Source organism: Manis javanica, chromosome 8 (assembly GCF_040802235.1).
Source record: "Manis javanica isolate MJ-LG chromosome 8, MJ_LKY, whole genome shotgun sequence".
Lineage (NCBI taxonomy): Eukaryota > Metazoa > Chordata > Mammalia > Pholidota > Manidae > Manis > Manis javanica.
The window spans coordinates 39,792,926-39,937,104 of NC_133163.1; the positions used below are offsets into that span (position 1 = coordinate 39,792,926).

Sequence of the window (144,179 nt, forward strand, 5' to 3'; positions counted from 1 at the left end):
CTCACTAATTGGTTCTGACAGTTAAATTGATGACTCCTAGATTTTGAGCCTGTGTTACTGGAGAAAATTAGGGGGTTAGAATGAACAGCTGAAGATAATAAGGAGAGGTGAAGATAGTAAATTCAGATTTTGGTATATTAAGCTTGAGATGGGGATTGATGATTCAAGAGTCTAGAAGGTAGAGCTACATGACTCAAGTTTAGAGAAAGGGATAGGGCTGAGAATATTAATATTTATTTCTCATTTATTCCACAAAAGATGGATGGATGGGGATTATAAATTTGAAATCATACACTTTGAAGATAGCTTTGTTTATATTTAGGTTATGAGTCACTTGTTCTGTGAGGTAGAAGCAGTAAGCAGAAGAGAAGACAAAGACTTGAGTCCTGAGTCTCAGGGAATCATTATGGTTAGGGAGTAAATAAGCAAAGGAGTAAGAATGCATAGTTAGAGGTTTAAGAGAAATCAGGAAAATGTATAGATTGGATGGCAAATGCAGAGAGAGTTCCAAAGGAGAGATTGCAGATGGCTTTGACAGCTACAGGGAGGTAAGGGGAAATAAGGACTTAACAGTATTAAGGAGACCTCAGATTGCTGTGGAAAATGTTGTTTCAAGAGAGTAATGGAGGTGGGATTATAGGATGGTAGTTGGGTCCTGAGAAATGCTCAAAGGGTTCAAACTATATATTGGTAATAAATGAAGGAAGAGGCTTTTAGTTCAATAAACAGTTTAGTACTTACTACAAGATATTTACACTGAAAACTAAGGAATATTTCACAGGGAAATTTTGAAAGACCAAAGTAAGTAGAAAGATATGTTCCATGTTTCTAGAGTGAAAAACTCAATTCTCTCAAAATTTATGGAAAGATTAAATTCAATCCCAGTCAATAATCTCAACAGGATTTTTTGGTAGAAGTTAACAAGTTGATTCTAAAATTAATGTGGAAAAACAGATTTTAACCTTGGAAAAAAAAACAAAGCTGGTAAACATACAGATTTCAAAATTTACTTTAAATTACAATAATCAAAGCAATGTGGTAGTATCTTAAGAACAGGCAAATGGATCAGTGGATCAGAACAGAAAGTCCAGAAATAATATTCTCACATATGTAGTCACTTGATTTTTCACAAAGGTACCAAGGCTATGCAACAGGGAATACAACAAATGATACTGCAGCAAGGCGGCAAATAGGTGGAAAAAATGAACCTCAACCCCTACTTCATATACTTCAAAAACTAATTTGGGATGTGTCATTGACTTAAATATAAAAGGTAAAACTACAAACTTCTAGAAGAAACATAAAAGAGCATCTTTGAGATAAACAGAGATTTATTAGAAGACACAAAAAGCATTAACCATAAAGGAAAAAAATTGATAAATTGGACTTGATCAAAAGTAAAAACTTCTGCTCATCAAAAGATACAGTTAAGATAATCAAAAGGCAAACGAAAGAAGGTATGCAGATGACCAGTATATAAGAAAGGTGTTCATCATCATTGGTCTCCGGGCAAAAAAACCCATAACATAACAAAACAGACCTAGAGAAGCAGGCGATTTTTGACGTTTTTTTCACGATATAATTTCTCCTTTTCAGTTCAGGATCAAAAATCATTTAAATTTGTTTAAAGCTCATTATTTATTAGATTCTTATTATACTTTGAAGAATTCTGAAATGAGAATGGCAAGTTAATCATTCTCTGATTCATCTTCTGTTTATTTTTACAACTCTCAGATATTTAGACTTACATGGTAATCCAATATGATAGATACCCTAAGAGTTAGTCAATGACATACTATTTCTCACTGACTTTTTCTTAAGCCATGACTTTTTCTTAAGCATGATTACTAGAATAGTGACTTGCTCCCACTAGGCTCTCAATAAATATTTGTTGGCTAATTTTAGACCAGAGACAAAAATAAGCACTCCACCAAACAAAATAAACAGATAGATCATTGTCCACTAGCCTTACAGGGGGTAAAGTTAAATTGCTACAAGCTATTTATATTTTATTCTTTTTGTATTGACATAAGAAAATGCTATAATGCATCCTATGATTCAACAAAAACTTATCACTACACTTTGTCTAAAACAACACAGCACTCTGAGAAGTAAACAAAAAAAAGAAAATTAAATTTAAAAGGTATGAATTTATGTATTTGAATCTAATGATCACCATGATACATTTTATCAGTTAGAAATAATTTTGAAAAATTAGTAAGGTCTTTTAGCTGTAAAATAACATCACACAAACACAAGGAAAATAAGCAGAATTATGTCTTTTAAGAATAACTTACCAAAGAGACATATTTAGCAAGGGAAATTGAACTTTTGATTTGATTAGATGTCAGTGTTATGTACTGAAAGTTGTAGAGCAAATAAGTATGTCATTCTATTTGTGATAAATCTGCATGAGGTCAAGAATGCTACAGATAGTCTTCTGAGTTGGTATATCACTTGCTTAATCCAATTTGTTCAGTAATAACCATAATCCCCAAGTACTTTTACAATTATTGATTTTCACCACGATCCCAGAGATGGAAGTTCATACTATAAAATGATATGAATCACTTATGAGATATATTCCTTTTTAAAATGAATAGTATTATAAAACATTTTCCCTGTTGACTGCAGTTTTTGTATTTAAATAATTTTTACCTACTAGACATGGAATCATACTGAAAAAAAATTAAGTTAAAACATAACAGACACAAAATATGAGAAAAATAGCAAAACAGAAGGCTTGTTCCAAACAAATATCTACACATTTCTGAAAAAACTGCAAAAGATGATTGCAGGAAAGTGATTAATAATTAGTGTTGTTAGGTGTTTAACAGATCCAAAGGGAATATTAATAGAATCCTATTAGTGCATGGCAGTCATTATGCATAGTTATGTCAATTAGCAGAACTTACTAAAAGCTAAGTTTTTATATAAATGAAAAATAGACTCTCTTTGTGTGCTACAAAATCAAAGATAACCAGCTACCAAATATCAAAGTTTATTAATGAGGTCTATTTGATGATAATTTTAATTATATTAGGACAAGCTAGTTTAATAATAGCTCCCAGTACATTAATAGAACTATTTGTTACATTTCTTTGAAAATTTATAAGGATGAAAGGAAAAGATATATAATTACCATACTTTCAAGCTTAAATGTAAAATTTGAACTTTTTATCCATTACCTAGTTGTTACAACCACCCGAATATTAGAGAGTAAGACTACAATTTTTAATTTTAAACATTTCAAAATTTTAGTCATTCTCAAAAAAAGATAATGAATAAAAAGGCTCTAAAATAACTTCTCTAATTTTATTCCATCCTTTGATGAATATGGAGAAATCTAAACTGATAAGTTACCATTGCTGAACTCACTTTATGAATTTAAACCAAAGTCCAATCAAATCTCTACATGGTTCACTGAGAAGCCAACAATTTATTTAAAAAAGAACAGAAATGAAAATTAAAAAATCAAAAGTCAAGTTTAAGTAATCCTTCAAATTCATTTTGAAGAGTTGATTTTAGCCACTTTGAGAAAACCACTGGAAAAGAATGAGTTCTAGGGAACTAGTAATAGACACATGCTTCTCCTTTTGGGTATATTAATTTATTAACTCATTTGCTCACCAACGTATAGCTCAACAGATATGATATGAACACCTCCTATGTGCTGAGCACTACACTAAATGCTGGCAATGTAGACGTGAACCTAGAAGACATGATCCTTGTCCTCAAGGAGCTTCAGCCTCCAGGGATGGTTTATCTGGCAAACTAAGAAACATGCTATGGAGCATTTTGATTACAGCTCTAAAGACTGTTTTATTATTTGTTTTTGAAGGAAAAATCTTATGAAAGTGTCAAAATGCGAAATCATTCTATAAGTTCAATTAAGATAATCACTTAGCATTTCTGAAAAACAAGAAGTAAAACAACTTACTGTTCTATCTACACCATACTTAAACCAGCAAGAATTAGCAGAGAGGCAGCATGGAACATGGTCTAAAGGAAAACGTATCTGTGCTTCATTGCATTACTACTATGACTCACTGAAATCACTGTGGGAAGCTAAGTCAGCAACTGGGCTGACATTTCTCACTTATGAAATGGGATTATCTATGAAGACTATGTTCAGATGAGCCACCTACTTCAAATTATTACTGTCTATCAGTTTATCATTGATGGTCAAAAACAAAGATAAGGAAGCAATATCCTGAAATAAGTCAAATTCAGTGTGTTGTGTAAGTTCAGATGCTCTTCATAAAAGACTCCCTATTGTTTGTGTGAAATATCTTTTTCCATCCCTTCACTTTTAGTGTGTGTATGTCTTTGGGTTTGAGGTGTGTCTCTTGTAAACAGCATACAGATGGGTCTTGCTTTTTTTTATCCATTCTGTTACTCTGTGTCTTTTGATTGGTGCATTCAGTCCATTTACATTTAGGGTGATTATCGAAAGATATATACTTATTGCCATTGCAGGCTTTAGATTCATGGTTGCCAAAGGTTCAAGGGTAGCTTCTTTACTATCTATCTACCTTAACTCTCTTATTAAGCTATTATAAACACAGTCTGATGATTCTTTATTTCTCTCTCTTCTTATTCCTCCTCTTCCATTCTTTATATGTTAAGTGTTTTATTCTGTACTCTTTTGTGTTTCCTTTGACTGCTTTTGTGAGTAGTTGATTTTATTTTTTGCCTTTAGTTAGTATTTGGTTGGTCTGCTTTCTTTGCTGTGATTTTATTTTCTCTGTTGACATCTGTTTAGCCTTAGGAGTGCTTCCATCTAGAGAAGTCCCTTTAAAATATCCTGTAGAGGTGGCTTGTGGGAGGCAAATTCCCTCAACTTTTGCTTGTCTGGGAATTGTTTAATCCCTCCTTCATATTTAAATGATAATCATGCTGGATACAGTATTCTTGGTTCAAGGCCCTTCTGTTTCATTGCATTAAATATATCGTGACATTCTCTTCTGGCCTGTAAGGTTTCTGTTGAGAAGTCTGATGATAGCCTGATGGGTTTTCCTTGGTAGGTTACCTTTTTTCTCTCTCTGGCTGCCTTTAATACTTTGTCCTTGTCTTTCATCTTTGCCATTTTAATTACTATGTCTTGGTGTTGTCCTCCTTGGGTCCTTTGTGTTGGGAGTTCTGTGGACTTCCATGGTCTGAGAGACTATTTCCTCCCCCAGTTTGGGGAAGTTTTCAGTATTTATTTCTTCAAAGACACTTTCTATCCCTTTTTCTCTCTCTTCTTCTTCTGGTACTCTTGTAATGAGAATATTATTCTGTTTGAATTGGTCACACAGTTCTCTTAATATTCTTTCATTCCTGGAGATTCTTTTATCTCTCTCTGCTTCAGCTTCTCTGTGTTCCAGTTCTCTGATTTCTATTCCATTAACAGCCTCTTGCACCTCATCCAAAGACTGGAGCTTTTAACTCACTCTCAGAATATCAGAAGTAGAAGTTTTCCAGCTGTCACATTGTGTTTGGTGGTGATAGGGAGTAAGGGTCTGGGCTCACATTCCCCAAGAATGTGATCTCATCATAATCGCATGTAGACTTGCAGGCAGCTGCATTTCATAGACTGCATTAAAAAGAGTATTAAAAAGAGTCAGAGAGAAAGAATTAACACCTGCATAAAGGATGCAAACCAAGCCACCACATTAAAAAGTATAAATTGATCAAATGAAAATGTAGTAAATGACATCCTAATGGTCTTTATTCTGGCTTCCTAATTCTCTGTGCATGAGATGCTTTTATGCACCAGGGAAGTAGAGCCATCACAAACTCCAACTAGCTCCAGTCAGTCTAATTACAGCCTAATGCTCTCCAAATATGTCTGGCATAAAAGCCTGCATAACCTGCCTTTCCTTAATTTATGTGGGTCTGATTGAGCACTTTAAAAAATCTGAACCATAGTATAGCCCTCTAGTACACACAAAATATACATTCTTAAGGAAAATGTGCATTTCAGCTAAGTTTGGTATGATAACCTGTCTTGATAAACTGATAATTTGTAAAACAAGAGGGGTTTGAGAATTAATGAGCTCTTGTCATTAAACACTGTGGAAACCCTAAGTAAAAGGCATTATTTAATTTTCATGTCATATTTTTATTCACCATCAACATGAAATTTTGTCTTATTAAGACATGGAAAAATTAGTCATATAATATTTTCATCATATTGCCAATATAATAACTAATAAGCACTAATTGATTTACATAGGTTAATTCATTTAATCCTATAACAACCCTTATCAGAAGGTACTTACTACCACTATTTTAGAGATGAGGAAACCAGAGCACAGAAAGGTTGAATAAGTTATCTCAGGCCACAGAACATGTAAGTGGTATACCCGGGATTTGAACCCAGGCAGTCAATCTCTAGGTCAGATCTTTAACTAGCATATCAGTCTGCCTATATGGGTATAGAAATATACATCAAGGCCTATTATACCAGTAAGAGTTCTTAGACTGTATCTTAGATCCAAGAGTATCTGGGAGGGTCAGAAATGTCTAGCCTGGAATGTCCAACCTGGAACTTTATTGAAAATCATGCCACAGACCTGGTTCCTTAAAATCACCTTCTGAACAACATCACACATGACCCACCAGTATCATCCAAGCTGAATTCTGGATACTATTGCTAGCATCTGCTATAGCAGCACCCAGACAGTGGGTGTAGCCACCACCTCACTGGTGTTGATTCTGCTAATTCCCTAATTATTTGCTTCTCTAGAGCTTGCATCCAACTCCAGCCTCTGTGGCTGTTAATGACCACAGAGAATATGTCCTACAAAGACATTGAAGGCAACCATTTCAAGTGAAACAATTCTGTAAACCTTTGAGGAAGAAATCAATTTTTAATCATTGATATGTGTCCCCACTGAAATAAATTTAAAACCACCAAGAACATTTCCATTCATTAGGCATAGTTAAGCTGTAGAGATAATGCAGAACAGGAGTGTTTCCTCAAGGATGTGTTTTTCATTCAGATTAGTAAGAAGTATCTCTGAAAATCCTCAGAGGAAGTGAGTAATCACAGGCAATATCTACCGAGTCTACATCTTTCTTTGCACTTTGTAATGTTTCACCTCATATGGCTAATGGAGAAAAGATAGTTTGTTGAGTGTAAAGACTAAATAATGATAAATTGGTTGCCTAAAGTGTAGTGAAAAAGAAAGAAATGGATGTGTGGCATTAACAGAGTTAATTATAGATGCAGATTAAAAGGCAAGATTAAGTAGTGGAAGAAAAGCAGAGAGTCACCTTAGGCCCAGACCCGCCAAGCAGCCCCGGTCAGTCACCTAGCAACAAGTTTCCTATCCCCGCTGTGCCCTTTAATTCAGCAAATCTGCTCAGGATGGCAGGCTGTTCTCCTGACAAAACACATTATGTAGGAGACGGAGGGATACAAAAATCCACTGTACACAGCACTCTGCTCCCTATTGACCACTGATCCTTTCTCTCAATCCACAAAAGAGGTTCACATAATGCCCTGAAAGGAGAAGAGTCTCCACAGAGAAAACATTTGCTTGTAATTGAGATTGACTACATAATGAAAATGATGTTCTTTTTAAAATTCTGCTTGTTGAGGCCACACTTTTGTCTCCTGGCACTCAAAACACATCCCTGCTGGGAAAAGGGGCAAACATTGTAAAAACTCAAAACTGTGATTTTTTTCTTTGCAGTGAAAACCCCCATTCTGTAACAAAATGGCCAGGTCCCTCTCCTTAGAACTTAAACAAGTGATAAGAAGGTAAACAGGAAAACTGCTATTCACAGTTGCTGGTCACAAATATGTGCTTTGCCAAAAGCACACAGACAATGCATGTCATTCATTTGCACAACTGGACAAAACTGGTAGAGAGAATTTTGATTTCTAGATTGTGCCCTCTGTGAAGAGACCATCAATTGCTGTTCAAGACCCAGTCACTGTTTCCAATATGTAGGTTGAAACACCCATTAAAATTTTAAACTGGCCCAGAGTATGGGGCAAAGACAAGGAGAGGGCAAAATACGTCATCTTCTCAATCTAGAGGACACCATAAAGTTACCTGTGTAGGGTTTAAATTGATTTCCTATGAAAAGATTATCTTTGTGAAGACTGATCCAGCATAGTCACAGTTGTCTTAGAACCGGTTCATTAAATTTATTAATTCTGAAATAATACTTAAATTATTTTAAAATAGATTAGCAAGTGTTAATATATGTGTCTGGGTTCCTTTACTTCAAGGATTTTATCATATAAAATAAATGACTTTCACAAAAATTAAATGATTTCTCACAGAAAATGCATTCAACAAATATTTACATGGCACCTACCTGTGCTAGGCATTGTTCCAGATGCTGGAGTTCCACAGATGAAGAATATAGAGCCCTACCCCTCAAGAGAAATGACATCGAGTTTGGTACAGTGTCATACGGGAACACCTGGAGTGACACGTGGCTCAGAATTTATGTGAACTGGTTGTCCACACTCACAGGATTTTCTGTTAAAGATGACACCAGAGCTAACTCCTAAAGAATATGAGGTTAGAGACTGTTTAATGAGAAAGAGCTCTTGGCAGAGAGAACATGATATAAATATTCTGAAAAGAGAAAGCACATTGGTGCTTTGAGTGACTGAGAGAAGTTCAATATGGCAGAAGGCCAGAGGTGGAGAGGTGCTCCAGTGCCAGATCATACATAGCTTCATGTGCCAGGCTAAGGGCTTCTCTGTTTTTCCTTTTTTTTTTTTCAGTTTTATTGAGAAACAATTGACATGATTCACTGTGTAAGTTTAAGGCATACAGCATAATGGTTTGATTGACACATATTGTGAAATTGTTACCACAGCCGGTTCAGCTACCATCCATCTTCTCATATAGATATAGCAAAAAAAGAATAAAGAGGAAAAATTTCTCCTTGTGATGAGTACTCTGAATCGTACTCTCTTAACTTTCCTATATAGTTGACCCTTAACAATGCAGGGGTTAGGGGAACTAACTCCTGTGAATTTGCAATCTATGTATAACTTTTGACTCTCCGAAAACTTCACTACTAGTAACTTAGTGTTTACTGGAAGCCTTACAGATAACATAAACAGATAATTAACACATATTTTGTATGTTATAGGTAATATATACTATATTCTTACAATAAAGTAAGCTAGAGAAAAGAAAATATTTTTCAAATGGCCACAAATCTCCAAAGAATTTTTCAATATATTTATTGAAAAAAATCCACAGATAAGTGGAACCACATGGCTCAAACATGTAGTGTTCCAGGGACAACTGTTTGTCATACAGCAGTGTTATCCATAGTCATCAAGTTGAACTTAAATCCCTAGTATTTATGTATTGTATAACTGGAACTTTGTACCTTTTGACTGCCTTCCTCCAATCCTGCTTCCTCCAACCCCGACCTGGTAACCACAAGTCTGATCTATTTTTCTATGAGTTTGGTTTGTTGTTTTTTTTTAGATTCCACATTTAAGTGAAATCATAAACTATTTGTCTTTCCCTATATGATTTATTTCATTTAGTGTGTCTTTTAAGGTCCATCCATGTTGGCACAAACAGCAGGATTTCCTTTTTTATGGCTAAATAATATTCCATACACACAACTTCTTTATATATTCACCCATCAATGGACACTTAGGCAGTTTCCATGTCTTGGCTATTGTAAATAACAACGCTATAAACATGAAAATGCAGATATCTTTTTTTAAGTTAGTGTTTTCATTTCCTTTGGATATACTCTAGCTTTGGAATTGCTGGGTCATACGGTAATTTTATTGTTTTTGGTTTTTGTTTTTTTTTTGAGAGGGCATCTCTCATATTTATTGATCAAATGGTTGTTAACAACAATAAAATTCTGTATAGGGGAGTCAATGCTCAATGCACAATCATTAATCCACCCCAAGCCTAATTCTCGTCAGTCTCCAATCTTCTGAAGCATAACGAACAAGTTCTTGCATGGTGAACAAATTCTTACATAGTGAATAAGTTCTTACATGGTGAACAGTACAAGGGCATTCATCACAGAAACTTTCGGTTTTGATCACGCATTATGAACTATAAACAATCAGGTCAAATATGAATATTCATTTGATTTTTATACTTGATTTATATGTGGATCCCACATTTCTCCCTTTATTATTATTATTTTTTTTATTTTTAATAAAATGCTGAAGTGGTAGGTAGATGCAAGATAAAGGTAGAAAACATAGTTTAGTGCTGTAAGAGGGCAAATGTAGATGATCAGGTGTGTGCCTGTAGACTATGTGTTAATCCCAGCTAGACAAGGGCAATAAAACATCCACGGATGCAGAAGATTTCTCTTAAAACAGGGGGGGTGAGGTTCTAAGCCTCACCTCTGTTGATCCCCAATTTCTCACCTGATGGCCCCCCTGCGACTGTGCCTGTCTTAGGTTGTTCCTCCCTTGAGGAATCTTACCCGTCTCTGGCTAACCAGTCATCTTCCAGGGCCATACAGGGAGATGTAAAGTTGGTAAGTGAGAGAGAAGCCATATTGTTTGAAAAGGTTATCTTTTTACTTCTTTGCAGATTTATGCCCTGTGGCTTCTATGCCCAGCATTTGTCTTGAGGCATCTTTACCACTTGGAGGAATTATGATACTCAGTAAATTTGATATGAGGCACGAATTCTATGTAAGTGTTGTAATTAGGAAGGAAGAAGAAAAGCTATAGAGGTAGCAGAGGGAAGAAAACATGGGAGGATTGATTATTTCTTTGACATATCTTCTTGTAGAGTAACTTAAGCATGTATAGGTTTTAAACTACTAATTAAATTGCACACACACATTAACATAATAGGAATACAGTTACATAACCAAAGCAGAGCTATAATTACCAGCCATCTCCAGTGAAGCCAAGAAAACCAGTTAGGCACCCTAGGCATTTGTGAAAATTTGTCTATGATATGATGGATATTGTCCAACTGAACTTGAACAGTCTGAGAGAAATCAGACAAATTAAAACAACCCATTCCTGGGAATTGTTTTTGGTTTTTAAAGTCTATTTTCATATGGTTTTAAAGTCTGATATAAGTATAGCTACCCCTGCTATTTTTGTTGTTGTTACCATTTGCTTGAAATGTCTTTTTCCATCCCTTTACTCTCAGTCTATGTTTGTCTTTAGGGCAAAAGCAAGTCTTTTATAGGCAGCATATTGTTGGATCTTGTTTTATAAAATCCATTCAGGCATTTTATGTCTTTTGATTAGGGAATTTAATCCATTTAAATTTAAAGTAATTATTGATAGGTAAGGATTTACTATTATCATTTTGTTCATTGTTTTCCAGGTGTTTTGTAGATCCATTGTTCCTATTTTTTTTTCCTTTAGCTTTTGTGAGTGTGTTTTGATGTCTTTGGCACCAGTATGCTTTGACTTCTTTATTGTGTTTTTTGTGTCGTTACCACAAGATTTTCCCTTGTAGTTACCATGAGGCTTACATAAAATATCTTAAACTTATAACACCCTATTTTGAACTGATAATAACTTCAACAGAATTCATGTATCTTGCCTTTTACTTCCTTCTACTTTCCCTCACATTTTAGGTTACTGCTGCTACAATTTACATGCTTTGTTGTTATTATTATTATTATTATTATTATTATTATTATTTTGGTGATTATTTTGGTATCATTAATGTACAATTACATGAACAACATTGTGGTTACTACACTCCCCCCATTATCAAGTCCGCACCACATACCCCATTACAGCCACTGTCCATCAGCATAGTATGATGCTATAGAGTCACTACTTGTCTTCCTGTGTTGTACTGCCTTCCCTGTGCCCTCCCACTACATTATGTGTACTAATTGTAATGCCCCTTATTCCCCTTACCCCTCCCTTCGCACCCATCCTCCCCAGACCCTTTCCCTTTGGTACCTGTTAGTCCATTCTTGGGTTCTGTGAGTCTGCTGTTGTTTTGTTCCTTCAGTTTTTTTCTTTGTTATTATACTCCACAGATGAGTGAAATCATTTGATACTTGTCTTTCTCTGCCTGGCTTATTTCACTGAGCGTAATACCCTCTAGCTCCATTCATGTTGTTGCAAATGGTAGGATTTGTTTTCTTCTTATGGCTGAATAATATTCCATTGTGTATATGAACCACATCTTCTTTGTCAGTTCATCTACAGATGGACACTTAGGTTGCTTCAATTTTGGCTACTGTAAATAGTGCTGCAATAAACATAGGGGTGCATATGTCTTTTTCAAACTGGGCTGCTGCATTATTAGGTTAAATTCCTAGGAGTGGAATTCCTGGGTCAAATGGTATTTCTATTTTGAGCTTTTTGAGGAACCTCCATACTGCCTTCCACAATGGTTGAACTAATTTAAATTCCCACCAGCAGTGTAGGAGGGTTCCCCTTTCTTCACAACCTAGCCAACATTTGTTGTTGTTTGTCTTTTGGATGTTGGCCATCCTAATTGGTGTAAGGTGATATCTCATTGTGTTTTTAATTTGCTTTTCTCTGATGATTAGTGATGTGGAGCATCTTTTCATGTGCCTGTTGGCCATCTGAATTTTTTCTTTGGAGAAGTGTCTGTTCAGATCCTCTGCCCATTTTTAATTGGCTTATTTGCTTTTTGTTTGTTGAGGTGCATGAGCTCTTTATATATTTTGGATGTCAACCCTTTATCGGGTATGTCATTTATGAATATATTCTCCCATACTGTAGGATGCCTTTTTGTTCTATTGATGGTGTCCTTTGCTGTACAGAAGCTTTTCAGCTTGATATAGTCCCACTTGTTCATTTCTGCTTTTGTTTCCCTTGCCCAGGGAGATATGTTCATGAAGAAGTTGCTCATGTTTATGTCCAAGAGATTTTTGCCTATGTTTTTTTCTAAGAGTTTTATGGTTTCATGACTTACATTCAGGTCTTTGATCCATTTCAAATATACTGTTGTGTATGGGGTTAGACAATGATCCAATTTCATTCTCACATGTTTTTTATATTTTGTAACTAATAGTAGATTATTATATTTATATTTTTGCTACATTCATTTTTTAAAAACTTTTAAACTAGAGTTGTGAGTTATGCACCACTATTACCATATTGCAAAATTTAACTATGACTATATATTTACTATTACCAGTGATATTCACACTATCTTTTTGTATGATAATGTTAATTAGTGTTCTTTTACTTCTACTCAAAGAATTCCCTTTAGCAATTTTGTAAAGCAGGTCTGGTGGTAATGAACTCCCTCAGCTTTTGTTTGTTCAGGAAAGTCATTATCCCTCATTTGTTTCCGAAGGACATCTTCACTAGATATAGAATTCTTGGTTGACAGTTATTTTATTTCAATATTTTGAATATGTCATCCCATTCTCTCTGGGCCTGAAAAGTTTCTGCTGAACTATCCACTAACAGTCTTATAGGAGTTCCTTTGTATGTAACTTCTGTCTTTTCTCTGGCTGCTCTAAATTCTCTTATAACAATTTAATTATAATGTGTCTCAGTGTAGCCCTGTTTGGGTTCAACCTTTTTGGGATCTTTTGGGCCTTATTGATCTGGATGTCCATTTCTCTCCCCAGGTTTGGGAGGTTTTCACTCATTATTGCTTTAAATGTACTTTCCTTTTCTTCCTCTTATCTTTCTTTGGTTAAATTCCCATAATGTGAATATTACTTTTCATTGTGTCCCATAATTCCTAAATGCTTTCTTCACTCTTTTGCATTCTTTTTTCTTTTTGCTCTTCTGTCTGGATAATTTCTAATGTCCTGTCTATCCTCCAGGTCACTGATTCTTTCTTCTGCATAGTTGAGTCTACTTTGATACAACTGAATTCTTCAGTTCAGTTATCATATATTTCAACTCTAGGATTTCTTGGTTATTTGCTTGCTTTTATGGTTACTATTTCCTTGTCAAACTTTTCATTTTGTTCATTCATGTTTTCCTAATTTCATTTAGTTGTCTGTTTTCTTGTAGTTTACTAAACTTCCTTAAGAGGATTATTCTGAATTCTTCATCTGACATCTCATTAATCTCCTTTTCTTTAGAATCAGTTATTGGAGCTTTATTAGTTTCCTTTGGTGGTGTTATATTTACCTGATTTTTTCACGATCCTTCATTCTTTATGTTGCTATCTATACATTTGAGTAATGGGGCTCCTCTTTCAGAACTTTCAGGTTTGCTTCGGCAGAGAAAATTTTTTTAATTGAAGTATAGCTGATAGACAATATTATATTGGTTTCAAGTATACAACACAGTAGTTCAACAGTTACCCATGTGATTAAATCCTCACCACAACTAGTGCAGTCTCTATCTGTCAACATAGGAAGATGTTACAGAACCATTGGTTATATTCTCCATGCTGTATTTCCATCCCCATGAGCAACTTATATTATGATTGAGATTTTTGAGTCCCTTTCTCCCCCTTATCCTCACCACCCACCCACCCCAACCCCTTACTCATGGTAATTACCAGTACTTCTCAGTGTCTCTGAATCTACTTCTGTTTTGTTCATTTTGTTTTTACATTCCACAGGTGAGTTAAGTGATATGGTATTTGTCTTTCTCCACCTGGTTATTTCATAATACCCTCTAGATCCAGCCATGTTGTAGCAAATGTCAGGATTTCTTTCTTTTTATGGCTGAATAATATTCTGTTGTGTATATGTACAAACTCTCCTTTATCCATTCATTTATTGATGGACACTTTGGTTGCTTCCATATCTTAGCTATTGTAAATAACATGGTGAAAAACAGGGGTGCATATATCTTTCTGAATCAGGGATTTTGTTTTCTTTGGTTAAATTCCTAGAAATGCAGTTACTGGGTCATATGGTATTTCTATTTTAAGTTTTCTGAGGAACCTCCATATTGGCAAAGGCAGGTCTTAACCAGTCAACTCATTCTGGGTTTCTGGGTGTATCTTCTGGTAATGTCTTTGTACAGGTTGGGTCCTCTATTAAGGTGTATTTTTGGGTGAGGCAACTGTTGAAGTGCTGAAACTGAGGGTTTGGGGGGTGCCACTGGCCAGGAACCATTGGGTAAGGCTGCTGGTTTGGTTCACTCCCCAAGTGAAGCTGTAGGATGGGCTCCACAGTTGCTCAGATTCTCTTACTAGGTCAAGCTTACTAGATAGCAGGACTGGGTACTATATTCAGTAACAGATGGGACTATGAATTAGCTTCCCTGCTCTGGCAAGGCAGTAGGCCAGGGCCCAGGGCCTCTATAGCACATTGTTTTGGGGGCCCAAATCAGGCCTGAGTGTGCACTGAATTCCCTAGTCAGAGGAGGCCACTGGTTTTGCTCTGCTAATGGGGAAAGCCACAGGCTTTCTGTTCAAGTGCCACTGTACAGAGGGCTGCTGAATAGGCTACACAGCTTCTTATGTGCTCTATTTAGATTCCCTGGTCAGAGAGGCTGTACTCAGCAATGAGCAGGGCTGTGATTAGATTACCTGTCCAGGTACAGTGGGGGAAGCAGCTTTGAAACCAGTCAAGGTCTTTCTTTGTTGTCTTAAGCCAACCTGCACCCCAATTTCCCTGGCTGAACAGGGCCACTGACTTTGCTCTGCGAACTATTGACTCTGCCTGCCCTTCTCTTAGCTTGAGTATCACTAGGTTGCACAGCTTCCAGTAGCTGTCACTAGCCCTTCTGGTCAGCTGGGGCAAGAAGACACTCTCCACAGAGGGATGGGACTGTATCTTAGCCTCCCTGCCTGGGCAGGAAGCAGAAGGGCCACTCCAGAATACTCTCAGTTTCCCAAACAGGCTCCAGTTGGGAGGGGCCAAGAGCTACCCTCAGCCTTGGCTGTGAATTAATCCCCTTCCCTGGGCACAGCAAGGGAAGCCTCCATGCCTGGTACTGGCTTTGTTCTGGGAGCCATCAGCTCTGCCCACTTGCCTCTCAGCTTGAGTGTCACTAGGCCAAACAGCTTCCAGGAGTTGTCACCAGCCTTTCCAGTGGTGGATGGAAGGCAATCTCCACACAGGTGGGGCTGTGACTCAGCACCCTGCCTCAGTGGGGGTACACCAGGCTCTAAGTCCAGCAAAACTCCTCTTTCTAGGAGCTGAATCAGGCTGATCTGCACCCTGCTAAGCTGTGAAATTCCCTGGTCCGAGTGCACCTCTGACTTGGTTCTGCAGATGAGCAAAGCTGCTGGTTGGGATCGCCAGTCGGCACCGCAGGTATGAACTTGTTCTGCCAAGATCTGAGTGCTGGTTGGTGCAGCCCCTCCCTCTCCTCCATCACAGTCAGATTCCCAGCGACTGAGCTACAGAGACTCCCCTGCAGCCCCCAAAGTGTAAGATCAGAGTTAGGGGCTCCCATAAAGTGACCCACAGTGCTGGTGGGGAGCTGGTTGTCCCCTCTGGCTTCTTTTTTCCCCCTGGAGGAACTGGAGATGTAGGGGAGACCTCACCAGCAGCTTGCTGGCCTGGGGGCGGGGCCTTGCAGTCAGCGCGTAGCTGCTTCTCTTACCCTGCTGATGTGGTCTGTCTGGCCTATGGTGCCATGGTGCAGGGGGTGTCTTAGCCTCACCCTCTGTTCTAGGATTCTCTCAGCGGTGCCTTGTTCTTGAATAGATGTTCTTCTTGTGAGGGGGAGTAAAGTCAGGAACAACCTCACCATCTTGGTGACTTCAATCTCAGGATTTTTCTGAAGGGAATGAGGAGACACCGATAGATCTTAGGTATGACTGTATTTGCAATGGCATTAACAGATAATTTTTATTTTCTCTTTCTAAGGAAAGCTCCCAGGTACTAAAGGAATGCAAGTGCCCATTATAAGTTACCGTTTAAGTTAGATGATAGAGTTCAAATTCTGCTGAAAACTGATGGGGAAAGAGGATTGTTAGTTTTATTGAGTGATTAAAGTGAAAAAATAATATCTCAATTTTCAGAGCATAGTGGGAGAGAGTGAGTCCTTGATATTACAGAAGCTGTACCAGATGGACACAGCAAAACAAAGCAAAATATAGTTAAGGCATTTGTGCATCATTTTACTGATTAATAAAATTTTGTCAATGAGTGAAACAGAATAATAAGACAAAATAGGTTATTTTCTGGCTTTCTAGTCTTGAAAGTGAACATTACCATGTCCCTGTGATGAAAAGCACTGGCATGTTTGACTTAGTAAATGAACTGAATCGATAGGTTGTGTGCACTCTGCATTTGGGCATAGAAATGGAAGATTATATAAAATACCATACATATCTCAAAAGATTAGTTTATTACCTACACAGAGGTGCATTAAAGACCTGTCAATACACAGTATAGCAGTTGTTTAGTAGCTGTCACAGGAAAAGGCAGTACTGTACCATCCACAATCATGAGCACCTTGTCTGCCCTTTCTGTGCCCATTCTTCCCATACCCTCAGGTACAGTTTTGTCCAGACAAGGCACAAGAAGTAGATTCCAATATCTGTATCAGAACCAAAGATGAACCAATTCTAACTGATTATATTTTATCTCCGCTAGGTGGCACATCTCCACATTTGTCACTTTGCTGATGACACCCAACATGAGGCCCAGCACAAAATACTCCAGGTATGGTGCTTCTTGGTTAGATTGTCACCTAATATTTAAAAAGGCATGTCAAAACTTAAGAGGTGAAAATATCATGAGAGGCCTGATTCAAAAAGATATATGCACCCCTATGTTTATCACTGCACTATTTGGAATATCCAAGATATGGATCAACCTAAATGTCAATCAATAGATGAATGGATAAAGAAGATGTGATACATATATACAAGGGAATATTATTCAGCCATAAAAAGAAAAGAAATCCTGCCATTTGCCAACAACATGGATGGATCTAGAGGGTATTATGCTCAGTAAAATAAGCCAGGTGGAGAAAGACAAATACCATATGACTTTATTTATTTGTGGAATCTAAAAACAAAACAGAACAGAAGGAACAAAATAGCAGTAGACTCATAGACACTGAGAAGTGATTAGTGGTTACCAGGGGGGAGAGGTTGTGGGAGGTTGGGCAGGAAGGGAGGCAGAATGGGATTAATGGGCACTGTAATTTACAGTCACAATATAAATCGGTCATGGGATGGTAGTAAAGCATGGAGAATACAGTTAATGATTCTGTAACATCTTCCTGTGTTGATAGATAGTAACTGCACTAGAGGGGGTATTTAATAACATGGGTAACTGCTGAACCACTGTGCTATATATTTGAAACCACATAAGATTATGTATCAATGATACTTTAAAAAAAATATCACGAGCGGTAACAAAATTGAAATACTGAGTGTTACATTATATGCATATAGGAACTACATTAAAGGCAGACCCAGGGCCCTTCCATTTTGCAATGAGCAGCTGCTAAACTGATGCTGATGGGCTTAGCAAACTTCGGCATTCTCTTCTTCCTTTTCCCAAGTGTATCATAGCAAATATTGCAAGGGCCACTCCACAGTAGCTTTCTTCTTTACTAAGCAGAATCCATTGGGAAACAGGGTCACAACAATGTTGATCAGTTCCGTATAAAAGGAGAATTTAAACTCTCAAATGAAAGTGTGACATACCAAGTCTGGATGATGAACCACAGGGGATTTACGAAAGAGAATTACATCAAAGGTTGTGGAAAATGTAAGAGATAGTCTCACTCTGGCAGTTTTTTCAGGGAGCATGCCTAATAACTTTGCAAATATTACCTTCTCACATTTATTTCTAATCAGTTACACCACATTACCCATCCTCTTAGCTTTCTCATAGATGATTATCTGACATTAAGCATTCACCAGTTTCTCTGGAAAGGTTAATAGTTCACCAGTCGAAGTTAAACTAAACAGAATTGATCATTCCTAAAACTTTTGGTTGAAATGTGAGGGCTTTGTGTTGACAGCCTAGGGGTTGTAGCGAGTCTCGCATACATTCTTCAGGCTTCTTTTGCCCTGTGAATGGAGAGAGTAAAATTATAGTCTCTAGGTGTTTTCCATGCTCCTTTCACATGCAGGTTTTCCAACACCAATTAAAGAGATTATGTCATCAAGTGAAAGGAAAGCTGTAACTTGTGTGTTAACGCTGTCATTACTTGCGACAGGGTCACAGGACCCAATAGCATAGCAGCTGACCTTCAAAACATTAACTTTAAGCTCAATTCCTAATTAACCTTTTTCAATACAAGAAAGTATAATTTCAGGCCATTGGCCCCTAAAATACTCATTTTTTTTGTACAATGAATGTGTTACTAAAATCAATTAGTAATTGTCAAAAAGGTTTTTTTTCCTATAATGATGTTATCTTTGTGGATGAATTTTTATTTCCACTAAAAATATCCTGTTTTCTCAGTGAATAAAACTGCAGGAAACACACATAAACCTACAAAAAGTTTTGTGTTGAAATAAGTTCATGTTGATCAGTAAGTATCGTACTTCGCCACTGCATACTAAAAAATGTGAGAGTATCAGTCATGGAGACATATAGAAATAGATTTAAATTTTAAAAGATAATGTTGGAATCGAAAATTTCATCGCTATGAATTAATGTTCTCTGTAACTGTTAAAACTATGCTATATAATGTGTATTTTAGTCCAGACATTGTTCTCTGATGAAAGTGCTCCAATTATATTTTCTCTTATTTATTCAGGCCTAAAGTTAATAGCTGTTGGACTTCACATTTCTTATAATCTCTGGTATCCTCTGGTTGAACAAAAGAGAAAGTTCTTTTTAGGGTCGTGCTGTCTAATGATGGGTTTGGCCCTTATGTTTATAGCACAGAAAAGTTTGCCTCTGGAGACTATAAGGAGTCTTTGAATAAATGATCATGACATCATAGAGTAGTTACTCTCTATGACCTTCAGATTAAAGCAGCATTTATCAAATTTAAGATCAAAATTAGCATAGGTTTAGAAAATACTTTAAATGAGACTTGAATGTGGGTTCTACTACTTCACTCCTTTGACTGCCGTAAAACCAGATTATAGATAACACAGGCCAGAAAGTTGTTTTATTAATAAACTATTCAGAAGCTATCCTAGCAGCATCTCTATTTTTCTATTTCACATTTTCCTCAGGTTTACAATAGCAGCACTTTTTATTCTGTTAGTACTGGACAGGGCTGCACAAAATCCTGCAATATTTTAATGGAAAGAGTTTGTAATTATTATCATTCCGGCTAAAACACCCCAATATTTGAATCTGACTTGGTATTGTGGTAGAAATAGGGCAACAGACTTTTTCAAAGGACCCTAAAAACTGTCCTTAAATACACTGGCAAATATGAATTTCCCACGTACTCTTTGCCTCGTGAACAATGTACAGAGGAAGACACTGCTGTTTTGTTTATCGGTTGTACTTCACGTGGAGCAGTCATACATACCAAGACTTAAAAGAAGAGCAAGGACCAGTAATGAGACACAATTAATGTCTTGCATAGGTTTCACTCAAATCAGAAAAATGACACTGAGGACATGGTAACAAGCATAATAGAGGACAGCTGGGGCACAGCTGGAAAAGTTGCCTTGATATCTAACTATGCAGTTGGCATCGATCCTTGGGCCTCTAGGATGAAACAGGAAAAAAAGATCTAGCTGTCAACCCAATCTATAAAGAAACACATAATGTTGGAAAAGCAAACAAAAAGTGCACATTTTAAAAGCAAATTTTATGTAGGTTTAGTGTTGTTTCAAAATAAAAAACAACCCTGGAAAGAACAGTTCAGGGTCCTTGTAAAATGTGTGTGTGTGTGTGTGTGTGTGTGTGTGTGTGTGTGTTTATGTATATACTTGCCAATGGGAGAATTGAGCACAGAAAAGTTTAACATGGTTATGAAATAGAATTTTCCATTTTAGAAAAAGGCAAAATGACTTCCAAAATCACCGTCAACACACTTGTTCTCCTCCTGGTGCACTCCTTTGTCCTGTTGGATTCCCCTGAATTCATTTAAAAAAAGAACAGAGTTATGACAGGACTTGAGATAGGCTAAATAAGCCCCATTCTTTTCTGATAACTACAGTGACTTAGAGAGCAAGCAAATAGCTAATACTATTAACATTTACCTTTATTCAGTCAAATGAAATACATATCAGCTCACAAAAGGTATTATACAATTCTAAGGTCAGTCATGAATGAAATAGTTACTGGATTTTAATCCTCACCTAGAATTATCTTCGTGGCACATAAAGGAAATGAAATGCAAGGATTCCTGGATTCTTTTCCCAGCTCTTCCTGAACTCTATTCCACTTTCCAAAATGCTCTGGAATTGGGAGGAAGGTATTACTCTCAAGTTGCCAAAGAGAATCCTTTGTTTTAAATACCCAAAAATAACCACCACCATCAGTAACTACATGTCATCCACCAGCGGTAGAACGCCATTCCCCATGAACATAAAAATTTCCACTTTTTCCCATTCTTTCTTGATTCCTGTAGCACTTGCCCACCTATTCACTAACACTTTTTAAAGTCCCAATGAATTATTCTCCATCTTATCTAATCCACAAACATTTGAGATAAACACCTCCTATTCCAGTCCCTATTCAGTCTCTAGTTAGCTCTGTGCCTCAGAGTAAAGCCTTAACCATACTGGGCTTCAGTCTTTGCATCCTTAAAACAAGATCTCTAAATTTCGTAGTGATTGTATATGAACTCTCATTTAACTCTGTTAAGTCCTTTTGAAATCTTTTTTTCTGAAAAAAGACCAAGCACATATAAATAGATATTAACATGTATATTCTCAATGTGCATTTTCTTTATTATGGATGCCTATGTACATATGTACTCCTATCAAAAAATTAAACTAAAATAAAATATCTTCACATTCATTAGTTATAAATGATGGGAAGTAAGTGGTATCACTTATTACTTATATAACCTTGTTCCATGATTAAAACTTATTTGAGGCATCATGATTTCCAAGACAATAAGGGTAGTCGGATATCCAAAGAAATTCACTGTAGTGAGATTTGATATCATATAAATGTATGTAAATATCCACATACATATGCAAAAGCAAATGCATGTGTGTGCAGAAATAAGAAGGTGTATGGGTACAGTATCTACATATGATTGTACTTTAAGTAAAAATCACTGAAAATGTTTAGATGGCAGCACTAACAATGTATGAAGACAGCTGAAGAAAGGATTGAACAAAGGATTTGGGGGGCAACCAGATTTACAAACCCCTTTAATCTTAGCACTGTGAAGTAAGACACAGTGAAGGGGAGGACGGCTTTGGTGAGGAGGAAGTCTTCTTCAGTTCACCTCCCTGCGCAGCAGCTCAGGATGCAGCCAGGAGTGCAATGTAATTCCAGGAGTTCCGGCCTGCTAGCCTCCCTAGCCAGGCTAGGAGGAAACTAGTGCTCAACAGTGAACACTTAATAAGGACATTCCTGGGTTTAGACAGAGCTGAGCTGTTTGGCAGATTGATGTCACACCCCGCTAACCATTAAAAAGATTTCCTTACAGAGAGAACGAACTCAAGTAATAAGCCAGCATTTCTCTTTGACTCAGTAGCACAGTCCGAAGAAACAAGAGAATTGGAACTGTAAAAAACAACTTTGCAATTGTGTTACAATGCTAAAGAAAAGAAAAGCCAGCATGCTTTATAGTGAACATTGAGCTTGGCGGTGGAGTTAAATCTTTATATTAAATATCAGTATTGCTGATATTTTAATGAAACCTGAGTGCCTAATTTATTCGAGCTGGTAGTGAATTTTTTCAGCCCTTAGTTTTTAAATAATTAAATCCCTGGAATAGATTTGGGAACAGAGTTTACTCCGCCACCTGCTGGTCACTTAGAAATACTACTGTTCTCAAGAGCTCGCCACGAACGAGCAACAGCGACCTTCAGTCCCGGTTTGTCAAAACGCTCGCTGTGCTTGAGAAAACTCACCTGGCCTAGGTGGTGGTGGAACTAGCCCTGCATCTGGCATCAGGAAGCCTAGGGTTGAGGGGATGGTGGTGGTAGTGGTGCAGGAGTCCCAGTCTTACCACTTTTTCAATGGCCAGGACCTTAATATCCCTCCATAACTAGCGCGGCTCTTCCTCCCCCTCCCTGGACTTCTCTAACCCCTTGATTTCCTCCTCCCTAAGGGTAGGTGTTACGAGACCCGACTTACATACTACAAGTGGAAAAATGCTTTGAAAATCGTAAGGATTATATAAACACATATATTGATCAGAACAGGGGTTGAATTAACAGCATGTAGTAATCCTGTTGTTTCTTGTAATCTGTATTTCATGTGGGCATTGTCACAGCTTTTAAAGTCCAAAATCTGACTGGAGCCACCTTAAATCATTTTAAGAAAAGTGGAAAAGTATAAATGCGTATGCATATTTGCATGTATACACAACCAAATTTCCAACTTCAGCAGATTGCTGACTTGTATCTTTCCATCTTTCAAAACACCTATTCCAATTAAATGCTGAAAGTTTCCAAACTTGTGCTTTGAACAGAGAAAGTACCAGTAATCAAAAAACTAAAATTACCTTCATGATCTTTTCTAGTTATGCCAAATAGCATTCAAAGGTAGCCATAATGGAACCCAGGGAAACAAAACCCAGATACGCAAAGTATCAATGCTAAGATTTAATTGATTCAAATTGCCACATTGAAATTTCCCTTTTTTTCTAACAATTTCTTGATTTCCTAGCTATGGGCTAATCAGTTTTTAAAAGCCCAAATAAAATTTCCACAATTTATCCTGTGAGGGGCTCTGTTGTTGAGATTTACTGTAAATTTGCAGGTAGGTATTCACAAAAGACAGGTCAGACAAAATCACAACATCCTCAGTTGCTTTATTTCTTCACATAAATATCCCTTAAAATAGGTTTTTTTGTGCTCCTGAACAGCACTGCAGTCACTCTCTCAAAACAAACAGAATTCAGAACCTAAGCAAGCCACTCAGTCCGTTTCAGGGAGACAATGTCTTCCTTGTCACTTGATTTTGTCTTTTTTTTTTTTTTAACAGAGAGGAAGGTTTTCTCCCCCGTCCTGTTTGCAGACCACCCATGAACCTTTTTATTTTTCTCTTTTAATCTGAGAAAGGGGAGAAAAGACTTGTTGCTTTTAGCAGTTGTTGGGCTTTTCTCCCAATAGGGTAAGTTAATTATTTTAACCTGCTGATGAGGGGTGGCTGGGGCAGCCAGCATGGGAGGGAGAAAACAGGTGTTCAAACACCTGCATTTCTAGGCTTAATTGCTCTGAAATCTTGTAGGCTCTCAACTGCATTCTCCTTTCTTTACAGAGGCCCAGGAGGAGGGGTTCATTTGTGGAGCTCTTAACTAATTGTAGCATAAATATGCAACCACTTTTGGCTGAACGAATTATTTTCTTTAAAATGAACTCCAGGTAAATTTAATTAGGAAAAAGGTGATTGACAGGTATTACTCTGAATGCAAGGATTAAAAGTCCCACTGTTTTTAAAAGAAAAAGAGTCCATTGTCAGCCATATTCTAGCTGTTTTCTCCTTAGAGCAATGAGTTCAGGTAAAGAAAGCCCAGATCAGTGATTCTGGAATTCCCCATGTTGTGTGACATATCCACCACAACTGAGCACCAAAAAGTAATTTTTTTTTCACTACAGCATGTGGGAAAATCTGCTTTTATTTATTTACTTATTTATTTATAAATTTTTTATTAAGGTATGATTGATATACACTCTTATGAAGGTTTCACATGAAAAAACAATGTGGTTACTACATTTACCCGTATTATCAAGTCCCCATCCATACCCCAATGCAGTCACTGTCCATCAGTGCAGCAAGATGCCACAGATTCACTATTTGCCTTCTCTGTGCTACACTGTTCTCTCTGTGATCCCTCACACTATGTGTACTAAACGTAATACCCCCCTTCTCCCTCCCTCCCCACCTGGCCTCCCACACCCCTCCCCTTTGGTAACCACTAGTTCATTGTTGGGGTCTCTGAGTCTGCTGCCATTTTGTTCCTTCAGTTTTGCTTCATTGTTATACTCAACAAATAAGGGAAATCATTTGACATTTGTCTTTCTCCGCCTGGCTTATTTCACTGAGCATAATGTCCTCCAGCTCCATCCATGTTGTTGCAAATGGTAAGATTTGTTTGTTTCTTGTGGCTGAATAGTATTCCATTGTGTATATGTACCACCTCTTCTTTATCCATTCATCTACTGATGGACACTTAGGTTGCTTCCATTTCTTGGCTATTGTAAAAAGTGCTAAGATAAACATAGGGATGCATATGTCTTTTTGAATCTGAGAAGTTGTATTCTTTGGGTAAATTCCAATGAGTGGGATCCTGGGTCAAACGGTATTTCTATTTTTAGTTTTTTGAGAAACCTCCATATTGCTTTCCACAATGGTTGAACTAGCTTACATTCCCACCAGCAGGGTAGGAGGGTTCCCCTTTCTCCGCATCCTCACCAGCATTTGTTGTTCTTAGTCTTTTCAATGCTGGCCATCCTTACAGGTGTGAAGCGATATCTCATTGTGGTTTTAATTTGCATTTCCTTGATGATGAGTGATGTGGAGCATCTTTTCATGTGTCTGTTGGCCATCTGAATTTCTTCTTTGGAGAACTGTCTCTTCATATTCTCTGCCCATTTGTTAATCGGGTTATTTGCTTTTTGGGTGTTGAGGCATGTAAGTTCTTTATATATTTTGGATGTTAACCCCTTGTCAGATATGTCATTTACAAATATATTCTCCCATACTGTCGGATGCCTTTTTGTTCTGTTGATGATGCCCTTTGCTGTACAAAAACTTTTTAGTTTGATGTAGTCCATGAGTTCATTTCTGCTTTTGTTTCCCTTGCTTGAGGAGATGTGTTCAGGAAGAAGTTGCTCATGCTTATATTCAGGAGATTTTTGCCTATGTTGTCTTCTAAGAGTTTTATGGTTTCATGACTTACATTCAAGTCTTTAATCCATTTTGAGTTTACTTTTGTATATGGGGTAAAACAATAATCCAGTTTCATTCTTTTGCATGTAGCTGTCCCAGTTTTGCCAACACCAGCTGTTGAAGAGGCTGTCATTTCCAATTTTATGTCCATGGCTCCTTTATCATATATTAATTGACCATATATGGTTGGGTTTATATCAGGACTCTCTAGTCTGTTCCATTGTCCTATGGGTCCGTTCTTGTGCCCGTACCAAATGTCTTGATTACTGTGGCTTTGTAGTAGAGCTTGAAGTTGTGGAGTGTAATTCCCCCTGCTTTATTCTTCCTTCTCAGGATTGTTTTGGCTATTCGAGGTCTTTTGTAACTCCATATAAATTTTAGGAGGATTTTCTGTGGTTCATTCAAGAATGCTGTTGGTATTTTGATAGGAATTATATTGAATCTATAGATTGCTTGAGGCAGGATGGCCATTTTGACAATTCTTCCTATTCATGAGCACAGGATGTGTTTCCATTTATTGGTATCTTCTTTCATTTCTCTCATGGGTGTCTTTTAGTTTTCAGAGTACAGGTCTTTCACTTCCTTGGTTAGGTTTATTTCTAGGTATTTTATTCTTTTTGATGCAATTGTGAATGGAATTGTTTTCCTTATTTCTCTCTCTGCTAATTCATTGCTAGTGTATAGGAATGCCACAGATTTCTGTGTATTAATTTTGTATCCTGTAACTTTGCTGAGTTCAGATATTAGATCTAGTAGTTTTGGAGTGGATTATTTAGGGCTTTTTATGTACAATGTCATGTCATCTACAAACAGGGACAGTTTAAGTTTTTCCTTGCCAGCATGAATGCCTTATATTTCTTTGTGTTGTCTGATTGCCATAACTAGGACCTCCAGAACTATGTTGAATAGAAGTGGAAGAGAGGGCATCCTTGTCTTGTTCCCAATCTTAAAGGAAAAGCTTTCAGCTTCTCACTCTTAAGTATAATGTTGGCTGTGGGTTTGTCATATATGGCCTTTATTATGTTGAGGTACTTGCCCTCTATGCCCATTTTGTTCAGAGTTTTTATCATGAAAACATGTTGAATTTTGTCAAATGCTTTTTCAGCAACTATGGAGATGATCATGTGGTTTTTGTCCTTCTTTTTGTTGATGTGGTGGATGGTGTTGATGGATTTTCGAATGTTGTACCCTGGAATAAACCCTAGTTGATCATGATGGATGATCTTTTTTATATATTTTTAAATTCAGTTTGCTAATATTCTGTTGCATCTATGTTCATCAGGGATATTGGTCTGTAATTTTCTTTCTTTGTGGTGTGTTTGCCTGGTTTTGGTATTAGAGTGATGCTGGCCTCATAGAATGAGTTTGGAAGTATTACCTACTCTTCTATTTTTTGGAAAACTTTAAAGGAGAATGGGTATTAGGTCTTCACTAAATGTTTGATAAAATTCAGAGGTAAAGCCATCTGGTCCAGGTGTTTTGTTCTTAGGTAGTTTTTTGATTACCAGTTCAATTTCATTGCTGGTAATTTGTCTGTTCAGATTTTCTGTTTTTTCCTTGGTCAGCCTTGGAAGGTTATATTTTTCTATGTCCATTTCTTCCAAGTTATCCAGTTTCTCTGCATATAATTTTTCATAGTATTCTCTAATAATTCTTTGTATCTCTGTGGTGTCCATAGTGATTTTTCCTTTCTCATTTCTGATTCTGTTTATGTGTGTAGACTCTCTTTTTCTCTTGATAAGTCTGGATACGTGTTTATCTATTTTGTTTATTTTCTCAAAGAATTAGCTCTTGCTTTCATTAATTCTTTCTATTGTTTTATTCCTCTCAATTTTATTAATTTCTGCTCTAATCTTTATTATGTCCTTCCTTCTACTGACTTTAGGCCTCATTTGTTCTTCTTTGTCTAGTTTCATTAATTGTGAATTTAGACTGCTTATATGGGATTGTTCTTCTTTCTTCCGGTAGGCCTGTATTGCAATATACTTTCCTCTTAGCACAGCCTTAGTTGAGTCCCACAGATTTTGGGGTGTTGAATTATTGTTGTCGTTTGTCTCCATATATTGCTTGATCTCTGTTTTTATTTGGTCAGTGATCCTTTGGTTATTTAGGAGCATGTTGTGAAGCCTCCATGTGTTTGTGGGATTTTTCACTTTCTTTGTGTAATTTATTTCTAGTTTCATATCTTTGTGGTCTGAGAAACTGGTTGGTACAGTTTCAATCTTTTTAAATTTACTGAGACTCTTTTTGTGGCCTAGTATATGATCTATTCTTAAAAATGTTCCATGCGCACTTGAGAAGAATGTGTATTTTGCTGCTCTTGGGTGTAGCTTTCTGTACATGTCTGTTAGGTCCATCTCTTCTATTGTGTTTTTCAGTGCCTCTGTCTCCTTACTTGTCTTTTGTCTGGTTGATCTGTCCTTCAGAGTGAGTGGAGTGTTGAAGTCTCCTAGAATGAATGCATTGCATTCTATTTCCCCTTTTAATTCAGTTAGTATTTGTTTCACATATGTAGGTGCTCCTGTGTTGGGAGCATAGATATTTATAATGGTTATATCTTCTTGTTGGATTGACCCTTTTATCATTATGTAATGTCCTTCATTGTCTCTTGTGACTTTCTTTGTTTTGAAGTCTATTTTGTCTGATACAAGTACTGCAACTCCTGCTTTTTTCTCCCAATTAGTTGCATGAAATATCTTTTTCCATCCCTTCACTTTTAATCTGTGTACATCTTTGGGTTTGAAGTGAGTCTCTTGTAGGCAGCATATAGATGGGTCTTGTTTTTTTAATCCATTCAATGACTCTATGTCTTTTGATTGGTGCATTCAGTCCATTTACATTTAGGGTGATTATCAATAGGTATGTACTTATTGCCATTGCAGACTTTAGATCTGTAGTTACCAAAGGTTCAAGGTTAACTTCCTTACTATCAAAGAGTCTAAATTAAATCACTTAATAGGCTATTACAAACATAATCTAAAGGTTCTTTTTTTTCTCTTCCTTTTTCTTCTTCCTCCATTCTTTATATATTAGGTATCATATTCTGTACTCTTTGTCTATCCCTTGGTTGATTTGGGGGATAGTTAATTTAATTTTGCAGTTGCTTAGTAATTAGGTGTTCTACCTTCTTTACTGTGATTTTATTACCTCTGGTGACAGCTATTAAACCTTAGGAACACTTCCATCTATAGCTGTCCCTCCTCCAAAATAGACTGTAGAGATGGTTTGTGAGAGGTAAATTCTCTCAGCTTTTGCTTATGTGGAAATTGTTTAATCCCTCCTTCAAATTTAAGTGATAATCTTGCTGCATAAAGTATTCTTGGTTCCAGGCCCTTCTGCTTCATTGCTTTAAATACATCGTGCCACTCCCTTCTGACCTGTAAGCTTTCTGCTGAGAAGTCTGATGTTAGCCTGATGGGCTTTCCTTTGTATGTGATCTTATTTCTCTCTCTGGCTGCTTTTAGTAGTCTGTCCTTATCCTTGATCTTTCCCATTTTAATTACTGTGTGTCTTTGTGTTGTCTTCCTTGGGTCCTTTGTGTTGGGAGATCTGTGATATCCATAGCCTGAGAGACTATCTCCTTCCCCAGATTGGGGAAGTTTTCAGCAACTACCTCCTCAAAGACACTTTCTATCCCTTTCCCTCTCTCTTATTCTTCTGGTATCCCTATAATGCGAATAGTGTTCCGTTTGGATTGGTCACACGTTCTCTCAATATTCTTTCATTCTTAGAGATCCTTTTTCCTCTCCGTGCCTCAGCTTCTTTGTATTCCTCTTCTCTAATTTCTGTTTCATTTATTGTCTCCTCCACCATATCCAATCTGCTTTTAATACCCTCCACTGTGCTCTTCAATAATTGGATCTCTGACCAGAATTCATTCCTGAGTTCTTGAGTATCTTTCTGTATGTCCATTAGCATGTTAATGATTTTTATTTTGAACTCCCTTTCAGGAAGAGTCATGAGGTCCATGTTATCTTTCTTGGGGGTTATATTAATTTTACTCTTAACAAGGTTCCTTTGCTGTTTCATATTTGTATATGACACCTTCTAGTGCCCAGAAGCTCTACTCTCTGGAGCTGCTCAGCCCCTGAAGCAATGTCGGGGGTCGCAGGGGAGTAGTATTGGTGCCTGGGGGAGGAAAGAGCTGTTTCCTGCTTCCTGGCTGCTATGCCTGTCACCGCTGCCTGAACCAGTGGGCTGAGCACACAGGTATAAACCTCTGTACTTTGCGTTTGTAGCTGCTGTAGACAGATCTTCCCTCTGGCTGGCCTAATGCCAGGGTAGGGTGTGCCGGTTTGCTAGCCAGGTGGGGCTGGCCAGAAGAAAGCCGAAGTAGGGGGTCCTTGAATCTGTGTAGCCAGCCAGGGAGCTGGAGCACCTGGAAATCATGAAAGCTTCTAGCCTACTGGGTAGAGTGCACCCGGACAATTTTGTCTACCTGTCCTTTCTCCTGAGCAGTAAGCTCTGTGCAATCCTTGCCCCTTTAGCAGTCCTCTTGCTAAGGGCTTCCTTGTTAGGAACTCTCTCAGACTGCCTGCCTTTCTTTCGTCCCAGAGCAGCTGGATATGGATCCCTGCTTTCCACAAGCAGCTGGAATCTCAGTCTCTCCAGGAATTCCGCCTGTCTTAGCTTTCCAATCCCCTAGTTACTAGAGTATCATGAAAGCACCTTGAAATGTAGGTTTGTGCTCCCAGAGCAGATCTCTGGAGTTAGGTGTTGAGCAGTCCCAGGCCTCCACTCCCTCCCTGCTCCATTTCTCTTCCTTCTGCCTGTGAGCTGGGGTGGGGGAAAGGCTTGGGTTCTGCCAGGCCACAGCTTTGGTAGTTTACCCTGTTCTGTGAGGTCTGCTCTTTTCTCCAGGTGTATGCAGTCTGGCACAGTCTTCTTTCCTGTTGCTCTTTCAGGATCAGTTGTATTAATTATATTTTCATATTATATGCAGTTTTAGGAGGAAGTCTCTCTTCTCATGCTGCCATCTTTAATCTCTCAAAAATATGCTTTTAAAAAATGTTGAGGTAACCTATGTTCCAATGAGTAGTTAATGTGGTAATTTACTTTCAGCTTAAATGTTTTCATAAGCACAGCTTATAATAATTGAGTGCTTACCACATGCTGGACACTCATAATTATGTATTGTCTCATTTAATCCTCACGCAACCCTGTAAGATACCTATTTCCTATTATTCACCTCATTTTACAGATGCAGAAGCTGAGGCATAAAGAGATTATTTAATTTATCTAAGTCCAGACCGTAAGTGGTTGAGTAGGAATTCTACCTCAGGCAGAAAAGTTCAGAGTGTACAGCTCCTATTCATATCATTCATTTGCTAGAAGTCAATAGCTCTTAAGTCTCCCTACACTGAACTGTTCTCTGACTTCTTGAATCCTGAGCATGGGAGAGGCAAGATGGGGATAGAACCTCAGGGCAGAGCAAAAAGCTCCAAGAGTTCCATTGCCAAGCCCTGAGTCCTAAGAACAGAACAGCCCTGGTCACACACAATACTATTTAACAAATGGTATGGGAGGATTCCAGAAGAAGGACAGGACCCCAAGATGTATCAGGCCTGTAGCCAGGAAATCTTCGGAAACTGATTATTTTGGAATTAATTGCCCTCTTCAATCAATAAGTAATCTGTAGTCCAGAGAAATTAAGGGAGATTTTGTCAAGCTTCCACAGTGGGGTCTGAGTTAGGTGCAAGATTATAAAACAGAAATATTGCTTTACAGCCAGGGCTGTTTTATTGCCAGTAACTAGTTTTTTTCTTTAGGTGAGGAAAATTAGACCAATCAACTAGACCAACAGTTTAATGACCTTCCCATGAGACTGACTTCTGATATATTGGTGAACAGGGCACTGAGATGGAAATACAGTCTGTTACTGACTTGATGGTTCTCATCAGGCAACAGCTAATGTGCTCACGTGACAAAGGAACTCAGCGTCAGCACTGGATGACCCTGAGAGTAAATACTCTAGCCTCAGACACCAGAGCCTTTGTTCTCTTGCTTATGCTTTCCTTTCTGCCTTCCTATGCATTTTCAGGGTGTGGAGATGTGGAAATAGGAAAGGGGGATTCTCTACTGGGAACCACCTGGAAATACCCTCTACTTCTGGACAGATCCCAGACACAGCCAACCCGTATGCCTACTCTACCTCCATTTCCCTTCTTGTAGCCTGTTCAGCCTCCTGTAAGTCACCTTAGCAACCAGGTCAGTGAGACATATTAGAATTATGAAAAGGAAGGGGTGCACAATTGCAGCACGAGTAATGTGTCCAGGATTCTGTTGGGATGCACTAGGTCTTAATGAAGGAGGTTAGAATACACTTTAAATGGAACTTTCAGAGAAAGGCCTATCTTTGCAAGGAAAGGAAACTTATGTGATTGGTTGTCTGGCTTGCCAGAGGGTTGCAGATTGGGGCAAGTTCACTCTGGATTTGCTAAGACTGAATAACAACTGAACATTAGGGGCAAAAGGATTTATACCAAGCCCTATTCTCATGGTGGTAGATGGAGTGCTAGAATCATGTCTGTGTCCACCAAGTCTGCAATCCACAATTCACCTGAGCCTTCCCCCCTCTCATCCCCCTCCCAGCAGAACACTGGGTGGAGTTCTTTATATAACATACAAACAGTAATAGCTCATTGCCAACACATATGTAAGCATGTACCTATGCAGTAGGCCAATTACATCATCAAGCAGATTAGGGTCAGGTGAGGACCCTGGCCATGGTAATTTCTGTTTTCCTACATTGTCTCTCTGGTGAACGGCAGGTGTATAGAAGATTGGTGTATCAGACAAAAGTTGAGCACAGAACAAGCTAATCCTAGCAGCTCCTGGATGGGTCTTGGAAGGTCCATACAGGTGTTATGAATTTCTTAGATCAATATCACAATACAGAGTTGTCACCTAATTACCTTTTTCTCTTCCTGTATTTTAGTATTGAGTATTGGATAGTGTCTTCCCAATGGGTTTTAGCCCTGGGCAAGTTCACTATAGATTCAATGAGATCAAAGTCTGACAATGGAATGTTCTTGGGGTGAAAGGGTTATACCCAACTTTATTCCCACAGTGGCAGGTTAATTACTAGAATCCCATCCACTCAGAGTGAGTCTGCATGCAGCAAACTGGTCTCTGCCTCTGGGCCTCTCTGCTCACACACCTGCCCTGCATTCCGCACAGCCATCCTCTGGGCCTCTGTCCTTGGCGATGCCACCACTCCAGCCTCTGCTCTCCTACAGACTTGCAGCAGTGCCACCGTGTCGCCCAGAGCATTGGGCAGGGTCTTTATATAGAGTCAATAGCAACGTATTGCCCACACGTGTATAGTGAGCTAGCCAACCAGGGCCAGGTGAGAACCCTGGCCATAGGACCTTTCATTTTATCCACAGCTTCTCTACCCTCACAGTCATCTCAGTCTCTGTCCTCGGTACTGCCACCACTCCAGTCTCATCTCTGCTCTCCTGCAGCCATGAAGCAGCCTAGAGCACCGGGCAGAGCTCTTTATATAGAGTCAGTAACAATGTATTGCCCACAACGTGTAGTGAGCAGGCTGACCAGGGCCAGGTGAGAATCCTGGCCACAGGAACCTTCACTTTCTCCACATCAGATGACAGAGTAAATTGAGCTGGTATAAGATGAAAACTGTATTCCATTTTTTTATGAATGAATTGATAGTTTTAAGGAAGGTATTCTTTAAAAAAATTTTTTATTGAAGTATCATTGATATACAAATTTCATATACAACACAGTGGTTCAACAGTTACCCATTTTATTAACTCCTCACCCCCTCTAGTGCAGTTGCTATCTGTTAACATAGGAAGATGTTACAGAAACAGTGACTATATTCTCCATGTTATACTGCTATCCCCATGACCAATGTATATTATGATTGAGAATTTTTGTTTCCCTTTGTCCCACTCAGCTTCCCCACCCACCCACCTAAACCCCTCTCCCATGTTAGCCACCAGTCACTTCTCAGTGTCTGTGAGTCTACTGCTATATTGGTCATTTTGTTTTAATTTTTAGATTCCACAAATAAGTGAAATCATATGGCAACTTGTCTTTCTTCACCTGGCTTATTTCACTGAGCATAATACCCTCTAAGTCCATCCATGATGTTGCAAATGGCAGGATTTCTTTTTTTATGGCTGAAAAATATTCCATTGTGTATATGTACCACATCTTCTTTATCCATTCATCTATTGATGGACACTTAGGTTGCTTCCATATCTCGGCTATTGCAAATAGTACAGTGATAAACATAAGCACATATCTTTTCAAATCAGGGATTTTGTTTTCTTTGGGTAAATTCCTAGAAGTGGAATTACTGGGTCAAATGGTATTTCTATTTTTAGTTTTTTGAGGAACCTCCATACTGCTTTCCACAGCAGTTATACCAATTTACATTCCCGCCAACAATGTAGGAAGGTTCTCATTTCTCCACATCCTGGAAAGAAAGGCATTTTTAAAAAAAACGATTACACTTTTGTACCAGAAAGTTCTGTTATCATTATATGGCTTAGCTTGTTTTTCAGATATTTAAACTAGTTAAGAGAATTTGAATTGCAAAATTGGTAAGTCTAGCTAACATGCTTAAAAAGCTCTTATTGATTTTGATGTATAAGTCTGCATTTTAGATGTTTGAAATGTTTGAGAGAATCAGATGTGCTGAACTTAAAACTAATTTGAAATGTCTAAGGGAATTAGAGTAACTATGTAAATGTATAAAAATTCAGGGGAATTTGACCTTTTAAATTTAAATTAACTGAATGTTAACCAAAAAATAAGACAGAAAGAAACACGCTCAATAGTTCATAGATCAAACAAGAAATCATGATGAAAATGAGGAAATATTGAGAAAGAAATGACAACATACTACATATCAAAACTTGTGGGGTTGAGCTAAATTGATAGCTACAGAAGAATTTGTAATTTTTAATACTTAGGTTGGAAAAAAGGAAAAGCTGAACATTAGAATTCAGAAAAAGAACAACAGGGCACATTAAGAAAGAAGAGGAAGGAAATAATAAAGATAAGAGCATAAATTAGTGAAGGAGAAAGCAAAGAGAATCAACGAAGTCCCACACTGGCTATATGAAAGGGCATAAAATACAAATTTCCATAAAAATTGATCAAGTAAAAAATAGAGGACACATGTTAGCAGAGTCAGGACTGAAAAGGAAGCACAGGTACAGCTGCCACAGAGTTTTTTTTCATCATTGTGAGGGTATTATAAACAGTTGCAAATACATTTGAAAACTTGGGAGATATGGACAAATGCTAAAAAACATATAAATCATAAAACTGACTTAAGAAAAAATAGAAAACTTTGTAATGGATCTATACACATTACAAAAACTGAATTTAGTAGTTAAAAATTCCACAAAGATTAAACACCAGACTCCTTCGCTTTTAGGAATTTAACAAACATGAAAGGAGTACAGAAAAAAAGAAAGAAAACATTCTCAAACACACATCTGAGTGGAAATTCCAGATGGATTAAAGATGATAATGTTAAAGGCAAAACTGTAAAGGGGTGAATATCTTTATGGCCTGAACACTGGGAAATATTTCTTAAATCAGACACTAAAAACACAAACTGTGGAGGAAAAGACCAACAATAAAAAATCAGAACACCATAAAGAGAAAATCTGTGAAAACATTTCACACTCCCTGTATTGAAAAAAATTTTTAAGTATGAGCAAATTAAATGTTGGCAAAAATGTGGAGGAACAAAACTCTCATACACTGCTGGTGGGAGTGTAGATAGTTACAGCCACTTGGGAAAAATATTTGGCCTTATCTTAAAATGCATGCCAAATGACCCAGCCAGTATACACACAAGGGGAAATGGTACATATACGCACCAGGGAAAATGTACAAGAATAGTCATAGCAGCAAAAATTCCTAACAGTAAAAAAACCTGAAAATAACCCAAATGTTTGTCCATGTTAGAATAGATAAATTGTGCTATTAGTTATATAAGAGAATATTACACAATATTAAAAATGGACTGAAACTGAGCACAACGCAAATGAGTATCAGGAACATAAAGTCACAGAATATGAAATTAACAGGAAGCTTTATATACATTCCTCTGCCTGACACTCCTATCGTCCCATAATCCCTAAAGCCCATTTAATCTATCCAGTCTCTTATCCTTTCCCAAAGCATAAATGTCATTGAATGTCTCATGCACTGCTTTTCCCATAGTTCCTCGCAAGGCCACGATCATTCTGGCTGCCTACAGCCCGCTTAGATTGTCACCACTCCGGGAGCAGACTTCTGAGCTGCCCGCCCAACAAGCCCAGGCCTTCGAAGCCCTCGAATTTCCCCCCCAACAGGAGCCCATGTGCGGCTACACAGCGTCTCTCCTCTGAACTTCCACTGAATCTACTATCAGGACTATGATATGTTGCGATGAATTGCTCGACAGGTAAATTTAATTTACCAGGTATATAGCACTGAGGGAGGTGCTGCCAGGGCCTGAGAGGAACACCGCAGAGTTCCATCTCCAGAGTCAAAGAGTGACCTCCCAAGGCCAGGCAGGAAAGTAGACAAAGCTCTGTGGCTGAGAAAGGCAGACAGCACCAGGAGGTGTGGTGGTCTGGCATGGAATTCACAGACCTGACTTCTAGTCCTGGCCCCATCCCACACACTGGCGGTGTGACCTGGGACAAGTTGGTTTACTTTTCTGTGCTTTAGACTCCCCATCTGTAGCAGGTATAGAGTTATTCCCCACTTCCAGGCTTGTAATGGGATCGTGCCAGATGATGCCCTGTGGTGTTCTAAGGGCGATGCCTGGCACAGAGTGAGCATAGGAAACAGTGACTGTTAACAAGGAAGATAGCCAGGACTTCAACAGGTGGAGATGATGTAGGCAGGGGAAGCTGCCTCCCATGAACAGTCCAGTTTGCTGGAGCACAGAGCTGAGGCAAGAGGAGTCCGGGTAAGGGGTGTGGCTTGGGTATGTTGCATCTAAGAAGTATGTGCTGATCCACAGGAAAGTTCCTGGGCAGGGTGAACAGCAGGACTGTGCTAGCCTCTAAGGCCCAGTGGAGAATAAGTGAAAAGGGGGAAAGTGATCAAAACCATTGCAGAACTTTACTCTTTTGGCTATAGTACAACAGTAATAATGCCATTAATACCTGAAAATTATAACAATATTAGGTTTATATTTGCTTCTATGGAAACATCAAAAAAAAGTAAGTTAAAATTGACACAGACTTATGCTCTATACCTTAAATAGTAATTCCATTGATAGTCAAAATTTCCAATAATGTCAGTAATCATTTTTATTTGTAAAAGTCTACAATACCAATATAAGAATTTTATCACCACGGAAGCTGTGAGAGTGACTCAGGGCAATCAGTAACAAATCCAGTTAGCATTTCACTGACTCTTGTCTCTGTTCTAGAAGGAAAGCACAGGGTTGGGGATGTTTAAAACAAAGATTTGAGATGCTGCTTTGAACTGAAAATGCTTTTTTTAAAAAATTATCATGGCAAGGAGTTATCATGTAACAAATTATAGTTACCGCCTAACAAAACACAGGCAAATGGACTAAAAGAGTAAACTAAGTGCTCCAGTATCTTTGTAATACCTTTGAAAACTCTCTCACCCAATCTGCTTTTGTACCCATACTAGACTAGGAAACCCTTGAAAGATCCTCTTAGCCTTACTGATCAAAGAAGTCTTCCTCCATCACATATATTTTACTCTGGGCCTTTGAGTCTCTCTGTGACCCTGCCAAAAATAAAAATACAGATTAAAATAATCAGAAATACCATGAATTTTTTCCCTTTGTGATTTTCTGGCAAGTGACATGGCGCCCCCTAGAGTCTGGACCTGATGGGTGGCAGATTGTCCATGCCTTGAATATGGACAATGAGGTGAAGGATTTGTCTCTTTTATTACCAAGAAGCAAAAAGCCTTTCCTCCCTTTCTCAAAATACCTGAATTTTCCTCCCAACAATTCTCAAGATTATGTTGTCTCACTCACTGAATTTACAAGTCAATAAACTTTGAAAAATGGATTGAATTATTCATTATGACATAACCCACTTGTAAATTAATCATGAGTCAGTTTCCTCATAAAGAAAGCCAATGTTTCTCTTGCATTCTATTTCTTTAGACTATTTTTTTAAGCTGATCATTTTACCCAACCACAAGTTTGTTTTGAAAATCTGAAAGACTGAATTTTGCTAAGTTCAGATCTTGTGTATTTCCATTTCCTGGCAGTTAACCAGAGAATGTTCAAAGGAATATTTGTAGCCCACCAGGAAATGCTAGAAAACATGCCAGGAAGTCTGCAATCATATAAGGTATATATCGCTTCAGTGACTTGAAAAAATAGAAAAGTGTTCCCTCTTAAAAATGAGTTTCAAAAAGAATTGTTACTTTTACAATGCACTGTGATGCTACAAAAAATAAACCACCTTTCTTTAAAAGAAGTAATTTATCGGTATTTCAGTTTTCCCTAACTGCCACAGCTTATGAGATAGAAAACTATGTACAATTGCTTGACTTCCACAAGTTCTCCCCTGAAATGGAAATAATAAGCCATAGACAATATGGGGTCAGAAACATGCTGCACTGAGAGAAAGGTTCTATTACTAATAGTAGAAGTGCTATTTGTTGCTCTAACTTTAAAAAGTACACACACATTACAAAAATACAGAAGTACTACAAATTGTGTACGGTCACTTAAGAAAAATAGAGAACATTTATTGAGAACGTTCTGTGTGCCTGGCTCTGTTTTCTGTATTTTAGGTATAAGAACTTCTCTTACTTAATCATAACGATCTGATGAAGTTGGTATTATCATCTCCACTTTACAGATGAGCAAACTGACACTTAAGCAAGAGACTTGTCCGTGGTCGCACAGTGAGTAAGAGGCCCACTCGGGATCAAACCCAGCTTTGCTTGTCTGAGACCTGAACCCTAACTACCATGCAGCCCCATGTCCCAGAAAGCTCAGGTACAATGACCTCTGTTACTGCCCCATGCTGGCCTGGAGTGGATCTTTGCCCAGAGTGCAACCGGATGTCAGCACGTGCAGAGTGGAAAGAGCCCATTCTATCCTGTGCTTCTTTCTAGAGACATGAGACACAGGAAGGTGAAGTTGTGGAGCTGGGTGGGGCTCCATCTGCTCCTTTTCTCTACGCCACTCTTTGCTCTACACCACACTTCTCTCTTGCTTTTTACAGACTTGCCAGTTTTATAGGGAGCTACTCTAACAGTCTTACTATTGGCAAAGCTGTTGTAAGGGAGCTTTACTATTTAGTTGCAATCTAAGGGCTTCCTAAGATCAAGTTCCCCTGTGTCAAGCCTGGGGAACCATCAGGGGCAGAACCATCACACCATGACTAAGTCACTGACAGTCCTCCTGTGGAAGAGGAGATTGCATCATCAACCAGTTCCTCGGTTACTGATATTACTGGACACAAATGAGTCGAATCATTTGGTAAGATGATCTAAAGCTCAGATTGGCTGTGCCACGATTTGGTCATTTTGCTCATCTGAACATGACTTAGACCAAAAGAAAATACACTGCCCACATAGCTGTTCTTCTTCTTTTTATCTTATAACACAGAAAGTTTCTGGAGAGTAGGGCTAAACCACACTCAATAAATGCCGATGACCTCCCTGTTGAATTTCAGGCAAAAGCTGGCCTTTTCATAATTATAATTCACCCTCATGGGGGATTAAACCTTCCAGGGGACAGAGACAATGAAACAAGCAAGTGCCATAAGGAGTGACAATGAGAAGGAAAAGTTGAGGTGTTCATGTAAGAACAGAGGGGTGCTGGAGGCAGAATCGGGGCCCAGAGGTCAATGAAATCTTCTCAGAGGAAAGACCTGAGACCTGAAGGAAAGATAGGAATTTCTCAGAGTGAATGTCCTGAAGAAGGAGAGAGGGAAAGGTAAGACAGGTAGAGGGAATAGCCTGGCAGAGGCTCGGAGGCGAGAGAGAGGGTAGCTCATAGTGGCCTGAAAGAGCTTCCCAGAGCTATTTGTACTTATTGATTTACTTAAAGTCTGAGGAACCTCCTGTAAAAAAGATTTTATCTTTGTCCAAATGGGTTTGGAAATACACAGCTCTAATCAAAACCAAACTGCAGAAAATGCTTACAGGAAATGTGGTGGGAGCCAGCTCCGTTTACCATGTGCCATGAGATGTGGGGTTGTGTGTGTGCACAGGTAAGGCAGAAGCACTTTGGAGAGCTAACAGACTTGCAGGGGAACACCTCCCCTTCTCCCCTCAAGCTGAATACAACCCAGTGGGCTCTTCTCACTTTCCCAAGTGCTGAGTTAGATCTCTGGCCTTCCAATGCAGCCCCATGTTCAAGTTCTATCAGTCCTGGGCGGCTACAGTCATGCTCCACTTGCATTGAGTCAAGGAGGGTTTCCTGCTCTGTGCACATCCACCAGTGGTGACAGTAGTGAGAGGAATGTGGGGAACAGGCAACCCCTCTGTGGAACTCTCAAAGCGGGAGGCAGCAGAGTCCTGGCTCAGGTGGCAAAGAAAGAAGGTGTCACCTGCACATATTTAAGCAATATTTCTGTGGGACCCCAACTGGGCAAAAGTGAAAATTGACCCTCCTCTCTTCGTGAGAACAGTGATGGCCCCTGGAATTAGGGCACAGCACACTTTCAGCCCTAGTGGCACCCTGGTGGAGGCAGTGAAAACTAGGGCAGGTGCCAGCCTCTGTGCATTTGCTGGGTCTTGGGACTGAGCTGGGACTTGGCCCCCAGAGCAGCAAGGGATGACCAGGACTGACTTGTGGATTCCCGTAAGGACCTCCACAAGGGTGTTCCTAGAAATCCTTTAGCCAAGAGGGGCCCATGTGAAAGAAAGTGCTCTGTGTGGTCAGTAGGGAGAACGGGACCTGTGGCCACTGAAATTTGGGCCACTGAATATGCTTACGTCTCTCCTCAGCAGCTGGGGAAGGCTGAAAGATGTGGGCTACACCCAGAAGACATCACTAGCATCACTGAACATGATAAACTCCTGGAACATAGATGTGGTATGTGGTTGAATCCTCAGTAGTATTTACTGCATGTCTTGCACGAAATAAAAAGCCATAAATCTTTGACAATCTAATAACTGCATGTCTTTCTATCTGACCTCCTGGGAGGAAACCCCCTAACCATGAAGGCATGAGAATCATGGTGACACAAGAAGGCATGCACACCCCTAGGCATGTGTTTCGAGAGAATCGTGGTAAACTCCCTGGGACAAGTTTTCTAAAGACTTCTTTTGGGCAAACACTCAACATTTGAACTGGTAAGTAACTTAAAACACTTTGTGTTAGAACAAATATGGCTCTGTTAAGGATGAGCATATAAAAAGGCACACTGAATCTATTCATGCCGCATAAGTACTATGTGAAACAATATAAATCCAAGATAAAACAAGTGATTTCCCTCGAGCAGCTCCAGGCTTGCCCCAGGACTCTTCCTGGGCTGTGTCCTCGCCGCCTTTGGTGGAGGAAGATGCTTGAGCGGAAAAGTCTGAAAAGCACTTGGTGAGGGGGAGGGGCGTGGTGTGGTCAGGAGATACAAGTTTTAACTTCATACTTTATAAAAATAATAATCTTTTTTCTACTACTTAGTAACAACAGCAGTGGCACAGATTATTGTTTATCAAATGCTTATTTACTCAGTGCTAAGTATTTGTAATGCCTTATCTCACTTAAACTCTGTCCTCCGTCCCACCCTGCACACATAGGCCTTTTTGAGGTTCTATACTGTTAATGTGTCAATTTATGGGTGAGAAACTGAGGCACAGACAGCTGAAGTGACACAGGGGCTGTGGGGTGGGGCAGGCTTTCTAGCCCCAGCAGTCTGGCTTCCAAATCCAGACTGAGCAATAGGACCGCAGGACACCTGCGAGCTATGCTGCCCCTGATGGGAAACAGCTGTTGGTGCTAAGCGAAAGCAACCAGCTTTCGGCTGTCTCCGCGGCCTTGGGGTGCCCAGGTAAGAAAACTTGGCACCAAAGGCATGCTTTGTATTAGTAAAGTCCTATTTTCCCATTTGTATTTTCTTGAGATAAGTATGAATGGAGGACAATCAGAGAGAGGGTAGCAGGGGCACAGGCAATAAGGAAACAGTTTGAAGAGAAGAAAAGCAGGAAAAAAAGAGGCAGAGGGTGATGCGGTCATAAGAAAGCCAAGTCACCAGTCCCCCCGAGCCCCTGGGAGCGTTGACATGGTGACCAAGTCCTTGAGCTGCCCTTGAGAGCTCACACCTGCTCCATCTGCGAGAGTGAGAAACAGTGCTCTGCTCCTGTGTGAGGCCTGGCTGGGTGGCCCCCGGAGGTGTTCCTGGGTTTCCTCACCTCCTGTGTGAGCTTTCAGTTACCCCCAGGATCTGAGGCGGTCTGGCCCCTCTTGCTTCTTTCTGCCTGGAAGTCAAACAGCACCATTCGGTGTAGGTCCTTGGGCAAATGCCTTCTCCTTTCTGGGTCCCCAGTTTCTTTTCAGTAAGTAAGGCAGTTGTGTTCTCGAGTGAGGGCAGCCGGAATGTGTGTGCGGAGGGAGCAGAGGCAGATCTGAGCGTCAAAAAAAAAAGACTTGGAGAGGGTGTTACTGTCATTCAGCACCCAGGAGCCAGGATGCTTAAGCTGACTGTCCAGCCCAGCCCATTAGCACCCCTGCTGAGAAACCCTGGATGGTTCAGAGTCTGTGTAGTTGTCTCTTATAAAAATATAAGCAAAGTCTTTTTACGTTTTGAAGTTCTGTTAAATGGGCTTCTTAGAGTTAATGTTAAAATGTTGAAAGGAAGCAAAAACTAGCTCATGATTTATACAACACTTTCCAAACCGGCTTTTAAATACTGGGTGATTTCCTAAAAGCAGCAGCTTTGCTGTGACTGGAGGATTTCTGGCATATTTCTAATAGCTTCAAGCTCTAAAGATCTAAAGCCATGATCACACTGAACACAGATGTCCTGTGAGCTGGAAAATATTCTGTTTATAAAATTGTATGGCAGAATCTTCTTGAATTGCAAAAAAACCACATTTGTTTCTTAGGCCATCAGTACCTGATTTTGTGTGCTGGTGTGGACTAATGGAAGCTTGGCAAAGTCAGGCTGGAACACACTTTGTTAAGGGCCCTTTCTATAGGGCCAACTGCAGATGCCTTATTTGGTCCTTCTGGATCATATATGAACCTATGACTTAAATTTGAATGCCTTAAATAGGCATGCCTGTTATTTTTGTCATATCTGAGTACCATGTGCATCATAAGTAACTTAAAATTTTTTATCAACTCACTTTTTAAAAACATGTTTTGCCTTCTAAGTAGTTTCTGTGAAGATGAATAAGCTATTTGTATTTTTTAAACCTACTTTAAAATATATGTACAACTATTAAAATTTTTAAGCATTCATCCACATATTACCTTTAATCATCCTCCTGGAAGTGTAACTGTAACCATAACCTATAACAAGGGATTTTTTAAAATCTGTATGCTTTAATACAAATAATACAAAGGATTTTTAAAAATCCAGATTCTATATAGAAAATGAAGGTGTTAAAAGAAAAAATAAGCCCATGCTTACATAATGGGAACATACAAGTTTATGACAGAGTTGACTTAAGCATGAGCGTGAATGTGAGTTTGTGTGTGTGTACAATCAATCACATCTAATATTCCTGTGGCCTTATATGACATCCTGGTATTAAGTTCCAAAAACTCCTTAATAAGTGACTGGTGTAGGGGCTAAGGGCAGGCTACCCCAAGATGTGCACTGGGACATGCAGACTATTTCAGAGTTGAGAACAATCAAGGCCCAAAAGACTCAGAAAGAAACTGTGTCCTCCCATCCCCCAACTGTCTAAAAAGAATTTAGATAGAGGACCTGCTCCAGGAAGAAAGCTATCACCTTAGATAACTATATCATAACGTAAGCTAGGAGTGGTGAACTGGGAGGGATTTGGCCAAGTCTGTTAAAATTCCTCTTTGTGCCCCCTCATGGTTACTGTGTGGCCCAGCAAATGTTTAATTATCAAACATTTACTCTTTTCATATTCCTGTGAGTTGCTTCCCTTCTCCTTTGAAGCCTCAGACTCCTACCTTGCTTCAGGATGGCATATACACCTCATTCTCCCTGACTGTCTTTGGAACCCATGCCAGTGGCTTCCCTGTACATAGGTAATTAAACTTTGGTTTTTATCTGTTACTCTGTCTCATATCAATTTGATTCTTAGACCAGCTAGAAGAACCTCGAAGGGTAGAGGAAATTTCTTCCTCCCCAACGATGGTGAAATCTTCAAACAGCATCACCGCAATGAATTCCTGTTGCTGTAGCCAAAAGCAAAGGAATCGGACATGTGGGTCAGTCTATTCTGGCTCCTCTAGGGTAGATACACAATTTATTTTAAGCTCTGGAAACCACTGACACAGATCTTGTGGCAGAGACAAGAGAATAATGATAATGCTTGGTCATGAAACCAAAGGTGGGGAAGGAGGGAAGTGAGGATATGAGTGGGGTAAGGGGGAGTTAAAAAGGGTAAATAGATTGTGGTCCCAGTGAAGATGGGTACCAGAGGCCCGGCACTGACCGTCTGACCTAAGAGTTTGAAGGAATGGAGGCAGGAAGTCCATGATCCTTAAAGCCTCATAGTCAAACTGCTATTCTATCCACAGACCCACATTACTGGGAGATTTGCATGTGGCCAAATCACCCTTCCACCAGAGAAGTTCATAAGAAGGAATTAGATTTTTCTTCTATTCTTTCAAACATATGGGTTCCTCCATTAGCTATGCATTTTTCTTCAAAATTACTGAATAATCATAAATAATAGTATGGAGGATGCTATGTGTCAGAATTCTCCTAAGTCAAAAGGGAAGACCCTACTCACAGCCTATCATCAGATGGACACTGTCCAGAGATTTTATTGATTTATCTTGCTTCCTACGACCTCCAAGTGGACAGGAACTCACCTGTTTTGTTCAGAGTCTGAGCACTGGGGCCTGGCACATAGAAGACTCTTAAATATTTGCCGAATGAATGAGTGAAACTTGCCCTTTCCCAGCTTCGGTGAAAAGCACCACAAAGTGACTGAGAAGACAGTAAGGAAGCCTGGGCCGGGACACTGCTGAGGGAGGGTGTCAAGAAGCCCATGTGGGCTGGGGTGAGGAGGCTTCTCCGTGCCAGACAGGCCGGAGTGAAAGGCTTGAAATGCACCAGGACATGCATGTGGTTATTCTGACGCCCGTTTCAGAGCCGTAGAAACTTAGCCAGAAAGTGTAAACACAGTTCCTCTCTGGGGACACTTCCCGTTGACTTAGAGATGAACTCCGATGTATGCTGTTTGTCTTCAGTCTTCAATGGTCTTTGCAGCTTGAAAATTAGTGTCAGGCTATTCCGTCCTCAGAACTCTCAAATCCACTGCCTTTTGCCTCTTACCACAGCCGCAGCTCAGACGCCTGATTCCCTCGTCCTCTCCGGAAGCCTTCCCCCCGCTGGCTAGTGCAGGCTCATTTCATTTCATTTTACTATTTTCAATGAAAGTACTTTTAAAAGTGTATTTCTAAATGCGATTTAATTTTTTCTAGCTTTGTAAGAGTTTCCCCATCTGAATACATCCCCAAGTCACAGAAAAGTCATTTAACAGACATCAAAAGGTAGTGTATATAGATGATAGGGGATTTAGAAAATAGGTTTGCCCCATGGAAATCATAGCCACGACCCATTTCACATGAAATTACTCCCCAAAAGTGGGTAGAATCCTGAGGGTGTGTGTGCCAGCTGCTTCCCCAGCCACACTCGGGCTTTTAAGGCTGCCAAGCGGAGACCGGGGCTTCGCTCATTCCGCGCTCAGCTCGGCGCCCAGCGCTGGCAGGCGGGATAAAAGCTTGCAGGGTGCATTCACGCGCCCCGGGCGCCGCGTGGCGCCGGTGAAGCCACGGAGAGGCCCGGGCGCGCGGGACTCAGGCCCGACCTCGGCAGGCAGCCTCCGCCCCCGCGCCGGGCCCTGCGAGCACGCCCCGAGCGCCCAGGGGCAACCCGGGTCGGCCAGCGCGCCTATATCGCCCAGGCAGCTGCCATCTGTCTGTTTAGTTAACAACCGCGGGCCGCTCCCCCCTGCCCGGAGTAAGCCAGCCCCGCTCATTAGGCCGGGAAGTTAGCGACACCCACTCCTTGTCGCCAGCAGGCTTTGCCCCTCAGGCGGCGGCTGAGGCTCGGGCGCCCGGTCCTTCTTTCCTGCCTCTCGGCTCCGTGCAGGAGGCCGGCCCACTGCTGGCTTGGCCCTACAGGCAGGTACTTCAGTGACAGGGCAGAGAGAGGGCCTCCCTCCGTGGGTTCAGTGAAGTGTACACCATGTTAATGCATCACATTTCAGTTCTGCAAATGCGAAGTGTAAATTGGGCTAGAATATGATTGTGAATCAGACTAGACGTCATGACTAATTTATCACCGTGCTCCAGATACATCAGCTAAAATAATATGAATTTAAAGTAACGGTTCCTCCTGCCTTTGTTTGCTGGTGAACTCTAAAAAATAGATCTCTAGAGAAATAAAAGAACTGAAATTCCACTCTCTTCTTGCATTGTCAAAGCATGAATGTAAGTAAACATTCTCACCCAGGTTTCTTCCACTGATTGAAACTGAATTTGCCCACTAACACATTATATCATCTATGTCTCACTCTCACTGACACACTCTCACCTGAACTGCTGATAAACATTAAAGTGGAGAAAAGCTTTTTTATATTTCAGGCAACATATGAGATGCCTAAAGTTCCCCAGCAGGCTGATTATTAGAATTTTCTAGGGCATTTCTACTTAAAGTGTGGTCCCTACCCAGCTGTATGGCATCACTTGCAAGATCATGAGAAATGCAGAATCTCTATCTCAACTATGATGAAAAATTTGGTCTGTAAGTAATTTTATGACTAAATGAAGACAATAGTGAAAAAAAACAAAACAAAGAAAGAAAAGAAATGCAGACTCTCAGGGCCCAGCCCAGACAGACTTACAGAATGGACATTGAAATGTTTAACAAGCGTTGTAGTTTGAAAAGAATTGATCTGATTTTTTAAAAACACAAATACCTTTGCCCAGACATCTGTATGTGTGTAGTAGGCAGCCCAGGTGATTCTTACAAATTTAGTAGTCAAGTTTGGAGGCCCCTTGGCTCTAAGGTGTAAGGTTCAGGTGACTTTTATCCTCATGACATCAGCCACACTTCTGAATCCATAGAACTGCCTTAAAGTTTGGTACAGGGTGAGTTTACCTGTTTAGTTATCTGTGAATTACAGATGTAAGAAAGCTTATGAATTATTTGGTTAAATAACAACACATTTATTGCTCTTATAGGAAAGCTCAGAACTGGGAAGGCAGATATTCTCTTTGTACAACTGGCTCATTCACTACCAGACTGAGTACAGGCATGAGAAAATCTTTTGCTTGGCCATCAAACACCCCCCCCCCCCAATTCAAATGGTCTGACTTTATTTGTAACAGTACCTTTCATTCAAAAGGACACAAAAGCCCTTTATGCTGATGCTTAGTGCTGTTTAGGGCTGTAGGACAAGACAGTGTCTAGTTCTGGGCTTCACAATAAAAGAGGGGTGTGGAGACCTTGGCAAAAGTTCAGAAGAAATTCCTAAAGGTTATTTTTAAAATGCAAAGTGAATCTTCAAATTGTGTGACATTATCTAGAAAATGTGCATCCATCCATTGATGTAAACAACATGAGATGAACCTTTGCTGAAGCTTGAGCAATTTTCACTTTTAGAGAAATAAATATTGCAGGGGGCAGAGGAAGAGGAAAGAATGTCCCTGGAGCATCAGTTTTCCACACGGGTTGCACATCGCAGTCACTTGAAGAGGTTTTAGGAATCCCAATGCCAGTTAAGCCAGGCCTTTGTAGGGAGCGCCCAGGCATCCCCAGGTGACTCTGATGTACAGCTAAAGCTGAGAATAGAGCAGTGCTTCCCCACCTGTAGTGTGCACTAGTGCCACCTGGAGATTTTGTTGAAATGCAGGCTCTGACACAACAGGTCCAGCATGGGCCCCGAGCTCCTGCCATTCTCAGGTGCTGTCAGAGTCTGGTCCATGCACCAGGCTTGGAGCGGTAAGGGGCTAAAACCTTTGAAATGAGACTAAACTCTCTTCCAGGATCTTACGTTCGGCCATGTCAAAGTGCTGATGGCTTTATGACATTTGCCAGAATGCTAAGGAGACAACTTCAAGCATCGTATAAACCAATGAAAAGAATATCAACATCAAGACCACTGATTTGGATGAAAATATTTAACAATGATCAGTGTGTGTCTCCTTGAATGGAAAAGTATTTACGGACTTTAGAGGACAGACATATTCCTGGCTTCTTTGGGCAATATAACCATCGCTATTCTCATGTTATCCTTTCCTAAGGAGGCTTTAGCAGCAGCAGAATTGCAATAATGGTACCCAGTAAAGTCCAGGCACAGCTGGAATGCTGGCACTGCTGCGTTGTGCTAACAGCTTCTGGTCCCAAGTAACTCCATCTCAGAACCTGGAGGTTTCTTTGAGTTCTGGGAATAGGAGAACCAGTCACTTTGTCACGAGATTCCATTTAGCCATTGTGGATAAAGTGACAGTTCCTGTGGCCAGGATTCTCACCTGGCCCTGGTTGGCTAGCTCACTACACACGTGTGGGCAATGTGTCATCATTGACTCTATATAAAGAGCCCTGCCTAGTGCTCTGGGCGCGACACGGTGGCAGGGCTGCAGGAGGGCAGAGCAGAGGCTGGAGTGGTGGCAGCATTGAGGACAGAGGCCCAGAGGATGGCTGTGCGGGCCAAGAGGCCCAGAGGCAGAGACGGGCTTGCTACATGCAGACTCCCTCTGAGTGGATGAGATTCTAGTGATTAACCTGCCACTGTGGAAATAAAGTTGGGTATAACTTTTTCACCCCAAGAACGTTCCACTGTCATTTCTTTGGTCACATTGAATCCATAGTGAACTTGCCCGGGGCTGAAACCCATTGGCAAGACAATTGGCGACATCGGCAGGGTTCACTGTTGATTGAGAAAAATGTACAGGCTGCCCCTCATAGAAGGAGTGTTTCAGCAGGCTGCACCTATGAGCAGGGAGACATTCCAGGGTTCCCTTGTGGACACGTGGTACTGTGCAGGGGTGGAGGACTGGGGTCTACCCCAAGAGAAAGAAAATTTGTTGCTGACTGAAATGGCATCACTACGAAGTGCTGTGGAAATAGTAAAGGATGTCGTGGTGGCCCGAGAGGAAGCAGCACGAGAAGGAGCAGCACGAGAGCGCAGGCTGCCAGGTGCCATGGGGCAGGTGAAGGATGTAGTTAGTGGAGCGGTCAGCCCCAGAAGTGGAGGAGCGGAGGTTTGATGAACAGGTGGGGGTGGAGACCCGGTTGGTGCTGGAGGCATTGGCCCCTCCTCGGTTGAGACCCCACCTGGTTGAAAGCTGGTGGAAGGCCAGAAGGACTCAGCAACCGCGGGCGCTTCCAGGAGAGGTGCAGCCCCCTCCTCAGCTTGTGGAGCACTCCATGCTCTGCTTCTGTCCTCAGGCTCAAGCACAAAAGGAAATATGGTCTGCTTCTCGAAGGAAGAATTTAAAGGGCACCATGAAGGTCACAGGGACCCACAGGGACTCTGTCTCTGAGAGGGACCCAGATGTGGGTTGGTTTGAAAAGGCAGGAGCAGACAGAGAGAAATTGGACTGGAGCTTTGGCAACAACTGAGACTGGAGCAGTGGTTCTGGCTGCTGAGGACGAAGCAGAAGGCAGAGATAAAGCAACGAGATCAGCCTGTGTGTCTGCAAGACTTTCTGCTGGAGAGGCTGGAGAAGGTGGGTATTGTAAGGCCCACTCCACCCATGGTCCTTTTGGTTAATTCCTTTGAATAGAACTGGTTTGAATACAGCCAGGGTGACCACTTGGTGGCAATGGATCTCCTCAGGTGTGAGGGTTATTATAATTTGTTGTGATTTTTGTTATTCGTATATTGTCGTAGATTATGGAATTTGGTTACAATGTTCCAGCTACCTTGCACAGGGACCATTGCAGAGGACTGAGGGCACATACATTGAGAGGCAAGAATCCTGGAGGGTGGAGTGTGGATAAAGTAAAGGTTCCTGTGGCCAGGGTTCTCACCTGGCCTGGGTTGGCTGGCTCACTACACACATGTGGGCGATGCATCATCATCTGCTCTGGGCGACATGGTGTCAGGACTGCAAGGCTGCAGGAGAGCACAGCAGAGGCTGGAATGGTGGCAGCACCCAGGACAGGCCCAGAGGCAGAGACCAGCTTGCTGCATGCAGACTCGCTGAGTGGAAGAGACTCCAGTGATTAACCTGCCACCTTGGAAATAAAGTTGGTTTTAACCTTTTCACCCTAAGAACGTTCTACTGTCATTTCTTTGGTCACATTGAATCCATAGTGAATTCGCCTGGGGCTTAAACCCATTGGCAAGACAACCATCAACGTGATAGGGCAAATAAGTAAGCAAAATTAAACATTTAAAAAATGTAAATATGTTCACAGTGATATTAATAACTAACCTAAATGACAGGGCTTTCCATGTATGATCTCATTTAATCTTCTCAAAAACCTATGGGATGGTTGCTATTACTACACCTATTTTACAAATAAGACAACAGAGCTTAGAAAAGGTGAGAGATCCTTGCCTTAGGCCACATAACTAGAAAGTGGCAGAACTAAGACAGGAACCCACCCCGGAATCCCTGAGCCAAGCCCATCCATGTGGTGGTAAATTTAGCTTGCTGTTTGGAATTGCTGTTTCTGCTGTTATAAGCAGTGTGTTCATGTTTTCCCTAGGCAGTAGTCTAAATATTTTTGAAAAGGAGCCTTTTAATTTTCAATTAGCCCGGTTCCCCAAAGATAAAGCTCTTTAAAGGTCAGATGTTAACTTAATCCTCTTTGGATCACCACTGAAAACGATCAGCCAAACTGACCTTGGCAAAATCGCCTAGCTGGCCTGGGGACAGGCAGGCAGGCGCTCTTACTGCAAGGGGCATTTTCTTGACAGGACCTTCAGTAAAAAGACTTAATACCCATCTTCAGTGTGAACTGAATTGTGTCCTACTGACATTAGATCCTCAGCCTTGGGGAACACCAGGCTGGCCGCCAAGGGGCTGCATTAGGCTGACTCAGTCATGCAGGAAGAAACCGAGTATGACAGGAGCTGAATTGTTTTGCCAGAAAGAAGGGCTCATCACACACGGCCTGCCTCTACAGCAGAGCCTAACCCACGATAAAGCCAGCAAAGGCCCACAGTTCCTGTAACACATGTTTCCCAAGACCTCAGCCACAAATGCAGAATTTGCCCAAGAAGAGCAAAAATCTAAAAGCTTTGAACAAACATGGTAATAAACAATTTTGGACATGACAACGAAACAAAGCATTACTGTTCTGGGCCTGTGCTGGGATACAGGTGGGACATGTGACCCACTCTGAGGCCTGTAGCATTCCTCATTCCGGTGCAGGAATGGGAACAGGAACAGGCATTACCACCACTGGCTGGGTGGATGCACGGATCCAGCTGGGCCAACTGGTCATTCCCTGGGGATTTTAAAACTGGAAGTGCAAAAATGAATTACTGGCCTCCCAGTGACAGTAGAGGAGAGATTGAGGCTTAAGAGCTATCAGCAGCCATTTTGCCTCCTAAAGAGAGGAAGCTGGTTTGCCCAGCACAGAAGGTAAGAAAGGCTGTGGAGAGTAGGAAGGGGACAGATGCCTGGTCCCAGCTGTTCCTGAGACCCGACTGCACTCCTGACCAGCCACAATTTAGTTGTTCAACTGTACATACTCTGAACTAACAAATTCCCCTTTTGCCTAACCTAGTTTGGTTAAGTTTCTATCACTTGTCACCAAGAAAGTCCTGACTCATACAGAGGAAGTGTGCGGAATGCGATTTCAGCCTCCATTTCATTTTCAGTATCCTCTTCTCTGAGGTGGACAAGCAGGACCTTCCTGCAGGAGCCACTGTTTTCTCCCATTTCAAAACTAGCTGGCTGATGTCTCCTTTCTCAAAGTTCTGGCCTTCAGCTTTCTGCCATGTGGCTTTAAGAAAAAGGTAAGAATTTTTAAATTCCTCCTTTGGGGAAAATCTGCATTTTTTTTAATAATGAAAAAATAATGCATTTCAAGTCAATAAGCTGATGAGTGCAGATACTTTAGGCAACAGCAGGACTTCCAACTGTTGCTCACAGGGCTTTGACCCTAGAGGTTTAGCAATGGAAAGGGAGGGGCATTTTTGGAACATACCTGACAATGTGGGAGGCACATTTTATAAAACACCCTTTTTCATTAATCCTCACAATCACAGATAAGATCTGTTAAATCCATTTTTGTAATGTAGCTGAGAAAGAAAACTTGTAACTATTTTCTAATTCTTTATCCATATCCTTCTCTTACTATTCAAACATCCATGGGGACTTTCTATATGCGCTAGCGTAGGACTAATATCCCAGAAGAAAGGTGGAAATTCTTAGTAGATGAGTTCAAAGTTAGATTTTTTAAATCCAAAGCAGTTTCATCTTTCAAATATAAAAGCTGGGCACTGAATACTTTTTCTTTTAATTTTAAAAGCTTGTTTCTAAATACTAAGGGCCAAAGACAAGAGAACCTAGAGTACAGATTTTATTCTATAAACCAGGGGTCAGCAGGCTTGACCTATAGGGGTAACGTTTTTATAAATAAAGTGTTACTGAAACACAGCCACTTGCTTATGTATTGTCTGTAGCTACTTTTGCACTAAAGCAGCAGGTTTAGTGGTTGCAACACAGACTGTCTGGACTGCAAAACCCAAGATATTTACTATCTGTCCCTTTTCAGAAAGTTTGCTGACCTCTGCATAAACCATAGAAAGGAGAAATAACACAAGCAGAGGTGGTGTTTTCTCCCCCAAAAGGAGATATGGGTTTAATCTGAGGAGGAAGGGAGAAATTTAAGGTTGGGTGACTAGAGCTTAAGAGCTTCTAGGACCTGGAGAATGGACACAGAGCCCACCATCCTGAACTCAGCCCAAAAGAGGGAGTGGGAAATAAAAATCAAGATCAACTTGGAGGGAATCAGAGAGTGGAGGAACTGTTACACATGAAAGGTCTGGGGGCAGCCTCAAAGCAGAGTGGTCTGCAGGGGCAGCCAGAAGGTTTGTATGGCCCCTAAAAAGGGCTGGAAGGGACTGAGCAGGCTGGCAGCCTGGAGGAAGTCTCTCAGCTGTGACATGGGAATGGGGCAGCAAGCAGGCTGGAACGTGTGTGCTGGAGACCCCTGCAGGTCCAAGCAGCATCAGAGACGAGCCAATATCCAAATGCCATCAAGGACAGAGGATGTCACATGTCCTGAATGCCCCGTTAATGCCAGGATAATTCTTGGGGCCCCCGTTTCACCCTCAGAACTCAGATAATCCTTGGAGAGAAGGAGGTAACAGATGGATCACTGCCTAAGTGGTTTCCCGAAAGTGCTGGCCAGGGGCTGCCTAGAGGCTTTGTATTGATCCAGCCGTTAGCAGAATCTTTTCGCTCACCCTTAAGAAGTTCTGCCCCATGAAGTGTCATCAGCATTAGGACAAGTGTCTAAACCAGAACCTTCCAGCAGCACTTCTAGTGTAACAGAAAGGTTCTATTACCTGCACTGCCTGATGTGGTAGCCACCAACCACATGTGCTACTGAGCACCTGAAGTAAGGTTGTGCAACTGAAGAACTGAATTGTATTTGATCTTCATTAGTTTAAATTACAGTTTAAATAGTCACAGTATAAGTCTAACAGTTTCAATTATTTTGCAGATATAAAATATACTAAAGCTGCTTTAAAATTAAAAGCCGTAACTGAAGAAGTACAGCTTGAGGGATGGTGGACATTGTGACCTCGTTTCTAACCCCTTCAGTCTTGTCTATGGAGTAAATTCCTGAAGTGTTCCTGGCATGTTCTCACTCATAGTACAGATCAGAAAACCCAAATGGAGAGACAAACATTGTTTGGCATGAGGATGCCTTAAGAACTTTTATTGTGACACTCACAGGCTATTTGGTGCTGGTGTGGGAAGATGGACAAAGATCGGAGGTGAGGAAACAGATCAAAAAAAGAAACGCAGAGTGAGGAGCAGAAGGAGGCGGGGCAGGACGGGGTTGGGGGGCGGGAGGTGAGGAAGCCTGCGTTCCCAGCGCTCTCTGACCCCCGGGAGCCAGGCTCCCGCGCCCGCCTCGTTCCTCCGCTCAGCCTGTAATTACTGACCCCAGGTGCGCCCTTCCACTCACCTCCTGGGACTTTATCATTCAAGGCCGCTGTAAGTGGTAATTTGCCCGCCAAGGTTTCTTTTTAAAAGCAGGATATGCTGGGTGTAATGTTACATCACTAAGAATCCTTAGACAATAGAAAAGGAAATGGAATTTACCCAGGGAACAAAGTTTGCAGCTCACTTCTCTTTAGCCCTAGATAACCAAGCGGAATGGAGTACAGGGATCTCAGAGAACAGAGCAAGGAGTGCCCCTGGGGTCGGCTCAGTAGCCCCAAGCGGGCGCACTTGCTGTAATGTAAAATTGAGATTAATGCAAAAGCTAAAGTTCATCCACTCAACAGATTGCCAGTGGGGCCACAGAGTGATTAGGAGGCTGGACTTGGAGGCGGACCCCCTGGATTCAAACCTTATCTTAGCCTCCATTTTTTATCTGAGCTATAGGACAGTTATCACACGTCCATCATGGTGTTAATTTGAGGATTTAAATGAGATGCTGCACGGGAAGCACTTGGTAGGGCCCCTGGCCCAGGACACACGCATAGACGTCAGCCATGAGGTGGTGCTGGTTTGATTTGCTTCATCTGGCCCTGTGTGAAGTGGCTGTGGGAGAGAATAGCCATGTCCATATCTAAGCCTGTCATGTCCTGTATCTTGAAGAAGGGAACAATGCAGTTGAAGCTGGTTTTGTGTATTAGCTTGTGTCTGTGGGCCTGTCTTTAGGAAGGCAGACTTAAAAGACTGCTCCCTACTTCCACATCTCTACTGGACTCAGGAGACCTTGTGGCCTGGATTGAGGCTGGGAAGTCCCCAACAGGGAGTTAAAAGACCAGAAGGGAATAATTAGTAAATAATTTCATTTTGGATGATAGAGGGATGAACAAATCATGTATCATGACCCAAATGCAAAGGACTGTGTGTTCAGCATTTCCCCTTGGCTTGGGGTTTCTCAGGAATGGGATGATAAGGCCCAAGTCTCAAGAGTCCCCACAGATTCTCATCGAGACCAATGCATTTTCTAAGGAGCCAGTCCTGGGGGCTTTAACAGTCCTCTTTTAGAAAGCAGGTCTCCCAGCCACTGCTCCCCGCCAGCCCTTCCATGCATGGCCTATGTTGCCTTTGAGGAGTCGGTAGGAATGCTAGCTCACAGCCAGCTCTGCCCTTGGGAGAGATTCAGGAAGGCCTTAGCAAGTCCAGGATTTAGGAATAAAGGGGAGTGATGTGGGGCCCCTGAGAAGCAGAGGGGATGTGAGAGAGGACTAGGCACCTGCCCTCGGGTAAGAAGCACAACTCCCCTTCCCTAACTGGCCCCTGAGACTTTGTTGAAGGTGCTGCACAGATCCCAGCAATAAAAGTTCATCTGAATCCACAAATTCCAAGAAAGACATTGAAGCTGTGCCATGAAAGGATAGTGTCCGCTGACCGGCTGACAAGCCCAGGTAGTGGTGGGACTGGAGAACTAAATGTGCTCAAAGTTCCCTCAAGGCCCAGCATGGGCTCCTGGGGGCATTGTTAGGAGCTGTTTAGAAAGACAGTGGCAGCCCTAAAGGACTCTGCCCCTGACCTGCTCTCTTCCATTTGCAGAAAAGCTGTAGCACCACAGACTGGCCGTGCCTGCTCCCCAACCCTTTTTGGTCCAGCAGAACCGTGACACACAAGAACATGCCTGGGAGGCTTTATCTGCTGTCTCCGTTATAACAACGATCACTCACTGACTCAGAGTGGGGAGCAGGCTCCCAGTTAGGCCGCTGACCTGCATCCTTGACTCAGAGCAGAATTAACATTATTCACCAACTGGACACTGCAGTCTCCCACCTCCCTGTTCATTCACTGGCTTGTCTCATAACTGTATAGGGAATCTATTGCTATTCCTCAGTGACAGGAATCAAACCTTTCCCACATCTTTATCTCCTACAGAGATTAGCTTGTGGGCTTGCATGTGTGTGAGAAATGTTGAGTTTAATCCTCCACTCACAGGCTGGATGTGATCTGCTGAGTGCCCACCATCCTCCAGGTGACCTTGCCACCTAGGTCAGAGGTTGGCACCTGCATCGAAGGCAGCTGTCTCACAAGCCGGCCACGGCCCACAAGATGGACCAGGGAAGGAGCTCAGCCCAATGACACTCTTGAGAATGGACGTTGACTGGCCAGCCAATTAGATCCTCTCTCTTAGAGAGTTTGGATTTAAGAACTATAGACAGGATCCATCAGTTGGCAGCTGAAGTAGTAGAAACAAGTTGAGCCACAATGTGATAAAACCTTGAAAGTAAACAGCAATGGCTACCCATGTGTAGGAGGCTGGAGCTATTATATCCTTGAGTGATGTAACCCTGAGGCTTTGTCTAGCTACAATTAAATGCTATATTTAGGAACACATTTACTCTTCTACAGCCATCATCCAAATGTATAAATATTGTAAAAGAGTTTGGGAACATAAGCCAAAATGAAAGGGAGCCAGTTCCTTAGCTGAGCCCATTGTTTTCAAATTCAGGACAAGGCCAAGGGTCTCTGTTGCTACACTGACTTCCCGTCCCTTTCTCCCCAGTTCCATGGTCTCAACTGGCTGACGAGAATGGGGCTGTCTCCAGCCTGTGCCCAGTGTCAGGTGAGACAGGAAGAGAAAAGGAACAGCTCAATCTGTTGTCACAAATAAAACTGTAATCTTTTAAACAAATGGTGCTAGGGAAAGTGTATGTATATCCACATGCACAAGAATGAAGTTGGACCCTTACCTTACACTATACACAGAAGACTAACTCAAAAGTGGTTCAAAGACCTACATTTAAGAGCCTATAACCCTTAGAATAAAACATAGGTGCAAATCTTCATGACCTTGGATTAGACAATGATTTCTCAGGTATGACACCAAAAGCACACGAAGAAAAACTAAACTGTATTTCATAAAAAGTAAAAACTTTCTGTATCAAAGACACTATCAAAGTTTGTAAAAAGACAGCCCACTAAATGGGAGAAAAAATTTGCAAATCACCTATATGATAAGAAATTAATATTCAGAATATATTAAGAACTCCTACAACTCAACACACCAAAATAACCAAACCACCCAGTTACAGGGTGGACCAAGAACCAAACAAACATTTCTCCAAAGAAGATACACAAATAGCCAAAAAGCGTGTGAAAAGATGCTCAACATTAATTAAGGCAATGCAAATCAAAACCACAGTGAGATACCACCATTATCCATCAGGACATCTATTCAAACAGAAAATAAGTGTTGGTGAGGATGTGCAGAAACCAGATCCTTCTTTCATTGCTGGTGGGACTGTAAAATGGTGCAGCTGCTGTGGATAACAGTCTGGCAGTTCCTCGATAAGTTGAACAAAGAATTTCAGTATGCCCCAGCAATACCACTTCTAGATTATATGCCCAAAACAATTGAAAACAGGGACTCAAACTTGTACCCATGTTCACAGCAGCATTATTCACAATAGCCAAAAGGTGGGGAAAAAACCAAGTGTCAATCAATGGATAAACAGATAAGCAAAATTTGGTACACGTGTCATTGGAATAACATTCAGCCATGAAAAAGAATGGAATTACAATACATGCCACAACATGGATAAGACTTGAGAATATTATGCTATGTAAAAATCAACCAGTCACAAAAGGACTGAATGGCATATAATTTCACTTTTACGAATCCTTCACAGAGGCAAATTCCTAGAGGTAGAGAGTAGAATAGAGTTTGCCAAGGCCTGAGGGTGGGGGAAGGTTAGAAAGGGCAATTACTGCTCGATGGGTAAGAGTTTGTTTGGACAATGCTATATGGAAAGAGCAGCGATGGTCAAACAACATTGTGAATGTACTTAATGCCTCTGAATTTTATATTTAAAATTGTTAAAATGGTAACTTTTATTATGTATATTTTAACAATAAAAACTCATGTCAAAAGATAAAGCTGTTGAGATTTTTTTCTGAGAATTCAGGTGGCTAATGTTATCAAAGATGTTTGAAAAAGTTTTACAGTTTGAGAATTTTTTTAAAACAGGTTATTTAAATCTGGTAGGGGATAAATCTAGTATATTTTATTTAATATTTTTTAATTCATACAACAATCCATGTATGTTAGAATTTCTATCTTTTCCCTGCATCACTAGAAAATGATTAGAAAGATTGTCACCAAACTTGGAGGTTTTGGGTAGTCTAGCTTAAAATTGTAGGCTCTGTGGCAAACAAAATTCTCTTCGGGGCCCTTATCGCCTGAAAGCAAAAAGGAATCATTGTCTAGAGATGAGACGATATCCGGGTACCCGCCAGCGTGCAGCGCACAGTAGGGACAGCGAAGGGCGCCCACCTGAACTGCCTGCTGAGTTTCGGGGTCGCCACGGCAGAAATTTCAACTGGCAGTAGAGAGGCCTCTGACAGTGGCAGCTTTGGCATTCTCCCGACTTAGTGACAGCGGGGGTTTATTTATTTAATAATGGCTAATAATTCTCCCTAGCAATGTCGGGCAGGCCAGTGGAGCAGCAGGATGATGAAGTCCAGTAAGTGAGCACAGCCTTTGCGGTTGTGTTCTGCTTTTGGTTTTTGCTCACCACTTGGCGTTTAGAGAACTTCCTACTCGAGAGAACCAGTTACTTAGAAAACTATATTATTGTTTTACCTCGTGTCCTAGCCACAGCTAGTACATGTTCTGCTGTAGAGTGAAAGGAAGCAGAGCACCGTGGGTGAGGGGAAGCTTTCTGATAGAGGGTCTTGCCGTGTTTACATCCAAATTAGCATTCACAACCCGTGGACTGGGGAGTAGCTTTAGAAGCAGCTCAAAAATATGCATATAATAATTACACATCTTAAGGTAGTCACATCAAAAATAAGGTGCTGATAAATTGGAGGCTGCTTTTTAAACTATGAAATGTACGCTGTTGTAAAAACTCGGAAAATGATAAATACTTGACTGCTTTTAGCTACAACTTTGCATTCTGAACGTTAATGGTTTGTTTGGGCGTGGAGGGGCGCCGGGGCAGCGAGCCGCAGCCGAGCTGGAGCAAACAGGACACCTCGAGCAGCATCTCCCGCGGCCCCCGCCCCGGCGACTCCGCGCGCAGCTCTAAGCGGAGCGCGGCCGGGGCGCGCTGCCCGCCACAGCCCGGCCATCCGAGCGGCTCGGCTAGGGTGGCGCCGTCTGCCCTGCGGGCGCGCGGGTCTGCCTCAGCTCCTGCCGAGGCTCTCTGCGGCCCATCTCACTTCCAGCGGCTCCAGAACTTCACGTGGGTAGAGGACATAACAGATAAATTTTTCTGACTGGGCGATTAGCCAAAATTGTTTAGACTGTTAGGCTTGGCGCAGCACTGCCCCGAGTGGTGTGGGAGGGGAGGACAGCTCCTCCATGTGTTAAAGAAATGCCACTAGACTTGAGAGTAAAGCTGATTTGGGACAGATATTTCATTAATATATATTAATGTTCATATATGTTCAATTATGTACTAATGTTATATTCATTAGTATAAGTTATAAAGTTAGTGAAAGCTCTTTTCAAGAAGCAAAGGACATAGAAAGCAGGCCTCCTTTTACCTTTAGCTAAACCTCTCCCATCCCTGTGAGGAGTCTGAGTGTGGGAGGTTCCTGCGGAGACCAGCATTCTCAGCGGCCGCAGCCGCCTTGCCTACCCTTCTTCCCTTGGTTCAGCTGTTTGCTTGGAAAACTTCCCACTTAGCCCTGCCCATGCAAATTGAAACCTCGCCCTCAATGTCAGCCACTCCACCCCAAAGATGCAAGAACACTAACCTCTTAGAATTAAGAGCACGTTCGATATGAGAACATCCCATGTGGTTCCAGACTCTGCTACCGGCAGTCGTCTCAGTGCAGAGTTCAAATACAACCACGTCTCTTGGAGGATATACACCAACAGTCTTAGTTTCTGCATGCACACACACACGTGCACACACACAGCCTTATTCATCCAAACGCATACTGTGCCCCCATGTAGTTATTAGGTTGTTCAGCACACACACAGCCTTATTCATCCAAACGCATACTGTGCCCCCATGTAGTTATTAGGTTGTTCATTCACAGATGGTCTGGTTTGTTCCTTTCAGGTCCCCTTTAAGTGAGATGTGACTTGCTTTAGCCAGTGAGACAAACAATGCAGGTATAAGAAACAGCTAAAGCAAGTGCCTGTAAGACCCTAAGGTTTAAATAAGACAGGCACGTTCTGGGGACAGCCAGGAGACCCGTGTGGCTAGGGGGTCAAGTCCAAGGGGTCACAGGGACCAGATCATATAGGGGGCTTCGTAGGCCACTGGAAAGACTTTGGCTTTTACTGAGTGAAATGGGAGCCATTGAGGGGATTTGAACAGAGATCTGAGAAGGGGCAAGGGAGGGTGCAGTCAATGGGGATGGTGGTGGGGTCAGTGTGACCTTCTAGCTTATCCTTCACTTAAGGATTTTTTTTAAAGCATACTAGGTCGTCCTACCAGCACGTCGAGAACCACTTTCCAGCAGGTTTGGAACCACTGCTTTGGAGAAGCCGGGGAACAGATTAAAAGATGGGAAATCTGCAATCTTAAGCCTCATATTAATTGCTTTCCTAATTGAACCTACACATGACAGTTGACAAGTGAAGTTGAATCGTCCCTCCTTCCCCTAATCCAGGGCCTCTGGAGGGACATAATGGAGAACAAAGAAAGACCTAATCTACAGGGATGTATTATTGACTGCTGTAAAACATAAGGATGATTTATGGGGCCCAAATTGATTAATTCCACTTTGAGTTTCAGAAAAATAGAATTTTCTTAACTTAAAAAAAAGGTATATTCTCACTTTAAAACCTTTTTCTTGCCCTTATTTCTCTCTTCTTCCCCTCCTCCACATTCCATTTCCTCCTTCCTCCCTTGCCAAAAAGAAAAATGTAAACTTCTTTAAATGACTTGTTAAAGTCTAAGATTAAAAATACAATTATTTTCACATAAAGCAAATTTACATAACTGAACAAATGATTTTTGAACAAAAGTGACTTTCAGTCCAAGAAACTAAAATACCAAGACAGTTCCAACAGATTTAAGAGCCAACAATACGATCTCCAAAAATTGCTACTGCTGTCTTCCTTATCTCAAATTATGGGGACTTGCACTCCAGGAATTTTCCTCCTTGGAGCCCTCCCTGCTCCTGAGGTGAAGCTTTTACCGACACTGTTGGTTCTGTCAGATGCCAAATCCATCTGGTCGTGAAGTGGGCAAAACTCCCTGAAGGTCAAGTTGAACCAGTAATACTAGTGACAGGCACTGTGGAGTTGACCTTGAACAAGGATATCTATGCATGTATATGTGTGTTACACTTATAACCATATTGTCACTAAATAGTTCAGTCTGTATATGTTGTAAAATTCAGGAGAGAGCACACGCAACCCTTACCATATCCAACGATGCAGAATTCAATGCCCTCAGACTTTTCTTAAAAATATTTACAGAAGTCCTGAAGCAGAATGCAGTGCAGGAACTTATATATTTAAAACAAACCCAAAGTAATAAAACAAGGCAAGCATTCAGACTTCAGGCATAAAGGTAAATACAGAGGACACTCAGCAAGCTCTAGGCACCAAAGCAGTTTCCTTGCCCTTACGGAATTCTAAGACCTCTCTCTTTTTTTTTTATTAAGGATCATTGCAGCAGAGTCTGTCAAAATTCATTAAGAAATGCAGAGTTATAAAAGATGAATTTACATCAGTTACATAAAGACTTTTGTTTGCCTAATGAACAAGTAAAACAGTCACTTCCCATGTGCTTCTACTATATTCAGTCAATAGAAAATTTTAGTTGTTTTGTTAGTAATGTTCTGGAGATATTTTAGTTAAAAAAAAAAACCTTTGAGTTTTATTAGTAGAAAGATCAGTGGCTAAAATAACTGCTTTTTCACTGATAGTGAACCTTGATTAAACAGAACCAAATATACACTCAAGTCTGTTATACTGAGAATTTAAAAACAAAACAATACCTGAACAATTTCAATATGCTAATGTAAGGTACACATATAATAACCCTTTTGACCTAGAACAGACTTTTCTAGCAAATCTTTTGATTTTTAAATACTGGACAATTTTAGTGAACTGTTAACAAAGCAAACACAAATAGCAAAATATAATACAAAAAAGATCTTCAGGAAGAGCACAGCATGGCTTTCCACCTAAATGGGACTTTGTCACCTAGGTCAAAGTTAGAGCCCTCATCCACCTTTGCACTTAAAAGGGCAACTTCCAGAGAGGCTTCAGTGAAGTTTCACAGTAGCAGACTGTTGAATCTATACATCTCAACACCCTTAATAAGATGTTTGAAAGGAATTCTCCACTCACTGAATCATGTAATTCAAAATAAAAACCTTCATTTTCCCTTCTTGTCTTTACAGTTTATTATAATCTTGCCTTAATATTTAAATTCAATATTATTTCCTTTCTAGGGCATTGCTGGAATAACATTTCTCACTGATCAAGGAACAAATTGATCTAATACTAGAGCATCTGTAGGAGTTCTGTAAGAACTGGAATGACAAAGAATTAGTAATTTAAAATAAAGTTATCTTGAGAGCTTTCACTTAATTTCAAGGTAGGAATTATAAATTTGGCATTGTCTATATTTATCAAACTTCCTATTTGCAAATAAATAAATAAATATTTTCTTTAAACCTGTCATCCACTTTTAAGGCGACATGACTAAATGACTAAACTGGAATATAAATAATCAGAGAAGTACTGACTTGTAATCTGATCATTCAAGAACAACTACTTCAGAAACTGTCAAATTGAACCATATAAAACTGCCATTTGGGTAGATAAAAAATGCTCAACTACTGGAAATTTCACTGGTTTGAATTAACATCTGGGAAAACTTCTGTGTAGTTAGTATAAAGAAAGCCATAGAGAAAGTACTTTGGTCTGGGAAGACTCAAGCCCATATCTAAACTATAGCAGGTAACAACAAACAGTAATTTTAGCTCATACAGTATTTGGTAACAGTAGGACTATTAACATGAAACACACAATCATAGAAAGCTTTTTAGATACTCTGAATCACTTTATGTAAGACACCAGAACAAATAAATACAAATTTAATTTAGGCAATAGGCAGAGCACCAATCTTTAACCAGTCTCTGCTAAGTGGTTGATTTTGTAGCAAGTAAACTATCTATGGAGGTCATGCAAGCCAAGTTATTCTGGAGTAGTTCCTTTATCCTTTAAGAACAGACTTTTCAATTAGAATCAAAATTTCTGTGATTTGATGAGAATTTTAGTCTGAGGTATTAAGTGGTAACAAGGAAAAAGGAGGAAAAAATACCCCAGTATTAGTTTCTTAGTAAGTGACCAATTAAGAGGAAAAAAATACATGAAATAAACAATTTTTATGAACCCCCCCCATTCAACTTTCAAAATGACTGCAAAAAACAAAAACAAAAACAAAACTACAAGATCTACTTTGACAAGTGAATAGGTACCAGTTACACATAAGCCAAATAAATCCTTGTTTGCCTCAACCTTACTTAGTTCAAATACTTGTTGCCTCTGGTTATGATGCTTCATTAACATTCTACAACTAAGAAAATAAACTCTTACACTTTAGAGAACTTCACTTCCGTCACCAATTCAATGTACTCTGAAAACCTTCTAATTTAATTGTGCAAGCCTGTAAGTCACACTTTCAGACATGAACACAGGCAGTACAACCAATGATCAGAATAAGCAGAGGAAGTCTCCCAAAACACACACATTTGCTACAGAAGGGGGCACTACACCAGGGGATACCAGTTGGGGAAGTCCTTTTCAAGATCACTCCCAATCCCAATCCCAAGTCTTTGAGGAAGAAGAAATATATGTATATATCCTCTATAAGTAGACAAGTTAGAATGCTTTTGCCAAAAAGGTACAAACTCTTCCTGGCTTTTTATTCTGAAATATCTTCATGAAAATAACCATCAACTCAAAACTTCCTAGCTTTCAGTAATCTTCCTAAAAACCAAGAAGGGAAAAGTCTAGCTCAAAATGTGATTACTATGCCTATCTTTTTAAGCAAATTAACCAAATTTAGTTAAACAAAAAATTCTCTTGAAGTCTCCTAATAACTAATTTAAATTTTTTCCAGGTCTCAAGGAAGAACAAAACTGCTACTTGCAATGATATCAAACAATCATAAATACACACGCATTATGTAATTGCCTGTTTATTTAGTGGCACCAGTTTTGCAAACTAGAAGTTATTTCTACTTTTCATCTCACATACAATCTGCAACCATTCACAGGCTGAATGCAATTTCTTCAGTGGACTTGAAAACAGAAAGTACATTCTTAAAGTTAGAACTGAATTTACATATTTTCTCTGGACCAGGAAATGGTACATAATACAAAATATACATTTATGGAATTCCTTCAAAAGTTTGGGTCACATAAACTGAAAACAGGGCTGAGTTACTATGGAGAATTTGTTATACACTGTGTCTAGAAAAAATATTTCTGCAGTGGTATAATTTTACATTTATAGATTTTTTAAAATGAATCTATATATAACACAACATGCTTTTAACATGTACATGGTCTCTCCACTCAGTATCATTTATACAAATTAAGTGAAATAAATCATGTCAAGAGTGAAACCAAACAGTATTGGGGCATATCACTACAAACAAGATATTTTCCCACAGGTAATGCAGTTGATTTAGTCAAAAGCTAACCATCTAAGACAACAGTTTCTATGTTTCAAAATTCCCATAAATGGGAATTAAATATGCTGTAACTCAACATCCAATTTTGGCAATAAATGCAACAAGCTTATCAATTATATCATGATGGTTATAATGTAGTAGAAATCTTATTAACCCTCTACATTGGTGGCTATGTTAGATCCTATTTCAACATTCTGTATCAGAAAGAAAATACTCAATTCCTTAGAATCTGAAGTGAATTGAATATTTAACAAACTCTAACACCAGGAAGCTCAAAATCTTAAAATGTAACATCTGACAATGAAATGGTTGCTTGTGAACATGTATTTGCACTATGCAGGTCAGAAACATTCCAGAAACAATTTGTTTTACCTCTTTCCTGTTACAAAAGTGGCAAACTTAGAAAAAGTTATTCTCCAAAAGTAGTCCAAATACTGTGTTTTTTCACCTCTACTCACTCACTCTTCTTTTCCCCCAAGTACAACCTTAAAAAAAGATGTTTTAATATCAGACTCTAGCCTAAGCCCCATCCACCTCATCGATCTTTAAAAAAGTGACACAATTCCTTAAAACAGAGTCAATTTTTCTGATGCCCTTTAAGTATTTTTGTATGGGCCCTATTACACTGTGTACGGAATCTTACCCAGGGGTCCATGAACCACTACAATATTGTAAACTTTGGGGAGTTACACACATCATAAGCATTTTCCTGGGTGAGGAAGTTCCTAGGATTCATTAATCTCAAAGGACCTATGACCTTAAAAGGTTAAGAACCAATGCTATAATAATCCTGTGCTGTTCACTACACCAATTAAGATATTAATTTTGTTTTGCAGCTACCTAAACTCCTACACAAATCTAACTTAGTACCATACAAATGCAGTGTTACTAAATGTCTTTTACAGATCAGAAGGACTATGTAAAAAGAAGGGAAAAACTCTAAACAATTTTTCTAAATATTTAGTTCAATGAGAAAGCTATTAGTAGAAAACTAGATTTTGGAGAAATTGAACTGAAGCACAGAGTTCTGTGGTGAAGAAACATGGCATTTATCTTTCCCAGTTGTTTCTACTAAGTTGAAGCAGCAGTAATTTTTATCACTACCTCCTCCTTTGCAGGAAAAATCAAATTATACAAAGAAGCAAGGTTGGTTGGTTCTCACTAGTTTATGTGGCACAACAGCTCTTAATAATATACAGCTGGATCCAAGGCCGACCTTTCTATGGCTTTTAAATTAATAATTCTTCTCTGTCCTTCTCACTGGGATCTCCTCACCACTCCATCTCCCAAATTTTATTTTCAGCCCAGTTTTACATAGTATTAATTGACCTTGGTGAGGTAATCCACTAAGCTTTCTTGTTCAAGAAAATGGAATTGGCCTATTTCAGTTTGAATAAAAGAGAAACTACCAATAGAGTAGTAGAGGAAATGAAGCAACATTTCATGCAGGATAAGGGAGAAAAAATGTCAGTTTGTTGTTTTATCAATTTAAACAACCTTTTCCAGTCATGTAATAAAACTATAAGTTGTCAACTACAATTTCAATACATCTCAGCTCTTCTAAATGGTGTACTCCCACCTGCTGGTAATATTAATTAGGAAACATGAGAGCAGAGGCCACTAGCTTAATATATATAAAGCAGGCAATAGGGAAACAATCTGTGTGGAGGTGAACAAAAGAGAACGTTCACAGGACAAAGCAGGATCAAAGGCCTCTCATTGTTTCTGTACAGCATTCTATCAGTAATGACTAACACTTAACTGAGACTTATTCTAACCAACAAAACCATACAGTATTATAACATTTGGAAAATGTACTTTTAAATATTTCAAACATATTCTGTAGTAATATATAATTTAAAACAGATACAATCCAAAACTCATGGCACATTACTGAAGGAAATAAAGTAAAATTAGGCCTCTAAAATTTTAAGCTATAAAGAAGTCTTTTTCCAGTCTAAACGAAAAACTAGAAAACTAGATCACACTCAAAAAAATGTCATCTCACCAGCAGTATCTGCAAGCAAAAATAAATGAAGCTCTCTAAGGTTCCTTCAAAGAAAAACCTCAAAAGAGAAATATTCATGTACTGAAATATTTACACATTCTTTTCTAATAACAAATCCTAATATAATACTGTACAAATAGTAATCAGAACATTAAAGGCTTAAACGTCTTCAAACTTCATGAATTAAACATATATACTGTGAAATTCAAATTAAAAAAGTAAAACCTGTAACCAATCTCATCAGTTCTTTCAGAAGTCACAAACTCAATTCCTGTATGAATTTGTCCAGTAAACATGGGCAGTGATTTCTAAGAATTAAACTACAGTAATCATTTGGCTAACATTGGATATTAACACTGGTAGTGTGTTTTCAAGAAAAAGAGTTTTACTTAAATAAGATAATTTAGCTACATATATATTATATTTAAGTGCCATAAACTCAAACTCCACCAGTATTTCCAGAGTTGGAGAATTTTAAGAAATCCACTACCTATTCATCTGACTTGGTGGCTGTCAGCAGGAAGAATAAATGCCATTCGTTAAGGGCAATGAAGTATACTGAACAGACTTGAGCCCATCAGTCCAATTTTATTCCTATGTTGAGCAGAATGAGATTTAATGTTAGAGAAGAAAAAAACAGGAGAGTTTTTAAGTGAATAAAGGAAGTACAAACTAGCTCTTTAGGACAGAGACCACCTTGTTCAGGAAAGCATCTGGCAAACAGTGGGTGGGCAGTAACTATTTTTTTTTGGATGAGTGATTCAGTTATAATATTAACACACATTAGATTATAATTCTAACCCAAACTGTAAGCTCCTTGAGGGCAGGGACCTATTTGTTTCTTTATAGTTCCAAGGTGCTTAGCCTAGAACAGTGTTTTGCAGATAACAGTATGTTTTGTGGGAAAGCTGACTTATTAGCTAGATTAATATATGGTCAAACAGATAATCTCTAAAAGTACTGCTATAATTCAGATTATGTGTATTACACAACAGATTTATTCTATAATTCAAATTTCTTAATGTTACAAAGTTAGTAAAAAAAATTAAGTGGCTGGAGTGGTAAACTAATTGCATAGTACTCTAGGAGCAAGTTAATGCATTATAATAAAAAATATGTTTGAAATAGTTTTAAAGCTGAAAAAGAAAAATACCACTCGGATTTTTTTAAAAGTTAATGCTAATAATGAGTACTGCTTCTGTAAAAGTATATTCCTTTAGAAAGTGAAAATTAAGTGAGCTTACCTCTCTAAAACAATAACATCAGCGAAATTTTTTAATGTTAGGGTAACAAGAGTGCTATACAAAATGAATTTCCTATTAAAGGTGGCAAATTGAGTTCATCCTATTAAAACATTTAAATGAAAGTACATTTTGAATAGAATATTATCATCACAGAAGAACTTTATCCCTCCAAACAAAATAACATATACCAAATCAAAAAGTTGAGGCATTGCCCTGAGATGCTAATTTGCACACAAAAGGGGGTGGGAGGTCAAGAATTTAAGTGGTACAAAATGAAGTGCATAATAGAGGTGCAAAAGTGCCTTTTAAAATGTGGTTGGTTCCCCACCATTACCCCCAGGAATTAAGAACACACACAATCCGCTGATATTATGTATACTTCCTGTATATTTATAACGAAAAATTGTATCTAGTATGGCAACGCTAACTCATATGGAAAAGATTTAGTCTTCTTAGATCACACTTAATACTCACTTCCAAGCCTAATTTCAGCATTAATAATTTTAACAGAGGAATATTTTAACTTCCTCTTTTTTATTTAAAGATTCTCAAATAAAAGAGGCTCTAAATATGCTGTTATGGCCTGAAATACAAATTCCCATCACAGATTTTTTTACCTGTGATTTAAGATTTTCCATGTCAAAGTCCAATTCAAGGTTTGAAAATTTCCAGAACTAAAAGCTTCAGTCTACTTAAAAAATTAAGGACCTAACTACTTCTAAGAGGGATTTAGTTTTCAGTATAAGTATGTCTGGTAATTAACTGACACGGGAAGCTCTGGTATTCATTAAATGCACATTTAGATGTTTGCAAAGCCGTAACTTAGAACATTATCATACTTTGCACTCTACCACAGACTTAGACATTAAGCATATATTTGTAAGTATGGAATTTGTTTTGTAATTCCAACTGTTACAAATTTTTAAATATAAATAGCATTTGTTTTCTTCATTCATGCTGGATTAAGATATAAATTAAATACAATTAAGTTACATTTAACTGCCTCACAAATAAGAGGGATAATGAAAATATTTTGCTGGTATGTAACTACTTAAATCAGACATTTTACATTAGTTTTCCCACTACTCCCCTAACTTTACATTAGTTTTAAGGCTATATATACAAATACGTATATTTCCAAGTTAGGGAAAAAACAAAACAAAATTGATTATACTACCTTTTATACACAAAATTTTGACTCTGTATTCAATGTTTTTTAACTTTACATTTTAAAAGTTTTCTAATGGGGAATCTGCCTACTGAATGATTAAATAACATGGTGACAAATACAATATTCAACCTAAAAAGACAAAACACAGAAGGGCACAAAACAGTAGTCTTTTCAATGTGACAAATTTTAAAACTTATTTTCACATGCTTAATCAGAGGAATTTAAGCCTAAATTAAATTAGGTTATTTTTATTTCTACAACTCTTTAAGCTCTGCAAGTTATTTTTAAAGGCCAACAGCTAAATATTATCAACATGCTATATTTCAAATCACAAATATCTTAACTACTTGGACTCTAAAGACACTGGGCCAATTAAAAATCACAGGCAAACACACACACATACTCTTACACACATACACACCTACCATAGTGTTAGATTGTCAAGCTTTGACAATTTAATTAAACAGTAGGCAAATTCAAGCTAATACACATCTTAATGAAGAAATAAGCAGCCAGAAAGAAACCCATGGAAAAAACAGATTAAGGAACAACACAGACTTAAATCTGGTCATCTTTCTAATGGAAGGGAAACAGTTCCATTTATATGCCTTGAACAGTATTTTCCAAATAAAAGACTTAACACCTCTCCCCATGAGAAACTTCTCATTTACAATGGCATGGTGTTTTAAAAGGGTGAAGTAAAGGAGGAATTACACATACATGATTAAATTTCTTGTTTGTTAAATCAAGCTTTATTGATAAAATGGAATTCAGAATATCTTACTAGGAACAGCAGCAGGCCCAGCCAATCATGATAGCAAAAACGTGGCAGTTTCCTACTATATGTAGAAAGCTGCTGCTTATCAATTAGTAATTAAATGTAAGGACTTGTAAAAGAGGTGCAAAGAATCAAGGCCTTTTAGCCCCAAGAGCAATATCCTTATGAATATACTGCATTAGCTGCAATACTCATGGCAACAAGGAAAGAACCTAAATGACAGTTGTATGAAGCGACCAGCTTTCTCAACAATGCCAACACTGCCAAGAACATTAAGACAGTTCTCAATTAACTTCCTGGATGTTCAACTTTGCAGCATTTTGGAATTATGCTCCATGATCACGTGCACATCCGAGTGTCTAGCTGACATGGCTGCTGTTCTCCCTGTTTCAACCCCAAGTCCAAACACAACATGACTTGAAAGGGCTATATTATCTGTTGCATCACACAAGCCTAACATTTCTTGTAACTTTGATAGTGATTTAAAGCAGTTCATAATTAAATATGAGTATTTTGTACAAGGACAATTACACTTTGCAAAAAACAAAATCATACAACAAAAATTGCTGGAGTCTGATTTACAACATGAATTATGGTTTGAAATCATGTTTATGTAAGTCTCAAATTTACAAAAAAACAAACAAACAAAAAAAACAGTTCTGGGCTAGCTGTTGTACTGCTGTTCTCTGGTGTCACTCCTACCCATGTCACATGCCCTTCTTTAAAGTTGAGGATGGATGTTTAAAAGGTTCAAGGAAGTTGAGCTGTACTCTCCTTTGGAGGTGAAGGTAAACTCCATGGCTAGATGAGCAGTTTTACCACATATCATCAGTTGATGTAGAGTCCTTTATAAAAGGAAACAAAGCAAAACAAGGGGACTCAATTAAAGCTGAGAGGAGCCAAAATACATTATTTTCTGGATAATGCAGAAAGGTTTTATAAAGTTGATTTTCAGAATATAAACTTTTAAAAAGTATTTGTGTATGGGTGCATATGAAACACCAATATTTAATCTGTTCAAAAGTTGTTAACCCTTGTCTTATCTTGGAATAAAATACTTGAAATAAGGTCTTACCATGAGGTTGACCAAATGCATTTCTAAACTAATAAAACTACTAAAAAGAATTTTATTACTTTCTTCAGTAAAACCCAATTTATTTTTAGAACACTACTACTCACTGCTTTAGAGATTAAGACAAACAACATGACATTTGAAGAGGCTTCAGGAGAGTTCAGAGCCCAAATGATTTGAAGTCACCACTTTCTGTGACTATCATACTGCAACAGAATTGTAACAGGATATACAATTGGAGAATATGGCATTCTAATGTCTGTTTATATAAATAGAACTTCCTAACTTTAATATTTAGATGAAGTATATACTTCAGGGTTCTTGGCAAAGGTTTTTTCAGGCACAAAAAGTGTTCAGTGGAGATGGGCATTCTGAAGTTCTGCTGTGGCTGCTTACAAAGCTCAAAGTAATTCCAGATTCTGAGTAGAGATATTATTCTCCACTTAAAAAATATATATATATAGTGGAGACAAACCTTCTGAAGTTGATTGCTTACAGAGGCTTAAAAAAAAACAAAATAATTCAAAGAGACTTTCTTCTTTTTTCTAAGTGGTGGACACTCACCATGATTATGTCCTGTACTGTGGTGCAGGCACAGCTCAGAGCAATCAAGCAGGGGTGTGTGTAAAGAAAATGGGTACACTGAACAGCTCTATAAAAATAAGGAGGAAGGACACTGCTGGTGGGAATGTAAACTAGTTCAACCACTGTGGAAAGCAATATGGAGGTTCCTCAAAAAACTAAAAATAGAAATACGATTTGATCCGGGAATTCCACTCCTAGGAATTTACCCAAAGAATACAAGTTCTCAGATTAAAAGACGTATGCACCCCTATGTTTACTGCAGCACGATTTACAATAGCCAAGATATGGAAGCAACCTACGTGTCCATCAGTAGATGAATGGATGAAGAAGATGTGGTACATATACACAACGGAATACTATTCAGCCATAAGAAAGAAAGAAATCCTACCATTTGCAACAACATGGATGGAGCTGGAGGGTATTATGCTCAGTGAAATAAGCCAGGCGGAGAAAGACAAATGCCAAATGATTTCCCTCATTTATGGAGTATAACAACAAAGCAAAACTGAAGGAACAAAACAGCAACAAATTCACAAACTCCAAGAAGGGACTAGTGGTTACCAAAGGGGAGTGGTGGGGAAGGGCAGGTGGGGAGGGAGGGAGAAGGGGATTGAGGGGTATTATGATTAGTATACATGCTGTGGGGGATCATGGGGAAGACAGTATAGCACAGAGGAGACAAGTAGTGACTCTGGCATCTTACTACACTGATGGACAGTGAATGCAATTGTGATAGGAGTGGTGGTGGGGACTCGATAATATGGGTGGAATGTAGTAACCACATTGTTTTTCATGTGAAACCTTCATAAGGGTGTATATCAATAACACCTTAATTAAAAAAATGTGAAAAAAAAAAAGAAAACAGGAAGGATATGCATTTAGAGTGGAGAGGAAGGGGAGCAGAGGGATCTAAAATGCTACTTACAGTGTCATCATTTTTGTAAGGATTCAGTCTATTGTAAACGGCTTCAATTACATTCCGCCTAAATTAAAAAAATGCAGAAAGTTAATTCTTCTTCAAAGCACAAAACTCTTTAATAATGCACAGCCAGGTGTTCATTAAAATATCAAAGATAATCTTACACTTAAATATTATTTTAGTCCTATTTTTTACTGTCATTAGCGAGATTCACTTTAAGATATTTGGGCCCTAAAGTTAAGGTACCGGTGAGTTTACTCTAAAATGTAACATTTCATCAACCCAATTAATAAAAGACAAAAGTTCAAAGTGAAAAACTCAGTCTATCTGGTCTACTTATATTTGAACTGGGTTAAGTGGTTATGAGTCAGAAATGACCAAGCAGTTAAGATATGATACTAATATATTCTGGTTAAGAGATGAATGTTAGTTTTGAAGTACAAATAACTTGAACATCTGTTGTAGTAAAATAATTTAGATATACTTTACATTTCTGCTTTTTGTAGTGACCCTTTAAAAAAGCTCTATTAAAACTGAAAAGTCAAATATGACATTTCTCTGACAAGTTCAGGAATTAGTTTTTAAATAATATTTTGTTAAACAAGCTGTAGTGGTATTTATAAGTTACAGCCTCCTTACTTACAAAATTGATTTTAAGTAATTTTATAGACAGTCATTTCACAGGTCATATTGCAAGAAAAGGTTTCCAAGAAATAAAAGCTTCAAACAGGAATTTTTACAATTACTATTTAGTGAACAAATTACAAAGAACATGGCTACATTTAGAGAACACAGTGGAGAATCCAGGAACTTAGTCAATGTATCTTTGTTGGTCAATTATATGGCTAGCTGAGGTAAAAGTATTTTAAGTCTTCAATTATAAAATTGCTTAAAGCCTCCACTTTAGTTTATAAAAATGTATTAATACTTAACACAGGTTAGTCCAGCTGTATGAACAAAAGTGCAAAGATAAAAGACAAGAAATGCATACTCCTATCTGCCCTCAAACCAAAACCCAACCAACAATCAACAACCAAAACAATGAGAAAATCAGAAATGCAGAAAAATGGCCCAGATGGAGGAAGAGAAAGATGCTCATTTCTGGGGTGTTAAATTATCTAGGGTTGACAAAATTAAATTATAGTAGTAATAATAATAATGATACTTAGAACTTCATAGTGCTATGTAATTTTATTTAAAAAATTATTTCACTATATTGTTAATGCTATGAGTATATCAATGTAATCCAAGCCTCCACTAAAGACAGATTTCAGTGTAATTAGTTACAAACAATGACATTCCCATTCTAAATCAGCACCATGTATCATTAATACTGAAAAACGCAACCACAGGTTTGAAAACACATATAATTGCATCATTTTAAATATTAGGTAAATACATTTCATCAACAGACATTTAATATTTTCATGTACTGAGATAAATAGGAAGAGTATGCAGAAGGAAACTTACTTGCTTGCCAATTCACCCCCTGGTGGGAGGCTGGGGATGTTCTCACTTGCTAATGTGCGCATCACATGGACTAAGTCAGGAACGCCTTCCCCCTGCTTCTTTATGATTTCTGGGAATCAGAAGTACTTTTTTTGTAAGTGTTATTCAAATTTAATAATAACTAAAAAAAGAAAAGACTGAAACAAAGATAACTTAGGGTTTTAAAGATGGCATTTACCACATTTGAGATTTTCTAAACTGGTATAGGAAAAAAAGTCAAGTTGACCTTTGAAAATTTATGAAAAAGGGGTGCACAGAATGATACAGGAGATACTTGCCAGATTAACTTCAAAGAATGAAAATAAACAAGATATAAACATGGGGAAAAAAATCCTTATGTTAAAATCAATATATTACATAATCAGGATACATGTATACAAATGAAAATATTCTTCTTAAGATGCCAACTAGCTACTTCTGAGATCAACCCCTCTCTTTAGACTGGAAACATGTTTCATGAACTTTGCCCTGAAAATATACTGTACAGATTTTTAAAAAGATAACAGTTTAACAATTTCAAGATTTGGGGGAAAAATAAGCCCTTTTAGTATAGGGGATTTATTTATTATATACTAACCCAAATCATTTGACAAACATGTTTATATTTGCAAAATAATACTTAAGAAGCATGTACAGATTAGGTTATACACTTGAAAACCACTGTTTAATTTTCATCTAAATATCTTTAAGCAATAAATTGATGCTTCCTTAGTTGATTATTTGAATAAAGCCTATTAAAGGGAAATAAGTCTAAATTCCACAAATTTTAAAAAGAGAAAATCTGATAAATTATGCAACTGCATTTAAAATAATTAATTTCAAAACATCCAGTTATTAAATAGGTATAGTGATATGATCTGCCATGCAGATGCACATTGTTATTTATACCACAGAATACCAACAACTATATATAAAGAACTCAAAGAATTCTCAAACTATTCACTTTAGTACAGTAAGTCTCTACTTGGGAGTTTAGTATATTTATTCTAAATGCAAGATCATGCCAGAGCTATTTGTAAGTTGTATGTTCAAGTTCAGTTCAATTTTTTTTTTAAACGTTTACACTAAGAAATGTCCTTTGTCATAAGTGGGGCAGGAAAATTATCATTTTAGTTCTCAAATTGTAATTATCTTTGAAAATAATACCTATAAAGATCTTCCATCCTTTGACCAAATCTCAAAATATTAATTCATCACTAAAACCAAATATTAAAAGACAGATATTGCCTACCCATATTTCTTTAAATGGCTCAAATTGTTCTTTCAGAATTAGAGCCAAATTTTACCATCTATTTTTTTTTTCCTTTTATTTCTTTTTAAACCAATCTTAAATCTGAACAAAAAGCAAGGATCTCAGATTTGGTTTGCCAAGTTCCTTTATTGTGTAATCTTTAACATCTAATATATTTATTCTACATGGTTCTAATGCTGGGAATCTGCTGTACAAAAATAAAGGGATTTGATTGTTTACCTAAACTGCACAATTTCACAATCTAAAGCTATAATACACTTAACATACAGTCTCTGCTAAGCCAATACAATTATTGGATAGATAACTAGATACAACAGAAATGAACACTGATGATAAATTCAATTAATGATGGTTTCAGGTCTAAAAAAACATTACCTTGAATTATCTATATTTAATGTATCTTACATCTCCTTTATTAAAATATAAATCAGGATATTTTAATTGTGAAGAAAATTACAGGAAAACCAAATCTTAAAAAAAAATGTCAGCTTTAAAAACAGTTATCTCCTATTACACATGGGACAATACATTTAATCTGCCCATTAATACTACACTAGCCTGCTTCCTTCTGCTCTTAAAAAGGAAAAAGAAAAAAGAAACAATTTTAATATTCCTTTAATTGCTCTTGGACAATACATTTTGTGTAGAATTGTGTATGTTTCACATACTCATATATAAACACATACTGCTCCTCCCCACTCCCCTCCACCAAGGCAGAGGGATTTTATCAGTTATCTCCAAATGAGCAACTTTAAGGCTTGGGCACTCAGGAGCGAAGGTTTTAAAAACACACACACACATATTTAATATCAAATTGGCTTAGAAGGACCACAACCTTAAGTGATGGCTTATATTACAAGCTAAATCTTTTCACAACCCTAGAAAGTCAAGTATTTAGAAGGGAACAGATAACAGGAGAGCTGAAAAGCTTTGTCCTTTTCTGTTGGGTGGACAGAGAAGCCAAAAGTATTCAAAGCAAATAAAATGAGGTTTAGTAGGTCACAGTAATTCAGTGAAGGCACGTATTTAAAAAAAGAAAAAAAGAAAGAGAAAGGTATTTGGTGTCTGTTTTGGAAGCTGAATGCAGTATTTTTCACTTTTTAAGACATATAACAACTTTTACAGTGCAAATAATTTACATTCTTTCTATGGTTCAAAATACAGTAGTGGTTTTAATTAATATAATATTTATTCTCTAGTTGCAGTCTCTTCAAATCTACCTCAGTAAAGAATATGTATTTATGACACAATGATGTCCAATTGAATGGTTCAAGTATAACAACACTTCAACATATCAAAAACACTGAGTATTAATGTAAACTCTGTTCAGGTGGCAATTCTTGCTTGATAAAAAAAGCAATATAAAACTTAATATTAAAAAAAACTTAATATTGTAATATAAAATCATGTATCTACAGCAATTATTTAGAATTGCATAAAAAACTTAAAGGTATGCACTAAAAAGTAGCGATTCAATTCTAAAATTTGATCCCATTTCATAGTTAATAAAAGTACTTATTCTTATTTCCTTCAATCAATAAGAAAACATGTATTGCCAAGTTAAAGTGCCAATAAATTAAATATCAACTTATCCCAATACATATTCTTACAGTTTCTTATTTTTCCACTAACCAGCAACTTGAAACAGTATGATATGATTTGGTAGCATTCTGAATATTTTACTTTATTATATATAAGTAACTTATATTGAAATGATTCACTTAAAATATATAAATTTCAGGACTGTTGGTAATAGCGAGGAAACAAATTCATTGAGTAGTATGTCCAATGAATGAAATACTATATGGTACATACACATGCTATATATACCACTATCAAGTGGGGGAGAACATTAAAAACAAAAACCAAAATAGCAGCACTAGACAGTACTGAAAATCAAAATCAATCATGATTCTAATATCAGACTGATTATAATTGGTATCAAACAGTAAAAAGGGAGAAAACAAAATTAAAGTGCATATTAATGTTAATGCAGGCACTACAAGATGTATTTGTGTATAGGGTCAATGCTTACATGCTATTAGAGATCTCTGACCTGCAAATTAATGACTTTAGGAGACCCAATGTATTTTAACACTTTTAAAGTCATGTCAAGTTTTCTGCTTAAAGAAACTGCATAATCTATAAGCTTATTGCAATATATGCAGTAAACTGGAATTCTCTGGAGGGACTTAATATTTATCCACGTAGTAGCTGCATCAGAGATCAAATTTTTCAAATATTTAAAAGCATTACTCTTGAGAGTTACAAACATCTAACTGTCTCAAAGTAATTTGCAGAATGACAAATACATTCCTGGAACTCCCAACTTATTCTTGATTTTATCGAACATTTACATTTCTGCCAGGTAAAGACCGAGTATGTCTTCTATTCAGATCTATGTTGTATCAGTGAGGCAGTTTATGACTTAGGCAAGAAGCCTTAAAACCATTTAAAATAAAATTTTTAAAGCTGTGACACATGAACATTGTCAATAACGAGGCTGTGATCTCCAAGTTATTTTAAAAAAAAGTCCTAAAGATCTTAAATTCATAAACACAGCTTTACACAGAATGATGGCATTCAAATTACCACCACCATAAATAATCTGTTTATAATTAAACCACAAATCATACTTCCCTGGCATAAAATACTCATGCAAGTGAGTTTATCAAGAATTTTAAAGCACACAAACACTTTAGCCTTTTTAAACAAAAGTATCCTGAACAGAATGTACAGGCCACACTAGTTACTATTTCTAATATAACTGTGACAGGACGATTGCAAACATCTGAACAGTTACTACAGAAATGCTCTTTCCCACTTTTGTATACTATACACTGGATATCAAAGGCTTGTAAAGATCTAAAAGCTAAAATGTGAAAGTTTGGTTGTGTTGAGGTTTTTCTTTAATAAAGCTACTTATTTTTTGTTAAATGATCCACCTTCTACTCTGCTTTCCAGGTACTTGTCCAGCTCTGCCTCCTTCTTCACTGCTTCTGGTGATACTTTGGGTGCATTTGGAAAACAGATCAGTATCACACTCATGTTGTCTCGACTTCCCTGGGAAGAAAAAAGTTTGAGAAAATATTTGGTTTTCTTTTTGCTTTTCAAAGCCTTGAGAACCTTTATAGCCATGCCAATTATATTATACTTGTTCTAGTGAAAATACATATTTTTTTAAGGAGAAAAAAAAATGCATACGTGGAGGGGACACCCCCACCCCCAACACACATACAGCATATATAGTGTAGAGTATAACCAACACTCCAAAAGACAGGAGAGAAAATCACAGGTTAAATTTTACTGTTACAATCATTTTTAAAAATTTGATAAAATGAAAATATTTCTGAACATTTACTGGTGGCTTACATGAAGTAATACCTACCTAACATAACTACACATACACACACACTTTCATTCAACAAAACAAAATTTTAGTGGTATTCCTTACAACAGGATTTGACCTGTAATTACATGTATACTTGACAAATATACATTTAAAATAAATTACAATGAATTGTGGGCTGATTAATTTGCTTCACAGTAAACAGAAGTATGGAATTCAGAAATATATTTACACACATACATACACATACACAGTTTATATACCAACTTTTAACTTTCATCATTAAAAAAGAAATGGACTAACTTTTATGAGGTACATTCACTTTTAAAGACACATAGGTATTCAAAATGTTGTGAAGCTGACCCTTGAAAAATGTGGGAGTTAGGGGCACCAACCCTCATATGGCCAAATATCCACATGTAACTTTTTGGCTCCCTAAAAACTTAACTACTAGTAGCCTAATGTTGACAGAACTCTTTCTGATAACATACACAGTCTATTAACATGTATTTTGTCTTTGTATTATACACTGTAGTCTTAAAGTAAGCTTGAGAAAAGAAAATTTTTTTAAGTTGTCACAAATCTGCAAAAAAAATTTTCCAATACAGTTACTGGGGGAAAAAAAACATAGAAAAGCAGATCTACGCAGTTCAAACCTGTGTTGTTCAACAGTCAACTGTAATTAAAATACTTGAATCAATGTTGTTGTCCCCACATTCCCCTTCCTATTTGCAAACGGAGTTACCTTTTACATTTGAAGTATTTAATTCCACTATATGGGAAACTGATCCTCTTTCATTAGTTTAAGCAAACCGATACAAAGAATTTAATATTAAAAAGATTCTTGGGGAAAAATGTATAAAATATGACAAGTGGTAAGGTACTGAATAATTTTTAAAATACAGTAGAATGCAGAAGAGATGAAGTGGAATCTGGGTCCTAATTTACTAATAACTGAATCTGACAATTCTCTCAAGAAAAAGGCTTTTAATTTAGCTAACAAGTACTTAACTCTCAAGAGTTACAGAATAAACCCAACAAATAATTGCTCCTTTTAAGCATACCAGAAGGGACAAAGAACATAAGCATCATAGTTTAGTTCTTCCCAAATTCAGAAATTAACAGTATATACACTATTAAGCTGTTGCTCTATTTTTTTTTTAAAAACATATTGGATATTACATAAACTCGATTTGTGTTGGATGTTACATAAGCCTGATTTCTAAGTATGATCAGATTTTAATTAAGATTTTAAGTAGAGCTGGCAGTGTGCATATAAAGCTACAAATAATATTGTTGACTTTCTATATCTACATGCTAAAGGTCACATAATAACCTCAGAAAAGTTATAAAATCAACAACTGTTTAGAAAAAATTCGAAGATTTAATTAATGAGCATTACTGACAAAACAGAACAGTGTGGTAAAAAGAACACTGAACCTAAGGGTTTAGTTTCTAGTCTTAGTGCTGCTACAGAAGAAGTAAAATGTATAATTCTATAGAAGTTATTTTAAACTTCTTTAGGATAGGGAGCAGTATGTATCAAGTACATGCTATTTGCCAAACTAGGCACTTCATATGTAGACGTTAGCTCATTAATTCCTCAACAGTCCTATGAGTTGGATACTGTTATCTCCATTCAATAGCTGACAGGTTAAACAATTTGTTCAAGACTGTAGACTGTAAGAGTTAACAGAAGTAAGCCTTGATTTAAGGTCTGTCTGACTTCCTCACCTGTAAAATAAAGAGGCTGAGCTGGCTCATCTATATGCACAATCCCATCTGATCACTCCCAACAACCCCATGAGACATGGTAATAGTATCTCTTACCTTTTTTACAATTAAATATTTTCCAGATCATTTAAATAATTTACCTGAAGTCATACAGTCTCATTACTAAGTTTCTTCTGACTCCATGTCTGAAGCTATTTGTATTACATCACAACAAATGATCATTAAATTCTCTTTGTTGGTGCTATATTCATTGGACCATAGCCTCAAAGCACTCCCAATCACTACTGCACCACATGGTAAAAATTTTAAAATTCTAATATGCTTTTCACCTCTAGACACTGAGGCCTAATCTTTCCCATCCTTTTTCTTCTAAAGCAAGCATTCTGATATAATATCTTTACCTTTGATAATTTTCTGCAATGTTAAAGGCTCACATAATCATGGTTAATAAAAAAACTAAACATTTTGATTATAACTCCTGCATGTTTGGGTAATGCAAATTGGGTATTTCTAAAAGATGTTCTTATATTTTCATAACTGGTAAAGAGTATCCTGCAATTATGCAAAAACTTATTTCTGAGAATGAATGTTCTAAGATGATTAATTACTATAGGAATTATGATAACATAAAATCATTTCATCTTAAAAAAATGTCTAGCTACCTTATACAAACAGGTGTCGACTACTTCATTGCAAACTTTCTCAAGGTCATCAGTGACTTCAAGTCTGGATCTTACAAAATCACAGAGCTCTTCATTTCCCATAACATCCCAAATACCATCGCATGCAAGGATAATGAACTGATCATCTTCTTCAGATCTTTCAATATCATGGACTTCAGGCTCTGGTGAGACAAGCTGCTCTGTAGGACCCTTCCCATGGACACATTTGTAATCAAAGTCCCCAAGGGCTCTCGATACAGCCAGAGAACCATTCACACGCTGAATCATTACAGAACCACCTGCATTCTGAATTCGTTCTTTTTCCAGCGGATTACTTGGTTTGTGATCTTGTGTGAAGAAGTGAACTTTCCTGTTCCTACAAAGTAAACCTCTTGAGTCTCCACAGTTAATGAAGTAAGTATGTTGAGGAGAAATTAAGACACCCACAGCTGTTGACCCACTTCTATCTGCACCATGTTTCTTCTCTGACATAACTCTCATGTGTTCATCAATCTCCAGAAAGCCTGTTCTGATTCCATTCTTTACGTTTTCCACAGAAGGTGCTCCTGCAGACCCTTTAAAATCCTGGTTATTGGTGATGTGGTCTAACAAATGCTCACAGCAGTATTTGGCAACCTGAGAACCAGCATGCCCATCATACACAGCAAAAAATGACCAAGTTTCAAGTCCACTTGGCAAACCAATCACAGCTGTATGTGCATCCTCCATTTCAACTCGCCAACCTTGCATGCTGCTTAGCCCATAGCGCAACCCATTACCCTGCCCCTGCGCATTATGTTTTTCCATCTTTGGCTTGTCTAAAAATGCTCCCATTATGTCTTGATCCTCTAGGTCTGTAAAGGAAGAGAAACAGGAAAGTTAGTAACTAGCTTGTAAACAAAATACATATCTAACAACCTTTTTAAGAGTGAAGGAGATAGAAAGTTTCAAATATCACAACTCTTGTGATTGGGAGACACTCACCGTATTGCTGATTTGGAACCTGATGTTTAACAAGGAAGAACTGGGGGAGAGAAAGGCCTATCAGGCACTGCTCAGAATGGACAACAGGCAGAGATAACTAAAGGATCAGAACAGAGGTACTGATTGGACACTTTTCCTAAGGCACAACCACTTGAAGTTAAAAGGAGACGTGGCAGTGGCCGTCGGCTTTTATGAACCAGAACAGGCATTCAAGGCTGCATTTGGAACACGTGAATCTCTCACAGAACCTCAGAACTAAGTTATATGTATACACTAATTGAGAAAACCACATGAATTCACAGGACATACCAAAAGCCTACTAATTCAAACAAACATTTTAGTTGAATATTCAGGGTTTTCCAAAGTTTGATTCAGAAGTACCTAAATTTTATTACTACATTAACTTCTGAAAAATGATCTAAATGAGTTAAAAATGATCGATTCCAAATTTGCACACTCCTTCCTTTAAGCCTTTGCTTATGTCAGTCCCCTTAACTGGAATCCCTTGCTTCTCCTCCCTACTTACAGAAAAAAAGTGTACCCTTCCCTAAAAGTCTGGCTCAAATTCTACCTTTTTTTCTAGTTTTTCAGTCTTCAGTAAAGCCAGTAATTTATTAAGTTATTCTAAGTGGTCTAGCCTCATTTTTCCAGTTGCAATGCAATTATATATACATGTAGCAAAGCTTACTACATACAACAAAATTAATCTTTTGTAACCTACTGGTAGTCTATTAATCTAGTGGTAATAACGTACCGTTATTATTGTACTCCAAGATCACCAGATATATATGGTAAAGGAGATCAAAGGGTCTAGGGACAGCGCTGTGAACAAGCCTGAAAGCTCAGCTAATCTACTTCTTTCCCAATAATCAAAATCTAAAACCCCTGTTCTGTAATGGGTCCACACAAGGCAGAAAGACAGCTGGCCAGGATTTAGGTTGCCTTTCCTTGGTAACAGCCTGGGAACACAGAGACTTGGGGTCCGAGCCACCAAATGAGTCACAACTGAACTCAAAGAAATCTGAAAGAAGGATAAAATGAGATTTAATGGAAGTGAAGGGAAAATGGGTAGTGGAAGAAGGGTGCGGAAAAGTACCAAGGTAAATCAGGATGGATTTATGAGACTAGGGGATTGATGATGCTAGTGATGCTAAGCTCTAAGAAGGTGAAAGATAAAGGGGAAGAAAAAATACCCCTTAGGAAGCAGAGTTTCCAGCAACCTGCAACGTTCCCTGACCCTTGCTCTTTTTTTTTTTTACTAGAGCCAAACTAATACACAGGCAGAGAAGTCTGGATAATTGGTATGAAAAAAATATCCGCCTACTCCTTGTCTCCATATTACAAGTCCACTAATGGAAGGCAAATAATGAGAACTAGCCATCAGTCATTCCTTCCGGTGGTATTCATCAGATTACTTTTCAGACACCAAATTGATACTATTGTGGCAAGGTTGAGTGTTTTTCTGGACAAAGGCTAACATAATGATGGCATCTTAATAGATAATGTTTAAGAAATCTGAAACACTATGTTAAATGTTTTATAATCATTACCTCATTCATTCTCAACAACCCTCTAATGTGGGCAAATATCTCCAATTTATAGATGTAAGAACCCTAGTGAGACTGAAGAACTGGGCCATGGTCTCTCAACTGATAAATTTAGAGAAATCAGAACTCTAATTCAAGCCTGCCGGACTCTAAAGCACCATTTACTCAATCATGGCTGTACAAAAGAATTATCTGTGGGCCTTTTGAAAAATTAAGATGAACAAATTTCCAGGGTAGGGTTGGAACCTAGCTATCTGAGTATCTGTGTGAAAGATTAGATGGAATGCCTAGACAGGTAGGTAGAGTTATGACTGAGCCATGGGGAGGTTAAATGATCTGCTGAAGGTCAATTGCAAGTTGTCTCATCTCTGTACCTCAATTCCTTTAGCCAGGCTAAAGGGGAGGATGGAGGTATTACACTTAAGATGTTTGTTACCTACTAATCTAGCATTCTGTATCTGTACAATGGGCATATTAATACTTAAATCTGAATGTTGCTGCAAGGCTTAAATGAGGTAATGGCTGCAAAGCAGTCACACAGTCTGGCAAAAATGAGGACTTAGCAAATCAAATGGAAACTATCTGACTATTATTACATTCCTACATACACAGCCACATCTAGATTCTGACATCACCTGACAGGGCCTTTATTCTCTCCAGTAGAAAAGTCCAGTAGGTATTTTCCAGATATACATAAGAAACTACCAAATAAATGATTGTATTAAGATAAAAAAGGTACATGTTCTAAAAACCCCTACACTTTGGAAAATAGAAATGTAAAAAAGTAACAAACCAAAATCAACCATCTGATAAAATTTTAGGTCTGGCTCCATAGCAAATGTGAAACTAAAGTGAAGGGCAAATTAATAATTCTGTGGCTAGACGTTCACATACTGAAAATAGGCAATTCAGAAATCTTACCTCTTGGGATTCTGAGTAATCTGCAGAATCCTAGTGAAGCAGCCAATTATAGCTACATAAATACAGCAAATGGTTATGTAAAGATTATACTTACCAGAAATTATTTACTTGTAAATACTATGTTTACACAGTCATCTTCCATAAGTGGACTACTAAAGAATATTTTATGTAGTCAAGTTATTAAATTAGCATGTATCTATAAATAGTAAACCCCAAGGGAATTCAATTTGCCCATAAAAGTTCGCTTCTGAGAGAAACTAGTTCTTGCCTAGTCTTAAATCTACTCTGAGCACATGTGGGGTCTTACTACAACCCTAGCGTTTCATTTCTGAACTTTTCAAAAAGTAGTATGACAATCGTAAGACTGAATTCATCTTAGATATAATCAGAAAATTTGATGAACATTTTTTGTCTTTTAAAACCAAACTACTAAACTGAAAAATTCTAAGCCTGGGCCAGGAAGTCATTCATTAAAGTTCAGCCATTGCCTTTTATTAAGCAAAACTGATCTCATAATAATAGCAGTATTGAACCTACCTGGTCATTTGTTTAATCTGCTCAGAATTGCCTTGAATTAAAAAAGAAAAATTAAAAAAAAAAAAAAGCTCCACATAGTCTACTGTTAAATTCTCTAGGCAACATATTAACCCTGAAACAGCAAGAGTTATTCAACTGACAGTTTGGGCAGTCCTATAGCAAAAAAATGAAGAATAAAAATCTACAAGGTTTTTTTCTGTTTACCTAGGGACACACCATCTAATACAGAATCCCTCCAGACTTCATAAACAGAAGACAAAATAGACATATGTGAACAGGGTGGAGAAAATTATATTCTCGTAGTAACTGATGTGAGAATTTTTAGGGCAAGCCCTTTTTCTGAGAAACACTACTTTGATCAGGTATGTAAGACGGAAGTAAGAATCAAAATACTCACATAAGAAAAGATCACTGTTAAACAGGCAATTGAAGGAGGATAGATGCTGGTAACTGGAGGACCCTTGTTTGATGAGCACTGAGATAAGGTAGGGTTATAAAAATCAGGGAAGAAAATCTGGAGTAAATAGGCATTAGTAGTAAGAAATCTAAAGGTTGGGGGAGATTCAGAGGAAAAAAGCTTTATACCATATCAAGAGTTGAAGTTCACTGGGGGAAGAGGGGAAAAAATGCAACATTAGTAGCATACGTAGCAGTGTATGTAACAGGGCCCACTCAAGTTATTTGGAGTGGGATGTAAATGCTCTGTTACTCCCAAATCTTTAATATATTCTACATTGTCCAACAAAGCTTATATGTGGACAGACTTTCTAAAGAGGACAAATGGTCAGCTGACCTCTGGAATACACATTTATTAGTGATAGAATATTAAGCAATATATTGCCTAACTGGGGTTCAGTGAAGAAACGTAAGACTCCTTGTAGCTATATTTCTGCAAAAGATAATTTACAGTACACAAACTACTCCTACCTTCCAAAACTATGAGACATGGTTATTCATAATTTATATTTTGTAGTCCAAGGCAGCCATCTCCATGTTATCTACAGTAATGATAAATAATCATATGAAAAAAATTTTATAGCAATTTTTTTGAGGAAAAAAAAGGCTGATCTTTGAGTAATTTTTCTCTCATTTTACCTGAAGTTTCTCATTGATTGTTACTTAAAAAAAATGACTATAAATATTTATATTTACAATTTGATTTTGATAACTTGTATAATTAATCAGAGCCAAAATGTAGAAATTGTGTGTCTAAACCTATTTTGCCAAAGAGAAGGTGCAGAGAAATAGAATGATTTGCCCAAGGTCACACGGCTAGTTCAACAGTAAGGCTGAGAATAGGACCCAAGTTTCAAGACTTGTACTTAAAATTCTCCTATACATGCTATTCTGTACACTTGCAACAAATAATGGAAATCTAAAAACACAAGCTTTTTAAAGAAATATGCAAGGCAGATAGGTAGGGAAGATTGTGGCAGAATAAAGCTGAAAGTTCCTTTAGTGCTATTCTTCCTCTGCCTACACTACATTAATTTGCTTTTTAAACTGAACTGCCAGAGATCACACACACACACACACAGAAAGTAAAGAAAAAAGGGAAGGTAAGTTAAAAAGAAAAGAAGAAAGGCAAAAAAACCTCAATTTTCTTTTTTGTTTGGGACTGAAAGAAAACAACAGTGAACTAACTGCAATTTCTGGCAAAGCCCATCACAAATACTCAGTCTAAATGAAATATAATAATGAACAAAGAAAAACAAGAAGCTATATTTTTAAAGAATCGTAAGTTAAAGCAGGGGCGGGGGGGGGGGGGGTGCTGCATGTAGGGTATTCATTACTCATTCTGCATTCATTAACTCCAAACTAGAAACTACCCATCAAGATAGGAGTTGACACTGAATAAACCAATTTTGCAGGCTGTCAATTTAAAAAAAAAAAAGGCACTCTAAAAGTAGGTTCATGGAAATGAAAAACAAATTATACAACACAGAAAAAAACCAAACCAATAAATGAGATCACCTCAAGGAATTCTTTTAGAACTCATCTTAGGTTCCAAACATACAAACCTCCACTCACATATATACCCATCTTATTATCGTACCTTTCTGTTAACAGAGGACTCTCTGGCCTCTTACTTATGATAAACTCCTCTACTGCAGCTTTGGAGCCCAAATTTCCTTCAAAGGAATCTTATGCAACTTAGATGTTTTCTCAGGAACTTTACAATATTATTCTGAACATTTGTTCTCCTTTATATTCACTCTCTCCCTTTTAATTAGAGTACAACTTTTTAAAAGACACTCAAATGTTGACTACTAACACTAAATCTTAATACACAAAAAATAACAAGTGTTGGCGAGGATGTGGAGAAATGAGAACTCTCCTACATTGTTGGTGGGAATGTAAATTGGTGCAGCTGGTATAGAGGTTCCTCAAAAAACTAAAAATAGAAATACCATTCAACCCATTAATTCCACTTCTAAGAATTTACCTGAAGAAAACAAAATCCTTGATTCAAAAAGATACATGCAGCACCCCTATGTTTATCACCGCATTATTTACAATAGCCAAGATATGAAAGCAACCTAAGTGTCTATCAATAGATGAATGGACAAAAATGTGGTACATATACACAGTGGAGTATTATTCAGCCATAAAGAAAGAAATCCTGCCATTTGCAACAACATGGATGGATCTAGAGGGTAATAGGCTCAGTGAAATAAGACAGGGGGAGAAAGACAAAAACCATACGATTTCACTTATTTGTGTAATATAAAAACAAAGCAAAACAGAATGAACAAAACAGCATTAGACTCACAGACACTGAGAAGTGACTAATGGTTACCATGAGGGAGGGGTTGGGTAGGGTTGGTGAGGAGAGTGAGGAGGATAAAGGAGCACAAACATCCTCAATCATAATATAAGCTGGTCACAGGGATAGTACAGCATGGGAAATATACTCAATGATTCTGTAACATCTTTCTATGTTGACAGTAACCACACTAATGGGGGGTGAGGATTTAATAAAATGGATATTTGTTAAACCACTGTGCTGTATATTTGAAACCAACACAAGAACAAGACTGTATATCAATGATACTTCAATAAAAAAAAAAAAGTCTTATGTGAACCATTCTTCTCTGGCTACCAACCTACCTCTCTCTCCCCTTTACAGTTCAACTTCACTAAAAAAACTGTGTTGATGCTCCAAATTGTGGTCTGGCCATTCCACCAAAAGAAGTTCCTCCAAGTTACCTAATCCAATTGACATTTTTAGCAGTCCTCTGATTGAATGCTCACAGCAGCACTCAATGCAACACATCCTTTTGAAATACTCTGCCCACTGACTTCAAGATTTTACACACTCCAAGCTTTCCTTCTACCCCTAACTTTTCCATTTTTCTCTTTACAGGCCTATCCTCACCTCCTAAGACACTAAATAGTGACATTTAAGGCTTTGTAAACACAGACCCTCTTTCACGTATCTGTAGCTCTTGTCAGTGAATGGTACCATCATTCATCAGTGAATAGAAACCAGGGAACTCTCTCTTGATACCTTCCCACTTCATCTCCCATCCATCAAGTCCTACGGATTATACTTCCTAAATATTCTGAAAATATCCAGAAAAAAAAATCTGGCTGTTTTTTCCTCTAACCACCTTACCTTCAAGTTACCATCACTTCTCTTTGCATTATGCTATGCTCTACCAGCCTATTTTTGTCTTCACAAGCATGCCGGCCTCCCTCCAATTCATTCTACAAACTGCACCTTAAATAAACCTTTCAAAATACAAATCTCATCATATCACTTCCTTACTGTGTTATTCAATGTCTTTCCATTATTTGAGGAGATAAGGAGCTCTATAATATGGTTCACATTAATGCCTCAAGTGGTCAGACACCTACCAACCTTCTCAAGGATTACCTCACTTCATAATGTCTTTCTTTCCACATTCTCTATTCCAATCATAAGGGCTTGCTTAGGGTATCTAGCACTTGTCATGCTCCCTTCATCCAAATAATATCAACAAATGCTACTTCCTCTACATAAAAAGCTGTTCCCTCATCTCTAAGTCTAGTTAATTCATACTAATTCTTCAGATTTTAACTCGAGTATCAGTTCTTCAGAAGAGTCTCCTTCAAATAACCTAGGTCAATTTTCCCTAGCACAAAGCATACAGCAGACCTCCAATAAATGTTTGCTGAATTAATAAAAAAGTAGATGCAAATAATAAAAATTTGGTAATAGGGAGACTGTACTCAGAGAGTAAATATGCATGTGAAAAATAAGACTTTTTGGTGGAGAAAACAGATAAAGAAGCTCTCATCAAAGACAAGAAAGTTTCCCTCCAGTTATAAAACTCACTGAAAATCTGAAAACCTAGCAAGATTATTTGCTAAAAATGCAAACCTAGTGACCCACAACTGAAAAAATTCAAAGAAAAGAAAAAAATACCATTAACATAAGCATCTAGTAAAACCTTGGGTAATCTTCAAGGGAAAGAGTATTAACTGGTATTAGCCATGCAACTGTAAAACTGAATCCTAAAAGACAAATGAGAATGAACAGTTCTAAGAGTAAAAATTAATGAATTAGAAGTACATAATCATCCAAACTATTATTCATGTGTATGGGGGAAAGGAGGTGGAAGATGTTTTCAGAAACACACGAGAACTCAACACACAAGGACTCATACATTACTTGTCAAAAAATTCAGACAAGCAAACATCCACTATGTTTTAAAATTAAGTTCATTTCTATGACTTGTCATTAGTTTAACTCCAATAACATTACAGAAAAAGTTGGAGGTAACATGCTTTTAAAAAATAATCTAGAAAAATTAAATCTCAAAGATATAAAGTAAAAAGAACTTGGAAATTGGTGAACCATCCCATTTAACACTAGGGAGATATTCCTTCTATATCTTTAGAATCCTCACATCAATAGCTAAATACATATGAAACACCAAAAAAATGGAAATGCCTTTCATATGATTAGATATATCTTGTTATTATTGCTTTTCATGCCATTTAAAATACTACAATGATTTTTATCTCTTATATCTAAGAGTTAGATATATCCAATGTGTGATTTTGGACAACTCCTTTACTAACTTTCCTCACTGATAAATAAGCAACCTGGATTAATTACAATTAATTAAACAATTAACTTATTCTCAGAAATGTATAAGAAATGAGAAGACTTAAGTTCTAGGAATACCTAGGTAAATGGCATTAGGAAATTAATACTTTAAAATGCTGATTAATTTCCTTTTAAAAACTCTTATTTTCAAAACCAATATGAAGATTTTAAGAGATAAACAAAGATTATTTTATTATGTAAAAATCAACACCTAAGGAATGAAAGAGAAAAAAAAGCTGCTACCAACAAGGACTGCAAGCTGGTAGCTAGAATTTGACCTTCACATATATTTCTAGCTCCTCTCCCCCAACATGCATCATTCTCCCAAGTCCCTACTACCCCTTATTAAGAAAGACTTTATAGACCATTTCATCTGTTTTTCCACCATGGCATCTGAGTTTGCATCATTTGGTAAGAGGATGACACCTGCCCTGTAACAGCACACAATCCATGAGGATTTACTCTACTCTGATTTTTCACTCAATAACCACCTCACCCTGAAGTAGCAAAACACAATGATACCTGTAGTAGGTTAAGTAATGGCTCCCAGAGATAATCAGGTCCTAATACTATAAATGTTCTTATTTGGAAAAAAGAATATTTGTAGAATGTGATTAATTTAAGAAACATGGAATGGAGGTATTATCCTGGATTATCTGTGAGCCTCTAAATGTAATCACAAATGTCATTATAAGAGAAAAGCAGAGAATGATTTGACATGCAGGAGAAGGTGATGTGAAAACAGAGCAAAGAAAGGTCTGAAGATGCTGGCTTTGAAGATTACAAGATTATAGTGATGTGGCTACAATCCAAGGAACACTGATGGCCACCAGAAGCCGGAAACAGCCAAGAATGCATTCTTCCCTAAAGCCTCCAGAGTGGGCACATTGCCGCTGATTTCAGCTCACTGAAACTGATTTCAGGCTTGTGACCTCCAAAACTGTAAGAGAATAAATGTGTATGAAAAATAAGAAATTAAAATATAAAAAGTATTGACAGAGCTAAGGGAAGAAATTAAGAGATAAAAATCATTGTAATACTTTAAATGGCAAGAAAAGCACTAACAACAAGCAAAAAACCTACAGAAAATAATCTGTAAGGGCTAAAAAAACAAAATAGGAGAAAAATCATCCAGTATGAAGATAATAAGAATACAGAAATAAAAGTGAGATTGGAGAAAGGTACAAACACTGCAGATACAGAAGTTTAATTAGCACATTGTAAAATGAAAATCAAATATCAGAAGAGAAATTAAACTTCACAGAAGAAATTAATCTTAAACTGAGGGAAAATTTGAACTTGATGATTGACAGCATTCATCAAGTATGAGATAATTTTAGTAGAAACTAACACCAAAGCATAATCTGGTGAAGATAATTTCAAGAATACAAGAATAAAGTCAAATGGAACATGCCAAAAAACAAAAACAAAAACAAAAACACATCAGGCTGGCCTCAAAGTTCTTTGCAATGTCAGATGATAGGTAATAATGAAGTTTTATATATATATATGCTATGGGTAACAGGGAATATTCCAGGAATCCTATACTCAGCAAACTCAGCATCTGTATGTGAAATAACAGAAATATATAATCAAACATGCCAGCACTGTATCATTCATGTGCTGTTTCTGAAAAACCTATGTAAAGACAAATTGATGCAATTAAGAGATGAAGCGAAACAGTAAACTCAATAATGGTGGTGTATGTAAGACTTTGGAGTAGGCAAAATATACTCAGCAAACATAATCAGAAAGGAATCAAGGGTTGCAATTTTAATGTCTGACAAAGGAAATGATATATAAAGAATAAAGCAATAAGTAGAAAGAGTGTGTTTTTAAATTAACGAGGGTACAGTGTAAAATAATTTAACTTATGAATTATGCCAGATAATTCATGGCAAACCTATCAAAAATACTATATGCTGAAGTCAAGACTATGTATTCTGTTCAAACACCCTGAAAACATTAATTAAAAATCAAGCATTTATTGGATTATATATTGGAAAACAAAAGTTATAGTTTTCTAACACGTTCTCATCCCCACACCTGGGGAACAAAAACAGAAACAAAACAAAACAAAGAAACAACCAAATGATACAGACCATACTACCTGATTTTAGTTACAGTAGCAATAGTGTTACTGTATCATTATTTTGCTGGTAACAATAAAGAAAAAAGAAAACTTCAAACATCTGGAAACTGCTTTAAAAGGCATACTGCTAATCACCTTTGCACTGAGTTTGTATATTTTTACAATAACAGAATAGTAAGAACAATGAGAAAAACCTCACATCAAATTCTATGATACATGACCAAACCCTTTTCAGGAAAACTCCCACTTTCTTAGTAAAAAAATGGAGAATCAATATATTAAACATTTAACTCAAGAAGTAAAAACAACCACTGCACACAAAACCTAAGAAAAGCTAAAGGAACATACTATAATACAGAAGGAACATATATTATGAAAGATAAAGGTAAAGATTATGTTAAGTTATATGAGAGGAAATTAGTTAAATAAGTAAACCACTAGTTAGCCTAACTGAGAAAACTATTATTCAAAATTAGAAACCAAATAGGTTATATTCACCTCACATACAGATGTTTCTTTTTTTTATAAAGCACATTGTACAATCTTTTGCTAAAAAATTTGAAAATATGGAGTACACTGACAATGTTCTTGGAAAACAAATTACCAACTTTTTTTCAAGAAGTGATGGAATAAAAACCAGTAACTATGGAACAAAATAAGAAAGTTATCAAAGAACTATCCCTCAAAAAAGCTCCAGAGGTCATGAAAAACAAAAAACAAAAAGGCTGAAGAACCATTTCAGGTAAAGAATACCAAAGAGATGTGACAACAAAAGTGAAATGTGTGTGCACATGCTGGCTTATATGTATTTGTGCATGCAAAGAGAAAATACATGTATGCACACACACACACACACACACACAGGGAAAAAAGGAAGTTTGTGAAACAAATGCGGCAAAATGTTAACAATCAGTCATTTAGATAAACATTGAAGTTCACTGTACCTTTCTTTCAAATTTTCTAAAAGTTTTAATTGCTTTCATAGTAAATTATTAAAAACACAATTTTACAACGAAGGTCTTTTAAGCCTTAAAAAGAACATTTAATTTCCGAATTACCTAAAGAACAGAGAAAAACTTTCCACTTCATTTTATAAACCTGTCATCATCCTGATATAAAATCTGACAAACACAGCACTGAAAATAATACTGTAGTTCAAAAACACCATTAGTGCAGATGCAAAAACCCCTAAGTAAAATATATGCATTTTTTACAAACCACCAAGTAGGGTTCATTTTAGAAATTCAACTAGGAGTTAATATTCAGCAACCTATTAATATAAGCCATCTTTTTAAAAGTTCAAATGAGAACAATAGGATCACGTCTTCATATAGTAAAAGGGGTCTGATAAAATTAATTCCCTAATATGATATATGTATTTCAAGCCAGAGGATGCATCATGATTACAACAATTCCCAGGAAAGAAATAAGAACAAGGATACCTACCCTTACCCCTATTATTTAGCAATGTCTAGAAATAGTGATGAAAGCACTAAGATTAAAATAAAAAAGGCATAAAATTATGAGATCAAATTATTATTTGCAGACAACGACTGTGATGGCAAACTCAATTTCTAAAACATGAGGGAAAAAGTTCAATAACTAAAGTTAATGACTACAGAAAGCCATATAAAAACTATTAACAGTATTCACTTAGAAAATAAAGAAAAAATAACAATAGAAATATATCTAAATAATTAACAAAAACTATTCAGAATCTTTGAGAAAACCTCAGAATAAGAGACACCCTTTTTTTCTGAGATAGGAAGATTCACTGCTGTAGACATTTATCCTCCCTTTATTAATCAATAAATTCAACATAATCACAATTGGGTCTTTTTGTTTCCAGACTTTGATGAAATTATTCCAATATTCATAAGAAAGAATAAATGCTTGAGACTAGCCAAAACATTTTAAAAAGCATTACACCTTGTCATACTTAATATTAAACAATTTCAAATTATGGTATTTAAGAGGGAATATTATTGCAGAAATAAATTCATCAGTGGAATAGAATTGAGACTCCAGAAAGAGAGTGTGGGAACAAAAATTCAATGAACAGTGTAAGAACAGTTGGCCTATTCCACTCCTGCCCTCCAGTGAAGGGTAGGTGAATCCCTATTGCATAACTTAAAATAAATAGCAGGTGATTAAAGATTTAAGGGTGAAATATTAATAACAAAATCATGCAAGTACATCTAGGCAAACAGTTCTATAATCTTACAGTAGGAAAGGATTTTGTACATCAAGGGCAAAAAGGTTAAAGACTGACTCTAAAATGACCAGAGGAATAAAACTTCTAAACTATAAAACAAAGCTCATAGCTTGAGGGCAAATTACCTTTAAAATAAGTATGTCTAATACATGTGATAAAGCTAATATTCCTAAAATAGAGGACTCTTCTAAGATACCAGAATGAACACTTTAAAGGAAAAGAAATGGACAAAAAACATGAACAGACAATACAACTCATGAAAAACAAATAGCCAATAAATAAATGGAGCAATTATACTACACATTAAACACAAATTTTTTATACATTATCAAAGATTAAAAATTTATAATGTCCACTTTTGGCAAAGGAGTAAAGATGTATACTTCTCATAAGTAGAAGAATAAACCAGTACCTTTCTGAAGGATATTGTATGATACACACTAATTTTAAATGTCAACTTCCATTTAAATGGTTTTGTGTATTCACACTTTGAAGTGCCCCTCTTCTCCAAAGGTGTTTTAAAATGAATTAATTATAAAACAGAAAATTAAGAAAACCAAAAACCACCTGCTTAAGATATACTCTTGATATACAAAGTGCTTTGGGAAGCTGAAACTGAGTCTACCGAGCTCAAGTAGCAGAGATGGACAAAGTCTACATCCTGACAGGATCGGAACAGGGACCACTTTTAAATGCCCCAGTGCAAGGCTGGGTTAGAACTCAGGCTCAATGAAACTAATGCTTGGGGTGGAGGGGCTCTTGCTGCCTGTAAAAGGAGCTGGGAAAACCTACTTACTAATGCCTGGGGCTATAGTTTAGATGAAGTAAGGCACCCAGTGAGCAGAAGTATAGACCTTCTTTTAGTCAGTGTCTTATTCCTGGAGAGAGAAGCCTGATCCTGATGTTATCAAGAATCAGGGGAACCAAGTCTCCAATACAATATATGGTTTCAGACTGGGCACCCTGAGGCCAAGATGTAGGTGCATGCATCAGCACTGGATATCTTGCTTTAGAAGAGTGGAAAGAGAGAAAACAGAAAACTTCTATTTAATGAGACAGCAAAAACCAACCTCTAAAACACATGAGGGAAACTACACTAAGATGGACAGCCATCAAAATCAACAACTGTAGGAATTCAATCTAGAAGAAAAAAATAATCTGAAAATAAAATGTGTTTAAGGATTTTTTCCAAAGTTCAAAAGAACCACAGACATGAAGGGACAGAATAAAAACCAGTCAGAAATCAAACCAGAATAGGTGGCTATTAGAGGACAGAGAGAGACACAGAGAATCTGAACATGAGAAAAATACTCACAGAGAAATAAAAACAACTGAGGACATGTAAACTCTAGCGGAACAAAGTCAAGGTGTGAATTAGTAAACTGTAAAATGGTATTTAGCAATTGCCTAGAACATAACAGAGATTAAGAAGGAATGCTGGAAATCAATATTCAAAGACATAAAGGGTAAGAAATTTTCTAGAAAATATGAGTCTTCAGATCAGTTTATTTAAAAGAGTACCTATGGATAACACAATACACACATGGCATATCATGGGAATGTCTTGATAACATTAAGTATGGTAAACAACAAATACTAACATTTATATCACACAATATACAGGACTTTGTCCTGCACATATTTTATATATATCAGCATAATTGCTACAACTCCAATGGTAGATACTATTTCATCATCTGTTTAGAATTTGCCCAAAGTCACACAGTAAATAGTGACAAAAGGATACTGAAAAGGAATCTTTTTAAAAACTATGAAAGAAAAATTATATACAAAGGTTTAACAATTAGGTAGAGACCAGACTTCTCAGAGATCCAAGTTTGCCAAGTTTCATAATACAATGAAATAATTTCTTGAGGGTGCTGATAGGAAGTGGGGGAAGCAACCTATTAACCAAGAATTCTTTATTTGCTAACAAGAGAAAGTAATGTGTAAAACATACTTTCAGGCAAAAACTAAGCACATTTAGAAGCCACATTCCATTACTAAAGGATATACTTTAGCAAGAAAGATGAAGCCAGGAGTAAGATACAAAGAACAGTAAATACACTGGCTGATTAAATAAGGAATTAATTATAAAGAGGAAGATGAAAACTTTTTTGTGCTTCAAAAATATGAAGAAAAATTGTAGGCAATTATACAGATGATGGAGGAATGTTGAACATTTAATCAAGTATAAACTCATAAAAGAAATCACCAAAAACTCAAGGAAACAAGCTGCCCTGAGCAAAAATTAACATAAAAGTTCCTTTTAAGTCATCAGACATGGGAATTAGCATATGTAAGATATAAAATAACTATTTATGAAATGTTTAACAAGATTAAAAAATAAAAAATAAAAAAGAGGAAGAAGAACTTATATATATATAAAATACCAGACAAACTGGGAATGAACTAAATACCACTTTTGGGAAAAAACTTTGATATTAAAAACTCAAAGGAGGACCTAACAGATTAGAAATGAAAGCAGTATTATTATATTATATGTTATATTATGTTATATTATATTAGCTCACCTGAGTTGGATAAACAAAAACAAAATTACATTCATATCATAAAACTTACAACTAAAAGATGAGGGAAAGGGAAAGGAGAAAAAGAAAATCAAATTCTCTGACAGCAGTAAGTAGTATATAAATAATACAGAGTTCTAGGACACTTAAGACTTGGACATTTTTGTGCCCCTAGAAGCCCAGGAACTATGAATGAACCTTGGTCATGTCAACTTCATGGAACACAGCTAGGGTAGTAGCCCCAATTATCAGCATTTATTTCATGGAGAGAATCAGAAAACACTAGTAAAATAATGCTACTTTACTCTATACACGCAGAGCTTAATCTCATTTAACAAATGTTCCTCTGGTATCTCGTATTTTCTAAATATACTTATCATAGCAGCCTTTAAATTCTCACATCTTAAGTTAGAAGTTTCTTATAGGGTCCATTAGTTTGCAGTTCACAGGGCCAAGGCCTCTAGAACATTCCTCCAACTCTTCCTCAGGACTAAAATACTTCCATGGGTTTCTCTGGTTAAATATTGTTTTCATAAAGCTCAATCCTTTAGTCAGTTAAATCAACAAATACTCTTTATTAAGTCTCTCCTACAATATAAATAATCTATAAAATGGTCATGAAAATGTATACAGAGTTCTTTCGTAAAGAAAGGAATAGTTTTTATTCAAACAAATTATATACACATTTTCTAAATGTTTCCAATAGTATAAACATTTATTTAAATCAAACAACACATTTTATCTGTTAATGAATTTCAGTTGTTTTAAAGAAAATGTGACCTATCTTCATCACCTGCTCCTTAAAAAAGTTATATACAAGTATTTCAGGCAATATTTCTGGTAAGGAAATGAACACAGGGTTTTAAACATATCATCCAAGTGATGTTTAAAAAACCCAGGTTTAACAGTTCCCATAAGTCTGCACTCCCCTCCTCCCAAATTTCTGGTTTGCTTACTAGAGGACTTTATTGACTTTAAAGCTGTATGTAGTATTCTGGTTCTTTGGGGGCACTTTGGCTGTCTGTCCCTGAAGTCTAACAATTCTAATCAAACCAGAAGTTTCTGATCTATCAAATCAAATCAGATTTTCTCTGGTAGCAGTAACTTCTCTATTAGCACCATTCTCCAGCTAAGTTTAGGCCTCCAAGGCAACCCAGTGAGGATGGGGGCACCCAGAAGAGGATTCTGCCCCTCCAACTTGAAATCCCAGGGAGACAATGTCATTTAATTTTCTGTTGGATTCCTCTTAAGTATAATTCCAAGATGTATGGGTTTCCCTTCTTGCACTGGTTCAAACCTGAAGATCTTCTAACAACCCAAAACACAGCACATGACTACGGTTCAGTTTCAAAACACCTACAAAGTTCTGTAAAAAAATATAAATTGTCTTCTTGCAAATTTTATACCATTTCCATTCCTGCTCTTATCACTTTGTCCCTTCCCAGACGAGCAATCTCTTCTTCTATTTTCCATTCCTTGCTACTTTCCTCATTCTTGGGCTTAGGGGAGTAGGAAGGTAGAGATCAGGCAAACTGGCTGCAAAGGGAAACATTTCAGTTAACAGATGAGTTTGAGAGGTAGAAGAGAAATGGCTACTAACAGCAACATTTTAGGGAAAGCGGAGGAGCTAAGCTATAAAATGAGGCTAAATTATTCATAACTGACATGCATGTGATATACAGGATATTTATAAAGGCTAGAAATCACTGATCAAAAGCTATCTAGATTCCATCTATTATGAAATATCCAAAAGGCAAATCTACAGAAACAGAAAGTAGAGAGTGGTTGATAAGGGCTGGGAGAAGAGAATGGGGAGTTTAATGCTAATAACTACAAGCATTCTGGGCTGATGAAAATGTTCTAAAATTGAATTGTGGCAATGGTTGCACGATTCTATAAATATACTAAAAAGTACTGAGCTGTAAACTTTAAATGGGTGAATCCTATGCTATAAGGTACATCTCAATAAAATCATCTTGAAAGATTAATGGTTTATATGGCTTTCTGTATCTATATTTCATTTCTTCATAAAACAGGTTAAAAGAGAACTATAGAGTTTATGTAGCAGTGAGAAATACATTAACATTTTTTTAGATAAAGTTACAGCTGAACTCTGAAAATTTCTCAACTGCCCAATACTTCAACTTACAGCTTCAACTAAATATTTACTTCACTTTTTCAATATGAGATTACTTAACCTTTTCCAACAAACCAAATTTCATACAAATGAATTCTACTGCAAAATACTGAGTAAATACCCTAACTTATATGTCCTAAATGAAAACCTTAGACATGAAATTGGAAAAAGTAAACCAAAATTGACCAATCAAACCAACCAAAGTAAGTCAAATAAAGCTCTTGTATGCTAAATAGTATTTCTGTAAAACCCATGACACAGGTCATTTTTTTCCTACCAAAAATTATTCAGAAATATTCTTTACAGAATTAGGTAAAAATTCACAAGTACACAAACCACAGTCAGTTTGCACATAGCAGCAGTTTTAATTTCACAAAGTGTGTGTGAGACAGTTTGCCATCTTTAATGTTTCCTTCATGTTTCACGTTTTTTTATGTACCAACATCTTTTAGACGTACTGTGATCTGAATGACATACTTCACAAGGTAGTGTTCTTAAATTTCTACAAAGGTATGTATCTGCATAATTTTAAGAGTAAACTTTAGAAGTATGTAATTGCCTGAAAAATATCTAAGCTAAATTTAGCTGGAGTGTTCTAGTGGCTATAAAGATTAGATACTGACCTATTTTCACTAATAATTATAGCACAAGCAAATACTGAAAAGCTTTAGATGACACAGAGCTAGTTTTTAAAGTTTTCTAAGAATGTTCTAGTATCTGCAATCCTAATTTGCCTAATTTCTTAACTCATTCAAATTTTCAGTGTTGGATGACTTGTGTACAGACTGAGAAGTGGATTCAATTCCCAGTTTTGCTACGTTTTAATCCTCGTGTATTTGAGGATTCAGACTCCGAATTTCTGACCCAGAAAACAGTAACTGACTGTCTTGGCCAATCCATTCTTTTTTCTTTTGCTTAAAACAAACATAATCCCTCATACAGAGCGTTTGTAAGTGTTTGCTGATAACCTTGTATATTAAGTTGAAAGAAGGGAAAATAAAATGTATTAAATATTTAAGATGGCAAAAACTAAATTCAGACAAAAATATGTGGGAATTCTAAGTATTTTACACATATAAAATGTCCCTGCTGGAATAAAGGGCCAAAAACTTTTTGCCTCTAAGAGACAGACTTCCATCCATACAATAACTAACGTTCTTTAAAAGAGAATCAATCACTGAATATATAAATTGTGATATGGAATGCTTTGTGTATATGGAAAAGAGTGCTGGGGAAGAGAAAAAAAATTTTAGAGTGAAAATTCTATCTTTCTAATAGCTTAAGAAATAACACACACACACATATACACTTCATTAGCTATTGATTAACCATTGGGCTAAATGACGTGGCCCAAAACAATCTCTCAACTCTCTGTCACTTCTTCCACCCAGTTCTCAGTCTCAGGAAACAGATCTACCTTTAGTCATAAGATCACAGAATCCTGTATTTCCCTTATCATAGCACAAAATCCTGTGAATTACCTCTCATTTTAGATTTTAAGATCCATGAGGGAAGAAGATCATATCCTTTTTCTTCAGAGTGCTTAACACATAGTGACACTTGATTAATATGTAGGACAAATGAATGACAGCCATCACCAGAAATTCTCCCATGTCAACAGATTTAGGGATTCTTTTCTACCCAGGAAAAGGTATTCCCACAGAAGTTGACTTGTAAACAAACTATATCCTGCAAACAAACTAACCATTTCCATTTTGTTATTCTATAGAATACACAGGTTAATTTTTTAAATTGCTACAGAAATATAACTGATTTCCAATTAGAAAATTTGAACCCTAAAGCAAATCTGCAGCTTAGCAATCAAAAACTTTATTTTCAGATTACTGTTCATTAATGACTTAAAATAAGTTTCTGACCATAATGAGATACACTCTCTCATTACTGAAAAATGCCATGTAAGATATACTGGAGGGAACCAAGAGAAAAGATGTAGCTTTGACCAGGGGGTAGAGCCCACACATTCCCTTTCCTTGAGCCATTTACTTATTCATCTATCTGTTTATTTATTCAAAATTCATCAATGGGTAAAGTTTTTTAAAAGTCTTTTCTATGTGAGAGGCAGAGTGAAAAGTAATTTAGACGCAAAAGAAAAATTTCTGGGAGCTAGGAAATCCACTTTCAATGTATTTCAGACAAAAATAACTTCAACTTAGTCTGGGAGTTTTACTGTATAAATAAATAATCCCATTTGCACTTAAGTAGCTCCTTATTCTGACTGTAGTAAACTAGTACAAGATCACACTAGATGGCTGACTAGTTGTTGAAGTACTTGCTTATATTATCAGGAAGCCTTTACACAGATGGAGAAAAAGATGACAAATATGGAGTAATACCGGGTTAGGCTCTGAGTTGACAACAGAACAAAAGCTGCCACTTCTAAGATCAGCCCCCAGACATCCAAAACAGCCTTACAGACTCTCAGTAAGGACAATACAGGCATAGCTTAGAAATATTGCAGGTTCACTTCCAGATCACTGAAATAAAGTGAGTCAAATGAATTTTTTTGGTTTCCCAGTGCATATGAAAGTTCTGTCTACTATACTGTACTCTATTAAGTGTACAAGAGCATTATGTTTTAATATGTACATACCATAATTAAAAAATACCTTATTGCTAAACAAATGTTAATCATAACCTGAGCTTTCAGCAAGTCATAATCTGATCTCAGATCACCATAACAAATATAATAATGAAAAAGTTTGAAATATTGTGAGAATTACCAAAACATGACAGACACACTCACTTAGTGAGAAAATGCTGTTGGAAAAATGACATCCATATATTTACCTAACTCAAGCTTGCCACGAACTTTAAATCTGTAAAAAAACACAGTATCTGTGAAGCCTAATAAAGTGAAATACAATAAAACTGGGAATGCCTATATTCCACTGCTTTACGAAAAATTGAAAATTGTATTTACTACCTATTTACAATCTGAAGCATGACGGCATTCGGAAAAGATGTTTTTGTAAAGCCTGGTTAAGTTATGCCATTCTGTTTGCAAAAACAAAAACAAAAAGAAAACATACTTGCCTATTCTTATCACTGACATCTGCATTTTTGACTTTTGGTAACAATGATAGGTTAGCAAGCTGCATCTCCTATAGATATACTACCAAATACGACAATTTTTTACCACTCATGCTAAAGAAAAGAGACATTAATTCAAAGTCAGTAATAAATTTTGTGCCCTTATTCTTTGAGACAGTACAGTTCTTGAATAATGTACACTTTAAATAATTAAACCATATACAGCATTACTTAAAACAAAAACACCCTGTTTATTTGCATCCCTGACTGAGATAGTCACATCACAGGTGAATAAAAAGTACCAGCCTAAATCTAAACTAGATTATACATGACCTATACTCTCTGATATTCTCCTATATTTCTGGCTTGCATTCAGTTTTGTCATGTATTCATCACAAAATGGGCAGGAAGACTATAAAGATTAAACAATCATATATTGAGTACCTATTTAAAATAAATGAAACCTGGCCCTGCTTTTAAGGAAATATATTTTTAATAAATCTTAATACTGAAATGTTCCATTTATAGTATAACCTCTGTTGTAGGCCCAATTCGGTGACTTATGTTTAAGACTACCTTCTTAAACTCAATAAATTTCATCTGAATAAAAGACTGATGAAATCATATGTCAGTGGGTTATAAAGTAGCAAACATGAGCAAAATAAGCCATAAGGCATAACTGTGTATGGCTTGTGGGACTAGTTGTTTTATAGCTATGTCTTACATGGTTTTTTTTTGGTATCATTAATCTACAACTACATGAGTAACGTTATGGTTACTAGACTCCCCCCATCATCAAGTCCCCACCACATACCCCATTACAGTCACTGTCCATCAGGGTTGTAAGATGCTATAGAATTCTACTTGTCTTCTCTGTGTTGTACAGCCCTCCCCGTGTCCCCCCCTTGTTTGCTAATTGTAATGCCCCTTTTTCCCCCTTATCCCCCCCTTCCCATCCACCCGCCACAGTCCCTTTCCCTTTGGTAACTGTTAGTCCATTCTTGGGTTCTGTGAGTCTGCTGCTGTTTTGTTCCTTCAGTTTTTTTTCTCTGTTCTTATACTCCACATATGAGTAAAATCATTTGATACTTGTCTTTTTCGGCCTGACTTATTTCACTGTTATATGCTTTTTAACACTAAAAAATTTAGTTGTTCTTCTTGGTGAAAAGTTCTCAAGGGAGCTGACATGCCATATGATACTGTACTTACCAAATTTAGTATATACTTCTACCTCAGTTCCCAACTCAATCACAAGATTCATTCTGGGTGCAATGGAACTGTAGTCATATCCTTCATATACAAAGATTTTCTAGCCCATCACAATTGCCAGCAGACTTTCTTTCAGCAGTAAGTATAAAACTGCAGTGACATACATATATAATTACTATGACAAGACCAAGGACATGTGTTGGGCTTCTGTTAGTAGCTGTGAAACTCTGGATAAGTAATTTAACCCCTTCTCAATTTCCTCATCTGTTGAGACATAGGTAATAATAGCATCTATTTCAGAGAGACAGATATGAAGATTTAATGAGACAGTACTTGAAATTTTCTATGATAATGCCTGGCATATAAGTGCTTGATAATGTTAGCTATCATTGTTACTAGCTAATGTCAAGACTAGAAAAACTTAAGAGACACAAAAGAATCAAAGTCATGATACTGATCTCATTAGTATCGTCTTCCAATAAATGGATCTAAGCAGCCAGACTTCCTTATAACATTATCCACTTAAAAAGTCAATGAAGGAAACTTAACCATGTATTTTCTAAATACTGGAAATAGTTGAACAGTTTGATAATGTTTAAAGTTTAGATTAGTTGTTTATATGAACACAGACTATCCATATATTAGACATATGTTTTATTCAAATTAAATCAGTTGATCTCCTTTCTTTCTAATTACTATGATTCCACAATTCCTCTGTTTAAAAGGAAGCCTAGTTCATAATAATATTTGCAAATACAACTTTGGAAAAAGATGCATGACTATGAATGTCTTGTTAAGCCTTGAAGCCAAATCATGGGAAGTTAAAATTAAATCATGAGATCTGGAACTAGTCAACCTAATTTTCTGTACCAACATAAGAACTCTGCAACCTTTCAGATTTGTATAATCTTCATACTTAAATATCCAGGCTCAGCCAAAAAAAAAAAAACATAGGAAAAGAAAGATGTCTGTTCCTGAAAGCTCTTAACATCTTCCACCACCTCCTACAGCAATTACTTCCATTCTCACATTTTGCCTAATAATTACAAAATATCTGAATTATTTACTATCCACAAGGCACTGTGCTAGGAGCCTTTGGGTATAACAAAAAGTTATTGTATTTTTCTCTTCAGAATTTTAAAACTGAACTGAACACACAATTTTAATTAAAATATAAATACCTACCAGTAAAGTACATGATTAAAGAAGCCATACAAATAATATAATAGATACTGCTGTAGCAATAAAGTGAAAGGAGAGATGAAATGTTGGTGATCAGGGAAGTCTTTGTGGAGTAGGAAATATTAGAAATGAGCTTTGATAAAGAAAAAATAAAAAGCTGGAGAAGGAAGGGCAAGAATTCCAAGCTACCAATTGTCATGAGCAAAGATCCACAGAGAGAAAAGTACAGGGTTTGTTCCAGAGATGGCAAGTGTATCATTTCAGTTGAAACAAATCTCTCCTGAGGTCTAAATCAAGAAAAATGTCAAAAGCTGAACCAAGAATTCTAAACTTTATTCTAGAGGTAAAATAAGTATATTGAAAAGAGAAATAATATAATAAAAATAGAATTCCAGGAAGAATTTTGTGATGATCTATAGAATGGGGAGGGAGGTAACAAAATGTAAGTGGGAAAGATCCATTGGAGGGTTTAAAAACCATGGTTTGGGTATGTAGTAGTAAGACCTGAACTATTCCAGTGCAATTTTTCAATGTAAGACCCATACATAAAGCTTTAATGCCTTTTATGGAGACTCACTATTTTTGTTTTTTAAACAGGAAGAACTGAGTTAATTAGAACTTTTTGCATCTTTTTCAGTAGCAGTATCTTCTTGACCATTTCTAGCCATGACCTGTAACTCCTCTTTAAAATACCAAATCTAATCTTTCCGCATTTACTGATCATTCTAGTCTGAACATTCACCTTTGCTTTATTACTCTCTCTTTATCCTCTGATTAACCATGTACTCATACCTAATCATTAACTAAAAACCAAGACTTCTCTCCAGCTTCATACAAATAAATCTACTGATATTCAACCTTCTCTTCCGTTACCTCTTTCAGTCTATTCAAATCCAAGTTCCTTATACCCACAAACTTTACAACTCCTCCCAAAGTCCCTCTCAGAGTTTGACTTCCAAGCTCACTGGTACAACTACACTAACAGATAACCATCTCATACCCATTAAGCCTCTATTTCCCTAAGTAACTCAATATTTCATATACAGTTGACCCTTGAACAACATGGGGTTGAACTGTACAGGTCCACTTTCAAGCACATTTTTTCCCCCAGGAAATATATTGGAAAATAGTTTTGGAGAGATTCCTAACAATTTTGAAAGTACATTCTCTTTTCTCCAGCTTACTTTATTGTAAGAACACAGCATGGAATACATATAACAGAAAATATGTGTTAATCGACTATATTAGTAAGGCTTCTGGTCAACAATAGGGTATTAGTACTTAAGTTTTTGAGGAGTCAAAAGTTATTTGTGGAATTTTAACTGCACAAGGGGTCAGCGCCACTAGAGCCCCACACACCTTATTAAAAGGTCAGCTGTACTCTATTTTAAAATTGCTACCATTTTTTTGGTATTTCCTTCATGATAGAATGTATGTCAAGAATTTTACATAATTATGAGAAAGGTTTTTCCTTTGATGGGGAAAGAAAATTGAGGCTTAGAGAAATCAAGGAGCTTGCCCAAGCTCACCCCACTAGAAAATTCTACTAACTTCCCTTCTCTGGAACCTTCAATGTGGCTCTACTGACTATGTACTCAGAAGCATTTCCTTTAGTCCTTCATTAAGAATATCAACCATTTGAGAATTAATATTGATTTCATTCTTCAATCTGAACAATGATAGTTGAAGACATAAACTTGTTCAAACTGTTTACTTCTGAAACTTTGGGAATAAGAAAATGAATTTCTTAAATCTTTTCTGAATGCTTTAGAAGACACTCTTGTATTAGAAGACAACTACAAATATTTATAAGGTGTCTCTTAATTCTAGGAATCTGAACCACAAGTGTTAGCATTCAGTTTTTTGAATTCTGTCATCAAACTGGGAAAAATCCACTCAGGAGTATTTTGAAAAGAATTTTTTTTCTACAGACATGTTACTTAGATTCTCTGAGCCTGTATTTCTTCACTTGTAAAACAGAGATAGCATCAAATACTTTAGAGGGTTACGATGAAAACACAAGTAAATGGTCAATAAATTTTGGCTATTACTCGCTTTCTTCTGTATCCAGAAGTAGTTTGGTCTCATAGGATTTTAATTCCAATCATATCAGCCATAAAAACTCTAATGACTATGAACCCAGATCCTAAATGTGAATGCTACATAAATTTGGTCTACAGATTTCAAATGGACATGAAAAGGTCAAAATCATCAAGGAATATATTCTGGAAACTCATAGCAATATAAAATTGTTATTTAAGTAATATGGAGCTCATTAGACATTTGAAAGAGCATAAGAAGAAAGAATATCATCAACTTTTTGATTTTGATGTAATTTAACCCAAGCTTCTTTCACAGGTGGTAAATAATTCCAGGTGGAAAGTCTAAGAATTTATACTTCCTGGCTAATTGTGAAATAATAAATGAAGCAACTGAATTTTAAAAATTTTGATAGCATTACTTGAGATGGGACACAGAACATATTCTACATAAAGTTACTACCCAAGGTATGAGAAGACACAGACTTTTACCAGTGGCCTCATAACACTTTCCCATCTTACAAAGCCCATGTATTTCACAGGGCCACACCTTGTTCTTACCTCTTGGCTTAATTCATAGGACTCTACCTGAGTACTTTCTTATATGGCTGCCTCTTTCTTCTGATTTGATTAAGGATAGAAAGTCGTCAAGAGTACCACTCAGATGCCCAAGCAAGAGTTAATCATTTAGGGGGATCATCAAAATGGTACCTTATAATTAATTTTTTCTACATGATTACAGACTTACACCTTAAGAGATTAATCCAGCTCTCATGGGTGAGCATCTTAGGGATAACAAGCTCCCTGTGGACATATGTCAGTCTTTATTTTTACATTATTTAGTAAATAAGCATTTATAGTTAAACTGGAATTAGCCACACATTCTATTAGCCACTACAATAAACAATCAAGGTATAATCTGAACAAATTCAAATACTAGATTTCTGGTAACTGCTCAGCAATATTCCACATGTGACAAGTTGTAGATTTCCTTGAAAACAAAAATTTGGCATTACGGAACAAATTTTCGAACAAAGGGTTATTAACAATTCAAGATAAGCAAGACCCACCCCGAACTGACAAAAAACCTTCATGTGTTCTTATAATGCTCTTCACATCAAATTACCAAGGGTCCTGAGCTTGTTCAAACCTGTAGTCTCAACCACCCTTTTTCTCTTGTGGAATCTCCATCCTCCTTCCTCCCAAGAATTTTCTGGACTTCCCAATCCCAACAGAAAAAAATCAGTAAAGGATACCTATAGGAATACCTTTCCTACAGGTCACCAACTTATGATTCTTTTAAATAAGACAAAACCCAGAAAGAAAATAAGTTTTAGAAGACTGAAGTATCTAAGTGACTGACACATACCAGGCATTGGTCAAGGTATACTGAACAATGTTAAGAGAATTAAAAATTTTTAAATTGAATGGTGCCTCTGATGATATACTTTAACCCTTAGGCTTTACTGTTTTGCAAGCTGACTTGAAAGATTAAAGGACTTGGACACAGATATTTTGGAGCACAGCCATCAGTAAACAATTCATGTCTCCTAGTGCAATGTTCCCTTTCAACAGGTTATACAGTAATTATGGTTATCACTTCATACCTTTAACTAAAATATTAAAAGATACAATCCATGTTTACACACATACGCACCCCTACAAAAAGAAATTTTTATGACTCCAGCATTCAACCGTTTTACTTCTCAAATATATACTGGTTAGCTAAACTTTACCAGTCTTAATATACCTTTTCCATAATATAATTACTTCACTGATGTGAAAATGTTTAATAATATAAAACAAAAAATGTCTTCAGCATTTCATTATATGCATGTGCAGTTTATTATAGTCGTGATAATGTGGTGCTGCTATGATTTGCAAGGCTTAAAGCAATCATCCCTACATGACTGAAAGTTTAACCAGATATGTTACACGTTAAGAACAGAACTGTAACATGAGGAATGTTTCTGTTTCAAATTATATTGGCAAAGGAAACAAAATCAGTAAAAGTAACAACTATGATTAGAAAACAGGTGGAGTGGGTCAGTATCTCCCTAGTCAATTTTCTAATATGTAGAGAGTTACAGAAATAAAATCTTTAAAAAAGGCCCAGTATGTAAATAGATACAAGTATAAAAGTGAAATTGTTCCAATTAAAGAGGAGTTGAGGAGCAAGCCCTGCTGGACACCTAGAGATCTGAAACCCCTAACGCTCAGTAGAGTTCGGTTTAAATCAATCAATCCTCGGACTCTTCAGAGCTCTTTGCATTTACAAGTGATTGTGTGTAAAATCCGACGTGAAAATTTGAAAAAATTAGGCCATTCTCCTCAGAACAATTTATTCTGATTTCTTTCAATAATGTCAAAATGATCTACTCTGGGAAGTACTACCCATCTCCCATGGATTTTTACACCTTCCCTACTCTTCCAATCCCATAGAATGCATTCGTCTCATTATTCCCATAAGCAGAAAACTTAAGAGCTGGGGGTGCGCATAGATGTCTGGGCTTGGACAATTTAAGCCTGATCTTTGGATCTGTTAAGTACCTTGCAGTGCTTGAGGAGATAGAAGGAAAAATACCTCTGGTGATGAAATTTTCAAAACGCGCCTAATACTGCGGTTGATGGAATACTCTCCACAGCCGTCTTTCCAGAAAATACTTAAAATCTACAAGCAGAACAGAACCATACCGCAACCAAACTCTAACACCAAGAACTTCTACCCACAATTTACACTGTTATAGAGTCGAGAAATCAGTGTGATTACTTCAATGGATTTGTTCGATGTCTTAATAATGAATGAATTGGAGGCATCAGTGACGACATGCGTTCTGAAGGAACCTCACTCTCAGATCTGCCCCCTATAAAACCTGAAGCAAATTCTCCAGAATTTGGTGTTTTGAAGCTACGTCCGGTCCAAAGAAAGCCTCCCTCTTTCCCCCAACCGGCCTCCTTCCAGGGGTTGGAGCCCAGGGCGGCCGGGACGGCGCAGTCGGACGGGTAGGGGCGCTAGGCGCCGCGACGCCCCCTCTCAGCTCGCGAAAAGTTCCGCCCGCCGCTCTCCTGCCGGCGGCCCTCGCCCGTGTCGCCGCCAGACACCTCACCAGGCCTCGGCGGCGGGAGGGTCATGCCCCCTCCCCAAGCTGCCACAACAAACACTCCGCCCCCGCCTCCCCGCCACCGCCCTCGCGGAGCTTTAACCCCTTGCCGCCCGCCGCCCGGCTCCGGGGAGGAGGCCGGGCCAGGGGGTGGAGTTGTCGCGTCTCCTCCCGGGAGCGCCCGGGCAGACGCCCGGCTTGTTTACAGGCCCCAGGCCCAGGCCTGGCTGCTGCCGCGCAGGCCCGCGCCGCCCGCCCGCCCTTGGCCCGAGCTTCGCGCTTACCCGGAGCAGCCGCCGGCGGGCAGGTCCTAGGTCCACCGAGGCGAAGGCGGCGACGGCGGCCGGCCAGGGGGCGGGAAGGGGGTCACCGCGGCGGCAGCTGGCCAGGGCAGGCCGGGGAGGGGGCCGAGGGGAGGAGCCGGGCTGAGTCCGGGCCCCCGGCTCTCGGAGCCCTCGAGACTCAGATCATCCGGGCGTTGGAGCGGGAGGCGGAGAGCGGGTCCAAGGGGAGGAGGAGGAAGAGCCGAACATTCATCGCTTTCGCGCCCCACCTGCCTGAGGTTGCCCCCCACCCCCCCTCCCCAACCACCCGTTCCCTAGATGCAGCCGCCCGAGCAACTGAAGCTGAGGGCCGGGCAGGAGCCGAGACCACAGCTCCCTCGCTCCCGCGCGCGCTCCCGCCCGAAGCGCCGCCGTCGCCTCGAGCGCGTCCCCGCGCAGGCGCGCTCACGACGGGGCCGTGCTGCCCCTCCCCCACTCCTCCGCCTGCCCCGCCCCGCCGGCTCCGCGGCCTCTACAGCTGCGGCGCGGCAGAGCAGCTGGAGAGACCCGGATGTTGTTGAGCAGGAACTGCAGCCTGGGCCGGCGGCGGGGGAGGGGCGCCCTCAGATGACGTCGCTGTCCTGCCCAGCTCCTTCTGCTCCTGCCGAGGCCGCAGGGAGCCTCCGAATCCCGGATCGGAATCCGGACCGGGGCCTTTACGCCGTGGCGCGTGGGGCTGGACAGAGTGTGCGACTAAGAGCCTCGGGACTCGAGAGCCTCTCCCAGCCCTGCAATCTGCCTAGCCGGGACTCGGAAGCTCCCCATAGGGCGACAGTGCCTCCCGCCCCTGCCCTTCCACTCATCTGCAAGTACACACCCTACTCCATGCGTAGGCGCGGTCCGCAAAGCATCGAGGACTGACCGAGAGCTTTCAACCTCTCTCCGGCGCAGTCGCTGCGTGATCGCTGCCTGGCTCTGTGAACTTACGGTCTGTTCCGGGCAGCCGCCAGGCCGCCTCCCCCAGGGCCGTAAGCCTCCAGTTATTCTCCCCCAGTGACCCCGGGAGGCGCACGCAGGTGTCCCAGCCACACACCTAGCGTCTGGAAAAGCAACACACGCAATCTACCGACATCCACCCACACCCAAGTGCAACTGATACACGCCCGGGGCACATGTTCTGAGTTTCTGGCAAGTCTCTTGTCCAGCTCCTGGGATTCCACATTGCGTTTATTTGCACAAATGAGTCAATCACGTGAGTCTGTCACTGGGGGCCTCCAACGACCCCCAGTGAGGTTAAAGGAACGGAGGATTTTTCAAAATCTGGAGGATAATCGGCAATGTAATAGCTACTAGTTAGAGATAAGCTAAACCTACTTGAAACTGCACGTGCAGGCGGCCAAAATCCAGTTTTGCTAGCTAGACTACGGAAAACCCGACGCAAGCTGTTCGCAGACGCCGGGGATAGAATGACAAACCCTAGGAGGCCAATGAATCAGAACTGGGAAGCTGTACATCACCAGCACGAGTTACGATTGGCTGGGTTAAGTCAGAGACTTAACCTGTTCATGGATTTAACCTACACCACGTTTGCAGAATCAACAGAAGTTTAAAACAAAAATCTGTGTTTTAAAAGGATACTCTGCATATACAAAGAAAAACCAAATACTGAATCGTAAGACTAAAAAGAACACCTGAAAATATTAACCAAACTGTGTTCTGGCCTATAAAAAGGTAAATTTGTCATGAGGCCTCTCCGTTCTATCTTGAGCTTACTGTAGAAATTTGTACCTGCCACTTTGTTGCCCCAACTCTTAGAATAAAAGCTACCTATGTAAACTATCCTTCTGTCAATTGCACCATTTACTGCTTTTAAAGCCATCTCCAATTTTTTCAACACGACTTCTTTGGGAAGGATCTGTTCCTGTCACTTTTGGTCGTGGGACCTAACAACAGGATCTAACAATATCACCAAATGGTCACTGGCAGGCCAGTTCTTCAAGGAACCCCAAAATCAGTCTACCTAATATCTTCGGTGTTAGAATTTCTTAGGATAAGCTGAAGATGGATGATTTACTGGTATATGAAGCAAAAATAAAATTCACTTATGCATTTTATTATCATAATAAAGACTTAAAATTCACTCATGCATTTATGTATTATCTGAGGACAGATTTCCTCATTATTTAACACACTTGTCAAAAAAAAAAAAAGTAAATTAGATCAAAGATCTTTGAAACTCTGCCTTACTGGAATCCTTAATATTTCAGACAAGTAACAACATGGTAAGCATGCTACTGGACTCATTGCCATTTTGAAATAGAAAACCCCACATGGCAACCACTATTTGGAGCACCCTTGATGCTTTCTTATTCATAAGGTAGAGCCCGGGTTGCCAATGGCAGTAGTGGACCAAAGAGAACTTGAAGGTCTTGTTTATCTTTCCACTTCCTTTCTTTAGGCATTCATGTCTTTCATTCATCAAATACGAGATAATTTTAGTAGAAACTAACACCAAAGCATAATCTGGTGAAGATAATTTCAAGAATACAAGTAATCAGTCAAATAGAACATGCCAAAAAATAAAAAAAGAAACAAAAATCAGGCTGGCCTCAAAGTTCTTTGCAATGTCAGATGATAGGCAATAATGAAGTTTTATATATATATGCTGTGGGTAACGGGGAATATTCCAGGAATCCTATACTCAGCAAACTCGACATTTGCATGTGAAGATAATAGAAATATATAATCAAACATACCAGCACTAAAAAACTATCATTCATGTGCTATTTCTGAAAAACCTATGTAAAGACAAATTAATGCAATTGAGAGATTAAGCAAAACAATAAACTCAATAATGGGGGTGTCATAGTATATAAGACTTTGGAGTAGGCAAAATATACTCAGCAAACATAATCAGAAAGGAATCAAGGGTTGCAATTTTAATGTCTGACAAAGGAAATGATATATAAAGAATAAAGCAATAAGAATGAGTGTTTTTTAAATTAATGAGAGTACAGTCTAAAATTATAATTTAACTTATGAATTATGCCAGATAATTCACGGCAAACCTATCAAAAATACTACATGCTGAAGTCAAGACTATGTAACACCCTGAAAACATTAATTAAAAATCAAGCATTTATTGGATTATATATTGGAAATATATAATTTGTTATAGTTTTCTAACACATTCTCACACCCACACCAGAGAAACAAAAACAGAAACAAAACAAAGAAACCCAAATGATACAGACCATACTACATGATTTTAGTTACAGTAGCAATAGTGTTACTGTATCATTATTTTGCTGGTAACAATAAAGAAAGAAGAAAACTTCAAACATCTGGAAACTGCTTTAAAACGCATACTGCTAAACACCTTTGCACCAAGTTTGTATATTTTTACAATAACAGAATAGTAAGAACAATGAGAAAAACCTCACATCAAATTCTATGATATATGACCAAACCCTTTTCAGGAAAACTCCCACTTCCTTAGTAAAAAATGGAGAATCAGTGTATTAAATATTCAACTCAAGAAGTAAAAACAACCACTGCACACAAAACCTAAGAAAAGCTGAAGGAACATATTATAATATAGAAGGAACATATATTATGAAAGATAAAGGTAAAGATTATGCTAAGTTATATGAGAGGATATTAGTTAAATAAGTAAACCACTAGTTAGCCTAATTGAGAAAACTATTATTCAAAATTAGAAGCCAAATAGGCTATATTCACCTCACATACAGATGTTTCTTTTTTTTTATAAAGCACATTGTACAATCTTATGCTAAAAATTTTTTAAATATTTCCTGCTCTATAATTGAGGGTTTTCTGGGTCAATTATAGCAGAAAAATAGAAAATATGAGCATAAAGAGAGTTTCGGGAGTCTGCACAGTGTATCACACATTGCTGAGAAAGCTGCCCCTACCTACTATTTCTTATTTCTGGATTGCAGGGACATTTTGGAATGAACTAGGAAACTCATGGTTTATAAGATTAACATTCTAAAATTTGGAACAAAGATATCTGCATATTGTCTGAATAAATATGCTTGATTTTATAATATTCCTCCCCTTACTATTATAGTAAATATCATATTCCTGAAATGTTATGCCAAATAATCCATAAATATTATACTAGGGCAAAAAAACTCCAACTATTCAGAAGGGAGGAAAAGAACACTGAAAAAAGAGGATAAAAAGTTTTCCTCTCTTTTGAACTACAAGGCTTTACTTGGGCCTCCTACACATATTTGGAATGTTCATAGCTTTTGTGAAACATCAGTGATATTATCATAATTGTATTTTAGTAATTTTCATAGGTATATTATAATACTCTGCTTTGGAAATATGTTCATGTTTCAGTTACCAAACAGGAAGATTTTCTGAGAGATTGGCTTTCAAGTCCGGAATTTAATTGTATGCGATTATCCTAGTAATTGGGAGGCTTAGGGTGGGGACAGGGACTGTGTGAGGAGTTCAAGGCTTAATCTGCTCAGCAATCCTCTCTCCTTCACCTCAGCAATCATGAGTTTAAGAAAAGTGTTACATTCCTTGTTCCCAAATTACTACAATGAATCCATTTAGAAGAGTCACCCTTGAGACAGCTTTGCTTGGGTCTCTCAAAATAAATGCTAGCAATATAAGTGACCCTCAAGGGAGAGCTGAGAATCCCCCTCACTTGAGCCATCCACCTTTTCACACTGAAGTCAGTCACTAGTCAAGAATCACAGAGTCAAGCAGAGCACAGTTTCAAACACAGGTTCAACTCTTCCTTCCTCCTCCTCCTCCACTACCTGTTAGATGTTTTTTTCTCACAAATATCCTCTTCATTTGTCCTCTTCTCTGTTTTCTCCTTATCACTCTTCTCCCTGTTTTCTTTTTCTCTCCTTTACCCTTCTTTTCCCCATTCTTCTCTTCTCACTTTAACTTAGCTTAGCCCAAATTACAGTCTCTGCTACACACTTTCTCTTAAGCAGTACATATTAGTACATGGTATCCCTAAACTAATTATTTTTGGGGTGGAATATGCCCCCTGCCCTGATCTTCCTTCCTCCTCCCCCTCCAAACATGTTGGGTCATGAAAAGCTTAGCTGTTTAAAAGACTGTCACAGAATGAAAAGGATTAGAGAACCGTGTCCTATGTAACATAACTGAGGTGGCCCCATAGAATGGGGCAGATGGGAGCCAGCAGTCTTGTGTGGCCTCTGTGGATCTTCCTGGGCCCTGAGAGCAACATGGGCCACTGTGAGCACCAGAGGCAAGACCTGGACAGTCTTTAGGGTAAGCTCTTGCCTCAAGAGAACTGTCTTATGGCCGCAGCCCCTCAATGATGGTGTGGATCTTGTCAGACAGGTTCATTCGTTCAACAGTTCTGGTGTGCCAGGCACTATGCTAGATGCTGGGGGTAGATAACGATATCGGCAGGCAAAATCCCAACCCCCACGGAGCTGATATTATAATGAAGGGTATAAACAAAGAAGTAAACACATAAACAAAGAAGCTGTAGACTGTGATGAGTGCTGTGAAGAAAATAAATATGGAAATAGATCAAAGAGATGAAACATGTTCAGAGAAGACCTTTGTAAGAACGTAACATCTGAGCTGAAGGATAAGTAAGAGTCAACTTTGCAAGGAATCAGGGGAGAGCTTTGGAGGCAGAGAGATCAGCTTGGGCAAAGGGCATGATGTAAGGAAAAGCCTGGCAGAAAAGTTGTCTACAGACCAAAGAGAAGTTCAGCAAACTCAAGGCAAGTATTTTATAAAGTTGCCTACCCTTGGATTTCAATTTAGGGTATTTGGGATACTGAATCCAATTTACAATTAGGCAACTACCTTGAGCATAGGGGCACAATCCATACAAAATAACTCAGTGAATTGGTGTGATCCTAAAAGCAAAGCAGCTTAGAAATTAAAAAATAAAAATCAAGGGACCTTTATTCAACAATTGGATTTAAAAAACATTTCACAACCCCAGGGAGAGGTCCCTTCAGACAATCCAACTAGAAATGAATAAAGTAAAAGTTTAAAAAAAACCAAAAACCTGTTTTTCTCCCAGAAGAGAGAGCTACTTCTAGTGAAGACTAGCAAAAACTTGGATTTCTTGAAAACAGTTTTTCTGGGCAATTACTGTCTGTTGTGGGTGTTAAAGAAGATCTCAAACTAAACCATGCCTTTCAAAGCTGCAACACATTTTGCATCCTCAACAATGGTGGCCTGGTTGAAAACTAGTGATGAAATGACCGTTATAATAAAGGCCTTTTTCTGTATCTGGCTTTGCAGTTTACAAAGCACTGCCATATAGACCAACCAATTTAATCCTCACAACAATCCTTATGGGTAGGCAGGGCTAGGACTGTTCTCATGCTTTATAGAAAGAACTGAGTGTCAGAGCAGTAGGAACTAGGAAGGGTCATGGGAAGAAATAGCTGGTACCCAGGTTTTTCCCTGTATGCATCCTACAGATCATTCCTAGCTTTTATTTGCCAGTAATAAAGGCAGTAAGGAGAGTCAGGCATAGAAAGAGCATGCACTTAGAATCAGCAGTGGTGTGTGGAGTGGGCTTATACTAGCTTCTGAAAGCAGACTGTTACATTTTCAGGATTTTGCCAACAGTTTCTTATACAGCCAGTATTAAAAATTAAGTTATATGAACTTCCAATTAAATAAGTTTTGAACAAAGATAATATACATTATAAACTCATCACTTCCAAATGATTTTAATACACCTTACTGTTATCTATGCTCTCGAGGTTACTCACGTGTATAGTTTGTATCATTGAAATACTCTGGAATGTGTTACTGCACATTTCTTCCCAATGCTGCATTCAGTGACTTCACTTTGGTGTAGCTTAAAATTGGCTGTGGAGGGTGTATTTACACCATATAAATCTGCAAATGCCACAAGTCAGGCTTGACTTATTGCTTTGTTGATTGTCTACATTTAAGAAAGTGACACCGAAACTTATTAGTGCAGGTTTTTGATTTTAAAAGCATGTTATGATTATAGCTGTTATATGGCGAATAGCACAGGAACATCCAATTCAGCAAAGGAGTCAGTCACATCATTGATAAGTAAGTTCCCATATACAGTTTTTATTGTTTCAGTTTTATCTTGAGTGAAAATATTAACCAACAGGCACGTCAGAACTACATTTGGAGAGCTGGTTGTTAAATAGTTAACAGCACACTACTTGATCTGCATCCACTGTGCCAGTTGGGCCACTTACTGGTTCTCTGACCATAAGCAAGTCACTTAAATCACTAGCCTCTATCTCAGGATGTATTGTGAGATTTAGAATAGATAAGGTACCTTTGACCACCATGTTGTTCTTCCTCCTCACTGGTAGGCCCTTCTCTCAGTAGAATTTGAATATGGATACATGTTCTCTCTGTCTCCCATAGCCTAGAGCAGAGGGTCTCCATCTATGTGCCAGCACACACTGGTATGTCTTGAATGGGTTATAGATGTTACACGGTATTGTTCCCTCAAGCTCTTGGAGTATTGATCTTAGTGAGGCTCAGATGCTTGAGATAGTCCCATCTGGACACAAGCAACCTCACCCAGGTACCCCTCTATGTCATAAAAACATTATGTTTCTATTTGTGTCATGATGTGAAACAGGTGGGAAGCACCGGCTTAAGGCATGGGTATGTGATGCAATTCTGACCAATGGAACCTGTGGGAAAAATCCTGCAGGGATGGATTTAGGAAAGATTTTCCTCCCTAATAAAAAGTTACACAACAGAAAACGCCTTATTCGATCATATGTTTTTATGTCTACAGGTGAGCCTGAAACTTCTAGGCTATCTTGCAAAGAAGCAATGTAACGTGGAGAAGGGGGAAGATGGCAAAAGCCTGGGTCCTGCACATTGCTGAGACATTGAGTGATCCCTGCAATTGCCTACCTCAGAAATTTATTTTCAGGGTGGATAATAAATTTTCCTCATTGTTTAAGCTTCTTTTATTTTTGCATTCATTTATTTGCATCCAGTAGAAGAGCTGGTCCATCCCTGATACCTAGTGAGTGCTCAGTAAGGTTACCTAATCACCAAATTAGATCCTTTACCTTTAGAAAAGCTGCATGGTTGGATGTATACTTATCTATTCTTTGACTATTTGACAGATTTGTCCAGTATTTAGATTCACTTTTAATCCTTCTCTTGATTATTTCTTAAAAGTGTTTTTAATTGGGTAGTAAAAGCAGTAATTTAAAAATGAAGTCATTTTAAGCTTGAGAGCAATTAGATGCACAGAATGTGAGACACATATTCTTTTCTTGAAGGATCTAGACAAACTAGAGCTCCATCACATGAAAAGGGTCACAGAATCCCTTTGTGACCTGCAGAGTATAACTAGAACCAACTCATTGGAATTACAGAAAAGACTGTATTCAATATAAGGGAAGGGAATGAACTTGGCCTAGAATGTGCCAAGCACCATACCAGGCCCCCTCATGGGTGTTATTTAATTCTCACAATAACTTTGCAAAGGTGATATTACTTTTCCATTTTAACAAAGAGGAAACTAAGGCTGAGGAAAAGAGCTGTTTTGAAGACCTAGGGCCATCTGATTCCAAAATCCCAGCCTTTTCTGTTGCAGAAGCTGACTAGGCCTTCTTGAGATGACTTTCTCTCTCCTGAGGTCCTGTGCACTGCACTTTCCCACCCAAGAGAAAACTGTCCCAAAAATGATGTCCTTACCAAATGTGTCTTCATGAGACGGGAGAGGAATCATACTGCATGTTGCATAACAAAATACTTCTCAAGCTCTATGTAAAATCATCACTTTTCCTAGAGTTTTGCTTTCAACTATCACTTCCTCCATTTTCCTGTTCTCTCCACTCAAGGAAAACATCTTTTTTCCCTTCTCTTCATAAACTCCTCTCTTTCTTTTGGCAGGGGGGACACACTGCTTACAAATCCCACTTAGCAAGACAAAAGCTGACAACACCCACAGACCCCCACCCCAGGAGGAGAGTCTCCTCATCTTGCCATTGGTGTAAACAGGACAGAATCCTCTTCATAGGGAAGCAGCAGGTGATAGGGTGAACTCAGGTTAGCACCAGAGACTGAAAACTCCAGCACTTAAGGTAGGGACCTGGTATGTCTGTAAGTGTGAGATCAAGCTGGGTAAAACTGTGGAGGAGAGCATATTTGTTCCACTTGAAGATGTTCAAAACAATAATTTTTAAGTGTCTTAAACATGGTGGAGCCAAAAAAGGACATCTCATATCCTCTCTCTGCTCTGTCGAGACTGTGGACAAGTTATTTCACCTCTCAGCCTTTGTTTCCTCATCTGGAACATGGGAATAATCATCTTGCAGAAACAAATGAAATCCTACACATAAAGAACCTACCACATTGCCTGATACCATGGTGCATAGACACACAAGAAAATGTAACAGGTCACTTTTAAGCACATCATGTAATATTTTTAATAACAACATGTTATAAATTATTTGACACCATCCATGCAATATTTTCTGTCTCCTATAGGCCTAGGTATAGGCTTGCATTACAGTTACCAGTTTTAGGACTAAAATCATTCTTTTCATGACTTGTTTTAACTTCTAGTCTTTTGGCTTAGAGAGGGTCTATGGGAAAGTAGGTGGTACACATGACAAGGATCCTCTGCTGGAGTGTTCTACCTCCACCATCAGGGCTGAGCCTTTCTGTATGAGTTTCTTCTTCATACCATCTGCACCAAAGGCAACCATTTGGATCTGGACCTAAACTCTACATTGTTCTTCCTACTGCTTCAAAAGGACCCCCAGCCCTATATTTTATATGTTATACTGTTTGTAATTTTTATGTTATAGACTTGATTCACCATGCATTTTGTTTAATCAATAGGTATTGAACACCTGGAATATGCCATGAAATGCTCTAGGTGCTGAGGATATTGTGAAGAAGAGAGACAGTTTTCATGGGACTTAATTGACGTCAAAAGACCTAAACAAACTGTCATTGCAGAGGAATAGGTACTTATAAAGGATATAGAGCAAAATATGACATGGGTAAGCAACACGGGAGAGCATTACTTTAGACCAGTTGATCAGAGAAAGCCTGTTAGAGGAGGTGGCAGCTGGAGCAGGCATGCATGACAGTGGGAAGCTGCCATGGAAGATCTAGGGGTGCAGTGTCCCAGCCAAGAGCAAAGGCCCTGGGGTGGGAGTGAGTTTGGCATGTTAAGGAACCTACCGAACTCTGGGATGTCTGGGGCAGAATCAAGGAGGGTGATAATACTATGTATTCAGTACTTATAGGCAATAGTAAAGATTTTGATTTAAGTGTGATGGAAAACCACTGGAGGTTTTTATGCAGGGGAGTGACACAATCTGATTTGGGTTTTGTTCTTGCTGTAACATGGAGAAGAGATTTTAGAAAAGCAAAACTGGAAGTAGAAAAATCCTTTCATGTCAGTTTCATAAATCCTTAAAGAGGGAGCAAAATTAGCTTTCAGCTTTAAATGGCATAGAGTGATTACATTTTGGTGGTAGGAATGTGGTCTTCTAGAGAGCTCTTATTACTGGGCTAAAGCTTTCATTTTCTGTGAACTAAGATACTTTTTTCCAGTGACATCAAGTAAGCTTTCTTGGTAAGTTTAGTAAAATGTAGCAAGGAGTACCTTGCAGGAAAGGTCAAGTTAAGAGTAAGCCAACAGATACCCATTTAAGCTGTTAAATTTCAGGTGAATATTTAGTGACCTCAAAAATATTCTTCAGGACCTCATTACTCTCTGCTTTCCACTCACTGCTCTCCCAGCGCACATTTGCAGGCTTAAGACTAACATTCTGCTACTTAATTTGTATTGTGTGCTATAAAGTGAGGATGATACTCTTGGTGTCCTTACCAAAGGCAGACATTTATATCTTAATATGAAGTCGGTAGATCTTTTGCAGAACCAAGTTTAACTACCCCCAAAGGAAGTTGCCTTGACGTGCTTTGGTGAGACAGCGTAAAAGAAATTTAAGGAGGGATTTAGCAAAGACCTCAACGACGCCAAAGATTGTTGGGACCTTTTGCCTCTTATAGGCCTGTGACAGCCGCAGACTGGAGGTTTCCATCCTCCCTCATTACTTCCGCATTCATGGCCTAACTAGCTTCCCACAGCGCTCTTGGCCCTAACTCCGCCTCCCCACCTAACCCGAAACCTGCCTAAAGACCCTAGTGACAGATGAGATAATCAATTCCCATTGATTTGTTACTTCCTTATCTTCCCCTATATAACTAAGCCTCTGATGGAATAAAGCTGAGTTTTGCTGCGTCCTTGAGGCTGACACATCTCCTGGCTTGGTGTAGTTTTGTTTTTCCCCGGATCTCAGGGGAGGGTGTCCAACCCGCTGACACTTGCCCTCTCGCTCAGCCCCAGGGATAACAGGCTGGTCCTGCTTGTCCCCCTGCCTTCTTGTTGCTGAAGAGCAACAACTGGTGCCCCATGTGAGGAACGAGGAACTTCGCTGACGAGCTAATCGGACTACGGGTAAGTGTAATCCCATAAAATATGGGACATTCTTCTTCCAAGCCTGATCCCTCTCTTGAATCCCTTAGGGTCCTCGTCCAAAGTAGAGGCCTAGAGCTCTCTGATAGCCAAGCTATCAAAACCTGGGAGACCTTAGTTCAGATTGCCCCGTGGATGCCTACAAGTAATTTGTTTGACTGGGAAACTTGGGACAGGGTGGAGCAACTCGTATGCAAAGCCCAAGTTAATTGGGGTGATATCCCCCCTCTGGGGACCTTCCCCACTTTAGCAGCCCTTAAGAGTTGCTTCCCTCCTCGGCCATCAAAGCCAGCTGCCAAGAACTTAATAGACAGGGAAACCACCGGGTCGGGAGCCCCTTCCCGGGGAGATTCTGATCCCCTTCCTCAGGATGAGTCCACGCCGGCAGGACAAGAAAGCCATAAAGAGCCAGATGAGAATCATGGCAATGGCGCCCTTGACCCTTTTGATGCCGTCCCCTGGCCTCCCAAATCCACGGCTCCTTTATACCCACCACTTCCTGGTACTAGTTCCTCTTCTAACTCAGACCCCCCTCCATACCAACGAGCAGGGGTTTCAGCTCCTCTCCCATATAAGGACTCATGCTCTCCCATTGGCTGCCAACCCCAAGAGAATCCATTGTTCCACCCACAACCTAACCCAGGGCCATGTCAGCTTTTTCCGGTCAATGTTAATCCCGGAGGTAACCGCCCTGCCCCCTGGTACCCTTGGGAGCCAGGTGACCTTAAGGAATTAAAGAAGGCCGTTCTTGAGGACGGCCCCAATGCTCCTTGGACTGAGACCATCCTCCAGAGACTTGCTCACCATCCGTGCACCGCCGCAGATTGGAGGGCTCTTGCCCGTGCGGTTCTCCCTGGCCCCCTTTATATTAAGTGGTGTGCTTTGTATAAAGAGGAATGCCAGCAACAAGCTGAGAGGAATCTGACATACTCTTTTACATATATGTGGATGATATTATCTTGGGGGCCACTTGTTCCTGCAAATTAGACGACCTCTTCAAATGGTGCCTTTCCCTGCTCAAAAACTATAACTTTCAGATTGCCCCAGATAAAGTTCAACAGGTAGCTCCTTTTAAAATTTTGGGGACTACTTTGACATTAGATGTTGTCTCCCCTGTTAAGCCCCAGTTATGTATTCAGGACGCATATATGCTACCACAGCTCCAGAAATTGCTGGGAGAAATCAATTGGATGAGGCCCTGGATTCCTATAACCACAGCTGATCTTATCCCTCTTTTCGACCTATTAAAAGGCCTTGATCTAGCTTCAACAGTGACTTTAAACCTTATACATAGAGATAAATTAACAAAAGTTCAACATGCCATTGATAATGCTGCCTTAAAAAGATATGATCCAAACTTGCTGCTGGTCCTCTATATTATGGCGGGAGAGACCCTCCTCACTGCCCTTTTGGCTCAGGAGGGAGGCCCCATACATTGGATACATCTATCTGTGGGAGGGGCACCCCGAGTGTACTCTATAGTGAATCAAATGGCTAACTGCATTGTCAAGGGACGAGATCTTTCTGTCCGTCTTTTTGGGTGTGAACCTCACTCTTTGATCATCCCTTTTTGGGTCAATGATTTCTCATGGCTATAGAGAAATAATTCCAGATTGGCAATGGCCATGGAGGGCTTTCCGGGGATGGGGACTGTCACTATGGTCCCTATAAGTGGATGAGTTCTTTTAGCCAGTTGGCATGGCAGCCGCCAAAAATGTTCCTCACTGAGGCAGACCCCTCTTTCCCCTCTGTTTTTACTGACGGGGGTAAACGGGGAGCTTCTATGGTAATGTTGCCCCCAGGCACAAGTGAGTGCCCTCTGGCTATAACCCTCTTTCATGAGGTACAGGGCTCTGCCCAGTTTAAAGAGCTTTATGCTGTTGTTTTAGCTCTATCTGAGATCCAAGGCCCTCTTAATCTGTTTTCAGATAGCCTTTACTTTGTCAATCTACTGCCCAACCTTGTGGGCGCACACATCAGACTTGACGATAATCCCATCACTCCTTTGATGATTCAAGCCCGCAATTTGTTAAAACAGAGACTAGTTCCCCTTTTTGTACAACATTTAAGGGGACATCAAGACTTGCCAAACTTTTTGTCAAGAGCCTACACAGTACAGGAGGCCACCTCTTTTCATCAACTTACACATGCTAACTGGAGGGGACTACACCATCAGTTCCCTCAAGTCCCCGTCAGAGACTTAAAAAAGATCATTAGGACATGTAAGTCATGCCAGCCTTTTCTACAAGTTCCTCCGCTTCAAAAGGGCAGAGTGAACCCTCGAGGCCTGAGGCCCAATAACCTTTGGCAGACTGATGTCACACATTTTGCCCCTTTTGGGAAGCTTAAATACATATTTCTAACAGCTGATACCTTCTCCCATGCTTGTTGGGCTACAGCCCATATGGGAGAAAAATCTAAACATGCCATAAGCCATTTTCTCCAGTGCTTTGCCGTTCTTGGCCTGCCAGATCAAATCAAAACCGATAATGGTCCCTGCTTTATTAGTAAATCTTTCACTGAATTCTTGAGTAAATGGCAAATTTCCCATACCACTGGAATTCCTCATAACCCTAAAGGACAAGCAATCGTAGAAAAACACAATCATACCCTCAAATGTCAAATAATAAAACAAAAAGGGGGAACACTCCCCCCCCCCATGATCAACTAAAGATGGCATTATTTACTCTAAATATTTTAAATTTTGCCAAAGGCGAACACTTCTCACCCTTCCAAAAGCACTGGACAACAACCGTTACTTATCGTACGATTAGAGCCCAATGGAAGGACCCCCTTACTGGAGAATGGAGGGGCCCAGATCCCCTCATTACAGCTGGAAGGGGATTCAGCTGTGTCTTTCCAACCAATGAAAAAAGGTCAATCTGGGTCCCCGCAAGGGATCTCAAGTATTACCCACCTAAGGAGGGTGAGTTCACTGATGTCAATGATGACCCAGAAGGCCCCCCACTTCCTGAGGATATCTCTCTTCTTTCTCTCTTTCAGGGTCTGCAATGAACCCAATGATGCTGGTCTTCCTGTTAATGGCAATAAATCTCCCATTAGCTAGGACAGGATTTGGAGATCCCAGTCAAGCAAGAGCCATACTACGAAAAACCATTGGAGACCCCTGCACAGCCTGCGCTCACTCCAAGGCCCCTCCCCCCGCACACTGTTATACTTCTATCAAAACCTGCCCTAATGGGCAACAGGCAGTTACACTTATGCAAGGGGCAGAAACTGGATGCCCTGGGAGAGTTCTCTCTCACCATTGTTGGCCAGGCCCCAAAGTATCTTCACCTGCCCAAGGAAAGTCCCCCTCTGAGTGTCCTTGCACCACTTTTCTTGTCTCCGTTCATGCTCAATGCTATCAGGAGGTTATCCCCTGCATTCACCGGAACAAAACATACCGTATACAACTCTGATAAAAGGCAAGGATGAATATGCTGACTGTCAAAAGAACAGGGGAGAGAATGTCTGCTGGAATAAATTTGCCCCTATAGGTGCCTCTGATGGGGGTGGAGTCCAAGATCAGGCTCGACAGTACCAAAATTAAAAAACTGGTAGACAGGCTGATTGAAGACCAAAATCCCGATTTACCACCCTCTTAGCCTCCCGGAGATCAGGGGAGAATTGCTTCTTGATCCTGAGACACAATCCATCATACAGGCTGCTTTTACCTTACTCAATAGAACCAATCCCGATTTAGCTAAGGATTACTGGCTGTGCTTGAGGCCGGGACCATTACAAGCCAATGCTCTTCTTGTTAACCTGTCACAGGCCGAGCCCCAGTGCCAGCTGTTACCCCCAAGTTCTAGAGTCTATCTAGACCCTCTTTCCCCTAAAGGCCCATGCTTCAAAGCTGACCCCCATACTGATAATACTAGTAGGATAGATGTAGGTAGAATCCACTACTCTTTTTGTCAACAAAATATTACTGTGAACAATACCTTTCTCTGTCCCCCTAATGGAAAAGTCTTCATTTGTGGGGAAGATGCATTTGGCTTTCTCCCGACACATTGGACGGGGCTTTGTGCTCCAGCTGTAATTTTCCCTGACATTGGAGTGGTCCCTAATAATCAGAGCCTCCCTATTCCTGCTTTAGACCACATTAGAGGTAGATCAAAAAGGGCCATCCAAGTTATCCCCCTGCTTATAGGCCTTGAGGTGGCCACCAGAGCTGCCACTGGGGCAGCACGACTGGGGACCTCTCTGCATTATTATAAAGCACTTTCTCAACAGTTGATCGATGATATACAAGCTGTAGCCAGCACAATTCTTGACCTCCAAGCACAATTGGATTCCCTCGCGACAGTAGTCCTACAGAACCGTAGGGGGCTTGATCTCCTCACAGCTGAAAAGGGAGGCTTATGTTTCTTTTTACAGGAAGAGTGCTGCTTTTATGCGAACCGCTCTGGCATAGTCCAAAATAAGGTCAAGCAACTTCAAGAAGACCTCTAGAGACACTGAAAAGAATTACAATCCAATTCTCTTTGGGCTGAGTTACATGGGCGGTTGCCCTATATTCTGCCCCTCCTCGGTCCTGTCCTTCTTTTACTCCTACTTTTCACTTTTGGGCCCTGCATTATTAAGAAGATTATCCAGTTTGTCCAAAAAAGAACTGAATCAATTCAGTTGATGTGCGTGCAGGTACATTACCAGAGAGTTGCCACGGAAGCCAGTGACCCCTATGATCTCTGTAAACCTTATGATGAGGCTGTGTCCGTTAATTCCCCCTAACTATCTCCTCGCGCACCCATGACGGGTAAGATCTCCAAAGTGGAGACAACCTAAGACAGGCCACAAGGATGAGTAAGCTTGGGACAACCAAAGAGCTGCAAGGTACCCAGTGACGGGTAAGATCCCCAGAGGGGGACAACCTAAGTCAGGGGCCTTGCCTGCCGGGACATCCCAGAGCATTTATAAAACAAAAAGGGGGAATTGTTGGGACCTTTTGCCTCTTTTAGGCCTGTGACAGCCGCAGACTGGAGGTTTCCATCCTCCCTGGTTACTTCTGCATTCGTGGCCTAACTAGCTTCCTGCGCGTGCGCTCTTGGCCCTAACTCCGCCTCCCCACCTAACCCGAAACCTGCCTAAAGACCCTAGTGACAGATGAGATAATCAATTCCCATTGATTTGTTACTTCCTTATCTTCCCCTATATAACTAAGCCTCTGATGGAATAAAGCTGAGTTTTGCTGCGTCCTTGAGGCTGACACATCTCCTGGCTTGGTGTAGTTTTGTTTTTCCCCGGATCTCAGGGGAGGGTGTCCAAGCCGCTGACACTTGCCCTCTCCCTCAGCCCCAGGGATAACAGGCTGGTCCTGCTTGTCCCCCCCGCCTTCTTGTTGCTGAAGAGCAACAAAAGATAAATTCTATTTCTTCCACAATAATGCCTAGGTTCAATCTTGCTCCTGGACCTATGAAAGAAATACACACTTCACATGTCTAGTCTTGTTATTTGCTACTGAGTTTTCTTCATTTAACTGAATGGTCATGTAGTGGCAGTCTTCAAAGTAAAACTAGAATAGGCCTTTGGAAAAGGACCATGACTAATTTTATGTTTAATCTTACAGCTAGTATATTATGGATACCCAAGAAATATTTCATAGTAAAAAGTATTATAACTATTCTATTACAAATGTAGAAACCTGTAATCTCTACACTGATGAACCAAAGAACAATTTCTGCCCATAATGCCAAATTCTGCCTACAAACTAGATGGTGTAAACCATAAGCACCTACCACTGGGAAGAATAATCCATCATTCAAAACCAAGTATCGATTAAGAACTGACTCTGTGTCATACATCATTAAACATGGAGAGGGATGCAAATAATAGCTGGCATAATATATTACAAACCTCCTATTTATCAGACTCTTTTATATGTCATATCAAATTTATTAAAAAATATCTGCTAGAAGTAATTTGTTGTTCAAATTACATTTTATGACCATTGCAAGTTCTTGAAAGTAATACTTAATAGACTATATGAATCTGTACTTTTAAAGAACCATATGTACATCTCTTGGGGGTGGGGTCAGTAAAAGTACTGACCTTTGTCTAAGTAGGCAAGACATACAAAACTCTTTTGTGTTGGCAATCATGACAAAAGCATGGCCCAGTTAAAGGGAAATACGTGAGTACTTGAAACATGCAATGCCAAAAGAAAAATCTTGACTTGATATAAAATACCAGTGATTTATATGGTCTGCTGAGTCATCTGTATCATATCTGGATTATGTACCCATAAACACTGGTTTAAAGGTAGATTATTTAGACCGTTATCACTAAGCTCATCATCACACATCAGTCCTGCCTGAATTCAAAAGCAAAATCTAAAATACAGAAACACATAGAATTGGCAGCATATAAAATTTCTGTTGTCCTACACTTAAATTCCTGAAAGAAAATGTTACAAAAGGGTATTTAAAAGACCATGAAATACTCCTTGTAATTTTATCTAATTTGAATTAGCTAGATCCTTCTTGGTTATTAATATTTGGTTGAAGCTTGTTAAGGGCAAGAACTTTCACTGACTTCTCAATAAAATGCTCTGGATGATGTAAATCATAACAACACACACTCCTATGAAAAGAATTAAGTTAGTCAAACATGCGGTATGGATTAAAAACACGTGTCAAATCCTATTAAACATGGTAAGAGATGCAAATAACAGTTACCATTTATCGAGCACTTCCTGTTTGCTAGAATTTTTATTTCTACTATAATTTAATCCTGATAATATCCCTTCAATGTAGCTGTTATTACTATTTTTATAGACAAGAAGTAAGGCTCAGGAAGGGTAAGTCGCTGTCCAAATTCATAGAGCAAGTGAGTGGATAGAATTTGAACCCCATGTGACTCCAACTTTGCTGCTTTTTATGATATAAAGCTAAAGTTTAAAATATAATCTTGGTGTTTATTAAGACATCAACTATACAAAGACCCTCTGACCTGGGCAATCAAAACACAGGTTTTAGATTTGGCTTTGATGCTACGCCACTTATAAAAGTCATTTCATCTTTTTGAATTTCTAGTTTCCACACATGTAAAATGAAGGTGTTGAATCAAATAATCTTTACAGTTCCTTCCAGCTTCAGCTTTCCATCATTCTAGTAAGGGAAAAAAATCCAGACTCTGGAAATGGACATCTGTATCTCCCACATTCCGGCAACAGTAATCTACATTTCTTTGGGTTGAACCACACTTTTCTCTCTCAGTATAATTTCTTCCTGTGACCTCAAACTGGAACAAGGTTGGGCACAGGACCCAAGTGGACCAATTAGAGTAATACCAGAAATTATTTGGGAGTCATTAGAGGAAAGACATCTTTACTCCATGATTGCTATCAGCAAGGATAAGGAGAGGTTGGAGCCTCTAAGGGGCATGCCCAAAGCTAGGTCCTCCTCTGGAGTGTCCATTTGCTTGAGGTAATAAATTTCTCTATTCTGTTAAGCCATTAAATTGGGGTTCTGTCTACTGGTTCATAGATGTCACAACAGGGGCACCCATTGAAGGGTGGGCTGGGTTTGCATTAGGATGAGACTTTTCAGGAGGGGGAAGGCTATGGCCAGAATTCTTGAGATGGGAATGACTCTCTTAACTGGATTGGAAGCAATATGTGAAGAGACAATTAGATATTAGGAATGAAAAGTAGTTTGAGAATGAATTGTCAAAGATTTTGAAAGCCTCCAAAAGGACTTCAGGTTAATGATTATGTCAGACTATTTTTCAAAATAGGCCCTTATGTTATTTCCAATTCTACCTCTTCTCTTCCAGACCTTGCCATTGTCTCATCAAAAGGTGGGAGAAGATCTATATTTTTTGAAGATCATTGATCTTCAGTGAATGTTTGGAGCTGCCTCCACAAATACAATGTGGCTAAAGTAACACTGCATTACTCCCAAGGCTAGGTCGTAAAAGGCAATACAGTTTCTGCCTGGTTCTCTTTCTGTCAGGACATGTTCCCTTGAAATCACACTACCATGCTGTGAGGAGGGACCATGTGTAAGTGTTCTAGCTGACAGTCTATGAAATAAAGAATTTGGCCTTTGACCCCATTTCCTGGGAGGTAGACTCTGTGGGTAAAATTGTAACATTTCCAGAGTATCTCCTGGCTTTAGTGTATTTGCATATCCTCAGGGATGGAGAAAAGTTCATCTCCATGTCAATCGGTAATTACCTGGGCAACTGGACCGTGTCTGAACCTGAGAATTTAAAGGGAAGGAGTGGCATGCTTCCGTGCTTGCTTCTTCAGGAGCAGAGGAGTTGACAGCCCTGGACTGCAGTTTGAAGCAATAAATGGGTTTTAAACTTTATTTCTCCCTTTGACTGATTTCGGTTTTTAGAGGTATTTTGCCCCAGGATTTCCTCTCCCCAGACTTACAACTCTAAAACTTGGAACTTCCTAAGTGGTAGGAGTCTCTTTGTTATTCCTCGTGTTCCCTGATAGTTTATGTTAATGAAGTGACTAATGGTGGGCCCTGAGATAGTTTGAACAAATGTGGTGACTCAGTACAGAAGCTGTCCATGCCAGAAAGATCAACCATGTGCTTAAGAGGTTGCGGTTTTTAATTGGATGATATTAGCCCAACCCATGGGGAGGGGAGGTAGAGATTGAGTCATGTGACCTATAATTTAATTAAATATGCCTATGTAATAAACCCTGATCAAAACCTTGGACAGTGAAGTTTGTGTGGGTGTCCATGGTTCACAATATTCTGCATATTGTCATACATCAGTGTGCTGGGACAGTGACATGTCCTAACTCCAGGGGGAGACGTCAATGGAAGCTTCACACTTGGAACCCTCTCAGACCTCACCTTATGTGTCTCTCCCTTTGGCTGGTTCTGATTTGTATCCTTTAACTTAATCGTTGAGTATAGCACTCTCCTGAGTTCTGTGAGTCATGCTAACTTGTGAATTTATACAGCCTGAGGGAGTAGTGGGAACCCCCAAATTTTTAGCCTGTCAGAAGTGAGGGTGACCTGAAGATCCCCAAACTTGTGGCTGGTGTCTGAAGGGAGGAAAGTCTTATGGAGGACTGTGCCATTAACCTGTGAAGTTTGGCTGAACTCTGGGTAGTTGGTGTCAGAAGTCATTGTACAGCTCCCAAGGTCCAAGCTGATGGTAAGCATGAACCATCAGACATGGAAGTAAGTAAGCCTTACCTGGTTCCAGTACCCAGCCATCAAGCTACTCCCAGCTTTTGGGCCTTCCAGCTGATGCTCTAGACCACACAGACCAGAGACAAATCATCCCCACAGCATCTTGCCTAAATTTTTGACTCACAGAATCTATTAAAATAATAAATAATTGTTTTATGCCACTACATACTAGGGAAATTTGTTACAGAGGAAATGTTAACAGGAACATATTTTAGTGCTCCTAAGTGGGGTGAAATTGCAACAAACCCTAAAACATGGGGTAGTGGCTTTCACACCAATTGGCAGGCAGCATGTGAGAGGATTCACACCAATTGGCAGGCAGCATGTGAGAGGAACTTGAGGAGAGTTAGTGCAAGTCTAAAGGGTGTTGAAGAGACTATTAGTGGAAGTCTTGTGGCCCTAAAGAGGCCTATTGATAAAGGATTAAGAGAAAATAAGGGAAATGTTACTGGAAGTGGGAGGAAAATAGACCCTTCTTATATAATGGCAGAAAGTTTAGCAACATTGTTACCTGCAGTAAGAAGAGCAAAAGAAATGTACCTAATTAATTGGATGACCTAGCCAAGAAAACCTCTAGGCATGGTATTAAATATGTCCCATGGCTGCTTCTAGCTGCATTAACAAAGAGTGAGAGGGGAAAGATAAGCTGGAGGAAGACCTGTAGATATAAACAATACAGGACTTGCTGTGTTCAAAACAAAAACTATTTCTCATTCCCAATCTTTCTAAATAGCAAATGATGCCAAAGTAAGAAATGCTTTCTTGGAAGAGGTCAAATCAAGGGTTCTATCAGGAAAATATAATCTAAAAAAAGGTCAAAAGTGTAACTTTAAACCTTTTGTTAAGGCTTCATATAGATTTAAGGTAGTGCCCTATAGACCCTTTCAAACAATCAAAAGTCCCTCTAAGGATCTCAATGGCATGCCTTACAGATCATCTCTATTAAAAAACAGAGCATCCAAGAATCTTAAGGGTGTTTCCCACAGCAGCCTTACAGGAAGCCCAAAGTAGGGAATGGCTGATCTCATTGAAATGAAATCGAGTACAAATTGATACAAAAGAAATCTACAAGGTTTTAATGGCATCTTATCAGCTTGTACAAAAAGAGACAGACAGCAAAAAATGAAAAGAGGTCTCTCTCTGCATTCCTGAACTTCTACAGACAGGAAGCAGGCTGAGAAAATAATTTATCTGTAAACCCAAACTAATTATGAAAAAAGAAAGATAATTCAGAGAGTGGAACCAAGAGCTTAGGGAAGACAGCTAAGAGCTATGGAGCATCACTTCTAGGTCAAAGGACTAAGCCATAATCAAAGAACTGGCAAGATGTGCCCAGTTGGACTTTAGTATTGTTACGGGCCAGTGATTACTTTGTGTCTCACATTACTCCTTTTTTGAATGGAGTATCTACAGCAGTTATCCAAACATTGTATCTTAGATGTGTAGAGGGGAAATAACTTGGCTCTTTAGTTTGTAGATCTTTAAATCAAAAGGTCAAGATACTCAAGGAGCCATGCACAGGGAACCATACACAGGAAATTTCATCCATACCTGGATGTGATTTAAATGACGAAATTCTACCCTTTTGGTCTGATGCTAACGCCTTAACGGTGTAAGAGTTTAGGGATTCTTGGGGAAGTGGTTAGGGGATTTTGCATGTGGGACAGTTGTGAATTATTATGGTTAGAGGATGGATTGTGACAAAAACTGTATTTTCCTAAAGTGACCACCACAATATTTCTAGTTCAATATGTTCTTCCAGACCTCTCTATTCTCCCATAACACGTTGAAATCTGTGTCTTTTCCTTTGAAATGAAGAACATTTTTGTAACTGCCTAAAAAAGAGAATACAGCCAAGTGACACTACAGCATTTCTGAGGTTAAGTTTTAGATGTTGTAAAAAAAATACTGAAAATGGTGCAGTGAAGACCACTGAAATCCCCTTTCCAATAAAAGCAATGAGAACACTGGAAAAATGGTCAGAATCAATTTTTTCGGGACTTTTGAAATTAACCAAAGGCTTACAGAAACACTGGGAACACTTATTCAAGAAAAAAATGATTGAATCTTTGTAAGAACAGTGAGCTTTGTGGTGTTTTAATGTGCTGTGTTCCCACACTCTCCTGTCTAACTTAATGGAAGCCTTGAAAACCCACAGCCTGCGATTGTGTTGAAAACCAGCAGCCTGGCAACCACTGGACTGGGCAGAAGAGAGCTGGAGCTCTCTCAAAGCCCGTTCCTGAGAATTGTCATTATTCGCCTGCATGTTTTTCCTTGGAAGACCCCATTCTCATGTCTGCCTTTATTTGACCCGATCCAAAGCTGCTTAGCACATACAGCCTTTTCCGTGGGGAAGTTTGTCAAAAATAATTGACAAGAATTATTTGACATTATGGTAACCTGAAGCATTGGATAAGAGTTGGGACAAAGAATAGGGACAATCAAAACGCTTAAAACGGAAAGCTGGAAATGAAATGTCAGTAGCGGACTTTAAAAAGCGCCAAAATGCTCCTGAGCCTCTAGAAGGCCACACACATGTGTGAGGTTGTGCAGATGCCGAGGGCTATATGCGTGTTCATGAAAGGCCTGAGAGAGCCCTAAGCTGTCACCTCTGGCTAACTTTAAGCCTTCACAAAAGGAGGTAGTAAAGTCAAGGCAGAGCTGTATACTGCCTCAGTGTGTCCCAGTATACAGACAGAGCCCCTGAACAAGCATTGGAAGAACTTACTGATTCCAGGCATTAAAGATTTCAGGACACTGATCTTGAACCCTTAACAAATACTAACACTAATCTGACTGATTTCCTCAGTTTTGTGCCTCCATTTTTCCTCTATAAAGTGAAGGCACTAAGTCTTCCCATGGGACTTGACAATCTGCTTCACAGCCATGACTTATTAATTGAGAATCCATGTTGATAAGACATATTGAGACTTCTGAGTGAATCCGCACTATATACCGATCTACATCAATCTATGGGCATCTTTATACCCTGATTAAATTCACTGTCTGTTCATAAATCTGGCACAGTAAGTTGTGCGAGCAAGGTGGGTTGTCATCATGAGCATGTGATCCGTGTGGTCACACAGTTCTGGGACTCTGTGCTTAAAAAGACCCTGTGCTTGATTTAATGCTAGGCCATTACTGTCTTAGAATTCTTAATAGTTTTTTAACAAGGGCCTCACATTTTCATTTTGTCTTGGAAACAGCAATTATGTAGCTGGCCCTGTGCATGACACATACGTGATTTAAAAAGCATATGGAAATGCAAAATTCTAAGGTTAATTCTTTTGTGTATGTTTTTAAATTATTTGTTTGCTTGGAGAGCTGGCCACAAATGTTTGTTGAAGTCTCATTATATGCTAGGACCAGGAAATAACCAAGAACAGGGCAGACGTGGTCCAAGACCAATGGAGCTTACACTTCAGTGTAGTGTTTTTCAAACTTTTGGACCATGACCTAGCACAAACAAATGTGTGTGTATGTGTGTGCGCATGTGTGCAGAGAGTGAGAGAGACAGAGAGACAGAGAATTGCTTCACTTTACACATAAATATATAACATTTTTAATATCTCAATTTGAATGATATATATAAAGAAAAATGGAACATATAGACACTTTTACTTTATGGGATGCATGCTTTGTATTATTTTGTTTTCTTAAAAACTTTTGGTTACAATTTTCTAATTTGACTTTAGAACCCAGTAAGTTGAAAAACCTTTCTGTAGAGGAGTAATTAATGAAAAAATGAGTAATTACAATACAATGTGATAAGGTAGGGAAGAAATAAGAATTTTAGGAATACTACAAAACAAATATACAGACTTTTCTATGATCAGAATAAGTCAGTCACATAAGCATACAATTATTATATGAATTCCCATGACAGAAATATGCATATATGACTACAAACTGAATCAAATTAACAGGGAGGAGAAGTTGGTGGTGAAATGAGAGGGTGGGGAGAGGGGATAGATTTCAAGCATAAATAGAATGTTAAACAAAGTATTAGGTAGGAAATTATTCTCAAGCAAGTTCAAATAATTCAACAGTGCCTGGTTATTTTGTGCAGGAGGGAGGGTAATCCAGTCAAAAATAATGGGGGAGAGGTGGGCCTTAGCTTAGTAACTGAGGTGCTGATGTGCTATGTCAAAGTTTCATTGAAGGACTTCAATGAGCCATGCAAGAGTAATTAGGGAAATGAGAGGATTAGATAAGCGTTTTGGAAAGATTACAGTGAATGAAATGTGGAATGTGGAATATGGACTGGAAGGCAGCGATTATGGAGGTTGGAAGTCATTGAAGAGTTTTGCAATATCTAAAAACACATTGGAAATGATAGAAAATCTAGTTGCATCCATTCTTGTAATGATGACAAACTGAGTGTAACTGACAGCCAGAATTAAGGAAAAAGGGGAAAATGTCATAAAGTAGTACAACAGGAGGAGCCCGAGAAGCCCTCTGATGTAGATCTGTCTTTATGCTTAACATCCATAATAGACAGCTTTCTAAGATGGCCACAGAGATCCCCACCTCTGGTAATCACATCCTTGTGAAATCTCCTCCCCTTGAGTGTGGGCTAGACCTATAACACGTTTCTAACAAAGTGGTAATAGTAATGAGGTATTACTACCAAGATTAAATTACAAAGGACTTTGGTTTCTGTTTTGCTAGAACTCTCTCTTAACCTCTAGTTTGTTCATGCTGGTGAAAGAAGCTGCCCATATGTGAGCTGTGCTCTCCATAGAGAGGTCCATTTGGCAAGGAACAAGGGGCAGCCTCCAGCCAACAGCAAGTGAGGAACTGAGGAGCTCGGTCCAACAGCCTGGGAGAAACTGCTCCCTGCCAATGACCACATGAGTGAGCTCGGAAGGGGGCCCATCCCTATTAAGCCTTGAGATAACTGCAGACAACATTGGGACTGCAGACTATGAGAGACCTTAAGCTAGAGGACCTAGGTAAGCCACTCCCTGATAACTGTCCAGAAACTGTGGTAAGTCATGTTTGTTGCTTTAAGCTATTTAGTTTTGGGGGCAATTTTAAAGCAGCAATAGATAACTAATATAGCATCTAAGGCCATGATTTCTACCCCAACCCCTAGCAATATTATAATGTGTTGATGCTTGAAATTTTTCTTGCAACACAGTAATTTTATTTCTCCCAAAATACATCTGGCATATTTTTTTGTAGTTAAGATAAATAAAAATAAACATCACTTGATACATTTCTGAAAATTTAACAACATCTTTTGAAGTAGTTAGAGAAACCCTTCAGGGGCCCAAACCCAGGGTCCATAATTTTGAAAATTAAAACGGATTGAAAGAAATTATATTCTCTTCTTTTCCAAAGATATTCCAATACTAGCAAGTTTATACCAAAACAGTTTCTTGTAGAATGCTAGTTCTTAATTGAAAATCATAATGGGAGAGGACAGCTTTGCAAGTTACCATAGGTATAAAGAGTTCAGAATTGTAAACAGGGAGGTTATAGATCATGAGCATCTTACAATAATAATTCTTTCTTAATTAAAAAAAATTTTTTTTAACAGCAAACATTATTTCTGTGGGGTAAACAGAATAATGACCCCACGAAATGTTCACATCTAATCTCTGGAACCTGCAAATGTTATCTTACATAGCAAAGGGTGTGCAGATGTCATTAGGTTAAGGATGTGGGATGGGGTGATTACATGGATTGTCCACGCAGGCCCAGTGTAATCACAAGTGTCCTTGTAAGAGGGAGGCAGGTAAGGCAGTCAGAGAAGATTGATGGAAGCAGAGGTCAGAGTGATATGAAGGGGTCACCAGCCAAGGAGTCAGTTGGCCTCTTAGATGATAAAAACACAAGGAAACCGATGCTTCCCTAGAGCCTCTGGAAGGAACCTGGTGCTACAGACAGTTCTTCCTATATCTAACCTCCAGAACTGTGAGATAATTTGTGCTGTTTTAAGCTACTAAGATAATAAATTAATGTTGTTTTAAACATTACTAAGTTTACGGTAATTTGTTACAACAGCAATAGGAAACTAATGCACATACTTAACTTCTTTAGGATTTGGTTTTCTTTTTCTTTGCTATCAGATGATATTTTCAAACCTCATTAAATACTGTCATTTTATTCCAGAAAACCAGCTGACCTCACAATTGCTTGGAAAACTTTTTAAATATTCATGTTCCTTAACTTCATCCCCAGAGATTCTAGGTTGTAAATTACTGCTCCAGAATAAGCCTGGATTGAAGGGAGAGCCCACTCTAATAGGGTGGATGGTTAAAGTATAAATGGCAACTTTAAGCTCAATTATGGTTAAGGTATGGTTGAAGTCTTTTAATAATGCTTTTACAATCAGACTGATTTTTTTAAAGCCTAGGATATGGACTTCTCCAGCATTCACAGATTTCCCTTTTGATGATCTTTCTCTGATGAATGAACTCGGATACAAGTAAGCATCACAGACGGCAGCTGATGGCAGTCCGCTGATGATAAAAAAAATACCTTGATTGAACTTGAATAGACACAGACACAACTCTACCAGGGCCACAGTGGGGAGGGGATTATATTAGTGTTCTAGGGCTACCATTACAAGTACTACAATACAAACTGGCTGGCTTAAACAACCAAAATTTACTGTCTTACAGCTTGGGGGCCAGAAGTCCACAGCTGCGGTGTCAGCAGGACCCCGTTCCCTCAGAAGGTGCAGGGGAAGGCTCTGCTCCAGGCCTCTCTCCAGTTGCTGTGAGCTCCATGGTTTGTATCGGCCTGACTACAATCTTCGTATGACACTCTGCCTGTGCATGTCTGCCTCCAAGTTTCTTCTCTTTATGAGGACACCGGTCATATTGGAATAGGGGCCCACCCTACTTTGCTATAACCTCAACTTGACTCATTACACCTGCAAATACCCCATTTCAAAATGAGGTCACCTTCTGAGGTACTGGGGGTTAGCACTTCAACATATGAATTTGGGGAGGTCACAATTCTATCCCTAACATGGACTTGGGTCCTGGAAGACTGAAAACAAGGCTATTCAAGAAGCTGGTGGAGCAAGAACAACATCCCCCTTTAATTCTCACAGGGACTCTCCCAGTTAGGTGTGTTTATCTCGACCTCAGAGATGAGAAACAGGCTGAGAGGAGAGAAGCATTGAAGTTCTTACCGTTAGACAGGGGCAAGCTGGGGGCATGCCCAGCTAAGTCCTGCTCCAAGGCCCAAGCTTTTAATCACTTTGTTCTGTCACCACAGGAATAGTCAAAGAGCAGAAGACCTGGCCTAGTTCTGCCACGAAATAACAAGAGACACTCAATAAATCATTTAACTTCTCTAGGGCTTAATTTTCTCTCTAGTAAAATGAGCCTAATAATAATATATGAGGAAGCACAAGTACTTCATAACCTGTAAAGCATCCTGCCACTGTGATGTGTTATTACGAGCAGCATCAGCATAAAGCAAAAACAACCTGCTCTCAGTGGAAAATGATGATATATTGGTGTTTCCTAGGTTTTTCGACGGTGTTCCTTTTATATCCCTCTCCCTTCCCTATGTGGGTCTCTCCATCAGTCCATATACATATCTTCTCAGCATTCCCTCAATTCAGATTTTCTGCATTGAGTGGAAAAACTAATTACAGGCTACTTTTTTAAAAACCAAGTTTCCTAAACTAAAACCATTGTTTTCTTGAGATAGTCCTTTGGGTAGTCATGAAAAAAAAGTAGTGTCTTTGTTTGAACTGCTATAACAAAGTACCATAGACTGTGTGGCTTATAAACAGAAACTCATTGCTCACAGTTGTGAAGGCTGGGAAGTCCAAGATCAAGGTGCCAGCAGATGAGGTGTCCATTGAGAGAGCCTGCTTGCTTCCTGGCCTATAGGCTGCATTCTTCTCTCTGTGTCCTCAGACACTGGAAGGAGAGATAGAACTCTCTGGGGGTGTCTTTTATAATGGCATAAATCCCATTCATAAGGGCTCCACTCTCATGACCTAATTAATCATCTCTTAATACCATCACTTTGGGGCTTAGGGTTTCAACATATAAATTTTGGGAGACACAAACATTCAGTTTATAGCATAGAAAAAAATGAGGTATTAGATCTTTTCAGAAGCTTGTTAAACCCTCTCCTGTCCTTTGCCAGTTGAAGATTACCACTCTGCAAAATGCCAACTCCACCAAACAAAAGACCAATTAACCTACTTGATGATTTCAGATGAATTTAAGTTTGTTTTGTTCTAATTTAGCTTTTGTTTCCTTTTTCTGATATTGAAAAAAAATACATGTTCATTCTAGAGGATTAGAAGATATCCAATGGGTACAAAGAAAATAAAACTCACCAGTAATCCCATATTCAAGAGAAAGCAAATGTTAACATTTTGGTTAAAAACATTTTATGAGAAGTTGGACTTTTATTGAACACTTTGCTGTTTAAATTAGTATTAAGAGCATTTTCACGTTTTTTAATACTCTTGAAGACATGATTTTTAAATATTATATAATATTCCATACTATAGGTATATTAGAATCCATTTAACCAATTCACTATGGTAGAACATTCAGCTCTTTCCCATGTTTTTGCTACTCTAAACAGGGCTCAGAAGAATATCTTTTTACTTAGATGCACACATTTCTAATTATTTACTTAGGATATGTCCTAAGAAGTGAAACTACTAGGCTGGAAAGCTTCCTCTATATATTGTTATAACAGTCAAGCAGCAGAAACTACTGTGCATATTTAATGCAAGCTGTTGAGCAGCCCACAGACTGTCAGGAAAGCTAGAGCCTGGGGCTTAGGCAATGGGCAGGAAAGGAGGAAGGCTACTCAGCTAGATCCCCAAGCAAGATCTCACCACAGATCCACCACAGAGGACCTCTGCCTTTGCCGCAGAGGTGGAATGGGAGCCTGGACTCGCTTGCTGCCACTGCTGGCACTGAGCCTGGACACTGGACCAGTGACATCTGAGTGGCTCCACTGGCTGCCTGACCCCAGGGGGGCCCCAGTGGCTCCTGGAAACTGGGTGTTAGTGCTGCAGCCAGAGAGAGTTCTGCTCTGGGAGATGCACAACAGGCAAAATCTTCGTCTGTCACATGAGAGTACCTGAGCCTAGGGGCCGGGAATGAGGGTACTTGGTGTTTGTTCCTCAGACAGGGAGAGATGAGCCCTGTCTTCCAACACCATTCACAAGGCGTGCAAGTCCCCTCACTGCCCGTTTGGGAGGCATAAAACAGTACCTTAGTCTTACTTCAAGTAGCATTTATTTATTGGCTAGAAGCGACAGGCCTTTGGCTAGGGCAGTTTGTGGTTTTCTTTTGTTAACTGCCTACTCATATCTTTTGATGACTTTTCTGTTGGGACAGTTAGCTTTCTCTTGGGCCATATGTCTATGTGCTCCTTTAACAGCAGGGCTATGAACTCTTTGACCACCATGGATGTTGCATCTTCTCCCTAACTTGACCTTTAGTTTCATTTAGGAATTTAAAATTTTAGCCTTAAAGTTAAATTGATCACCTTTTCCCACTATGCTTTCTTACTTTGCTCTTAAATTTAGGCCTTCCCTAATCCAGAGTTAGATAAGCATTCACCTGTATTTTCTGGCTAATCCAAATAAATCTACTTTCAAAATCTTCAGGTGAACTGGTCAAACTGTCACAAAGTTGCAGAAGGGAGATCTGCATCCTAGAATACAGGAGGAATCCACCAGAATTCGGTAGAGGCAACACAGAAGGGGTATGTTTCCCCTTTGTCCCTTCTGAGGAACAAAGCCCACTGCAGAAACTGTAGGTTAGAAGTAGACTCCTCGGGTAATAATGCATTCTGCTATGACCATATTTAGTCAATTTAAGCACTGCAAGAAAGTGAAAAAATAAAGTGACTTCTCATTCAGGACAATGGAGATTTTTACAGAGATACTATTATCTAACTATTTGACATGTGAGTCTCCATAGCAAAAACTCCCTTTACTCTCAGAACATGTGCGGGTGACCTCAGAGTGCTGCAATGAATGTAGTAACTATTAAAAAGGATTTGGAGGCCAGGAAAAGAAAGTGAAGTACTCAATGATTGCTTTTTATTGGCCCTGAAGAAGTTGCTTCTGAATCTCTCCCATGCCGTGGGTGTTATTACAAGCACTGGCGACTTGCCGAGTGTGAAGACCTGAAGTGGGAAAGCACAGGAAAATGTAGTACATAGCACAGCAGAAGGACGGCAGAGGAGTTAATCTGCGGGTAACAGGTCCATCTGAGGAGTGTGAGAAAGGGCCGCAAGGACTAGCCACCACAGGATCCACTTTAGGAATGGTGCCAGCAGAGCTGTTTTGATTGCCTCCTCTTACTCCATTAGGGAGGAAGGGATTCCTGCCCGAGGATTGTGGGAACAGCCAAGTACCTGGACAGGCGAGATCAACAGCTTTTTATTGGACATGTATACTTGAAGCCTGGCAAAGGAGGTCAGTCCATGCCATGCATGGCCACTTAGGGGTTGCACTTGGGAACAGAGTGAACCAGCAGGGGCTGTGGAAGGCAGGCCTTGTTGTATCAAGAGGATGTGGTGCCCCCTGATTCCCAAGGGAGAGTGTGATTGGCTTGTTTGAATTATTCTGTGTGCTGGCAGGAAACAAACTGCTACTCAGGGATAAGTAGGACTGTGCTTTGTCCCTTTGATAAGGAGGGTTGTTTGGCTAAGAGACCTTATCCACAAGAAGAGAGTAGGGAGGGGAATGACAGCTAGGCCCTTTGAGGACCTCTGGACTTTGTAAGATGTTGAGGCAGCACATAATATGGAGCCTTAATTTCAAGCTTTACACCACACTAGCCCTTCAGGACTGTAAGTCCAGGGAGAGGAAATCCCGGGGCAAAATACCTCTAAAAACCGAAATCCGTCAAAGGGAGAAATGAAGTTTAAAACCTGTTTTATTGCTTAGAAACTGCAGTCTGGGGCCTTCTCTCTTTTCTGCTCCAGCAGAAGCAAAACCGGCCTTCCCCTCACCTCTGAGGTATAGATAATTCCTGCCTGCCCAGGTAATTACCCATAGATATGGAGATGAACTTCTCTCCACCTCTGAGGAATGATGCAAATGCACTAAAGCCATACTTCTTTCCACCTCTGAACACCTATTGATATGCAGATGTACTAAAGCCAGGCGAGATATTCTGGAAATATTACAATTTTACCCACAGGATGTTGACTGATGGTGGGCTCAATGGTTAGAAGGAAAGAAATTCAGGCCCTGGGCAGAAGTTACCTGTATCTTCAGAAATCAGGGGTCTCAAAACAAAATGGCAGAGGCAAGACAAATTTATAAAGGCAGGTTGGGAGTCAGAGGATTGATCTAAGAAAGATCCCACCCATGGTAGCAGTCACAGACTGTTTCTTGCCCCAAGCCGGTGCTCAGTGAAATGACTAATGCAGCCTTTGTCTATCTGTAACTTAACCTGCTCTCTACGAAAGGTATGCACCCTTCAGCCAACAGTGTACATGTAGCACTGTGAGGAAAGAGGAAGAGAAAGTGAGTCCCATAGGCCTGATCTCTAGAGACCCACATGTCCTGTCACTCAGGTGATGGCAGCAATAGAAAGCAGCCAGAGGAACTTCTGGGGGCTTCCCAGGGGTGTTGTGTCATAGTCTGACATAAGGTGCTGGGTGGTACTTTCCAAACAAACCAGACTAGCTGCACAAAGTACAAGGTCTCACATTATTCAATAGGTCATCAACCATTTGATGAACACTTACCAAACACTCAGCATTCTACATCAGGTTGCACAGGACAGAATCCCTTCCCTAAAGGAGCTCCTAATCTTGGGAAATAACATCATTTTATGGGAAATGACAAGGTAAGAAATGTATAAATCCATTCTAAGATGAAGAACCTGGAAAAAGAATGCTGTAAGAGAAGTCAGTATATTTTCCTTATAAATTGTATTGCTTATAGTCTGTACTTTAAATAACTTACCATAAAAAACACATTGTATGGTGAGACACTTTCTTGACTTATGACTTCTCTTATGTATCCACAAACCAATAGTGGCTAAAGTTTCTTATTGCTGTAAAATGTGTGCATTTTAGTCCAATACTGACAGGCACCAGGAAAGGGTGGTATGGTAGAGAAGTCCCCCAGCTCACTTCCCACTTTGCTCTCAGTAAATAGCTTGACTCCCAGTGCCTGATGTTCCTTGCTCCTCAACAAGACAATTTGGAGATGGCAATTATATCTGGGGTGGAACAATTAGAGGAATAAATTGAGATTTAGTCATTTGGAAGAATAAGTCAGATAAACCCAGGTCTAAGCCAGTTGGAGATTTCCCTAATATATCTTTTCCTGCTCCAGTCAAACTCCTGTCCAAGGGCAGAGTTTGAATCAGGCTGGGTAGGTTTCTGTCCTTGCCATCCATGGGACTTGATCAACATGAGCCCCAGAAAGTTCTGCCCCAACTCCAGGTCATTCTTGGTCCCTATGTCAGTGGTGCGCAGTTTTGGCTGCCCTGTTAGTTACCTTTGGCATTTTAACTATGCAAGCCCAGTTTCTGTCCTCAGGGGTTCTGATTTAGAGAGTCTGGGGTTTGTCCTGTGAAATCCATATGTGTCAGGGTTGGGATGAAGAACAGGAATCCACTTAATGTAAAAAGAAAACTTTAAACAATTATAACTAATCAATAATGTAATCCTTTCTGTGAACTCTTTTTTACTGGAAGTTTTCCAGCAGAGGCCAAATTTATGAACAATTATTCCTCTTTCTCCATTGTAAAACATAACTATACCCCAAAGCACCATTTCTACATTATCTCATTCATTTGCACAAAATCCTGTGGGAGAGGTGTCAGTATTTCCATTTTGCAAATGAGAAGCAGGAAGTGTAAATTATTTTCCCAAGATTAGTCAAGAAAAGATGGAGGCAGGATCACTGTGAGGTTAATTCCTGGTCTTCTACCCCACATGGCCTCAATTCTGAAAACATGCTGGCCCAAGGAGATGACAGAGGACCAGGGTCGCTTGCCAGTTCATACAGGGACCCTCAGATCTAATTGGAGATTGGAGTGGAAAGGAGGGAGGTAACCAGGGCCAGAGATAGCGCTGCTGCAGATTTTCTTTGCTGGTCTCTTCTGCTGACCCATCTCGGGTCCCTTGACTTCTTCTGTTTAGTAATCACTGAAAGTAATTGCCACTGTTTAAGGGCTCACGATGTGCCAAGGACTTTATGAACTGGCTTATATGCACTCATTTAATATTACAACAATCCCAGCAGAAAGATATTAGATCCATCTTACAGATGCAGAAACTAAGCTTGGATGTCCTGCCCAGAGTCACATAGCAAGGCTACAAATCAAACTCAGATGGATTTGTAGTGAACGTCTGTGCCCTACAAGGAGGTCCCTTTTGGGACAGTGATGTTCTACAGCTCAGGTAGAATTCACAGGAGTTAGTTGTCCCCAGAGGGTCTTCCACTATCTCCCTATGTAGACCAGTCCACCCTGAGAGCTATTTCAGCCCCAAAGATGACATTTCATTGGGGCATCTCCAACTGGAACCATTATCAGATATAAGGCTCTAGGACTCCTAGAACTTAACTGGCTGTTGAGGCTACAGCAGGCACAAGATATAATGTGCTGAGATGGCACGAATTGTTGTGTGTGCATGTGCACAGGCT

General features: G+C 38.8%; 1 protein-coding gene and 1 long non-coding RNA gene across 3 annotated transcripts; one reads left to right on the forward strand and one right to left on the reverse strand.

Annotated features, from left to right (window-relative positions):
• Positions 1-51,750: 51,750 nt before the first annotated feature.
• On the forward strand, positions 51,751-58,003 carry LOC118972262 (uncharacterized). Its single transcript, XR_005061134.2, has 3 exons — positions 51,751-51,864; positions 53,580-53,856; positions 55,613-58,003. It is a non-coding gene; the product is annotated as an uncharacterized lncRNA (long non-coding RNA).
• Positions 58,004-64,175: 6,172 nt separating this feature from the next.
• On the reverse strand, positions 64,176-110,104 carry PPM1A (protein phosphatase, Mg2+/Mn2+ dependent 1A). Of its 2 annotated transcripts, none has more exons than XM_017662593.3 (6): positions 109,901-110,104; positions 80,973-81,826; positions 78,173-78,290; positions 73,937-74,045; positions 72,473-72,530; positions 64,176-70,735 (listed from the first exon to the last, which is right to left on the reverse strand). In XM_017662593.3, the coding sequence occupies exons 2-6, from the start codon at positions 81,804-81,806 to the stop codon at positions 70,706-70,708; spliced, it is 1,149 nt and encodes a 382-aa protein (XP_017518082.1). In that variant the 5' UTR covers positions 81,807-81,826; positions 109,901-110,104; the 3' UTR covers positions 64,176-70,705. The 2 variants fall into 2 exon arrangements, with proteins under 2 accessions (XP_017518082.1, XP_073098399.1); XM_073242298.1 differs by lacking the exon at positions 109,901-110,104 and adding an exon at positions 85,359-85,436.
• Between the last annotated feature and the right edge of the window lie 34,075 nt (positions 110,105-144,179).

Excerpts from the sequence above, each read along its gene's own strand:
- PPM1A (XM_017662593.3), bottom strand. The coding sequence starts at position 81,806 with ATGGGAGCATTTTTAGACAAGCCAAAGATGGAAAAACATAATGCGCAG. Across the intron at positions 78,291-80,972 it reads TCGACACCTGTTTGTATAAG|GGAAGTCGAGACAACATGAG; the intron begins GTAGCTAGACAT and ends TTTTCTTCCCAG. Across the intron at positions 72,531-73,936 it reads GGGGGTGAATTGGCAAGCAA|GCGGAATGTAATTGAAGCCG; the intron begins GTAAGTTTCCTT and ends TTTTTAATTTAG.